The sequence below is a fragment of the Palaemon carinicauda genome, chromosome 3 (assembly GCF_036898095.1).
Source record: "Palaemon carinicauda isolate YSFRI2023 chromosome 3, ASM3689809v2, whole genome shotgun sequence".
In the NCBI taxonomy this organism is placed as follows: domain Eukaryota; kingdom Metazoa; phylum Arthropoda; class Malacostraca; order Decapoda; family Palaemonidae; genus Palaemon; species Palaemon carinicauda.
The window spans coordinates 8,251,810-8,384,309 of NC_090727.1; the positions used below are offsets into that span (position 1 = coordinate 8,251,810).

General features: G+C 44.5%; 1 long non-coding RNA gene and 1 pseudogene across 1 annotated transcript; both read left to right on the forward strand.

The window, feature by feature from the left end:
* Window positions 1–3,987: 3,987 nt before the first annotated feature.
* Window positions 3,988–106,906, forward strand: LOC137636739 (uncharacterized). The gene is made up of 3 exons (XR_011043200.1): window positions 3,988–4,180; window positions 77,617–77,692; window positions 105,588–106,906. It is a non-coding gene; the product is annotated as an uncharacterized lncRNA (long non-coding RNA).
* On the forward strand, window positions 84,813–84,931 carry LOC137638921 (5S ribosomal RNA; annotated as a pseudogene).
* Window positions 106,907–132,500: the final 25,594 nt, after the last annotated feature.

Genomic DNA, 132,500 nt, shown 5'->3' on the forward strand with positions numbered 1-132,500 from the left:
GACCTCTGGGCAAATAAATCATGGTGAAAAAAAAAAATTCAAATTCCCAACATGAGATGGTGCATCACATATTAGGATACTGTATCAGACAAGAAAGGAACCTCATAGTAAAGTTTTAAAGGTCAAAGGTCATTAACGACAAAAAAAAAAATAATAAAAATATGAAAGAGAAATGGGATGAAAATAAATTTCTGACGAGCGATGGATCTTGAGGTTTACAATGGCTCAAACCAATGTATGAAAAGTGTTGAAATGAAGAAAAAATAACCTTAAAAATGCGAACAATACAGATTTGCAGGCTGAAAGCGCAAACAGATATGATATAATGCACGGCAAAAGGTTAATCAAATATAGATGAAGAATGGACCATAAATTACTCATACTCGAGTACTGAATTCCTGACTGGAACAAAAGAGAAATTGTAATCTAAATTATTATGTTAATTATAAAACTATGAGTAAACGCATTGAGGAAAACGCTGGCTTCCAAAAGAGAGAGAGAGAGAGAGAGAGAGAGAGAGAGAGAGAGAGAGAGAGAGAGAGAGAGAGAGAGAGAGAGAGAGAGAGAGAGAGAAAATCTCAAGTATTATTCTACAATTTTAGTCTCATCCTCCTCCAGTGGCCACTAGGTTATTCTAAATCTTTGAATCTGGATATAAACTTTGAAAATATTTTTTTTATTACATTTTGTTTATTCATACAACATTTTCTTTACAAAAAACATCAATTGATTTATCCATTAACACACTAATTTACCACTGACTTTTCTGCATTAGTTTCCCACTTGTATATTCCATACAAATTGCCATATGAACCATAACTCGAATTCTAATCTACTTTTCACTCTCCTTTATTCCCAACTTACAAAATTCCAATTCGTCAAACTACTGAGTAGTTGTAGTTGTAGTTATTGTTGTTGTTATTATTATTATTATTATTATTATTATTATTATTATTATTAATATTATTATTATTATTATTATTATTATTATTATTATTATTATTAATAGCTAAGTTACAACTCTAGTTAGAAAAGCAGGAAGCTATAAGCCCAAAGTCTCCAACAGGGATAAAATAGCCAATAGAGAAAATGAAATAAATAAACTACAAAAGAATGAATATCTAAAATAAATCATTTCAAGAAAAGTAACAGCATTAAAACAGGACTTTCATATACAGTATAAACTATAAAAAGAGACTTAGAGTAAACAAATAAGACGAGAACGAGTACACTAGCGATTAAAATCAAGTTTCATGTCATCGCATTAATCCGATATTAAATTTAGGTACGAATTGAATGAGAGACGAGATTATAATTTCGTCTTTCGCCAAAATTACTGAACAGTATATTCCTTTATGCTAACGAAAAAGATGGCTGAGTACGTATTATACGCATTTATGATAACGAGAGAAAAATAACGATAGAAAAATGCCCTTTCAAAATTACAAAAACATCATATTTTCACTTGGTTACACAGCTATGCTTCTAAGCGTAGTAACATCTTTCTCCGTATACGTAGCATTCTTGATTATCTGTATAAGAAAATTTCCTACAAATTATACATTACTTTATGAGCATTCTGATATGCATTTCCTTTTGAATTAACATAAAGGCGTAGATAAATATACCGTTATTGTTTTTATTCCAAAAAAAAAAAAAAAACTATAAAAACTAGTGTTTCAAATAAACCAATATAGACCTTGCCACAGTGTCTTAGTAGAGAGAGAGAGAGAGAGAGAGAGAGAGAGAGAGAGATGAACATAATTATTCTATACTTTTTCTACAGTTCCAAACATTCATTCCTATGAAAAATGTGATCACCTTAAGGATCAATAGAATAAGAAAACTCAGCATTCCTGGAAACGAGTCCACCCCCCCCCCCAAAAAAAAAAACCACGAGGGAATATGAGTCCAAGATAGACGTCCCTAATGAATTTCTCTTCAATGGCTAATTTGCCGACGTTCTGGTCCTAATGATTGCGAGATAACCTCAAAAGATGTCATTAAGACTATCGACCGAATTCCTATGCACTCTTTGGACGCTCATGGCCGCCGGTCCTTTCTGGATGCATGACGATAAAAAAAAAAAAAAAAAAAAAAAAAAATTATTTGGTGTTACCCTTGTCAGCCGTCTCTGACCAGATGCGAATTGGTCTGTGGTAATGGCTTCTTTTTGAATGTCTAGTAGAATTTATTATTTTATTTTCACTTGTTTATAATTATATAGATGTAAATGGTAATGGAGTTGAAACAATGATTTTCCTTCAGATAAAAAAAATATTTCCCATACAGAAAGTGTATACTGTTTAGTTGTTATAATATATATATATATATATATATATACACACATATATATATATTATATATATATCTATATATATATATATATATATATATATATATAATATATATATATATATATATATATGTAGGTATATATCAAATTATATATATATTCATTTGAATAGACTTATGTAGATTATTAAGAATTTCTAAAAAACCCTTTTTGTGGGAGTTCAAATATGAATAAGGCCTTCTAATTATGGATGTGTGTATGCTGTATGTATTCGTGTCTGAGGTTTGGCTGGCCATATATATAGTGGACTAATTACAGCTGAAGCTTTATATATATATATATATATATATATAATATATATATATATAATACATATATATATATAATACATATATATATATATATATATATATAATCTTCAGCTGTAACAAGTTCACTGCAGGACAAAGGCCTTAAAAATGCCCTTCCATTCTTATCACAAATCCGCAGTGGCCAGCGTGGTGATGATAACTGACGAAACCTCAGATATGTATATATATATATATATATATATATACTGTATATATATATATATATATATATACATATATACCCGCCACAGACAATTAAAAGTCTTTTTTTTATTAGAACTCTCGCCCCCCTAAAAAAAGTGGTTATATACATTCTTAATAATCTACATCAATTTATTCAAAGGAATAAAGGCCGAATGGGGAGACACGTGCCACATCAAAATAAAACACGAGAAAAACAACAATCACGATAACCTGACAGAACTAAAAATTAACGAGGTGATAAAACACCCCAAAGACGAACAGCTCGCGTTAAAAAGTAATTATTATCTTTTCGTCCATTTCCTTTCAGGGAGGTCGTTTCCGTCTCGCCTGTTTATGCTCACGAGGAAATCACCTTCAGGTGAATTCTCCATAAGTATCAAGGCAGACTGTCCAGTGCGTGAGGAACGCCCAACGATTTAAGGCAGAGAGAGAGAGAGAGAGAGAGAGAGAGAGAGAGATGCAATAAACCAAGAATCACTGTAAGGAAATGACACATTTTTATCTTATATACTTTAATGCATAAACATGCAAAAGGGGACAGTCTGGAGCGCAGTGACCTATAGGATATGCTAAACAATTTATTCATAAAGCACATTTACTTTCCTGACAAGAGAAATCGCAATTAATTTTAGATACAGCGTTCAACGTTTGAAGTATTTACAGCAAAATGAAAAAAAGTTCTTCCCTGTTGGAGCCCAAGGGCGTTATAGCATCCGGCTTTTCCGCCTATGGTTGTAGCTTGGTTAGTAATGATAATGATGATAATCGAGTGTACCATCAAGCAAGAGGACTCTAACCCAAGACAGTGGAGGACCATGGTACAGAGGCTATTATTATTATTATTATTATTATTATTATTAATATTATTATTATTATTATTATTATTATTATTATTATTACTTATTAAACTACAAACCTAGTTTGAAAAGCAAAATACTATAAGCCCAAGGGGTCTAACAGGGAAAAGCCCTGAGAGGAAAGGAAGTAAGTAGCAATGAGATTAAAAGTACGATAACCTTAGAGAAATCAGATGTTATTGTACGACAATTTTACTTGAAGGGCGACAATTTTGAAGTCCTGGTACGATATCAGTAACTATAAGAATAGTGACCACGGACATGTCGACTTTTTCGGCAAGATTCGAAATTTCACAAAAAAATTCTTTCATTGACATCTGTGATCATTGGTTATTGCGTGCTCTCGAAATTTGTGTTTTTTGTCCCACATTTATGACTTGACTAACAATGTGCGTAAGAAAGTGAAGCTTATACTTCTTTTGTGATGCCGGATAAGAACCACTATTTGCCCCTCAAACTAGTATTGGCTAAGGGTATGTAGACAGTCCTACTAGGCAAATGAAGTTAGTGATGACCAAAAGTGTTAGGTTACAAACGGTGTCGTATTTGGGTAAATATATGATACTTTAATTTCTAGCCAAATACAGGAACCGTATATTTTTAGTACTCGTTATCTTGTTCTCTATGCATTTCTGACCTTAATTATTGGGGCAAACCACCCCTTCATGAGTTTTGGACCCCCTTATATTAAGACAATTATGGGGGACCCCAGTGGGAAACCGGGGTTTTTAGTGTGGGAAATGTCGTAAACGAGTGATTTACAGCAATAATAATGGTCAGTAATGCAAAATAAGAACAAGATAACCAGTTGGAAAATATATGGATCATGTAAGTGGCTGAACATAGGCCAAACATGATTATTTATCATATGAGATTTGTAAAAGGGTACAGCACCTAACAAGCCCACCTAACCTAACCTAGGAGTTCCCAGGTCACAACCCCTAGTGGGGAAGGGGCCAAGCCCCCAGACCCCCTTCCCAGTTCACAAACTTTCCCAGGTCACAGCCCCTTAGCCGGGGGCTTGCCCTTTCCCAGGTCACAACCCCTAGCCAGGGCCAAGCCCCCGGATCCCCTTCCCAGGTCACAAACTAAAACGAAATCACAATTCAATAATAAATCCCTTACCTTAAGTTTGAGAGGGTCGAAGGCTGAGGGTCTTCTGTTGACAAAGGACGAAACTGTCACTGCCCCTTTCCAAGATGTAGACGTAGATGGGTGGGGCTACAGTTTGGTGGTTTTAAGCAGGAAATCATGTAAGCGCTCGGACCTCTTGTGCAGGAAAAATAAGTACACTTTAGTTTGCTAACTTTTGGAAAAACGAAACATTAAAATACATATTATAATAATATTTACCTGGCGGATAAAGACATAACGAGATAAATATTGAATAAAATATTCTTTTTGAATTCCGCCACGAAGACCGTAACTCTTGATATCCCGCCACAGCCTATCGATGTTTTGAGTATGTGCACCTGTCTTGGGATCCACAAAATTTTGTGAATGATTCACAGTGAGGTGCACATACCACCTGCAGTGCCGAGATCTTTGTATCCTTTCCATGAATCACTGTGGATTACGCTCCCCGCCATGATATAACATTGTATCAAGGGCACAAGGGTCTCGACATTTCTTGGTTGGTCCACCAAAGACCACAGACATTTTTTTGCTCTCCCTCTCTATGCCACCGAACACCCACACACCAGACAAAGGCCTATCTCTGTTATATTTCGACCTCCCAAACTTGGATTTATCCACTTCGACGACAATGCCAGGCCCACCAATAGCCGGCAAGTTCTTGCAGTAATTTTCCGCGACTACCGAACTATAAGACCTCCAGTCAACCAAAGTTTGTAATGTCCAGCCAAGGTTATAGGTGACATCGCTGTGTGAAAAGGCACTTTCAAGGAAATGATTCACGAACAGCAGTATTTCCCATAATTGAAAGCGAGCCTTTTCCAAGAAATTGCCCTTAAATGCGGTTACGGAAAAAACGCATGCACAATGCTTTCCCTTCTTAGCAACCTTGACTGATCGATTACAAGCCCACTGATTAAGAGATCTAAAGATACACGCTGTTGGCAGGAAGGGCATTGAACGTCTGAAGGGATGACTCCATGGTTCTGTAGGAACTCATATGCCCGTTTATTTTCTCAGCAAAAGAGGGAATGTATCTCCCACTCCCTCAGAGAACAACCTTGACATATGGAAGCCATGATGAAACTGAAGATAAAAGGGGGTGGGGATATGTGTTGTAAAAGAACATCCTGGAACTTATGAAAAACTACTTGTAAGTTGTTAATTGGTTTAAAACTATCATCTGACATACGTCATTGTAAATGCACAGAAAGCTCCGCAATCCATGGAAAAAAACCCCATGCGCAGTAAGTCCCCTTCAGTCTCTCAGGTGTAAACAATGGACATTTTAATCGACCGATACGAAAGTTATTATGCCCCAGCCCCCATTAAACATATAGAGAAAAACAACAAGCTAGCCAGCACTCGTCCATTTCTTATAGCAAATTTAATTTTTGCTAGCAATTAAACATCATATATTAACGCGTATTTGTTTATTGTTAATGTGCAACTGATGATAGTTTGGAAATAGACGTTTGGGTTTGTTGTCAGTATAGACACTAAATTATGGAAGTGGTTAGAAGGGTATTACTGTACTTGCTGCCAGACAATAAGTAAAACTTTGCCAAAGTAATCACATTTTGTCCTGTTTTCCCACACTCAAAGTCATAGGTTCCCAACTATGTCTGTCGGGAAGGGGCGGTGGGGTCATGACATTAGAATGTCTTATTTGCTGTGGAAATAAAGGTTAAATTCATTGAAAGCACACCATCTAAGCTCTAAAACTAAATTTTCAAATCAAATATCAGTTTGATTGCAACTGTAATTTTACCGTCATTTTATCGTCATTTTATCGTGCATTCCAAGGCATTCATTATTTCTCACTGTATGTTGCTCCTTTATTGCCAAATTCAAACTATTAAAGCACTTAGAAAACAAGAAAGTTTTCAATATTAAACTTACCCGATAACCATGTAGCTGTCAACTCCGTTGCCCGACAGAATTCTACGGGAGGGATACGCCAGCTATCACTATACTAGAAGGGGGTGTACTCACAAGCGCCACCTGTGGCCAGGTACTACAGTACTTGTTGTTGACGCCACCTCACTTTTTCCTCTGTCGTGCTTCCGGCAAGACGTTCTTGGATACGCTTATGATTTTGGAGTATTGTTCACGGTTTGGTGAAGTATTTCTCTAAAATTTGCAGCTATTCGCTATACTAGAAACTTCTATATTAGCTTAGTTAGCTTTTGGAATTAATTTAATTATGGTGACGAAGAGAGTATGAACTCTCTTTCACCTTTAAATGGCCGACCCTTCCCTTAGACGGAAGTGTTGGTGTCTAAGAGAGTATAGACTCTCTTTCTTAATTTTGCTTAACAAAAGTTATAGATTTATTTTATATCTCTCCGCCTTTTATAGGCCTCTTCGATTAACTTCCTTTTATTATAAACTTATTAAAATTAATTTTTATATTTGTTTATATTCGACCTTTCCTAATAGTAGGCGGTCTTTTCTTGGTACCGAAGTTAATTAACATTGAGCCCGTCATTTCGGTTTTACCTGTTAACATATTTTGCTATTTTAATGTTTTTGAAAGAATTTCTTTGATAGTCTCGTACTGTTTTCAAAGTTGAACTAACGTTTTGTTTTGTCTCTGCAGTTGTTGACGTTCAGAACGTTCAACTTGCGCTCTATCGTCACGATAGAGAGAGAATTTTCACGGTGTCACGTTGCAGTAAGAGTAACCGTGTCTAGCGTTTTGTTCATTCTTTCTTAACTTAATGGTTTTAATTCTAATAAATTGGGAAATATTTCAGTTTTTTCCTTTAACATAATATGTTTTAACGATATATATGATTGGGCTCTTCTCTCAGGTTCTAAGTCAAGAGAGAGAGAGAGAGAGAGAGAGAGAGAGAGAGAGAGAGAGAGAGAGAGATAGAGACGGAGGGAGAAAGAGGAGGATAAACGTTTCGTTCAAGCGAGTAACGTTGTTATCGTTTTTGCTCTTCTCCCTAGTCTCTTTAGGGGAAGAAGGTAAACGTTTCTAGAGTTTTTTCTTGTTCTCAAGCTTTATGCGGTGAGAGATTTTAAACGTAGTTTATTTGATCTAGTGTTTAGTCTCTTTCCAGCCACTGAATTATTTATCTTTCATTAGATTTTTCTGTTACATTGTAATTCTGTTTTCGCAATTACTAACTTTTGAGAAAAGATAGAATTGCGTGTTTCAGGTACAAACCACTTAAAGTTTCGAGTTCAGTGAAATAAGTGCAAACAGAAAATCAAAAGTGATAAGTGATTAGCGCAAAGTGTGTCAGTGTTGTGCGTGAGGGTACTTCTGTGCGTGCCAGTCGTCCTCCCAGTCCGGGACCTCTTGCAAGCTCCCAAGCCCAGGGGAGAAGCAATGTCGAAGGGCAAAAGGGTTCGGCAGGCCTTGATCGGCGCACAGAAGTATCCTCGGTGGTTGCGGGCGTGTCTTTCAGAGACCGTCACTCCCACCCGCAGACGATTGAGCCCTTATTTTGCTCGTCTGCAGAAGAAATTTCGGGGAGAAAACGCTGGTCTCAGGTCTCAAGACCTCTTAAACGTAAAGTCCAGACCTATGCCAGACGTACGAAGTTAGAGTTCAACAACCCGGATGCAGTCATTGGGTTAGCTCTGACTCTCCTCAGTCATCAGGTGACTGCACACCTCCTAAAAGGAGTAAGGTGCTGCCGCAACAGATCTCTTCTGTTAAGGCTTCGCCTCAGCAGACCTTAGTGTCTGCCGACCCCAAGTTGACTCTACTGCAGTCCATGCAGTCACAACTTGCGGTCCTGATGCGTGAGTGTCAGGCTGAGAAGGTTACACCTCCTCCTGCGATCGCTCCGCCTGACCGCAGTCCTGTCTGCCAGGCGTACGATGTTGAGGCTCCTCAGGATACCTTACCACGTTCTGAGTTTACTGTTTCCAGTGGTGTGCAGCTCCCTCCGCCTTCCTTAAGGCAACCTCAGCAATGGGAACAGGAAGCTTATACCTTACTTCCTCCGCTTCCATTTGCAGTTCCACCAGTGAGGCAACACTCTCTTGAGGTACAACATCCTCTCCCATCCATGAGTCAGTCTCCTCAGCTCTCGCTGCAGCGAGCTCAACCCTCCTCAAGGCAAGCACCTCAACACCTTAGCCTTGCGCCTCAGGAACCTCAACTTGCGAGACAATTACTGCGTTCTGCGCAACCACTTCCTGAACGCTCGCAGCTCACACCTCAGGAACCTCAACTCGTTCCTCAGGAACCTGCTACTGCGCATCCATCAACCTTACAGCAAGCGCAACTGTTGAGGCAGCAACCTCATGCTATGAGTCAGCCACCCTCAACGCATGCATCTGCTACTTTCTCCTCAACTTGAGAAATAACAAATGACAATAATAACACCTCTTTACTTTCATAACTTGCAGTATGCCTACACAAACATTATGATAATGGAGGTTATTTGTCTTACTTATATAAAAATATATATGTATTCCTTGCAATATATTTTTAACAATATCGCAGAATATGGCAAAAATATCTTCAAAACAAAAATGAATCATGAGTTATGAATGTAAGGTAAATATTATGTTGATATTAAAACCCCATGCAAGCATGCATGAAGCACTCTAGCACTGGTCATGGAATTTCTGAGAAATGTTTAACGCCATGCAACACGCTCTGCTTACCTTACAGCATGCTCTACATACAGCATGCTCTGCATACAGCATGCTCTGCATACAGCATGCTCTGCATACAACATGCTCTGCATACAGCATGCTCTGCATTCAGCATGCTCTGCATACAACATGCTCTACATACAGCATGCTCTGCATACAACATGCTCTGCATACAGCATGCTCTGCATTCAGCATGCTCTGCATACAACATGCTCTGCATTCAGCATGCTCTGCATACAACATGCTCTGCATACAGCATGCTCTGCATACAACATGCTCTACATACAGCATGCTCTGCATACAGCATGCTCTGCATACAACATGCTCTGCATACCTTACCGCATGCTTCTCAGTCATACATCTTTGGTTGTTGCCAACTCACTAGACTGTCAAGCAGTTTCATAATGTTGCCTTCTAGTCTGCTGCTTTTGCACCATTGAAACCCTCACTGAGAGAACTTAACTTTTCTCGGATATGGTCCCTGTAGATGAGAAAGTGCTTTTCTCCCTCCTTCTGATATTCCCTTGAGGACTCTGTCATTTGGAGAGGAGCCTTTAGCTGCGTAGCCTCCTTTGGACTTTTATTTAAGCATAACATGCTTCCAGGGAAGGTAATGGTTCCACTTCAGTCACTAACCCCGTCTGTTACCACACCTGCTCCCATAGACCTTGAGCTGTGTTGCAAGACATGCAGTCCAAGCTTAGTCCTTGTTAAAGGATTTTTTTGTTTACGGAGTCAGTGTGTCACTGGGAAGACGTTCACCAGCAGAAGTGACTTGTTGTGACGCAGTGCGGCAACCTCAGCAACCCGATAAGGAGTTGTCTGTACGACCCAGACAGTCTAGACAGCTTCGGGTTGTCACTGTACTTCCTCGCTTCCCCATGGTTGACAGTTCACAGACTGCAGCAGTACCATGATCTTGTGTCCGGCTCCGTCAGACGACTGGCTTTTAAGAGCTCCCACAAGTCGTCGCTGTCTGGAGATTCTCAGATGGACTATGGATCTGACCAAGGAACTGGGCCTCCTGGTCAATTTTGAGGAGTCTCAGCTCATCCCATCCCAGACCATTGTCTCCCTGGGTATGGATCTTCAGAGTCGAGCTTTTCGGGCTTTTCCGTCGGCCCCAAGGATCTTCCAAGCCCTAGAATGCATCCAGAGCATGCTGAGAAGGAACCGATGCTCAGTCAGGTAGTGGATGAGTCTAACAGGGACACTTTCATCGCTGGCCCTGTTCATCGTGTTAGGGAGAATCCACCTCCCCCCCTTCAGTATCATCTAGCTGCTCACTGGATAAAGGACATGACGCTAGAGACGGTCTCAGTTCCTGTTTCCGAAGAGAGGAGGTCTTCTCTCGCGTGGTGTAAGAACAGCTTTCTTCTCAAGGAAGTCTACCTTTGGCTGTTCAGAAACCCGACCGCCGTCTCCTCTCGGACACATCAGACACGGGCTGGGGTGCGACTTTGGACGGACAGGAATGATCGAGAACATGGAATCAGGAGCAAAGGACACTTCACATCAATTGCAGGAGTTGTTGGCGGTTCTTCTGGCCTTGATAAACTTCAAGTCCCTCCAGCTTAACAAAGTGGTGGAGGTGGACTCTGACAACACCACAGCCCTGGCTTACACCTTCAAGCAGGGAGGGACTCTTTCGTGAAGTTGTTCTAGATCGCAAGGGACCTCCTCATCTGGTCTAAAGATCGAAAGCTCACGCTGGTAACGAGGTTCATTCAGGGCGGTATGAATGTCATGGCAGATCACCTCAGCCGGAAGGGTCAGGTCATCCCCACAGAGTGGACCCTTCACAAGAATGTTTGCAGCAGACTTTGGGCCCTGTGGGGTCAGCCAACCATAGATCTGTTCGCTACCTCGATAACCTAGAGACTCCTATTGTATTGTTATCCGATTCCAGACGCAGCAGCAGTTCACGTGGATGCTTTTCTGCTGGATTGGTTCCATCTCGACCTGTATGCATTCCCGCCGTTCAAGATTGTCAACAGGGTACTTCAGAAGTTCTCCTCTCGCAAAGGGACACGGCTGACGTTGGTTGGCTCCGCTCTGGCCCGCGAGAGAATCGTTCTTAGAGGTACTGCAATGGCTGGTCGACATTCCCAGGACTCTTCCTCTAGGAGTGAACCTTCTACGTCTACCTCACGTAAAGAAGGTACACCCGAACCTCCACGCTCTTCGTCTGACTGCCTTCAGACTTTCGAAAGACTCTCAAGAACTAGGGGCTTTTCGAAGGAGGCAGCCAGAGCGATTGCCAAAGCAAGGAGAACATCCACTCTCAGAATCTATCAGTCTCAAGGGGAAGTCTTCCGTAGCTGGTACAAGACCAATGCAGTTTCCTCAACCAGTACCACTGTAACCCAGATTGCTGACTTCCTGTTATATCTAAGGAAAGTAAGATCCCTTTCAGCTCCTACGATCAAGGGTTACAGAAGTATGTTGGCAGCGGTTTTCCGCCACAGAGGCTTGGATCTTTCCACCAACAAAGATCTACAGGACCTCCCTAGGTCTTTTGAGACCTCAAAGGAACGTCGGTTGTCCACTCCAGGCTGGAATCTAGACGTTGTCCTAAGGTTCCTTATGTCATCAAGATTTGAACCTCTCCAATCAGCCTCTTTTTAGGACCTCACATTAAAAACTCTTTTCCTCGTGTGCTTGACAACAGCTAAAAGAGTAAGTGAGATCCACGCCTTCAGCAGGATCATTGTTTTCACATCTGAAACGGCTACATGTTCCTTGCAGCTCGGTTTTTGCTAAACAAGCTTCCTTCACGTCCTTGGCCTAAGTCGTTCGAGATCCCAAGCCTGTCCAACTTGGTGGGGAATGAACTGGAGAGAGTACTTTGCCCAGTTAGAGCTCTTAGGTACTATCTAAAAAGGTCTTAACCTTTACAAGGACAATCAGAAGCCTTATAGTGTGCTATCAAGAAACCTTCTTTTCCAAGTTCTAAGAACTCAGTTTCTTACTATTCAGGCTTCTGATTAGAGAAACACATTCTCATCTGAAGGAAGAAGACCTTGCTTTGCTGAAGGTAAGGACACATGAAGTGGGAGCTGTGGCTACTTCAGTGGCCTTCAAACAGAGCCATTCTCTGCAGAGTGTTATGGATGCAACCTATTGGAGAAGCAAGTCAGTGTTCGCATCATTCTATCTCAAAGATGTCCAGTCTCTTTACGAGTACTGCTACACCCTGGGACCATTCGTAGCAACGAATGCAGTAGTAGGCGAGGGCTCAGCCACTACATTCCCATAATCCCATAACCTTTTAACCTTTCTCTTGAATACTTTTTATGGGTTGTACGGTCGGCTAAGAAGCCTTCCACATCCTTGTTGATTTGGCGGGTGGTCAATTCTTTCTTGAGAAGCGCCGAGGTTAAAGGTTGTGATGAGGTCCTTTAGTATGGGTTGCAGCCCTGTATACTTTAGCACCTTTGAGTTGATTCAGCCTTCCAAGAGGAACGCTGCGCTCAGTAAGGAAGACGATCTTATTAAAGGCAGAGTAACGGTTCAAGTCGACTTCCTTACCAGGTACTTATTATTTCATTGTTATTGTGGATAACTGATTATATGAAATACGGGATACTTAGCTATCCTTTAGTCTTGTACACTGGTTTTTCACCCACCCCCCTGGGTGTGAATCAGCTACATGATTATCGGGTAAGTTTAATATTGAAAAATGTTATTTTCATTAGTAAAATAAATTTTTGAATATACTTACCCGATAATCATGATTTAATTGACCCACCCTTCCTCCCCATAGAGAACCAGTGGACCGAGGAAAAAGTGAGGTGGCGTCAACAACAAGTACTTGAGTACCTGGCCACAGGTGGCGCTTGTGAGTACACCCCCTTCTAGTATAGTGATAGCTGGCGTATCCCTCCCGTAGAATTCTGTCAGGCAACGGAGTTGACAGCTACATGATTATCGGGTAAGTATATTCAAAAATTTATTTTACTAATGAAAATAACATTTTTCAGTTTCCTAAAACAAGATAGTCTTCAGGTTCCTCTTGAAAGCCCTAATATCTTCAGTCTTTTGGATGACTAGTGGTAGCTTAGGCGCATTTGTAGTTTGTTTGAACAGAATGTAACACTACATTTTACAAGGTAAACAAGCATAAGAACACCACCCAACCTAACTTAGGAGCCATATCCTTATCTACTCTGGAGGCTTCACCTCTGCAACCCCTCCTTACACTACTGTATTCATAGCTTACCCTGTCCCAATAAACTACATTCACCCTTTAGGTTATTGTATAATCTCAGGGTTGCGTATTTAAATGTTCTAGAGCTTACAGTAGACATATACATCTAGGTTCCAATAATTTGAAACCATCTAACTATTCTCGTGTCAACATGTTTTGTTGGTAGCACAATATTTTCAAATTCTTTTAGATATTTAGGACGTCGAGTTCTGATAACTTAATGGCTTATTGTTCATATTTCAGACTCAATTCTTGCGTTAATAGGTAGCCAGTGTGATTTTATTATAGTTTTGGTCAGAACAACATGTTCTAGTAAAAATTGCTGTTTATACTATAGGAAAAGTCCTGTTATCTTTGAAAATTATTTATTTTAGGGGCTAATAAATTGTTAAAGATATACTCTACTAAACCTACTGATTATGGGGGTGCTACCCAGTTTGGAACCAGGGGTTTAGATTGTGGAAAACAAACCTATTCTTCTCTATAAATAATGGTAAAACAAATATTTTCTTCTCTATACAGTACATTATTTTCTGGGATGCATAATGCTGTAAATCTAAGGAAAATTGCCAAAATTATAGCCTATGCATCCTATAATATGTTTATATTTTTCATTTGTTTGTTGACATTCTGTGAAGCAGTCATATTCACTCCTGTTCGTTCATGTGTACATGTCTTGGTGCACACTAACCATTTTAAGCTTTCTGCGCATTTACTCTTGCTCATACATGTTTACCTACCTTTGTTGCGTAATGCCCAGTTTTAATCCTTTTTGCGCGTTAGCCCTACTCCCCACTTTCTTTCGATCAATAGTATTACTTGTGTTTGCAGTGGCGTCTTGTGGCTAAAATCAGTGGGGGTGCTGCTCAAAAAAAATTTCAACCATTGATTGTTCTGACACAGATACAAACCTTCCGCTATTTATAGGGTATTACTTTCAGCAACGCTGAAAACTAGCCAAGACAATTTTAGTGAGGGATAACTACCCCTATCCGCTAGTTAGCGGAAGGGGGTCGGGTAGACCGGCTACCCTGCTCACTCACACCTGTCGGTTGAGTAACCACTTTTGATTTTGGCTCGGTAGAGTGCAGGCGTGCCATCTCTCTCTCCCGTTAAAACAAAACTGCCTTGACTTTATTTACTTTTCCTTTTTCTTTTGTGTATCTGTGTGTGTTTGTTATTGTCCCGCTATGCGGACATGTCCAGGTTGTGAGGGCCGCCGCTGCAGTACCTTCGTATCGTCTGTAGAGACGGACCCTCACCCTTTGTGCCCGGCTTGCCGGGGACATAAATGCGCAGGACAACACCTGTTCCGAGTGTCGGGAGTGGCCTTCCTTCCAGTGGGAGAAGAAGAAGTCTAAGCGCGAATCTTCGCCTTCGGGGTCTTCCTTAAAATTTAAGAAATCGCGGGCTTCTGCTTCCTCTACCCCCAAATCTCTGCCCGAAGCTACTTTTCAACCAGACCCTTGCGGGGCATGGCCGAGCAGTAGCGCAGGGTTTGTGACTCCAGGTCAACCCTGTGGGATAGGCGAAGGTGTCGGCTCCCCTAGTGAGTCGGCTCCTTCCCCTCCCCCAGGGAGCGCCTGTTCCTTTCCAGACCTTGTGTCTTTGTGGCCATCTCTGGATGTTGTTGGCCCCCATCGAAGGAAGTTCTCCTCGAACTCCTACGAAGGGGAGCAAAGAGAAGGCGGTCATCTCCTTCCACTGCGGAGGTTGATCCTCCTCTTGTGGGTGCAGGCGCTGTTGCCCATCGGTCAGATCAAGAGTCGGGTTCCGACGCCGAGGACTTAGCTAACCCACCAGGGGCGGTGGCAGGGCTCTCTCCAAGGCAAGCTTTCCCTTCAGGGGAACATATCTCTCGTTCGCGAGAGAAGATTGCCTCTGTACATTGGCGATCTCCTTACGCTTATGGTTCTCCTCCAGAGGCGGAACGAGAACCTTGTCATAAGCGATGTTCTCCTTCGAGGGAACTCTCCTCCCCTGCGGAGGATTTATCTGTAGACCTTGATCAGTCTCGCCCTTGAGTGGAGTCTGCTGAACATTCCTCTCGGGAGGTTTGTAGAGTGGAGGGGTTCATAACTCCTCTCCACCCTGGACGTTCTCCTCCCCATGCTGTGAGGAGACGTCTTTATGAACCTGCTGGTTCTCACGTTGACCCTTCGGGGTCTCGTGATGATCACCCTTTGAGCTGGCGTGATCGTGAACCTTCGGGCTCTCTTTATGTTGATCCTGCGGGTTCTCATGACAGCAGGAGTCCTTTGAGAGACTGTCGCGCAGAGCCTTCGGGGTCACGCTGCTTGAAACCTCAGGGTTTCAGTTACGCTGAACCCCCAAGCTCTCGTAACGATGGTAACGTTGAACCTTGGGACTCTCGTTCCATCAGTCATGATGACCCTTCGGGGTCTCGTGACAGAGGAACCTCGGTTTCTTGTTACGTTGAACCTTCGGGGTCTCATAACCGGAGTTACGCTGAGCCCTTGGGCTCTCGTAGCTCTAGTCACGCTATCACTTCAATGTTTCGTGACCGAGAAACTTCGGCTTCTCGTTGCGCTGATCCCTAGGGGTCTCGCAATACAGGCTACGTTAGGCCTTTGGTCTCTCGAGCCATTAGTCACGCCGATCCTTCGGGGTCTCGTGACAGAGAAACTTCGGTTTCTTGTTGCGCTGACCCTTCGGGGTCTCGCAACACAGTTCACGTTGAATCTTCGGGTTCTCGTGATCGCAGTCATTTTTTATATGACAGAGTTTGCGGACTCTCATTGTGTTGATCGTTCTCGCTCGCACAACACAGGCTATCGTGAACCTTTGGGTGAGCGTAGCAGTGAGTACTCTCGCTACAATGAGAGATCTCGTGCGCACGATCAAATTGGCGTGCACGACCGGATTGGCTTGCACAACTGATTTGGCGCACAACCAACTTGGCGCGCACGAACTAATTGGCTTGCACGAACAACCTGGTGTGCCCGAACAACCTTAGGCGCGCCATGCAAGCGAACAAGGTGCGTACAATCAGCGCTATGTTGAGGTGTGTGCACGTGAACAGCTTAGCGTGCGCTGATAATCTAGTGCACGCAGACAGTCTAGCGCGTGAGCACGCGACCTTCTTGGCGCTCACTATCAATATTGTGTGGAATCCTCAGGCAGTGAGGGGGTTCCTAGCCGCACGAACTATGATAGGGCGCGCGATCGTGATTCACAATCCTCTGTTGCTCCCTTCCCGGGATCATCCCAACCAGGAGTAGGTTCTCGAGAAATAACAACCTTGCGGAACCAAACCCTCCCCGAACGAGATATCGTTTCCCTCTTTGGGGCCAGGGGTTAACCTTCCTGCAAAGAGAGACTTCCATCAGTCTCTCAAGTCTCATAGGCTTTCACAGAGACAACAGTCTCCCACAAGACTACGTCCAGATCCTATCCCGAAGGGTAGGCCTGTGCCAATCCTGCCTGATGGGAAGCCTCCCTCAGGCAAGAGGGTTGGGAAACCTGCCAAGGTTCCTAAACCCAGAGATCCATGTCTTCTCAAGGACCTCCCCCTTAGTTTCTCGGGAGCCATCCCCCTGGCTTCACACCTTATTCAATGTAATGCGCCAAGCCATTACAGGAGTCATTCCCCGCTCCCAGTCCTTAGGTAACACGCCTAGGATCCCTTTGTCACCTCCTCTCGTCTCGGGGGTCTCTCCTCACTCCGATCCTAGGAGGAGTTCAGGATTCCGTGCATGCGGGCCCATATGGCAAGGGGTAACGGTCATCCCCTCACAAAAGACCTTGGGAGGAGAATATGCAAGAACCTCGGGGTAGCCCCCTGCAGTTCAAGACGTCACAGGCCAGACCCAATTGGAAAAGGAAAAGGATTTGTCCTTCGTCTCCTAATGAGGATAGGGTGACTTGCTACAGAGACTCCTTCCGTCTCTTACCAGTCGAGATAGTGTCTAAGGAGGCACGACTTGCGACTGGGCAGGACGCACTCCCTATGGCAGCGGATTTACATCCCACCCGTAAGCTGACTGAGACCTCTAGTCCCTCATGGACAGAGGACCACCTGCCTCATAACAGGGAGCCGAAGGATTTATTCACCATCCGTAAATCCTCGGCCAGGCTTCCTTCGGCCCTGCCTCCTTGGCAACTGGAAGCGAACACTTCCTCGGCAGTCTTCCTATTCCCGGTCTATCTCGTTGACGACCACGACCCACTCCGGGCTCTTATGGATGAGAGTTTTGATGTGGAAGGGCAGAGCGATCTCGAGGACGATGCTCTGCCAGCTGCCGCTAGCCCTAAGCTCACGGAGGATGAGGGGAAGGAGTCGGAACATGTCTTCTGGCAGGTCCTAGCCTGCATCCATTCCATTAATGAACTGCCAGATCCATCAGCAGCCCCTCTAGATGGAAAGGAGACGGTCCTTGACCAGCTCTACTGCACTCGGAAACCTCATTGGACCAGTGCAGCTTTGCCCTGGGTTGAAGAGTGCCAAACAGAAGGCAGTGTCCCAGGTAACTGGTTCCACCACCTCTCTTCGCTCCAACTCATCCTCCAAGCTCCTACCTCCTCCGTATGTGTTTCAGAGGAGGTACCACGAGATCCTCGGGAATCTCTTCCAACTCTGCTTCTCGATCACTCCATAGAGGCGCTCTTGAAGGCTACACCCTTCGAGAAACTCACGGGACTTCATCTCCTTTTCGGACTCTGAGATCTTTAATCAGGAGAAGGTGGAGAAGTACGCCATGCAGGCTACTTAGTGGCTTGACTTCTGGTTGGGATCCTTTGGGATCCTTAGGACAACTGATCCGGTCTAAGGACCTGTCTTGGGAGTCCTTCAGAAAGTCTTTGGAGACCTTCCTATTGTCTGGCACTCGGACCAGCGAGTTTCTCTCCCTCCAGGTAGTGAACCTTTGGGCCAACACTATCCTGAAGAGGAGGGACGCTGTCATAGGAAAGTTCCATAGAAATCTCCCTCAGGCCGAAGTAGTGAGACTGAGAAATGCACCTTTCGAGGGCAATTCCTTGTTCCACCTCAAGGATGTCGAACGGGTGGCAGAGAGGTGGAGGAAGTCGTGCCAGGACTCCTTCATCCAAAAGGCCTTAACAGCCATGCCTTATCCCTCTCAGCCACAGCGGAAATCACAGCAAAAACCACAACCGAAAAGGGCTAGAGACCTAAAACAACAGGGTCAAAAGGGTGCAAAGCAGGCCTTTTGCAACAAGAAGTCCTTTCGTGGAGGAAAGGGAAAGAGGGGATACGGCCGAGGCCGGTCCCAACAGGCCAGGTAATCCTCCCATTTGCCCACTTGTGGGGGGGATGCCTGCTAAGCCGCTGGCAGAGGTGGCTTCACCATGGGGCCGAACCCTGGAGGGTCGAGGTGATTCGTTCAGGGTATCGCATCCCGTTCACGCTCTCTTTCCCTCCACTGACTCTAGTGCCGATTCCATTGAACTCCTGTGCGAAGGGATCCGCATGGGAGTTTGCCCTCAGGGGAGAAGTCCAGACCATGTTGGAGATGGGTGCTCTCCAGGAGGTCCTCGACGGGTCCCCAGGCTTTTACAGTCGACTCTTATCTTGTGAAAAAGGTGCCTGGAGTCTGGAGACCAGTCATAGACCTCTCAGCCCTGAACAGTTTTGTTGAACAGGCACCGTTCAGGATGGAGACGGCCGACACTGTCAGACAAGCGATAAGACCACAGGACTTCATGTGCACTCTAGATGTAAAGGACGCATACTTCCAGATCCCAATTCATCTGTCTTCCAGGAAGTATCTAAGATTCATGTTCAATCGGAAGCATTACCAGTTCAGGGTACTGTGTTTCGGTCATTCCACAGCACCCCAGGTCTTCACGAGAGTATTCGCCCTAGTATCATCTTGAGCCCACAGAGTCACCATCCATCTCCTAAGATACTTGGACGACTGGCTGATTCTGGCGGACTCAGAAGCAGCCCTTCTCCACCACCGAGACGAGCTTCTAAGGTTTTGCCAGAGACTTAGGGAGATAGCACAGGTCTTCCTCAGTCGGGAAGAGCTCCTGGCGCAGTATTGGCTTTGCCTTCTTGCCCACCTCTGTTCCCTGACCCGACTGGTCCCCAACAGTCGCCTCAGGATGAGATCCCTCCAGTGGCGACTGAAATCCCAGGTGAACCAGCACACCAATTCCCGGGATCACCCAGCCCGCATAGGACTAGGGGAATAGTCGGACCTCAGGTCGTGGTTGGCGGTTCATTGACATTCTCTGAGGTGAACCAGAGATAATCCGAAGACTCAGAAGAGGATATTAAAAATGCAGAAAAATCGGGCGATGTCTCAGGGCAAAGTTCTGTTTCAGATGACCCTAACAGTGCTGTTGCGTTCAGATTAGATACATCTGACTGCGCTATTTCAGCCTCGAGCTATGACCGATGTTTCAATCTACCATCTGAGTGTTGGAAAGGGTTTGATTTCTGAGGTGACTCAGGAATGGAGGACATTTCCCTCTCTAGTATTTGTCTGATTAGTGAGACGAGGCCTCCACTCCATGACTCGAGGCTGAACTAAAGGTAGATCAGGAACTGGACCTCTTGACCTAGTCCACGGTGGACTATATCCACTAGAGGTAGGATTTTTTCCGACAACTGTTGGGCGTCATAATTGGGTGGCAAAAAGCCAAGAAAGTCTTGATCAGGACAAATGGACACTGCCGAGTCAGAAACAAGGCAGAAACAGGGCTTCCTAAACTAGCACGTCTTGACAAATTTGGACTGGTACTCTTGGAGCCAGCAGAAAGTGGTTCCAATAATGGAAAGTTGGAAACTTCCCAGAATTTCAAACTCCCTGGAGGATGAACGACACCTTCCTCTCGGAAAGAGGAGGGTAAGAAATGGGGTGTTGGAAATTCGGGCACAAGAGAGAGAACCACCAATTTGGGAGTCAAATTCAGGGTTTCACACATTTCAGTGGGGCTGTTCTCCCACAGTTGGAAGACCACACGATCTCGAATAGATGGAGGCTTCAATGCAGGAGTCTTATCCAAATTTTCTGGGGGATATAATCAAGCATCCAGTTCCCTTTTTGTCTCATAAGTCCTAGCTGGCTTAAGAATGGGTTTAGGCTGAGTAATAGTTCTTGTAGGACGGTAACTTTTCCTTTGTTGTCAGGACTTGTTACAATCCCGAAACGAAAGGTATGATGCGACTATTGCAGCCACCCCATAGGAGTCACCATCACTACAAGAACCGGAACTCTCCGAGACTTCAGAGGAAGTCAGACTATTATCTACAAGTCTAGGACTATTCTGAGTCTCGGTTATAGGATCAGGACCCCTCGAATACCAGAGAAGGTGCCTCCTAAGATAGACTGGAGGTTCAAGCCAGACCTTTAACCGGATATGATGAGCCTTTACCAGTTCACCATCGGGCAGTCTGTGTAGCTCATAGGTGACCTTATTCTCGTGTACCTTAGTAACACAGAATACCCCCTCAAACTTAGGGATGAGCTTGTTTGTCCATACTGATGCATCTTCTTAAGAACCAGAGAACCCTCCTTAAACGGTTTGTACCGAGAATGTCCTTCAGCCCATGGGTCTCTGGTCTCTGCTGACAGCAACGGGATGCTATCAACATCGTGAGCACCCTTTAGTATGTTCTCAGCTGGAGTGCAGCCAATCTCAGTGTGGTGGGAATTGTAACTGAGAACTGCTCGGGATAAGTACTGGTCCCATTTCCGAGATTCCTCAGAAATCACCCTCAGTAGCTGAGAACTGCTCCGGATAAGTACTGGTCCCATTTCCGAGATTCCCCAGAAATCACCCTCAGTAGCTTACCAATGGTACTGTTCACCCGCTCCACTGCACCATTACTAGAGGGTTTATACGGAGTTGTTTTCACATGGACAACATTGTACCACTCCAACAACTCAGTAAATTCCTTTGAAATAAACTCAGGGCCGTTATCAGTCATTATCCAAACTGGAACACGAGGAATAACAGGAGAACTCGGTCTTCAAGCACCTGGCAAATTGTACTTCTCTTCTTATTCCTTATGGGTACTGCCATCACCCACTTGGAATAATGGTCGACTACCATCAGACACCCAATAAAACCAGCTCTGCTTGTTAGGAGACTCACAAGGTCCATAGCAACCAATTCAAAAGGAGAAGAGGTCACTATCTTCAATTTTGGCGGGGCAACCACCTCCCTTGAAACCTTATTTGTTCCGTAACCGAAATACAAACCACGCTATTTACAAAGGGTATTACTTTTAGCGTAGCTGAAATGGCGAGCCATTAGAATTTAACGAGGATGTATTACCCCCGCGCTAGTTAGCGGGGGGGGGGGGGGGTAGGGGAGTGGTAGCTAGCTACCCCTCCTCCCCCTCACACACAGGTGAATACGCACTTTCACTTTTGGCTCGGACTGTGACAGACGTCTCTGTCTTGGTCCTCGCTTGGCAGCCATTGTTTTGTTTTGTCTTTACTTAATCGCTTACTTTTCTTTTACTCTATATATATGTAAACATGTTTTCATGTTTGTATATATATTTGAGTACTGTATAGAAATAAGTAAGTTTCCTTTTCAGCTTTGTGTGTGTAGTGTACGATATCTACGTGGAGGCCTCGGCAGTCGGCAGTTAGGCCACCACGGCGTAATTTTATGAGTGGCGATCGAGTTTGGCTTATGTCTTTCTCTCTCTCTCTCTTGAGGTCGTTCACCCTTTTTACTACGTGTTACTACGGCCTTGTAGCTTCCTTTCCGTGGGGGGGGGGGGGGGGCGCGGTTGCTACGCCGTACGTTTGTCTCAATTAGTTTTGATTCTAATTGTAGTTGTTTTTTGTTTTTCAGCTTGTAGAACGTTTCCTTTCGTGGTTTTCGTTCGTTCTTTAGTGTTCATTCATTTTTAAATTACACAATTACATAGTTACATAATTATAATTGTTATAATTCTGTTTTGGTTACAGCTCTCCTTCCGCAAGTGTAAGTGGTTGTGAGGGCACGTGCCTGTTGTGTAATTCTTGTTCCTTTCCCTCGGGATTCCTCTTCGGAGCCTTCCCGGGGGAATGAATGTTTACTAATATTATTTGTTTTTATTTTTTTACAGTTACCGATCTAGTTCGTTTCTGTAATATGGCAACGGTGTGAGCTGTCTGGTTGAGTCCCGGGGATTCGGCTGTTGCTGCCTCCCCCCTTGTATTTTCGTCAGGGGCGTGTCTCCTTCTACTGGAAGTACTCCCGTGACGACGGACAGCTCTCCAGTTCATTTTAGAACTCTCAGGAGGCTTGCCTCCTTGGGCGGGTAACTTTCCTTCCGAGGGAAGTTTTTTCCTGTCCAGGCTTGAGTTTTTCCCCTTTTGGGGGGTTCTTCTCTTGCCTTTTTTTTTTCGTGCGACTATGCTCTTGGTGCTGAGCGGTCGCACCTGCAGTTTTGCTCAAGGGGCTGGGCAACTGCAGGAGCTCCTCTTCGGAGGATTGCTCCTTTTAGGTCACTGGCTGACCAGTCTCTTCCACGAAGTGTTTCTCTTTCGTTCGCGAGAGAGTACACTCATAGAGACTCCTCTTCGGAGGTTTCTTCTGTTGCTGTTGCTGTTGGCCTCCCTCGCCGCTAGGCCCACCGTCCGCCTCGTCGTAAGGGCCTCTCATCTCCCTATAAGGGTGCTTGAGGCCTCCTTTTGGATCTCCGTTTGCAGCCTACAACTCCTTTTTCTCGATCTTCTGCCTTGGTGCAGATGGACAGCAGTCTGATCTCGTCTTCCGACGGGCAACGGTCTTCCCGACGGACAACGGTCTTCCCGACGGACAACGGTCTTCCCGACGGACAGCGATCTTCCGACGGACATCAGTCTTCCGGCGGACAACGATCCCTTCGGGGCAAAGGGTTGCCCCCACGGGGGTTCTTCCCTTGCGTGTCAGGGTTTCCCTGCGCGCCCTTCTGCTGTGTTCTCACCTGCTCCTGCTCAGTGTTAGCACACAGGCACTCTTCTGCTCATCAGCGCTCTCCTGTTCGTCAGCGCTTTCAAGATGATCATCCCTGCGGTTCCTGTTGGTTCCTGTTACACGCCCTGTGCGCCCACGTTCGCCCTCGCGATCTAGAACTTCGGTTCAGGTCGGGGTCAAGGACTCTTCTTCTTTGCGCAGGCTTCCACGCATAGCCTTCTGCTCGTCAGCGATCATCAGCTCGTCAGCGATCATCAGCTCGCCAGCGATCATCAGCTCGCCAGCGATCATCAGCTCGCCAGCAATCACCTGTCACTCGGCGATCTCCGGATCGCCCACGTGTGTTACAGCCGGCACGCCAACGTTCTCCAACACTTCTGAAGGAACATGGTTCGCCAGCTACTAGCTCACCTGCGCATGCTGATCGCCATCGCGCGACCCTCAACTGCGGATGCTGATCGCCATCGCGCGACCCTCAAACTGCGGATGCTGATCGCCATCGCGCGACCCTCAAACTGCGGATGCTGATCGCCATCGCGCGACCCTCAAACTGCGGATGCTGATCGCCATCGCGCGACCCTCAAACTGCGGATGCTGATCGCCATTGCGCGACCCTCAAACTGCGGATGCTGATCGCCATCGCGCGACCCTCAAACTGCGGATGCTGATCGCCATCGCGCGACCCTCAAACTGCGGATGCTGATCGCCATCGCGCGACCCTCAAACTGCGGATGCTGATCGCCATCGCGCGACCCTCAAACTGCGGATGCTGATCGCCATCGCGCGACCCTCAAACTGCGGATGCTGATCGCCATCGCGCGACCCTCAAACTGCGGATGCTGATCGCCATCGCGCGACCCTCAAACTGCGGATGCTGATCTCCATCGCGCGACCCTCAAACTGCGGATGCTGATCGCCATCGCGCGACCCTCAACTGCGGATGCTGATCGCCATCGCATGCTGATCACCATCGCGCGACCCTCAACTGTGTATGCTGTTCGCCATCGCGCGACCTCCGACCTGCGCATACTGATCGCCATCGCGCGACCCTGGCATGCTGATCACCATTGCGCGACCCGGCGCATACTGATCACCATCGCGCGACCCGGCGCATACTGATCACCATCGAGCGACCCGGCGCATGCATCTTCTTAAGAACCAGAGAACCCTCCTTAAACGGTTTGTACCGAGAATGTCCTTCAGCCCATGGGTCTCTGGTCTCTGCTGACAGCAACGGGATGCTATCAACATCGTGAGCACCCTTTAGTATGTTCTCAGCTGGAGTGCAGCCAATCTCAGTGTGGTGGGAATTGTAACTGAGAACTGCTCGGGATAAGTACTGGTCCCATTTCCGAGATTCCTCAGAAATCACCCTCAGTAGCTGAGAACTGCTCCGGATAAGTACTGGTCCCATTTCCGAGATTCCCCAGAAATCACCCTCAGTAGCTTACCAATGGTACTGTTCACCCGCTCCACTGCACCATTACTAGAGGGTTTATACGGAGTTGTTTTCACATGGACAACATTGTACCACTCCAACAACTCAGTAAATTCCTTTGAAATAAACTCAGGGCCGTTATCAGTCATTATCCAAACTGGAACACGAGGAATAACAGGAGAACTCGGTCTTCAAGCACCTGGCAAATTGTACTTCTCTTCTTATTCCTTATGGGTACTGCCATCACCCACTTGGAATAATGGTCGACTACCATCAGACACCCAATAAAACCAGCTCTGCTTGTTAGGAGACTCACAAGGTCCATAGCAACCAATTCAAAAGGAGAAGAGGTCACTATCTTCAATTTTGGCGGGGCAACCACCTCCCTTGAAACCTTATTTGTTCCGTAACCGAAATACAAACCACGCTATTTACAAAGGGTATTACTTTTAGCGTAGCTGAAATGGCGAGCCATTAGAATTTAACGAGGATGTATTACCCCCGCGCTAGTTAGCGGGGGGGGGGGGGGGGTAGGGGAGTGGTAGCTAGCTACCCCTCCTCCCCCTCACACACAGGTGAATACGCACTTTCACTTTTGGCTCGGACTGTGACAGACGTCTCTGTCTTGGTTCTCGCTTGGCAGCCATTGTTTTGTTTTGTCATTACTTAATCGCTTACTTTTCTTTTACTCTATATATATGTAAACATGTTTTCATGTTTGTATATATATTTGAGTACTGTATAGAAATAAGTAAGTTTCCTTTTCAGCTTTGTGTGTGTAGTGTACGATATCTACGTGGAGGCCTCGGCAGTCGGCAGTTAGGCCACCACGGCGTAATTTTATGAGTGGCGATCGAGTTTGGCTTATGTCTTTCTCTCTCTCTCTCTTGAGGTCGTTCACCCTTTTTACTACGTGTTACTACGGCCTTGTAGCTTCCTTTCCGTGGGGGGGGGGGGGCGCGGTTGCTACGCCGTACGTTTGTCTCAACTAGTTTTGATTCTAATTGTAGTTGTTTTTTGTTTTTCAGCTTGTAGAACGTTTCCTTTCGTGGTTTTCGTTCGTTCTTTAGTGTTCATTCATTTTTAAATTACACAATTACATAGTTACATAATTATAATTGTTATAATTCTGTTTTGGTTACAGCTCTCCTTCCGCGAGTGTAAGTGGTTGTGAGGGCACGTGCCTGTTGTGTAATTCTTGTTCCTTTCCCTCGGGATTCCTCTTCGGAGCCTTCCCGGGGAATGAATGTTTACTAATATTATTTGTTTTTATTTTTTTACAGTTACCGATCTAGTTCGTTTCTGTAATATGGCAACGGTGTGAGCTGTCTGGTTGAGTCCCGGGGATTCGGCTGTTGCTGCCTCCCCCTTGTATTTTCGTCAGGGGCGTGTCTCCTTCTACTGGAAGTACTCCCGTGACGACGGACAGCTCTCCAGTTCATTTTAGAACTCTCAGGAGGCTTGCCTCCTTGGGCGGGTAACTTTCCTTCCGAGGGAAGTTTTTTCCTGTCCAGGCTTGAGTTTTTCCCCTTTTGGGGGGTTCTTCTCTTGCCTTTTTTTTTTTCGTGCGACTATGCTCTTGGTGCTGAGCGGTCGCACCTGCAGTTTTGCTCAAGGGGCTGGGCAACTGCAGGAGCTCCTCTTCGGAGGATTGCTCCTTTTAGGTCACTGGCTGACCAGTCTCTTCCACGAAGTGTTTCTCTTTCGTTCGCGAGAGAGTACACTCATAGAGACTCCTCTTCGGAGGTTTCTTCTGTTGCTGTTGCTGTTGGCCTCCCTCGCCGCTAGGCCCACCGTCCGCCTCGTCGTAAGGGCCTCTCATCTCCCTATAAGGGTGCTTGAGGCCTCCTTTTGGATCTCCGTTTGCAGCCTACAACTCCTTTTTCTCGATCTTCTGCCTTGGTGCAGATGGACAGCAGTCTGATCTCGTCTTCCGACGGGCAACGGTCTTCCCGACGGACAACGGTCTTCCCGACGGACAACGGTCTTCCCGACGGACAGCGATCTTCCGACGGACATCAGTCTTCCGGCGGACAACGATCCCTTCGGGGCAAAGGGTTGCCCCCACGGGGGTTCTTCCCTTGCGTGTCAGGGTTTCCCTGCGCGCCCTTCTGCTGTGTTCTCACCTGCTCCTGCTCAGTGTTAGCACACAGGCACTCTTCTGCTCATCAGCGCTCTCCTGTTCGTCAGCGCTTTCAAGATGATCATCCCTGCGGTTCCTGTTGGTTCCTGTTACGCGCCCTGTGCGCCCACGTTCGCCCTCGCGATCTAGAACTTCGGTTCAGGTCGGGGTCAAGGACTCTTCTTCTTTGCGCAGGCTTCCACGCATAGCCTTCTGCTCGTCAGCGATCATCAGCTCGCCAGCGATCATCAGCTCGCCAGCGATCATCAGCTCGCCAGCAATCACCTGTCACTCGGCGATCTCCGGATCGCCCACGTGTGTTACAGCCGGCACGCCAACGTTCTCCAACACTTCTGAAGGAACATGGTTCGCCAGCTACTAGCTCACCTGCGCATGCTGATCGCCATCGCGCGACCCTCAACTGCGGATGCTGATCGCCATCGCGCGACCCTCAAACTGCGGATGCTGATCGCCATCGCGCGACCCTCAAACTGCGGATGCTGATCGCCATCGCGCGACCCTCAAACTGCGGATGCTGATCGCCATCGCGCGACCCTCAAACTGCGGATGCTGATCGCCATCGCGCGACCCTCAAACTGCGGATGCTGATCGCCATCGCGCGACCCTCAAACTGCGGATGCTGATCGCCATCGCGCGACCCTCAAACTGCGGATGCTGATCTCCATCGCGCGACCCTCAAACTGCGGATGCTGATCGCCATCGCGCGACCCTCAACTGCGGATGCTGATCGCCATCGCATGCTGATCACCATCGCGCGACCCTCAACTGTGTATGCTGTTCGCCATCGCGCGATCGCCCACCTGCAGATGCTGCTCGCCATCGCGCGACCTCCGACCTGCGCATACTGATCGCCATCGCGCGACCCTGGCATGCTGATCACCATTGCGCGACCCGGCGCATACTGATCACCATTGCGCGACCCGGCGCATACTGATCACCATCGCGCGACCCGGCGCATACTGATCACCATCGAGCGACCCGGCGCATGCTGATCACCATCGCGCGACCCGGCGCATGCTGATCACCATCTCACGATCGCCCCCCTGCACAGGCAGCTCGCGATCGCTCACCTTCGCAAACTGCTCGACCATCGCGTCGGCATAACACAACGCGCCATCGCCAACCTGCGCATTTGCGCTCACCAGCTCACCACCGATCGCTTGTTGATCCATATCGCCAGCGGTCTTCCTCGCCCACGCGGCAGCGCGTCTCCTCGCCATCGCGCTAACGCTTGCGTTCGCCGCCTCGGATTCGCTCTCATCCACCTGCCCACCCTCACGACCGCTCGCCTGCACGCCCGCGCGACCGCGCGACCGCTCGCCTGTGCGCCCACGCTCCCACGTGCCTACACGTCTACGCTCATGCTCTCCAATGTTCGCCCACGCGCGAACCAACGGTTTTTCCATCGCGCGGACGGATGGTGTTCCGTCGCGCGAACCTACAGTGTTTCTTCGCACAAATGTTGGCTTATTTCTTGCAGTATCCATTGCTCGTCTATGGGTTTTCGCTCGCCGACCACCAGCTCTCGCCCTTCCTACCACGCTCGCCCTCCTTCTGCGCTCCTTCTCTCACCTTCGTTTGCGTTACCGCGCATAAGCGCTTCCACGTTCGCCCACGCGAAAATCTTTGAATTTCCGTCGCGCGAGCTCCAGGGCGATTGCGACCACGATTCCCAATGGGGTTTTCGCAGCATGCCAGCCTGGCGAGTTCTTCTGGAGCGTATTTCCAGAACACGGCCTCACCCCGTAAACGCAGAGCATGGCACTTGCAAGAATAGGAGAAACTTAAGGGAGATCTGAGCAACACTCCTCTTTCCTGAACCTGGGTTAGCCCTTCCCTGTCATTACCTGGAAGGATTTTTGGCGGGGGGGCTTTCCGTTCGAGATTTCTCCATCGGACGAGGGGTGACTGCTTACCTCTTCCTCTGGGAGCTTACCAGGTTCTTTCCCTCCTCGGTTACGGCCCGAGGTTTGGTTCAAGGAAGCTACAGGAAGATCAAGGGTACTTTCCTCCTCTCGAGCTCAGGCACCTTGGCCTTTCGTCGTTAAGTATCTAACTTGCGGACAAGCTCGATGTTGTACCATCTGGACGCGCTGACTGAGGGCTTCCTTCGGGTGTCTCATCTGTGGAGGTCGACGACCTCAGACACCCTTCCATCCTTGAGAAGAGTTTGTTTGTGCCCAAGGACAGAGACTTAGACAGCTGCTGTGCGGAGGAAATCGACTTCCGGTTTCACTCCTCCAAGGCGCTTTCTTCCAGACTCTGCAGGGCTCCAGCGCCCTTTACTTTCAACCACGTCGGCCTAAGTTATCGGCTACGACAACTGGGACAAGGTGTCCAATTGCAGTTTCCTCCTGTCAGGAACAGATGGCACGGGAGACTCCCCCGGTGGGGCATAGTCCTAAAGGAGTTCACGAACTCTAGGATTGCAGGTTTTTCGCAGGGAGGATGCTTAAGGTTTCCCCAGAGAACTCTCCCTGCCTTCCTCTTGGCCGCTCAGGTGCAGGCTTCCGCCTCCTCTGCTGTTTGGAGGGCTGGTCAACTCCGGTAGGCTCGGGTTCGACCTTCTTCAGCGCCGGGACAAGCTCCCGGATGCTTACCATGAGTGTGGGCTCATGGTATTTTGCTTGGAGCCTTCTCTTCCTCTGCCTCAACATCTGGAGTATCTGGCCATGATATTGAGTCAACGGCCTTACCACGTTGGAAACCCCACTTCTCGTCCGTCCAGCGAGGTTAAGCAACGTCGGTGCTTGGATGGGTGACCACCTGGGGACGCCAGATTCTGTTACCACATCCTCCGAGCCTTCTTCTCGGTTGACTGTGGCAAGACTGAGGAGAGTCGCAGTACCTGTTCTCAGTCAAGCAGAGCTTTCAGCCCTACCCCTGAACGTTTCCTAGTTCTCCTTTCCTCATTGACCCGTCTATAGTCCGAACGGTCGCCTCAGGATAAGTTCCATGTGGGGCGATCCAAGTTCCGGTGGCTTCAGGCAATGTTTAACCGGACTCCCTGGCCCTAGGGGACCAGCGGAACTATTAGACCTGCAATGGGTGTTGACCTATGGAGCCTCTTGATGGTAGAGGATATTCTCGTCCTTTCCCCACATTCTTGATGCGGTTCTCGAACTCGTCAAAGGAAAGGGGGGGTGGGGGGGCATGTTCCGGTCCAGGCCTATGGTCAAGACCTGAAGGATACCTCTCCATCATTCAGGCAGGCTTAGGGGCCTTAGTCTGGCCCCTCTTCAGATCCTACAGCTCCTGCCAAGTCGCCCCGTTGCGCGTCGACTTCATTCTAACCATCAGGGGACGCATTTTCACACCTTCACATCTTGCAGTAGAGATACCGGGATGATTGAGATTCTCTCAATACCGCCATCGGCTCTCTCATTCCAGGCAGGGGAATGTTTCTCTCAGACTATCCGAGCAGAGCCTCGTAGAGAGAGTGTACCTGGGGGTCTTTGACCTTGGGTAACCAGCAAGTGCTGGTCTGGGGGACCTGATCGCGACTGCTTGGAACCTCAAGCTTCCGCTATTCTTCCCCCCAGTCTCAGACCCCGAGACTCTGGCAAGATGCATTCCGGTGATGGTGGGACAACTTCGACGCCTGCGTCTTCCCTCCTTTTTGTCTGTGGACAATGGGTCTCAACAAGACCAGGTTGTCTGTCAACCTTTCAATGGGAGAGCTCCACTGGGATTATGCGCAGAACGGTTTCTGGACCCTCTGCTTCCCCTGACGGAACTCCCGGGAGAGCTTCTCCCACGGCGCAGACTACTCAAGCAACCACACTGCGACATCTCTCCCGAACCGGGGCGTCGCTTCGGCTTCATGCCTGGAGACACTACGCTTCTTCCTCAAGAAGAGACAACCCGCTACAGTCGCGTCTTCTGCGATAGTCATCCACAGGGGTCTCCCAGGCAAAGTGAAGAGTCTAAGGTGGTTGGTGCCGTGGAGATATACCTCTTCCCTTGAGGCCTCTTCTCCAGCAATAACGGTCTTATTGCCTTTCGGCGGGAGGAAACTCCCTTCCGCTCTCGGCAATGAAGCCTGTCGCTCAGCCTTTCCCTGACCTTCAGGTTTAAAGGAATAACTTTTTCCTGCCCGCTGGATCTATCCTCGCTCATGCGAAGCTACGATCGTCCCTGCCCTAGTCGGAGGAAGACCTCCAACTTGGAGCATGGCTCGGACTTTTAGTCCTTTAAGAGATCTTCTCGAGACCCTTTACGACAGGCCTCGGATTGTATTCCGCCTTGGGTCTTCTGCTCACTCTGGCCACGGCCAGTGTGTAAGCAATCTTCTTGGTCTCTTACTACTCCCCCCTTTCTAAGGAAGAGGGGAAGGCAACATTCAGGCTCGCTCCTGAGTTGTTGGCTAGACTCAGAATCTGAGGGTCCCGGCCCTTCGGTCCGATTCATTCAAGATTTCGAGTCTCCATTCTGTATCTGATGTCCCAAGACCTTCTCTTTCTTGCCAGTAAAGGAATCGAGAGGTTAGCGCTGGGAACAGCTGCAGTTTGTCCTCAGTTGCAGCCGATTTGGGAGCACAAGGAGGACATGGGGGGAGAGTCACCAGTATACCTCTTCAGCCCGGACTCAAGGACATTCATCTCGACCTGTCTCCAGACCCTCCCCCGTCACGTCGCCCTACAGCACGATGTTGCATACATCGCAACGTCCCTCGCCTTCGAGTAATACTACTCTGTGACGCAGGTGCTACAAGCTGGAGTCTGGAAGCGTCTAATGACCTTCGCAGCCCGCTTCCTGCAGGGCGTGACCCAGAGGAGTCTCGAAACATTTTCTATCGCTCTGTGGTGGCTACACAATAGCTGGTCTAACCTCAGGCTCCTTTTTGGACAGGTAGCAGAAGGTTGAGGGCATTGTTATCAGGTTTTAGTCTGCATGAACGAAAGAAGTATGTCTGGCCCTTATTTCTTTCTTCATCATCCCCTCTACGGGGAAGCAGCATCCTGGTCTCTGCATAGCTGACCTCGAACCTCTGCAGGTAAACCATGCTTCCTTGTGTTCCGAGTATTGAGTCAATACTGTCGCGTCCCCCATACCCTGACGAGATGGTATTGGGAACGTCCTAACCCAGAGTTCCTTCTGGAACTCCAGGTCAACTGCCTAGGACGGGTCACACTTCTTCCTTCACACACAAGCTTACGTAGGCCACATGGTTCCTTGCGGAGCAAGGAACTTGTGAGGTGCAGGGACTCCTTTTCTCGAGTGCGACTCACTCGGATTCTGAGTCCCCGGGTAAAGCCAAAGCCAGTATGGCTGGGGACTTTCCACCCTTCTTAAGGGATAAGTCACCCTTTGTAAATAGCGTGGTTTGTATTTCGGTTACGGAACAAATGACAAATTCGAAGATAATTTGTATTTTTCCTAACCATACAAACCTTAGCTATTTACACATATTTGCCCGCCAGCCCTGTCCCCCAAGACAAGTCCTACCTCTAAGTGAAAGTGAGTATTCACCTGTGTGTGAGGGGGAGGAGGGGTAGCTAGCTACCACTCCCCTAGCCCCCCGCTAACTAGCGCGGGGGTAATACACCCTTGTTAAATTCTAATGGCTCGCCATTTCAGCTACGCTAAAAGTAATACCCTTTGTAAATAGCTAAGGTTTGTATGGTTAGGAAAAATACAAATTATCTTCGAATTTGTCATAAGTCTGACATTCCCAACACGTCTGGCACATATCCCTGATTACAGTAATCAAAGATTTGTGCCAAACGAGTCGATAGAGCACTGCAGTCATTTCCCTGATCCCCAGTGAGCATTCTGAGGTGTGTCTCGGCAACAAGGTCTACCAGGACATAGAAAGTGACTACCTGGACCACTGAGCCGTCTGGATTCCGCTTCACTAGCAAACCCTGGTGCAATTCCAGGTCAGACCAACATCTCTTACAGGGCAGATAGGAGCGTGGAACTTAAGATGCAGGAACCCTGGAGTAGATCATCTTGATGACAGATTGGGTCTGTCAGTGATCTCCTTGGATCTTGGCCACCTGACTAAAGGACAGAAGAGAGTTCCCGGAGAACACTCCATAATCAGGTTTATGGTTAGTCACCTTTATGACTGGTCTTGGTATGCAGTGGGGAGACTGAGAGTACCTGGAGAGACAATTGAAGAACAGTAGTGTGGTCATACACTAACTGTTCTCAGGGTGAATCCAGTGTCAGGTAGGCTGCATCCATTAGATTCCTACCAAGAACATAACAAAAGTTTATGTCTTTGGCAACTACCACCATATAGCTAAACAGCGGTAGTCTCCACCTGGAAGGACACTTCACCTCTAACTGGACGTAGCCTAGAATAATGGTGCAGGTACCGGTCAACCCTTCTAACTGTTCTCCTGACAGTACCTGTTAGTCTATGCCAAGTTGGCTCAGTACAGACTCATTAACAAGACAAACCTGTGCCACTGTATCAACAAGTGCACAAAATAAGGTTTTATGAATAGTACTTACCTGGCAGTTATATATATATAGCTAAGTCTCTGACTTCCGGCAGATTTTATTCGAAAATCGCGGCAACCACCTTGTGGTGGTTGTGCGGTTAGGTGGTTAACAACCCTTACAGGGTGGTACCTGGAATCATTCCCGTTTTCTGTTCCTCAGATCATCTCTACAGGCCGGATCGACAACATCGTTGATCCGCCATTAAGAGTTTTTCGTAATCACTTTCCCTACATCACTGTTTTGGACTTCGTTTGGTGAAGTACACTGTGTTGGGATTTGGCAATCATGTTTTGGTATTATTTTTGTTTGTTCCGTAGCTGAAATACAAACCGCGCTATTTACATGAGGTAATTACTTCGTCGTAGCTGAATGACGAGCTATAAGAATTTTAACGAGGGTTTACTACCCCTCCGCTAGTTAGCGGGGGTTAGGGAGGGGTAGCTAGCTACCCCTCCCCCTCACACACACCGGAGAATACTCCACTTTACTTTTGGCTCGGATAGCGATCGGAAGTCTCCGCTCATATCCTCACTTGACGGCCATTATTGTTTTGTCTTTTATCTTTTTTATCTTTTATATTTAAACATTATTAATGTTTATATATATTTTTGTGTATAGAAAATGTTAAGTTTCCTTTGCTTAAAGTGTTGTGCGGTGTGTTGTGTACGTCTACGAGAGTGATCGCCGGCTTGCAGGCCACCAGGATCTTTTCTGGATCACGGCCTTTCTCTCCTAGGCCACCATGGTTGCCTTCGTGGAGACCGGCCCTTCTCTTGAGGTCGTTCACCTCTTACTCCGTACTACTCCTACGATAGCTTCTCAGGACCAAGTCGCTATTTCGTTTTATTTGTCTCAATTATTTTTATGAATATAATTGTGTCCCTCTTAATGAGAGAATGCCTTGATGAAGTCATTGAGCTTCAGCACGGCATTTCATTCCCATGCTGAATCTTGGTGACGGGCAAGAGGGCTCTCGAACTTGGGGAAATTGCTCCCCCAGTTCGAATCTAAATTTCTCTCTTTCTTATCTTTTTCTTCCTCTTTATATTGCTTCAAACTTCTCCTAATATTATAAACTTTCTTTCATGATGCTGTCCCAACCCTATGAGTAAAATTTTCCATATGTATATGTGTATATTTTTACATATATATGTATGTTTATTATTTTTTTTTTCTCTTTATGGCATGGATGTTTCTACATCTGTTATTGCCACTTGGGCGGATGTTTCTGCATCCGGTATTGCTGCCTGCTTTGATGAATGTGAAAGGTGTCGCGGTTGGGAGGCGTTTGTGCTCAAAGCTATAAGTGAGTGTATAGGATGATCTCAGCCATCCCGAAGATGGTTTGGACCTTTTTGGCGGAACTATTCCAAGTGTTGGGTCTTCGGAATCCAGGGGGATCCAATGCTTGGGGTAGGACTCTCGGCTTCTGGCCGGAAGCCCGTCATTACAGATATGGGGAGGATGATTCCATAGTTTCTTGGTCTCAGTCCTAACAGGCGGGTTCAGCTTACACCTGTGCCTCTATATCTGTTTTGATGCTATCCTTCGGGTAGGGTATGGAGTGAACCATCTGGGAAGTATACTCTCACTGTGCCGGTAGTGGAGAGTGTAAATTTCCTTCCCAACATGTGATGCCTTAATGTTCTCAAGCAGGTAAATCAAACTTCAAAAAATCACTCTTCTCTCTTCTTTTTTATGATGGATTCTTGTGAAAATGACCCCACCTCCCCTGGATATGCTGACTCGCCCCCGGCACTGTTGACGACCTCTGGCAATTCATTTAAAGAAAACTCCGTTGACGACCTAGGAACTAAAAAGGACTGTTCTTTAAACATTCTGAAAAAGGGTAATTTGGGCAACACAGGAAAACTGAAAGTCCTGCACGTTACCCAAATCCCTTTAGAAGCTAATTATGATGTGCTACATAAAATATTTGAGTGTTACGGATCAATAAAAGAAATTAGAATGAAACTTCAAGATGATAATTGGGAATCTTGGTTATCATTTAATTGTCCTGAGGAAGCATTTAATGCAAGCTGTAACATTGTTGATATTAAAGTAGGTAATATGAGTGTTAAGGGTGCTCTTTGTGATGGGGCACCTAAAGATCTGGATGTCTACAGACCAGCAGACTGGGCTGATAAAGATATAGAGGCAGATATACCATCCCAAAGAAAGCCAAAACCACCAATGTGGCTTCTTGCTCAATCTGTGGGAGGTACGGAAAATTATTTCAAGATATGCAAATTTCTTCAGAGGAAGGTAGGTACGATCGCACCTGGAGATATATTTCGATTCGGGAAGAAAAGTTTCTTGATAAAGGCCAAGTCATACACACAGTCTGTTATACTGTCTAATTTGAAGACAGTAAATGATGATATAAAATTGGACATCAAACCCCATCTAAACTTTAGCTATGGAAGGGGAGTGGTTTTTAATAGGGATCTGTATGAATTTACTGAAGAGGAGATATTGGCCATGTGTCCCCTATCAGTGTGGAAAGTACATAAAGTACCTGGAACATCAATGATTGTTCTTACTTTCCAGGATGCTGATGTACCTTTCCACATAGACATAGAAAACGAAAGGATCAGAGTTTAACCTTTTAAGCAGAAGCCACTGCAATGTTATAATTGCTTTAAATTTGGACATCCTTCCAAAGTTTGCAATAATGAAAAAATTTGTAATACTTGCTCCAAAATTTACCATGGGGATTGTACACTTGAGGCAAGATGCTTAAACTGCAACTCTAATCATAAATCTAATGATAGGAGCTGCCAGTTTTATAAGTTAGAAGAGGCTGCCCTCAATAAATCAATTATTGAACATGTAAGCGTGGGGCATGCCAAGAGATTATTAAATAAATCTAATACTTATGCAAAAACATTAAAAACAGGAGAAAAAGTTTCTCGGGAATCATCTCACCCACCTACTACTGTAGGTAGTTCTCGAAAAAGGAATTCACAATCTATTGATAAAGTGCTGCATAAGACAAGAACATCTCCTCCTAAAGATTTATCATTGAGTATCAACAAAAAGACATTGCCCACCACTATCAAACCTTTGTCCCCCATTACAAAGGATAGTACTAACCTCTCCCAGGCCATATCCTTGCCTGATTTAATGGAGATTCCACCTGACACCAAGTTATCAGGTGTACCTGTAGTGGGGAAGGTACAAAAACCTGGTAACCTGCAACCTATTAATCGTAAAAGAGAGAGACCTCCATCTCTCTCACCCCCTTCCATAAGAAATACTAGAATTATGACATCAAATAAATATGATGTTTTGTCTGTTGATGTTGGCGATCAACCAGAAGACAATTTAAATAAATCAGAAATTCAAGTTGAGGTCCACCATCCCCCTCAACAAATATATAAACAAGATACAAAGAAAAACTCCAACCTAAAACCCAACATAACAAGACCATCTCTGAAGAAACCTACAAGTAATAATGTTAGATTAAAAACTGCTAATGGGAAGACCTCACCCAAGACGTCTTTCAGAAATAATCCATAGTTTTCTCCTCCATTTTGCAATGGAACTGTCAGGGTTTGAGGGCGAAATATGAAGAACTTAAGCTCCTAATTCATGAGCATTCCCCCATAATAGTATGTCTACAGGAAAGTATGCTTGATTCTAACACTCCTAGTCCTCGAGAGTATGTTAGCTATAGAACACCATATAATCAACAAGCAGGGAGCCATGGCGGAAGTCTCATGTACATTCGTCGAGATGTTCCCCAAATACCCATGTCTATACGTACAACCCTGCAGGCAGTTGTTGTACAAATTGATATAGGGAGAAAATATACAATATGCTCTCTGTACTTACCTCCAAATGATGATATTTTATATGATGATTTAGCAGAAGTTATTCAACAACTCCCTCAACCTTTTCTCTTACTGGGAGATATGAATGGTAGACATCCTTTATGGGGTGATGTTTTGGCCAACACAAGGGGCAATATTATCTCATCAATTGTGGAGAATGAGGATGTGGGGCTCCTTAATACAGGAGAGCCCACACACTTCCATGTTCAGACAGGTACTTTGTCATGTATTGACCTTTCAATTGCAAGCTCTAACTGCCTTCTTGATTTTGATTGGAGGACATTAGATGATTGGCATACTAGTGATCATGCACCAATCATTATAAACACCAACAAGGGTCCACCTTTGCAAAGATCGCCACGTTGGAATCTAGACAAGGCAGACTGGGTTAAATTTTCCGAGCTAAGTGAAATCGAAGGGAGAGCAGAACAGTTTGAAAGTATTGATGATGCTATAGACCTGCTGAATGGAACTCTTCATACAGCAGGAGTCAATTCAATTCCCAAAACAACAGGGTTATTCAAACGACGACCAGTCCCGTGGTGGTCTTCAGAACTAACTGCACTCCACAGAGCCACAAGAAGATCTCTAACACGATTGCGTAGACTCCGAACTGATGAGAATTTAATTATGTACAAGAAATGTAGAGCACAGTTCCGTCGTGCCATGAAAGAAGCAAGGCGCCAGTCATGGATGTCTTTTGTTTCCTCCATTAACAGTAGAACACCACCATCTTCTGTGTGGAGGAAAGTAAAAAAGATAGCTGGCAAATTCACCCCCAACCCACCACCAGTGTTGAAGGTGAATGGCCAGTATGTAACTGAAGCAAATGAAGTTAGCAATGCCTTGGCTAATCATTTTTCAAATGTATCCAGCAAGTGTGAAGGAGCCCCTGGTCACCAGTATAGGAGCACTGAAGAAAATAAAATTTTAAATTTTGCAACAAGAAGGGAAGAGTCGTATAATTCTCCTTTCACTGAAAGAGAATTTGATTCCGCACTTGCTCATTGCAACGATACAGCCCCTGGACCCGATGGAATTCCATATGCAATGATTAAACATGTACATTTTAATACAAAGCTATTTATTTTAAGCATTATTAATAGAATATGGCATAATCATAGTTACCCAAGTGTTTGGGAACTAGCCATTATTTTAGCCTTTTTAAAACCCGGTAAAGACAAGTTTTTAGCAGCAAACTATCGTCCTATTGCATTGACATCTTGTTTATGTAAAATTATGGAGAAGATGGTCAATGCAAGGCTGATATGGTACCTTGAAAAGAAAGGTATTTTATCACCGATTCAATGTGGATTCCGAAAAATGCACTCAACGACTGATGTGTTGATACGACTAGAGTCTTCTATTTGTGAAGCCTTTGCTTCCAAACAGCACCATGTTACAGTATTTTTTGACCTTGAAAAGGCATATGATACCACATGGAGATATGGTATTCTTAAAACCTTTCATGAATTGGGATTGAGAGGAGAGCTGCCACTATTTATTCAGGCATTTCTTTCACGTAGAGTTTTTCAAGTGAGAGTGGGGGAAACTCTATCAGAGAGTAAGTGCCAGGAAGAAGGAGTTCCTCAGGGTAGTGTGCTGAGTGTAACCCTTTTTGCACTAGCAATTAATGGGATATCCTCAGCCATTCCCCGGGATGTTCTCTCAACACTATTTGTGGATGATCTCTCAATATCATTTGCTGGCACTAGAATGGCAATGGTTGAGAGAAAAATCCAACTCTCTATTGATAAAATTATCCAGTGGGCTGACATGAATGGATTTAAGTTCTCGACAAGTAAAACTACCATTGTCCATTTTTGTCGTATCCGGGGAGTACATCCAGACCCGGATATATACATTAAAGGTCAACGGATACCATGTGTATCGGAAACCAAATTTTTAGGTTTGATATTTGACTGTAGACTTACATGGGTTTCTCACCTAAAAGCGCTAAAAGCTAAATGTGTTGAAGCTCTGAATATCTTAAAAGTATTGTCCCATACATCATGGGGGGCAGACCGCAATACTATTTTAAAATTATACAAGGCCTTGATTTTTTCCAAAATTAGTTATGGTTGTGAGGTATATTCTTCAGCCACCCCAAGCCGGTTAAAAATATTAGACTCGATACATCATGCAGGTATTAGATTATCTACTGGAGCTTTTAAAACCTCGCCTATCCCAAGTCTCCTTGTTGATGCTGGAGAGTTACCTCTAGACCTTTACCGAATGTCTTCCATTCTTCGGTATTGGTTTAGATTGCAAAGACTCCCTAGCTCTCTAGCCTTTCAGACTGCAAGCCTTGTAAGACACGCATCATACTTTGAGTTGCACCCAAAATCTCCTCAACCTTATGGCTTTCGGGTGAAACGATTTTTAAATAGTCTGGATATAATTAGAAATAAGGTACTTCCATTCAAGTTATCATCAACGCCTCCATGGAAATTACCTGACATATCATTTTGTAAATACTTTATTGGAGTTAAGAAGAATATGACTGACTTAGAATCCAGGTCTCTTTTTATGGAACATGTCGAAGAACATAGGGGATCGACTTTTATATATACTGATGGCTCCAAATCTGATGCTGGCGTTGGATTTGGAGTATATAGTAATGATTTTAATTGTAGAGGTGCACTTCCTCTAACAGCTTCCATATTTACTGCCGAACTGTATGGCATATTAACCGCTATTGAGAAAATAGCTTTGGAAAAGGAGGGTAATTTTACAATTTTTAGTGATGCAAGGAGTGTTCTTCAAGCTTTAGAAGTTTTTAATTCTAGTAACCCTCTAGTTTTAAAGATTTTAGAATGGCTTTTTATTATTGGACGGAAAGGTATAACTGTTCGATTTTGTTGGGTTCCAGCACATGTAGGTGTGTCTGGGAATGAGAAGGCAGATTTACTGGCGAAGAATGCGGCATCCGAGTTGTTACCAAGGAGGTATCCCATTCCATGTAACGATCTCCTACCTTACATCAAGAAATTGGTTTGTGATAAATGGCAACAGCACTGGGACAGTCAAGACGGCAATAAAATGAGAGAAGTAACAAATATCATATCACCTTGGAGGTATAACATGATTCCCCGAAAATGGGAGACGACTCTTTGTCGTCTCCGTATTGGTCACACACGGTTGACACACGAGTTTCTGCTGAAGGGCCAACACCAACCGTATTGCGAGGACTGCTTAGTACCTTTAACAGTGAGGCATTTGTTGACCGAATGCCCTAATTTTACTAACTTAAGAAATAGATATCTGTTTGAGGCTCAAGGTGAGGATGGCAGGTTTATCCTTGCCAAGATTCTTGGACATGATGTGTCTTACTATGCGAGCGGAATTTTTAGATTTATTTCAGAAGCAGGTCTTCTGAAAACTATTTAACTATTTTAATGACTTCTTAATTTTTATGGTTTTAATCGAATTCTCTTTTAATTTTCATATACAGTAAATGGTATCGGCGTCAATGACCTTAGATGTCAGGATGCCAGAAAACTTTCAATCAATCAATATAATTGTGTTATGTTTTTACTTTTTAGCCGGGGCTCACGTCCCTTCGGGGGTCGATGAGCCTTGGAACATTCAAAATCAGTTGCATAATTATGTTATAATTTGTTTTTGTTAAGTTTTCGCCCCCCCCCCCTCCCCGGGCATGCCGGGGGGGAGGGGGCGCATACCTTCTTTCGTTCTTATGTTTTCTTTCCCTTGGGGTTTCTCTTCGGGGGAATTCCTGTTAAATAATTATTCTTTTTTATTTTCCAGTTTACGATGCTGTTTCTTCGTGCCTGTTGTGTGCCTTCGAAGCAGAGCTGTCCTGTTTATGCCTGGGGAGTCGGCTTCGCCGCCGTCTCTCGAGACAATCCTCAGGGGCGTTTCTTTCTCTTAGAAGTTCCCCCGTGACTACTGCCAGCTCTTCAGTGCATCCTAGAACGATAAGGAGGTTCGCCTCCAGGGTAGTTAGTTAACTTCCTTTTTTACTTTTCCCTGGTCCTTAGGCGGTTATGCTCTTGCGGCTGAGCGACCGCTCTTGCGACTTGCTCAAGGGGCTGAGAGGTTGCAAGGCTGGACCATGGTACTAGCGATTATGCTCTCGGGGCTGAGCGGTCGCTTCTGTAGCTACGCTCAAGGGGCTGAGCAGCTGCAAGATCAGTCTGGACCTCTCTCGTTCGCGAGGGAGGCCGCACTAAGGGCTCCTATTCGGAGGATTGCTCCTTTTGTCTCTTCTATGAAGTGTCTCCTCCCGTTCGCGTGAGAAGACACTCACAGAGACTCCTTCGGAGGATTGTTCCTGTTTACGTCTGCTGATCTCACGGCCTTTCGGGGCCCATCACCAGTCTCTTTCACGAAGTGCTCAACACTCTCGTTCGCGAAAGAGGCCACTCATAGAGACTCTCTTCGGATGATTGTTCCTGTTGACAATAGCTTGCTGATCAGTCACTAGCACTTCGGTGTTTAGTGACAGGGAAACTTCGGTTTCCCTTTTTTCCCTGACCCTTCGGGGTCTCGGAGCTTTAGTTACGCAGTTCCCTCGGGCTCTCGTAACTTTAGTCACTTCTACACTTCGGTGATTAGTGACGGAGAAACTGTGGTTTTTCGTTGCGTTGATCCTTCGGGGTCTTGCAACTAATCCCCTCGGGGCCTCGTTACTCAGGCTACGTTAGACCCTTGGTCTTTCGTCCCTCAGTGTACCTGTTGCCTGCTGTATCCGTTCCTGACTGCAGACGCGCCTTGGGCGCCCACGCCCCCGTTATCTAATGGGCTCCTCCCTTCGGGGCAGGAGAGACTTTCTCACACCTTGAGTAAGTCCCTTAAGTGCCATGTATCACCTGCGCGCCAACGTTCCCTTACGCACTAGCGCTCGACTGCTGTTCCTGCTGTTCCTGAGTCTGTCTTCAGAGACACCCTGTTCCAGTATTCAGTTAGGCTGCTACCAACGTTCCCTGCGCATTTGCGCACATCGTTGGGGTTCCTGAGATAGTGCACTGGCGCTCACCAGCGGTTCAGCATACGGTGTCTCTAAGTCTCTTCTACGAAGAATACCTCTCCCGTTCGCGGGAAAGATACCTCACAGAGACCACTCCTCGGAGTATTTAGCAGTCCCTCAGTTGATCGTCGGCACTGAAGTAGACCTCCTGGTCCTCTTCAGGGGATGCCCTTCCTTTTAGGGACACATACCAGTTCCTGATCTACGAGTTAGCCGATCCTTCAACCATTTCGACGATCTTCTGTTGCATAGGGGCCTACGATCTTCACTCGCACAAAAGCGCTGAAGACCGCTCGCGTGTGGGATTATTTCCCATGCGTTATCTCGCGATCGTCGAGGATCGTTAGCCGACGATCTTCTGATATGCGCTAACGCGTAAGCGTTGATGATCGCCCGCGCGCGGGATGGTTTCCTGCGCGCAATCTCGCGATCGTCGAGGATCATTAGCCGACTATCTTCTGTTACGCGCTAACGCGTGAATGATGTAGATCGCCCGCGCAGGGGATGGTTTCCCGCGCGCGATCTTCAAGGCCCTTCTGCTTGTGGTTTTTCCGCGCGCGATCTTCAAGGCCCTTCTGCTTGCGGTTTTTCCGCGCGCGATCGTCGAAGATCGTTAACCCGGCAACAATCGTTAGCCGGCGATCTTCGGATCCAGCGCTAGGCACGCAAGCGCTGACGATCTTCTTAGTGCGCGTAAGCGCCGAGGATAGGTTTGTGTGCGGGATGGTTTCCCGCGCGCGACAACGAGGCCTTTCGCGCGCGGTTCTCCGCACGCGATCATCGACGGCCGTTAGCCGGCTATCTTCGGATCCGGCTCTAAGCGCGTAGTACGCATAGGCTCCGATGATCATTCTGTGCGCGGGAAACCATCCCGCGCACGGCAACGAGGCCATCCGCGCGCGGTTCTCCGCACGCGATTGTCGACGGCCGTTAGCCGCCGATCTTCGGATTCGGCGCTAGGCGCGCGAGCGTCGACGATCTTCACAGTACGCGTAAGCGCCGAAGATTGTTCCGTTCGCGGGATGGGATCCAGCGCGCGACCATTGTGGCTCACGCAATCATCACACGGATCGTCCGCGTTCGTCGTAGATCGTCCGCGTGCAGGCACCGAGGTTTTTCCCGCTAGTGATCGCCAACTATGTTCTCTCACGCGTGAGCGCCGACAATCTTCGCTCACGCGTGAGCGTCGAAGATCGTCCGTGCTCGCGCGAATCGCCGACGATCGTCTTACATAGTTGGAGATCATACGCACGCGGGCACCATGGTTTACCGCTCACTGTCTCCTACGGTCTTCTGTCGCGCTAGCACCGACGATCTTCGTACTCGTGTAAGCGCTGAAGATCGTCAGCGTTATTCTTCCGCGTGTGGGATGGGTTCCCACACGCAATCACGGACGGCACTAGCACCGGCGATCTTTTTTCGCCGAGATCGTTCGTGCGTGGGATGGTTTCCCTCGCTATCACCCACGATCTTTCACGCGCAAGCACCAGCGATCTTCATACTCGCGGAAGCGCAGGGATCGTTCACGCGGACGCCAATACGGACATGCTCACGTGGGTACGCGGGCATGCGGGTGCGGTTATACTGCTACGCATGCTTTATTCACGCGCTACCCAGATCTGTGCTTTTCGCGCGATTGTCAGCGTGATCGGCGCACCGTTCTGTGACCGCGCCCTGTTTACTGTACATCAGGGGTTTTGGCGGTCAGGCCACCTCCGCGTTTCCCTCTCCCGCAGCGCAGAGCAGCGCCCTCTCCGGAGTGGGGGAGGTTTCCGGACAGGTCAAAGGTCTCTTCTCCCTTCATTGCAGATTCTCTACGGGCGAACTCTCATGTGTCATTTCCCCCAGGGGATCGAACGATCCTCTTCCCTCCAGAGGGGCTCCCTGTCAGCGCGAAGTTTGTTCGGCATCCGTGGTGGGATGCTGTCGTCAGAGCGCTCAAGCAGGCGATGAGCCTGTGCCTTCTGACTGGGGTCACTAATCAGTAGCAGCTTCCTCTCCCCCTGAAGGAGGTGAGAGGAATCCATGGCATGGTATCTCCCCCAAGGACTATCCTGTCCCTTCGCGAGTCCTTACGCAGGCGATGAGCCCTCCTCAGACTTCATCTCCCCTCCTCTGTGGATGAGCATTACCCATCCCCAGGAGGGTTGGAAGACCCGGTCCTCTCCCCCTTCACTCCACAGGGAGAATCCCCGCCTCTTCCTGAGGGTCCTATTGTGCGGAGGGGGCGAAGCCTTACATCCTTCATCGCTGGGGTCCTGTTTCCCTACTAGGAGGGATCCTAAGGCCCTGTCTTCCGCAAGGATCCGATAGGATCCAGTTGGACCCTTGGGGCATGTCTACGAGTCTCCCCACGTAGAGCCTCCTGGGATGGGAGACCTCGCTACCAGTCCATCAGGAGGAGGAGCTCCAGGGGTCGGAACTTGCGTCCTGGCAGGTTCTGGCCCTCAGGAGAAACCTCAAGGGGATCCCAGATTCAGAGATCCCTCTTCGGTAAGGGAAGGATACGGTCCTGGACCGAGTCTACTCACCCAAGGACTCCCTTACGCCAGTGCAGCTTGCCCTGGTCTTAGGGAATGGAGATCGCCAGAGACTAGGCTGAGGGCCAGCTCTCCGAGCTTGTCTCCTTCAACAGTCCCGGCTGGTATCAAGCCCCTCCCTCCTCCCTGGGTAGGGATTGGTGAGGTGACGGGCCCTCCGGGCGGAAGTCCAGTCCATGTCGTAGGTACGCTCCCTCCAAGAGGTGGCCAACGGGTTCCGAGGCCTCCTTAATCAGCTCCTTCCCTTTCGACTCTCTTCAGGGTTGTCAAACAGTCTCCGTTCAGCATAGCGACAGCAGACGCGGTCAGCTTTGCGGTGGGACCACAAGACTTCATGTGTACACTGGTCCGGTAGGACTCGTACTTCCGGTTCCGGTTCACCCATCTTCAAGGAAGTACTTTGGAGTTTGCCTGGAAGGCGGATCTACCAGCTCAAGGGCTGTGCTTCGGCCTCTCCACAGCACCTCAACAGTTCTCCGATTCTTCCACTCGGATCTCTTCACGGGCTCTCAGGATCGGCATCCGGCCACTCCGTTTCCTGGGTGACTGGCCGATCCTTGCAGACTCGAAGGCATCCCTTCTTCGTCATCGGGACAAGCTCCTCGGGCTTTACCAAGTTCTAAAGATCATGGTGGTCCTCGAGGATTCCTCCCTGCAGCCCTCTCAGAGTCTGGTATACCGAGCCTGGTCTTAGGCTCCTATCTCCCGAAGCCTTCCCTTCAGACAACAGGGTACCAAGGCAGAGGAAGGTCGCGGGACCTTTCCTCACACGAGAAGACCCTCCAACCCAAGGTTGTTACGTCTCTCCTCCCTGGCCCGTCTGGTTTCCTCAGTCACCTCAGGATGAGTTCTCTCCAGTGGCGACTCGGGGCACGGGGGAGTCGGGGGCCCGTTCTCCCCAGACGCCGAGACTCCTAGGGGACAACCGGTACAAACGGACACATAGGGGTGGGAAGCAGACGAGGGCCTACAATAGGGAGTGGCCCTTCTCTTCCTTCCCCCAAGCTTGATGCTGTCTTCGGACGCATCAAAGGAGGGGGGGGGGGCCCCACGTTCTGATCCACGGGTCCTCAGGCCGATGGTCAGAACCAGGAAGAACCTTCTCTAGACCTACTAGAGATGGAAACCGCGTGTGTAGCTCCACCTAGCTGGTGTTATGAGGATCAACAACACCACAGTAATGGTTTTCTGGCCCAGACAAGGAGGTACTTTTCAGTACAACCATCCCAGCCTGCGGTAGAGATACCGGGCTGGTCCGAGTCCCCCTCGGTCTCCTTAGCAGCTCGCTTGATTCCAGGCATAGGAATGGGCTCGCCGACAGTCTGAGCAGTGTGTCACGGACACCACATTTCGAGTGGTCTTTGGATCCTCAAGTAGCCTACAAGTCCTGTCTCGGTGGGGCTCCCTCTGTGGACCGGTTCGCTACAGCACTGAGCTGCAAGCTCCCGCTGTACTGCTCCCCGGTCACGGATCCCAAGGCCCTCTGGTAGGATGCCTTCCAGCAACAGTGGGACACCATCGATGTGTTGCCTCCGTAGCTTGCTCCAACTTCCCGCTGGAGTCTATCCAGCATCTCCTCAAAGAGAGAGGATTTTCGCACAAGTGGCGAAAAGGAGGCCTGGACACCTGCGCAAGTCTTCCGCAGTAGTCTCCCAGGCGAAAGAGCAAGTTTCTGTGGCCGGTGTTGGGGAGAGGGCATCCATCCACACGATACCGCTTCCAGCAATAGCGGAGCCCCTAGTGGGATTGCGGGATAAATGCGCCTTTCAGTTTCGACTGTGAAAGGCTATCCCTCAGCCTTAAGTCTTGCCTCCAGGCTCTAGGGACAAACCTTTCTTCCCCGCTGGAACTCTTCCTCCGCATGGGAAGCCTTGTCCTCTCCTGCCCTCAGTCAAAGGTGAGACCTCCTCCTTGGGACGTGGTTCGAGTCCTCGAGTCTCTAAAGAGTCCCCCTGACGAACCACTACGTAAGTCCCCAGATCACCACCTTTCTGGGTAGACAGTGTTCCTGCTAGCCTATCTTCAGCCAAGCGAGTCACATGGTCTCTCTTACGACTTCGCCCATTCAGGGGGTTAGGGGGAGGCAACATTCAGGTTCGTCCCTGAGGTTTGTTGCCGAGACTCAGAATCCGGGAGTGCCGGACCCGCTGTTCGACACCTTCCAGGGTTCGAGTCTTCGTCCTGTAGCAGATGACTCAGACCATCTCCTATCTTGCCGGTAGGGAGTCTGAGATGGCATCTTCAAAGAACAGCTGCAGTTCGTCTCTAGGCTCAAGTCTCGTTCGTGGATCCGGGGTAACGATGAGAGGGGTCTCCAGGAGTACCATCTCGGCCTGGATTCACAGGGTGCTACACCCTTCCTTAAATCCTGACCCTTCTCCGTCGCATCGCCCTAGAGCCCATGATGTTAGGGGCTTAGATACGTCCCTACCCTTCATGGAGCATCATTCAGTGACGCAGGTCCTACAAACGGGGATGTTTAAGCATCAGACCTTCTTCTCAGCCCCTTACCTGCAAGACATGACCCACAGGAGGCTCGATACGTTTCTATCGGCTCTGTGGTGGCTTCACAACAGCTGGTCTAAACCTCAGGCTCCTTGATGGACAAGTAGCAGAAGGTTGAGGGCATTGTTACCTGGTGTTAGTCTGCATGAATGAAAAGATCTGTCTGGCCCTTATTCTTTTCTTCATCCTCTCCTCCCACGGAGAAAGCAGCATCCCGGGTTCTCTGCACAGCTGACCTCAAACCACTGCAGGTAGACCATGCTTCCTTGTGTTCCTAGTATTAGGTGTAATACTGTCATGCCCCCATACCCTGACGAGGTGGTATTGGGAGAGTCCTAGCCTGGATTTCCTTCCGAGGGACTCCAGGGCAACTGCCTGGGACAAGTCACTTTTCACCTTCGCACACACCTTACGTACGCCGCGGCAGTTTCACAACCGCCAGCGAGGAGCAGGGATTCCCTATTGTCCGAGTACTTGATCGCTCGAATATGGAATCCCCAGGCAAGCCAAAGCCAGTATGGCCGGGACTTACCACCCTTCCTAAGGGTTAAGTCACCCCCATGTAAATAGCGCGGTTTGTATTTCAGTTACGGAACAAATGACAAATTCGTAGATAATTTGTATTTTTAAATATTTAACTTAGCCGGTGAATATATAATAGCTGCAACTCTGCGGCTCGACAGACAACATACTCAAAAAACTCGCGAGCGATCGCTATGAAGGTTGCGGGTGTGCCCACCAGCGCCAACTGTCGGCCAGATACCACTCTTGTATGTAAACAAAACCTTCAATTCTTCTCTGTCGACGTTGACGACAAGACGTATTCATACTCGCTGTAGAACCTGGAGTTTTCCCATCATATTTGGTGAAGTACTTTATTTTGGTTTGAGCTTTCGCAGTACAGGTGTTTTTCCTCAACATAAACTCTTGAACTCTTTATTGAATTGGATTATTTGTTGATGACTTGGATTGTTTTTGGAATTTTCTTTGACTAATTCAAAATGGCTGACCCTTCTCAAGTACCTAGATTTCGAAAGTGTAATGCTAGGGACTGTAATAGGCGTCTTCCAAAGGCTTCTCTCGACCCTCATACTGTTTGTTCCAATTGTCGGGGTAAAACCTGTCAATTGGGAGATCGGTGTGAGGAATGTGTGGGCCTTTCGGAATTCGATTGGCTCGAATATGATAAATATGCACGCAGACTAGAGAGAGATAGGGTAAGGAGAAGTTCATCTAGGTCCGTAGATTTTTCCTCTCCGCATGCCCCTGAACCTAATCCTTCCCCTGTAGTGGTTGTTCCTAACCCCCCTTCTAGCACTCAGGAACCGTCTATGCAAGACATGTTACGTGCTATTCATGCCTTGGGGGAGAGAGTTGAAGCGTTAGCAAGTGACCGTAATCAACTCATGGCTGACGTGAAGGAACTTAAGTGCCATAGTGCCACGGCGGAAAGTGGGAAAGTGGTTAGTGCGCAAAGTGTTGTGAACAGTGTTGCGACCGAGGGTTCGTCTGTTCGTGCCTGTCGTTCACCTAGTCCGGGACCTCTTGCAAGCTCCCAAGCCCAGGGGAGAAGCAATGTCGTACGACTTATGGGTTCGAGAGGCCTTGATCAGCGAACAGACGTTCCCTCTATGGTATCAGGCGTATCTCGTCAAGATCGCCCCTACCATAAGACGAGAGAGCTCATTTTTACCTCGTCTTCCGAAGGCTTTTCACGCAAGAAACCATGGAGCAAGGTTTCTAGGCCTCTTAAACGCAAGTCGGTCCCTTCAGGACAGGTCCAACGTCCTGGATGTAGTAATTGGGACAGTTCGGACCCGTTGCTGTCTTCGGATGACTGCTCGCCGCCTAAGCAAGGCAAAGTTGTGCCGTCTCAGACGCTAACCCCGTCTGTTACCGCACCCGTTACCGTAGACCCTAAATGTGTTATACTGCAGGACATGCAGTCTAAGCTTGCGTCCCTTATGGAAGACTACAACGCAGAGAAGGTTTCCGTTGAACCTAGCCGTTTATCTCATGGAGATCCTGGCCTTCAGCCACCCAAGCGTTCTGTTGTGCGTCCTGTTGACGTTGGTGTAGCCATCTCACGTCAACCAGTTGGGGTTGTACCACACCCGATGCGGTCTCGTGTGGATTTTCAGCCGCATGTGGACGTTAGGCAACTCGCTGATGCGCCTGGTGACGTTCAGGACGTTCGCCAACCATCAGAGTTGACTTGTTTTGACGCGGTGCGTCAACCTCCGCAACCTAGAGTTGTTTTGACTGCACAACCCAGGCGGTCTAAGCAGTCTCGGGTGGACGCTGTGCGTCCTCACGCACCTGTTGTTGTTGACAGTTCCCAGACTGTTCAGCAGTTTCAGGACGCTGCGTCCTGCTCCGCCACTTATGCACCAGTGCGGGCGGACGCTGCGTGTCAAGCATTGCCAGCCTCTTTGCTTGTTTCTCATCAGTTGTCAGATGAGGAACTTTCGGATGAGGACGTTGCTGACCCTCAGCCTGAGGATCATCCTTCAGATATTGATGAGCCTAGAGCAGTTCCGCCATCTATGGACTTTAAAAAAGTCATGCTCATTTTTAAAGAATTGTTTCCTGAACACTTTGTCTCTGTGGCTCCTCGTTCGCCGCCGTCTGAGTTTGTTTTAGGCGTACCTGCTGCCATGCCAGCCTTTACAAAACTCGTTCTCTCTCGCTCATCCAAGAGAGCTTTACGGCTGTTAGGCGATTGGTTGGAAACCAAGAGGAGTTTAGGGAAGACGGCCTTTGCCTTCCCCCCATCTAAACTCTCGTCTAGATCGAGCGTCTGGTATGCCACGGGAGAAGTTCTCGGCTTGGGAGTTCCTGCCTCTGCCCAGGGCGACTTCTCAAGTCTTGTAGACTCTCCCCGCCGCCTAGCCATGAGACGCTCGAAGATTAGTTGGTCATCTTCAGACCTTGACCATCTACTTTAAGGCATTTTTAGGGTTTTTGAAGTTTTCAACTTCCTTGACTGGTGTTTGGGAGCCTTGAGTAGGAAAATCTCATCAGCCGATAGAGATGTCTCCTTACTCGTTATGTCCTGCATGGATAAGGCCATCCGCGATGGATCCAATGAGCTCTCCTCCTCGTTTACGTCAGGAGTCCTAAAGAAACGAGAGTCTCTGTGCTCTTTTCTGTCAGCAGGAGTGACGCCCTGTCAACGATCTGAGCTACTCTTTGCCCCTTTGTCTAAGTTCTTGTTTCCTGAACTTTTAGTTAAGGAAATAGCGTTGTCTCTAGTGCAGAAGGACACCCATGACCTGGTTGCGTCCTCGGCTCGCAAAGGGACCCCTTCGTCTGCCTTGTCTGCTAGACCTAGGATAGACACTCCAGCATCCAGGTTTATTCCGCCCTTTCGTGGCAGAGCCCCCAGCAGGGGAAGTACTCGTGCCGAAGGAAAGAGAGGAAAGAGGAAAGGAGCCAAGTCCTCGCGTGGCAGAGTCTGACTGCCCGCAGCTTCAGACAGCAGTAGGTGCCAGACTCAAGAACTTCTGGCAAGCCTGGGAGAAGAGAGGCACAGATCAACAGTCTGTGAGGTTGCTCAGAGAGGGGTACAAAATCCCATTTGTACGCAAACCTCCTCTAGCGACTTCCCACATCGATCTCTCTCCCAGGTACCGAGAGGAAGCAAAGAGACAAGCCCTGAAACTAGAAGTGTCTCTTTTGCTAGAGAAGGGAGCGGTGGTCAAAGTCTCGGACCTTCATTCACCGGGGTTTTACAACCGTCTCTTCCTAGTACTGAAGAAGACAGGAGGTTGGAGACCGGTGCTAGACGTCAGTGCTCTGAATGTCTTTGTCACAAAGACAAAGTTCACCATGGAGACCACGAAGTCAGTCTTAGCAGCGGTCAGAAAGGGAGACTGGATGGTCTCTCTCGACCTGAGAGACGCTTACTTCCACATCCCCATTCACTCAGATTCCCAACCTTTTCTGAGATTTGTGTTCGACAATGTGGTGTACCAGTTTCGGGCCCTGTGCTTTAGCCTAAGTCCTGCTCCTCTCGTGTTTACGAGGCTTATGAGGAATGTGGCAAAATTCCTCCATTTATCGGGTATCGGAGCCTCACTTTATTTGGACGACTGGCTTCTCAGAGCCTCGTCCAGTCATCGCTGTCTGAAGGATCTCAATTGGACTTTAGATCTGACCAAGGAATTGGGACTTCTGGTCAACTTGGAAAAGTCCCAGCTGATCCCATCCCAAACTATTCTGTATTTAGGGATGGAGATTCGCAGTCCAGTTTTTTGGGCTTTTCCGTCTGCCCCCAGAATAGATCAAGCCCTGCTCGTAATCCAAAGGATGTTGAAGAGAGAACGTTGCTCAGTCAGGAATTGGATGAGTCTAGTAGGAACTCTATCATCCCTGGAGCAGTTTGTCTCGCTAGGAAGGCTACACCTCCGACCTCTACAATTCCATCTAGCTTTTCACTGGAAAAAGGACAAGACGCTAGAGGCGGTCTCGATCCCGATTTCCAAAACAGTAAAGACTTGCCTGAATTGGTGGAAAGACAATATCAGTCTACGATAGGGACTTCCCCTAGCAGTTCAGAAACCAAACCACGTTCTCTTCTCAGACGCATCGGATTTGGGTTGGGGTGCGACACTGGACGGTCGGGAATGCTCAGGTCTGTGGACCTCAAGTCAGAGGAGCATGCATATCAACGGCAAGGAGCTTTTGGCAGTTCACCTGGCCTTGATGAGCTTCGAGAGTCTCCTTCGAGACAAAGTGGTGGAGGTCAACTCGGACAACACCACAGCCTTGGCGTACATTTCCAAACAAGGAGGTACCCACTCCCTGACACTGTACGAGATCGCAAGGGACCTGCTCATCTGGTCAAGAGATCGAGGCATCTCCCTGGTAACGAGGTTTATCCAGGGCAACTTGAACGTTCTAGCAGATTGTCTCAGTCGGAAAGGTCAGGTAATTCCAACCGAATGGACCCTCCACAAGGATGTGTGCAAGAGGCTTTGGTCGACTTGGGGTCAACCCACCATAGACCTCTTTGCAACCCCGATGACCAAGAGGCTTCCAATCTATTGCTCTCCAGTCCCAGACCCAGCAGCAATACATATAGATGCCTTTCTCCTAGATTGGTCTCACCTAGACCTATACGCATTCCCACCATTCAAGATTGTCAACAAGGTACTGCAGAAATTCGCCTCTCACGAAGGGACAAGGTTGACGTTAGTTGCTCCCCTCTGGCCCGCGAGAGAATGGTTCACCGAGGTACTTCGATGGCTGGTAGACTTTCCAAGAAGTTTTCCTCTAAGAGTAGACCTATTACGTCAGCCACACGTAAAGAAGGTACACCAAAACCTCCACGCTCTTCGTCTGACTGCCTTCAGACTATCGAAAGACTCTCGAGAGCTAGAGGCTTTTCGAAGGAGGCAGCCAGTGCGATTGCAAGAGCGAGGAGAGCTTCTACCATTAGAGTTTACCAATCGAAGTGGGAAATCTTCCGAGACTGGTGCAAGTCAGTATCTGTATCCTCGTCCAGTACCTCTGTAGCCCAAATCGCTGATTTTCTCTTATACCTGAGAAGAGTTCGCTCCCTTTCAGCTCCCACGATCAAGGGCTACAGGAGCATGTTGGCTTCGGTCTTCCGGCATAGAGACTTAGATCTATCCAACAATAAAGATCTACAAGATCTCCTTAAGTCTTTTGAGACCTCTAAGGAACGTCGTTTGGCTACACCTGGATGGAATTTAGATGTGGTCCTAAGATTCCTCATGTCAGACAGGTTTGAGCCTTTACATTCAGCCTCCCTGAAGGATCTCACTCTTAAGACTCTTTTCCTGGTGTGCTTGGCCTCGGCTAAAAGAGTCAGTGAGCTTCATGCCTTCAGCAAGAACATCGGTTTTTCGACAGAAAAAGCCACTTGTTCTCTTCAACTTGGTTTCCTAGCCAAGAATGAACTGCCTTCTCGTCCTTGGCCTAAATCGTTTGATATTCCTAGCTTATCAGAGATCGTAGGCAACGAATTAGAGAGAGTATTATGCCCCGTTAGAGCTCTTAAGTTCTATTTAGCTCGTACTAAGCCTTTACGAGGCCAATCTGAAGCTTTATGGTGTTCGGTTAAGAAACCATCCTTGCCTATGTCAAAGAATGCTTTGTCATATTTTATCAGATTGTTAATACGAGAAGCTCATTCACACTTGAGTGAGGAAGACCGATCTTTGCTTAAGGTTAAGACGCACGAGATTAGAGCTATAGCAACTTCCGTGGCCTTCAAGCAAAATAGATCTCTGCAAAGTATCATGGACGCGACCTTTTGGAGAAGCAAGTCAGTGTTCGCGTCCTTTTACTTGAAAGATGTCCAGACTCTTTACGAGGACTGCTACACACTGGGTCCATTCGTAGCAGCGAGTGCAGTAGTGGGTGAGGGCTCAACCACTACACTTCCCTAATTCCATATCCTTTTAATCTGTCTCTTGAAATGTTTTTAATATTGTTTTTATGGGTTGTTCGGAAGGCTAAGAAGCCTTTCGCATCCTGGTTGATTTGGCGGGTGGTCAAAGTCATTTCTTGAGAGCGCCCAGATTAGGGGTTTGATGAGGTCCTGTTGTATGGGTTGCAGCCCTTGATACTTCAGCTCCTGGGAGTCTGTCAGCATCCTAAGAGAATCGCTGGGCTCCGTGAGGAAGACAGACTTACAAGGCAGAGTAATCGTCTAAGTCAACTTCCTTACCAGGTACCTATTTATTTTGGTTTTGTTATATTGATAACTGTCAAAATGAAAAAACTCTTAGCTTATACGCTGTAAACATAATTAACTCTGGTCTCTACCCACCTCCTTGGGTGTGAATCAGCTATTATATATTCACCGGCTAAGTTAAATATTTAAAAATGATATTTTAATTATAAAATAAATTTTTGAATATACTTACCCGGTGAATATATAAATTAAATGACCCTCCCTTCCTCCCCAATAGAGACGCAGCGGGACGAGAAGAATTGAAGGTTTTGTTTACATACAAGAGTGGTATCTGGCCGACAGTTGGCGCTGGTGGGCACACCCTCAACCTTCATAGCGATCGCTCGTGAGTTTTTTGAGTATGTTGTCTGTCGAGCCGCAGAGTTGCAGCTATTATATATTCACCGGGTAAGTATATTCAAAAATTTATTTTATAATTAAAATATCATTTTTCCTAACTATACAAACCTTAGCTATTTACAGTTATGTGCCCGCCAGCCCTGTCCCCCAAGAGAAGTCCTACCTCTAAGTAAAGTGGAGTATTCTCCGGTGTGTGTGAGGGGGAGGGGTAGCTAGCTATCCCTCCCTACCCCCCCCCCTCCCGCTAACTAGCGGAGGGGTAGTAAACCCTTGTTAAAATTCTTATGGCTCGTCATTCAGCTACGCCGAAGTAATTACCCCATGTAAATAACTAAGGTTTGTATAGTTAGGAAAAATACAAATTATCTACGAATTTGTCATATTTTTTTCTTTGTTTATCATAAGTGAAAAACTTCATATTCGTGTATGTGCTAGTGATGTATGCAAGGTGAGGTTACCGAAAGTGTCGGTTGACCCTCGCACAGTTTGTATGGGTTGCAGGGGGTTTGAATGTGCCCTAAATAATAGGTGCAAGGAATGCGAGGGTTTAAATGAAGATGATTGGTTAGCTATGAAGCGCTGTGTGCGCAAATTAGAAATCGATAGAGTTAGGAGGGCTAAATCAAAGTCAAAGTCTGCTAGTGAAGCTAGTTTAGATTTACTGTATCTATTGACCCTTTAATTGTTACCTCTTTGGAGGTTGTTCCTTTCCCGAAAGTAGTAACTCCTGCCCCTTTTACAGGATCTGCAACTGCGGATGACCCTCGGTATGCCAGGATGGCTGCTGAGTTGGAGGCCATTGAATTACAACTTGCGGCCTTTAAAGGTAAGGGTGAAAGTGATATTAGTGCTTGTGAAAGTGTAGTGGAGGTGGTGGCTGATCGAACCTGTCATACCCCTAGGTCTAGACCTCTACCAAGCTCCCAGGACCAAGGGAGAAGGTACGTCGAAAGCCGAAAGGGGGTGAGAGGTGCTTATCCTCGGTCAGTCGTCGCCTCAGACGGTCCTGTTGCGACCTCCTAGGCTGCTCTGGACCGCCGTAGAAAAGGCGTGTCGGATACGTTTGTCTTCACCTGATCCTTCTCCCAGACGCAAGTGGCAATACGAATCAAGACTGACGAAGAGAAGGTGTGACCGGCATGTGCAGTCTCACTCTCCCTCTCCCAGTTGGAGTAGCCGAGAACCTGAACCTCCGGAAGACGACTTTGATGTTGTTCCTGTTAAGAGGACAAAACAGAGAGTCCTTAGCCCAGTTAAACCTGATAAACTTCCTGCTTCTACTGCCAGCGCTCCCAAACAGCTGCCTCCTTCGGAACAGCAAGAACCAGCAGAAGTTGCTAAAGCTTTCATGGCTGTTATGCAGGAACAGCTTTCATCGCTAGTGCAAGCTTTCAGCCGCCCTCCTTCCCAGTCCAGCAGATGTAAGGATGTCTCTTTGCCAGTTAAGAGATCATCTTCTAGGAGTGAACGAAGTATCTCTCCAAAGAAACCTCTGCGCACTTCGTCGGCTGTACGACAACGCACACCCTCTTCATCGGCTCAACACCATGATGTTACTTCCTCTCGCTCTCGGCTCCAGGATGATACTGCCTCTCGCCCTATTCTGCTTCTCGCTCGAAGCTCCAGGGCGTTTCCGCCTCGCGTTTTAGGAAGCAGGACGAATGCAGCCTGCATTATCAGGACGAATGCAGCCTGCCTTATCAGGACGATACCGCTTCTCGTCATCGGGATAATACCTCTTCTTGCCGACAGGACGATAGCAGCGCTCGGCGCCAGGATGACACCTACGCTCGGTGCCAGTACGCAAACAGCTCTCGGTGCCAGGCTGCTTGCAGCCCACTTCTTCAAGATGTTGACCTTGATCAGGACCTCGATGATATATCGGAAGAGGAAGAGAAACCTTCCGACTCTGGTAGTGATTATAAGGTTCTATCTCGCTCTCTTTTAGAACTATATGGGGAGGAATTCCAACCTTCGGCGCTTCGTTCTCCTCAGTCTCAGTTCACCAGGAAGAAGGCTACGAAGCATTCGGCCTTCATCAAAATGAAACTTTCAATTTCTGCCAGGAAAGCACTCGCTAAGGGGGGTGATTGGATGAAGGAACGGAGGCAAGCAGTCAAGACCACCTTTTTTTTCCCACCATCTCGGCTCGCTTCCAAGGCCGGTATGTGGTATGAGACAGGGGAACCTTTGGGTCTAGGAGTGCCTGCCTCCTCCCAAGGTGACTTTTCTGCTCTTGTGGACTCGGCAAGAAGACATGCACTGAACTCTGCCAAGGTGATGTGGTCCATGTCCGAGCTTGATCATCTCGTCAAGAGAATTTTCAGGGTTTTCGAGGTTTTTAGCTTCCTGGACTGGTCTCTCAGGACTCTGGCCAGGAAGACTGAACGCCTGGAAGGCACGAAGGACCTGATGAGTATCATGTCCTGCATGGACAAAGCTCTAAGGGATGGGGCGAATGAGTTGGCTTCCCTTTTCCCAGCAGGGGTCTTAAAGAAGAGGGCCCTATTGTGTTCCTTCACCTCTAGATCAGTGACTGTTGCCCAGAAGTTGGAGCTGCTTTACGCCCCTCTGTCACACCATCTCTTTCCCGAAGCTCTGGTCAGAGATATCTCCCTTTCTCTGGCACAGAAGGCTACTCAGGACCTTTTATCTTGGTCTGCCAGAAAGCCTTTGCCTGTTGCTCCTGCTCCTCTGAAGAAGGAAGAGAAGTTCCAGCAGCCCTTTCGGAGTAGGGCTTCCTCGAGAGCGGATTTCAGGGGGAGAAGACAAAAGTCAGGGCCAAGGACCAGCAGAGGTGCGTTTAGGCCCCTTTTTAAAGAAGCCGCCTCTCTCAGACACACTCCTGGCCTTAGTGGCTCAGTACGCCAACGCGGGGAAACAAGAGGCTCTTCTGGAGCTAGTCGACCAGATGTTTGTCAAGGGAGCAATAGAGCCAGTCCGGGACCTTACCTCCCCAGGCTTTTACAATCGCCTATTTCTGGTTCCTAAGAACTCGGGTGGATGGAGACCAGTCCTAGATGTCAGCTCTCTGAAGGCCTTCGTGGAGAAAAAAAAGTTATCCATGGAGACGACTCATTCCATGCTGGCAGCAGTTCGTCTAGGTGACTGGATGGTATCTCTCGACCTGCAGGAAGCTTATTTTCACGTCCCCATTCATCCGACTTCAGGGAAATATCTGAGATTTGTGATTCAGGGCAAGTGCTTTCAATTCAGGGCACTTTGCTTCGGTCTCGGCACGGCTCCTCAAGTTTTCACCAGGCTAATGGCGAACGTGGCAGGCTGGTTACATCAGTAGGGGATAAGGGTATCCTTCTATCTGGATGACTGGCTGATCCAATCACAGTCGAAAGAAAAATGTCTGGGGATCCTACAGAAGACGTATACGATACTCAGGACCTGGGACTCATCATCAACAGGGAGAAGTCTCAGACCGAACTGAATCAGACTATTCTCTATTTGGGGATAGTTCTGAATTCAGTTCTTTTTTGGGCTTTTCCCTCCCAGGAAAGGCAGACCAGGTGCCTAGAGAAAGTCAGAGAATTTTTAAAGAAGCAGGAATGCTCAGCGAAGGAGTGGATGAGTCTGCTGGGAACTCTATCCTCCCTAGAACAGTTTGTCTTGTTGGGAAGACTGCACCTAAGACCTCTACAACACTTCTTCGCAAAGGTATGGAACAGAAAGACCCAGGAGGACTCTTTTTCTTTTCCCATTCCGACAGAGATCAAGGATCTTTTGATGTGGTGGCTGGACCCAGCTCTGTTAGGAGAAGGGATCTCCTTGTACAAGAAGAACCCCGACCTAGTGTTATTCTCGGATGCGTCGGAGTCAGGCTGGGGAGCAACACTAGGGAACAAGGAGGTTTCAAGCGTTTGGGAAGGAAGTCAGGTCAGTTGGCATATCAACAGGAAGGAATTGATGGCAATTCTGTTGGGACTAAAGGCCTTCGGAACCTCTGTGTCAGGGAAGACTGTGGAGATCAATACAGACAACACCACAGCTCTCGCGTACATCAGGAAACAAGGGGGAACTCACTCCCTCTCCCTGTTCAGAACAGCGAGAGAGCTTCTCCTTTGGGTGAGCGAGAACAGGACTCAGCTGTTGACGAGGTTTGTTCAAGGGCAAAGAAACATCAGGGCAGACATGCTCAGCAGGAAGGGACAAGTTCTTCCCACAGAGTGGACTCTCAACCTGCATGTCTGTCAGAGCCTCTGGAAGTTGTGGGGCAGACCTGTAATAGACCTTTTCGCCTCCAACTTGAACAAGAGGATCCCCAACTACTGCTCTCTAGTACCGGATGAGGAAGCGGTAGCAGTGGACGCCTTCTTGATGGATTGGACGGGGATGGACATGTATGCGTTTCCCCTCGTTCAAAATCATCAATCTGGTAGTCAGAAAATTCGCTCTCCTCGATTCGGGACGAATGATTCTAGTGGCTCCATTCTGGCCTGCAAGGGAATGGTTCACCGAAGTAGTGGGCATGCTGATGGACTTATCAAGAAGACTCCCAGCAAGTCCAGATCTTCTCAGACAGCCCCACTTCGAGAGATATCATTAGAACCCCCTCGCTCTCAAACTGACTGCCTTCAGATTGTCGAGAAGCTCGTTAGATTTAGAGGTTTTTCGGCACAAGCAGCGAAAGCTATTGCCAGTGCAAGAAGCATCTCGTCACAAAGAGTCTACCAGTCTAAGTGGGAGACCTTTAGAGCTTGTTGCAGGCGACAAGATTTCCTCGACCACTACCTCTCTGAGCCAGATTGCAGACTTTTTATTGTACCTCAGACAGGATGCTAAGCTGGCTGTATCTACCATCAAAGGATACAGGAGTATGCTCTCAACCGTCTTTATGCATAGAGGCCTTGAGTTGTCTCAAGATAAAGATTTTTAGGACCTTATTAGGTCTTTTGAGACTACGAAACAGGTACTATTAAGACTCCCATCTTGGAACCTGGATGTGGTGTTTAAGTTTCTGTGCTCCAAAAAATTTGAACCTATCCCGCAAGCCTCTCTTTGAGATGTAACAAAGAAAACCCTCTTCCTTATGACTCTAGCGACTGCCAAAAGGGTCAGCGAGGTCCAAGCGGTTGAGAAGCGTGTAGGCTTCAATCAAAATGGGGCAGTTTGTGCCTTAAGGTTCGACTTTCTCGCCAAGAATGAGAACCCTTTGAAACCCTGGCCTAGGACGTTTGAGGTCCCTAACCTCACGAACCTAGTGGGTCAGGAGCAGGAAAGACTCCTCTGCCCAGTTAGGGCCCTCAAGGCTTATTCCACCCACACTAAGAATGTGAGGGCTTCATCCAACTCATTATGATGTTCAGTGAAGGATCCTCAAAAACCCCTGTCAAAGAACGCTTTGTCCTTTTTCCTGAGGGAAACTATTAGGGAAGCCCACCTCTTATGTGAGGAAGAACACTTCGCCCTGTTGAAAGTACGGGCTCACGAAGTGAGAGCCATTGCTACCTCACTGGCATATCAGAAAAATATGTCAGTTAGGCAAATCATGGACGCAACGTTCTGGAGGAGCAACTCTGTCTTCGCTTCTCATTACCTCAGAGAGGTGAGAGTAGACTATGACAAGTGTTATACCTTGGGCCCATACGTAGCTGCGGCTTCTGTATTAGGCAAAGGAGTTACTACCCCCACTCAACCTTAGTTTGTATGCATGTATGAAGGTTTGTGTTTTTATGGTTGTCTGAGGACCTCGTCTTGTGGTACTGTTCCCTCAGTCCAGATATATAGTTTATTTCTATTTCTGCAAGGTTAGGTGGTTAGTTTTAGTAAGGTTGCAGGTTTTTATTATATGGGGCGAAGGTAGTTTCTGAAGTCTAGTCAAGTTGTTGGTCTTACCCCTTTGACAGACTCGATTGAGTTGATTGCAGCATAGCAGGTCTACTTCTGGCTGAACACTCCTAAGGGAAAGCGACTCTAGTGGCAGTAACCTTTGAAGTCAGCCTACCTTAGCAGGTAAGGAATCAAGGTGTTTGTTCTCCTACAACTCTTTTGTCGTTTCCCCAACGATGTTTACTGTCTGTTTCCCTCCTCCAAATGTGTGAATCAGCTATATATATATATATATATATATATATATATATATATATATATATATATATATATATATATATATATATATATAACTGCCAGGTAAGTACTATTCATAAAAATGGAGTTTTTATGATAAAAACAAGTTTTATCAATACTTAGCTGGTAGTTATATATACATTTTAAAGCCCACCCACCTCCCCTCAGGAGACAGGTTGGGCAAAGATAATCTGAGGAACAGAAAACGGGAATGATTCTAGGTACCACTCTGTAAGGGTTGTTAACCACCTAACCACACAACCACCACAAGGCGGTTGCCGCGATTTTCGAATAGATTTTGTCGGAAGTCAGAGACTTTAGCTATATTTATATATAACTGCCAGGTAAGTATTCATAAAACTTTGTTTTATCATAAAAAATCCATTTTCCTGTATCATTACTGTACCTACTGCTGAGTGTTGAGACACAAGCGTACAACTGGACTGACAAGTGCCGTTTTCAGTTACATACTGGATTACAGGACAATTAGCGTCAGGCACCCTAGATTTGACCTCCATCTTATGGCCCCGGATCACGTCAGTTGGAGAGATGTACAGTAATTAAGGAGTTCGATCAGAGGGTTAAAATGCACTGCAGACAGACATTGAAGATGCACGCTCTGAGGCTCAGTCCCGGATGGATCACGATAGACTACAGGACAAGTGGGATCATAATGGACCCAGATTTCCAGGTTCAATAGCTTAGATGCTGCCAATTTGGAGCTGGGACTGTACCTGGAAAACCCATTGCCTTGATCCTGTTGTTGCTAGTCTTGTCCAGTTTGAAGCCTAATTGACTGGCATTCTTCAGAAACTGCTGAACTAATGCATCCTTCAGCTGAAAGTTAGGTGTGACTCCTTACCCTTCCATCCAGCAGTTCACGACTATCTCCAAGGATTCTATGAGAGAATCTGGACCACCATGAACCTCCTTATACAAGGCCAGTCTAGAAGGCAACCTGGGAGTGGTGGATTCAGTAGCAAGCAGACAGTCGGTTAATGCAGGCCAGTAGATACCTGTCTCCTGCAGCATTCTTATCACCTGGACAGTAGTTAACAATAAAGTTGAATTTGGACAGGTCTTCCAGTGTCCGTGCTAGACAACTGTCCACCATCTTCATGTCATGAAGACACATCACGGGACGGTGATCTGAATGAATCACGAACTGACTATAGAGGAAGGCCCTGAAGGTTTTCACTCCCCATCGCAGAGCAGCCAACTCACTCTCAATGGTAGAGTAACGGGTTTCGCAGTCAAGGAAGGTCATGGAGTCGTACGCTCCCCTGGATGCTCCAAGGACTCCTGGCACAGACAAGCACCAGCAACCTCACGCGAAGCGTCAACAAACAACTCAGCGGAGTAGTCAGGGTACGTCAACATAATGTCCTCCTTGATCAGTTCCTTCAAGCGCACAAAGGCACAGTCCATTTCTGCAGTCCATTTCAGTTTTCTGATCCCTTGGGATTTACGTCCTCCAGTTTTTGCAGATAACGGTTTGGCTATCTGTGAGTACATGGGGATGAACTTGCGTTGGAAGTTAACCAGTCCCAGGAATCCCTGTAGCTCACACACAGTGGTAGGTTTAGGGAAGTCCTCCACTTTCTGGATGTATTCTGGCATCTTGCGCATACCAGTACATCCAACCAGATGACCAAGATAATTGACCTCAGCTTGAATCCAAAAACGCTTCCCGAGTTTTATCTTGAGTCCATGCTTCTGGAGAGTAGCCAAAACTCTTTCTACCAGTTTCAGGTGTTCCTCGAAAGAAGATCCAAGGATCAAGATGTTATCAATGTAGACAACTATCTTGGCTTTTGGGAACTCTTGTAGAATACTCTGCATTTCTCTGTGGAACACTGCAGGTGCACTCTTCAGTCCACACGATAAGTGTCTGAACTGCCAGTGTCCAAAGGTGGTAGAGACAGCCATGTATTCTTTACTGTCCTCTGCCAACGGTAACTGGTTGACTGGTAGTAGCCATGAACCAGGTCAAGGGTTGTAAAGTATTCAACTCCTTGTAGCCCAAATATGAAGTCTGCCATGTTTGGCATCGGGAACTTAGCAGAGACAGTCACCTTATTCAGTCTACGGTAGTCCACACACAACCACACACAACCGTATACTGTTGTCCTTTTATTTTGACTGGAACAGTGGGTGAAGACCAAGGAGAGATGCTGGGTTCAATAATACCCAGTTCATGCAACTCCTTGCAATGTTCCTCGATGACATCAGTGACGGGTTTTGCAAACCGTCGAACTCTCTGATAAATGGGTATCGTCATATAGGTGGATGCGTATTGGTGTGCTCGAGCACTCTCCCACATTATCGTCACCAGTACTGATGACTGGAAGATGACATCGAAGCATTTGACAGAACTGGTCCTTCTGAAAAAGTTCAGTTCGTTGGAAATAGACAGATTATTTATCTCTTCCAATACGCTTGGTTCAGGTGTCAGATCGCACTCCTGTACTGTCAGGTAGGATAGAGGAGCATCCACCATTGCCATGGTGAACACCTTCCCCAAGAGATCACCCTTCTTGATCTTGGCAGTTCGTTCAGATGGACCCTTGATTAAAACCGAGGCTTTTCCATCTTGCAGTTCAACGATGCCTGGGATTGCTGTAGCTTTTCTTGACAGACCGCAGGTTATGATGTCGCCATCATAATACATCTCTGGCCAACAGTTAGATGGACAAGCAGGGCACCTAAAAGAGGTGTCAAACCCCTTAGGAAATTCTACAGTAACAGGAACTGGCTTAATACCGGCAATCCTGATTGAATCGGCTGTGTGGACCTCAAGTACGTAAAGCACTCGCTGACAACAGGCTCCACGTATAGGGACAAAGAGGCTGTTGGCGAGTACTGCCAACGCTCAGCCGATTTTGGGCTCCATTAACTATCACCCCATTTTCTCAAGAACTGGTAACTAAGCACTACATGCCTAGCCATAATCCCTGAAGGCACTACATGGAACACACTCGGGGGTGAATCGCATTCCATGCAGTATAAGGGTCAACTGTACAGTACCTAAGGTTTTAGGTCTTGTTTGCCCTAAACCCCTCAGACCAATGGTGTCAGGTACCGTCTGCAGCTGGTAATCCTGCACTACACTCGATGACAGGAGGTTGACCTCGGCTCCGGAGTCAATGAGAGCATCCAACGCTCCCAATGGAAACTCAGACGCCTAGCCACAGGGTAGACATAGGTTAAGGCATCTGCGACACTCGTCCACATGGTGCCCTGGTTTCTTGCACCAAGCACAGTACCTCCTCTGATATGGAGGAGAACTATCCGGAGTGTAAGGTGGTGGCAGGCGCACTTCCATAGGTGCAAGTTTGGGGACAGGTTGAGGAGGAGTGCGGGGATACACTTCGTCAGGTGCAGGTGAACAGTTGTGGGCAGCCATGGTAAGCCCCATGTAGCCTGTAGCTGTTCTTTACTGTTTATAGAAGTGTTGTCTCCACACTCCTTGCGAAGGGATGTGTGGCATATCCAACCAAAGCCATTATAGTACTGTACGATGTTTGTTATGAACTCGCAAGTTGCTTGAATTAGCCTTAAACCACATCAGACCTTTTCCACTCGCTAACCTCTAATGCAGGGGCCGTAGAACTGCTTGCATAGTCTAGTCAATATTTCATGAGGTGTAAGGATTCTTACCACCTTATGCATTAGCTTGAGTGAAGGTTTCCCCGCTAAAATTTCCAACCAGATGGGATGGGGACCTCCGCCCTCCTAAGGATGAGTCTCCTATGTAAAGGACAAGGGTTTGTATAAGCAAAGGAACAGATGACATTATGAAGCAGTTTGTATTTTTCCTAACTATACAATCCTGAGCCCTTTACTCATACTTGGCCGCCAACAGTAACCTCCCTATGTTCCGTTTGCAATCAAAGTGGTTTGTCAGTGAGCCAGTGAGTGGCAGTGCCCACTGCCAATTGCTTAACTACCAGTCTGTTGATAAAATCTCATTAGAAAGTTTTTAATGGCTGTGTATTCCATCTTTGCTGTTATCTCAATATAAACTGTACAAACGTATAGTTGGGAAAAATACAAGTTACTTCCAAATTTTTAATTTTTTTCAATATTTTTCAATATTAAACTTACCCGATAATCATGTAGCTGTCAACTCCGTTGCCCGACAGAATTCTATGGAGGGATACGCCAGCTATCACAATACTAGAAGGGGGTGTACTTACCAGCGCCACCTGTGGCCAGGTACTCAAGTACTTCTTGTTGACACCTCCTCAATTATTCCTCTGTCGTGCTTCCGGCAAGACGTTCTGGGATACGCTTATGTTCTTGGAGTATTTTCACGACTTTGGTGAAGTATTTCTCTTTGATTTCGGCTGTCGCTTTACTGGAAACTTCTATATTAGCTTAGTTAGCTTTTGGAATTAATTTGATTAATTATGGTGACGAAGAGAGTATGAACTCTCTTTCACCTTTCAATGGCCGACCCTTCCCTTAGACGGAAGTGTTGGTGTCTAAGAGAGTATAGACTCTCTTTCTTAATTTTGCTTAACAAAAGTTATAGATTTATTTTATATCTCTCCGCCTCTTATAGGCCTCTTCGATTAACTTCCTTTTATTATAAACTTATTAAAATTAATTTTTATATTTGTTTATATTCGACCTTCCTAATAGTAGGCGGTCTTTTCTTGGTACCGAAGTTAATTAACATTGAGCCCGTCATTTCGGTTTTACCTGTTAACATATTATGCTATTTTAATGTCTTTGAAAGAATTTCTTTGATAGTCTCGTACTGTTTTCAAAGTTGAACTAACGTTTTGTTTTGTCTCTGCAGTTGTTGACGTTCAGAATGTTCAACTTGCACTCTATCGTTACGATAGAGAAAGAATTTTCACGGTTTCACGTTGCAGTAAGAGTAACCGTGTCTAGCGTTTTGTTCATTCTTTCTTAACTTAATGGTTTTGATCCTAATAAAGGAACTTTTCATTTTGGGAAATATTTCAGTTTTTTCCTTTAACAATAATATGTTTTAACGATATATATGATTGGGCTCTTCTCTCAGGTTCTAAGTCAAGAGAGAGAGAGAGAGAGAGAGAGATAGAGACGGAGGGGGAAAGAGGAGGATAAACGTTTCATTCAAGCCTGCCAGGCGTACGAGTAACGTTGTTATCGTTTTTGCTCTTCTCCCTAGTCTCTTTAGGGGAAGAAAGTAAACGTTTCTAGAGTGATCTAGTGTTTAGTCTCTTTCCAGCCACTGAATTATTTATCTTTCATTAGATTTTTCTGTTACATTGTAATTCTGTTTTCGCAATTACTAACTTTTGAGAAAGGATAGAATTGCGTGTTTCAGGTACAAACCACTTAAAGTTTCGAGTTCAGTGAAATAAGTGCAAACAGAAAATCAAAGTGATAAGTGATTAGCGCAAAGTGTGTCAGTGTTGTGCGTGAGGGTACTTCTGTGCGCGCCAGTCGTCCTCCCAGTCCGGGACCTCTTGCAAGCTCCCAAGCCCAGGGGAGAAGCAATGTCGAAGGGCATAAGGGTTCAGCAGGCCTTGATCGGCGCACAGAAGTATCCTCGGTGGTTGTGGGCGTGTCTTACCGAGACCGTCACTCCCACCCGCAGACGATTGAGCCCTTATTTTGCTCGTCTGCAGAAGAAATTTAGGGGAGAAAACGCTGGTCTCAGGTCTCAAGACCTCTTAAACGTAAAGTCCAGACCTATGCCAGACGTACGAAGTTAGAGTTCAACAACCCGGATGCAGTCATTGGGTTAGCTCTGACTCTCCTCAGTCATCAGTTGAATGCACTCCGCCTAAGAGGAGTAAGGTTCTGCCGCAACAGATCTCTGCTGTTAAGGCTTTACCTCAGCAGACCTTAGTGTCTGCCGACCCCAAGTTGACTCTACTGCAGTCCATGCAGTCACAACTTTCGGTCTTGATGCGTGAGTGTCGGGCTGAGAGTGTTGCGCCTCCGCCTCCGCCTACACTCCCTCCGCCTGCGCTCGCTCCGCCTGATCGCAGTACCACCTGCCAGGCGTACGATGTTGAGCCACGTTCTGAGTTTGCTGTTCCCAGTGGTGTTCAGCCTCCGCCTTCTTTAAGGCAACCTTTACAATGGGATCAGGAGGATTATACCTCTCTTCCTCCGCCTCCACTTGCTGCTCCACCAGTGATGCAACACTCGGTTGAGGTACAACAACCTCTCCCGTCCTTGAGTCAGTCTCCTCAGCTCTCGCTGCAGCGAGCTCAACCCTCCGCAAGGCAAGCACCACTACACCTTAGCCTTGCGCCTCAGGAGCCTCAGCTTGCGAGACATTTACCTTGTTCTGCGCAGCCTCTACCTCATCGCGCTCCGCTCACACCACAGGAACAGGAACTTGCTACTCCGCTTCCGCCAACCGCTCAGCAAGCGCAACCCTTGGGTTCAGCCACTCATGCCAGGAGTCAGCCTCCTCCACCCATGCGCCTACCTTCTGCTACTTCCTTTGATCAGCCTTTGCAGACTGAGCCTCAGGTGTTCCCTCAACAGAGTCTTGAAGAGGAAACCACAACTATTGTTGTTCCAGCTCGTTCTGACTCTGCTGTTCAGCATTCCTTACCTCCATTTTCAAACCTTATGATAATGGAGGTTATTTGTATTACTTATAAAAATATATTTGTATTCCTTGCAATATATTTTTAACAATATCGCAGAATATGGCAAAAAATATGAATCATGAGTTATGAATGTAAGGTAAATATTATGTTGATATTTAAACCCCATGCAAGCATGCATAAAGCACTCTAGCACTGGTCATGGAATTTCTGAGAAATGTTAAACGCCATGCACACGCTCTGCTTACCTCACAGCATGGTCTACATACAGCATGCTCTGCTTACAGCATGCTCTGCATACTACATGCTCTGCATACAGCATGCTCTGCATTCAGCATGCTCTGCATACAACATGCTCTACATACAGCATGCTCTGCATACAGCATGCTCTGCATACAACATGCTCTGCATACAGCATGCTCTGCATTCAGCATGCTCTGCATACAACATGCTCTGCATACAGCATGCTCTGCATTCAGCATGCTCTGCATACAACATGCTCTACATACAGCATGCTCTGCATACAGCATACTCTGCATACAACATGCTCTGCATACCTTACCGCATGCTTCTCAGTCACACATCTTTGGTTGTTGCCAACTCACTAGACTGTCAAGCAGTTTCATAACGTTGCCTTCTAGTCTGCTGCTTTTGCACCAGTGAACCCTCACTGAGAGAACTTAGCTTTTCTAGGATATGGTCCCTGTAGATGAGAAAGTTCTTTTCTCCCTCCTTCTGATATTCCCTTGAGGACTCTGTCATTTTGAGGGAGCCTTTAGCTGCATAGCCTCTTATGGACTTTTATTTAAGCATAACATGCTTCCAGGGAAGGTAATGGTTCCACTTCAGTCGCTAATCCCGTCTGTTACCACACCTGCTCCCATAGACCTTGAGCTGTGTTGCAAGACATGCAGTCCAAGCTTAGTCCTTGTTAGAGGATTTTTTGTTTACGGAGTCAATGTGTCACGGGGAAGACGTTCAACAACCAACAGAAGTGACTTGTTGTGACGCAGTGCGGCAACCTCAGCAACCCGATAAGGAGTTGTCTGTACGACCCAGACAGTCTAGACAGATTCGGGTTGTCACTGTACTTCCTCGCTTGCCCATGATTGACAGTTCACAGACTGTGCAGCAGTACCATGATCTTGTGTCCGGCTCCGTCAGACGACTGGCTTTTAAGAGCTCCCACAAGTCGTCGCTGTCTGGAGATTTTCAAATGGACTATGGATCTGACCAAGGAACTGGGCCTCCTGGTCAATTTTGAGGAGTCTCAGCTCGTTCCATCCCAGACCATTGTCTCCTTGGGTATGGATCTTCAGAGTCGAGCTTTTCGGACTTTTCCGTCGGCCCCAAGGATCTTCCAAGCCCTAGAATGCATCCAGAGCATGCTGAGAAGGAACCGATGCTCAGTCAGGTAGTGGATGAGTCTAACAGGGACACTTTCATCGCTGGCCCTGTTCATCGTGTTAGGGAGACTCCACCTCCCCCCCCCCTTCAGTATCATCTAGCTGCTCACTGGATAAAGGACATGACGCTAGAGACGGTCTCAGTTCCTGTTTCCGAAGAGAGGAGGTCTTCTCTCGCGTGGTGTAAGAACAGCTTTCTTCTCAAGGAAGTCTACCTTTGGCTGTTCAGAAACACGACCGCCGTCTCCTCTCGGACGCATCAGACACGGGCTGGGGTGCGACTTTGGACGGACAAGAATGCTCGGGAACATGGAATCAGGAGCAAAGGACACTTCACATCAATTGCAAGGAGTTGTTGGCGGTTATTCTGGCCTTGATAAACTTCAAGTCCCTCCAGCTTAACAAAGTGGTGGAGGTGGACTCTGACAACACCACAGCCCTGGCTTACATCTTCAAGCAGGGAGGGACTCTTTCGTGGAAGTTGTTCTAGATCGCTAGGGACCTACTCATCTGGTCTAAAGATCGAAAGCTAACTGGTAACGAGGTTCATTCAGGGCGGTATGAATGTCATGGCAGATCACCTCAGACGGAAGGGTCAGGTCATCCCCACAGAGTGGACCCTTCTCAAGAATGTTTGCAACAGACTTTGGGCCCTGTGGGGTCAGCCAACCATAGATCTGTTCACTACCTCGATAACCTAGAGACTCCTGTTGTATTGTTCTCCGATTCCAGACCCAGCAGTAGTTCACGTGGATGCTTTTCTGCTGGATTGGTTCCATCTCGACCTGTATGCATTCCCGCCGTTCAAGATTGTCAACAGGGTACTTCAGAAGTTCTCCTCTCACAAAGGGACACGGCTGACGTTGGTTGGCTCCGCTCTGGTCCGCGAGAGAATGGTTCTTAGAGGTACTGCAATGGCTGGTCGACATTCCCAGGACTCTTCCTCTAGGAGTGAACCTTCTAAGTCTACCTCACGTAAAGAAGGTACACCCAATCCTCCACGCTCTTCGTCTGACTGCCTTCAGACTTTCGAAAGACTCTCAAGAGCTAGGGGCTTTTCGAAGGAGGCAGCCAGAGCGATTGCCAAAGCAAGGAGAACATCCACTCTCAGAATCTATCAGTCTCAAGGGGAAGTCTTCCGTAGCTGGTACAAGACCAATGCAGTTTCCTCAACCAGTACCACTGTTACCCAGATTGCTGACTTCCTGTTATATCTAAGGAAAGTAAGATCCCTTTCAGCTCCTACGATCAAGGGTTACAGAAGTATGTTGGCAGCGGTTTTCCGCCACAGAGGCTTGGATCTTTCCACCAACAAAGATCTACAGGACCTCCCTAGGTCTTTTGAGACCTCAAAGGAACGTCGGTTGTCCACTCCAGGCTGGAATCTAGACGTGGTCCTAAGGTTCCTTATGTCATCAAGATTTGAACCTCTCCAATCAGCCTCTTTTTAGGACCTCACATCTAAACTCTTTTCCTCGTGTGCTTGACAACAGCTAAAAGAGTAAGTGAGATCCACGCCTTCAGCAGGATCATTGTTTTCACATCTGAAACGGCTACATGTTCCTTGCAGCTCGGTTTTTGCTAAACGAGCTTCCTTCACGTCCTTGGCCTAAGTCGTTCGAGATCCCAAGCCTGTCCAACTTGGTGGGGAATGATCTGAAGAGAGTACTTTGCCCAGTTAGAGCTCTTAGGTACTATCTAAAAAGGTCTTAACCTTTACAAGGACAATCAGAAGCCTTATAGTGTGCTATCAAGAAACCTCCTTTTCCAAGTTCTAAGAACTCAGTTTCTTACTATTCAGGCTTCTGATTAGAGAAACACATTCTCATCTGAAGGAAGAAGACCTTGCTTTGCTGAAGGTAAGGACACATGAAGTGGGAGCTGTGGCTACTTCAGTGGCCTTCAAACAGAACCATTCTCTGCAGAGTGTTATGGATGCAACCTATTGGAGAAGCAAGTCAGTGTTCGCATCATTCTATCTCAAAGATGTCCAGTCTCTTTACGAGTACTGCTACACCCTGGGACCATTCGTAGCAACGAATGCAGTAGTAGGCGAGGGCTCAGCCACTACATTCCCATAATCCCATAACCTTTTAACCTTTCTCTTGAATACTTTTTGTGGGTTGTACGGTCGGCTAAGAAGCCTTCCACATCCTTGTTGATTTGGCGGGTGGTCAATTCTTTCTTGAGAAGCGCCGAGGTTAAAGGTTGTGATGAGGTCCTTTAGTATGGGTTGCAGCCCTGTATACTTTAGCACCTTTGAGTTGATTCAGCCTCCCAAGAGGAACGCTGCGCTCAGTAAGGAAGACGATCTTATTAAAGGCAGAGTAACGGTTCAAGTCGACTTCCTTACCAGGTACTTATTATTTCATTGTTATTGTGGATAACTGATTATATGAAATACGGGATACTTAGCTATCCTTTAGTCTTGTACACTGGTTTTTCACCCACCCCCCTGGGTGTGAATCAGCTACATGATTATTGGGTAAGTTTAATATTGAAAAATGTTATTTTTATTAGTAAAATAAATTTTTGAATATACTTACCCGATAATCATGATTTAATCGACCCTCCCTTCCTCCCCATAGAGAACCAGTGGACCGAGGAATAATTGAGGAGGTGTCAACAAGAAGTACTTGAGTACCTGGCCACAGGTGGCGCTGGTAAGTACACCCCCTTCTAGTATTGTGATAGCTGGCGTATCCCTCCATAGAATTCTGTCGGGCAACGGAGTTGACAGCTACATGATTATCGGGTAAGTATATTCAAAAATTTATTTTACTAATAAAAATAACATTTTATGATAATTTCAGTATACAAAGCATTAAAACATTATTCCTGGAAATGTTAATTGTTACTTTCAGCGAAGCTGAAAAGAAGAGTCATTAGAATTTAGCAAGGATTAACTATCCATTCTGCTAATTAGTGGGGGTAGAGGGCTAGCTAGCTCCTCTCGCTCACACACCTGTGACTGTGCTTCACTTTACTTTTGTCTTGGAGGGAGAGCAGTTGTTGCCCATCTTCATCCTTGCCTATTTTAGACTGCCGTTAATCTTTGTCTCCTTAATTTATGTATGAAAACATTCTTAATGGTTTTATATATATGTTGTGAGCTTTCTTTACAGTGAATGTTGCTGTTTGTGACAATGTAGTACGCCAGGTTCTCAAGTATGGTGAACCTTTCTTTCTGACCTTTTTCCCCTGGACATTGTTCATCCCCTTGATGGATAGCCTTCCTTGTATCTCGGCCGCCGCCGCAGGGGCATCGTCATCGTTTGGATACTCATTCGTTCGGCTGTTGTCATCGGCTTCTCCTCTACGTGTTCGTAGAAGGAATCTGCTTGGGGAAGGGAGTGCAGCCCTCTCAGAGCTTGACTGCAGTCGTGCTCTATCTCAAGGTCAACGTCGCTCACTTTTCGTGGATAGCCAGCAGTATACTATACGGGGTGAACATCTTTCCCGTGCGTTGGTTAGGTTGTGCTTCCGAATGGTTTCCTTCATTAATTAAGTGAAATTATAACACTTTGTAATATAACTTTTCAGCTTCGTCTCCGTTGGGAACCCTCTTCCCGTCGGAGGGTTGAGTGGTTCTCCCAAGTAGTTAATTTTCTCAGCTGAATTAATTGTTTTGTTATAGGTTTTTATGCTACTGTTCTCTTTCTCCTGTCGATGTCGGCTGGGAAAGGAAGTGCGCAGTCCTTAATTTATGTCTGTTCTCTCAGTGGACATCTCTTCCTTCTGCGGACTAGGTACTCTTCCTGAGGGAGTTTTTTTTTACATGATTTGTTTTATTTTTCCTCAGTTAGCAATGCCGTACTTCTTCATTCTGCTAAGACATGCGACGTAGAAGAGCAGTGCCATTTGTTCCTGGGGAATCTGCTGTCACTGTACCATCACTTTCCTGTTCTCATGTGCCTGTGGCAGCTCCTGATCAGCACACTGTCTTTGAAGAACTAGCTACGACTATGTTTCTCGGGTAGCTCTCGTTGCAGACCTTCAATTAGAACAAGGCTTGTTGATGGGAAGCAAAGAGCGCTGCCCTGAGGTCTACCTCCAGGGTTTGGACTTCTTTCCCTTCCAAGGGAGAGGATCCTTCTCAGGTGTTGAGTTGTCCTCCCTTCCGATGGAGATCTTCCTTCCATCCTCTCTGTCTAGCAACCTTCCCACCTGCGAGGAGAATTGCTGACTACTCTCCCCCCTTTCTGAGCCCCCTCTCCCATCGGGGGTGGAGCAAAGTTTAAGGCATGTCTCTCCTGAGAGTGTTCCACTCTCGTTCACGATAAGGGCCAGTCATAGAGACTCCTCCTTTGGAGGCATGCAGCTGATCCTCTTGCCCCTGGGGACATCGTCATCGTGGTCATAGTCCCCTCCCTACTCGTCCGACTGGTTCCCGACCTTCGCCTACTATGGTTTTGGGTGCTTATCAACAAACTCTGGTTCGCTATTCGCTGTCAAGAAATCGTTTGCGATCCTCTCCAGGGGATGTTCACCCTTCGAAAGGTCACACCCTTTCTCCAGATCATCATTCAGCTGATCTGCTTGCCAGGCTCCTGCTCATCTACCTTGTCGATTGCCGATCGCTCATCCCCAACACGGCAATAGCAATCGTCAGTTCGCTGATTGCTGATCTCCTGTCGATCCCAGATTGTCATTTCGTCGATTGCTAGCTCACCGGTCACTGCATGCTAGCTCGCCGTTTGTCAGCTCACCGATCGCCAGCTTGGCAATTACCAGCTCGCCTTTCGCTGATCGTCGACCTCCAGTCTCGCTCATCGCTGATTACTACTGTAGATCACCGATCGCTGTCTGCTAGCTCTTCTTTCTCCAATCATTGACCTCCAGTCTCGCCGAGTGCTGATCTCCAACTCACTGATAGTCAATCGTCAGCTTACTGATCGCCAGCTCGCCGATCCCCGATGGTCAGCTCACCAAATGCCGATTGCTAGGTCACCAATCGCTGACTGCTAGCTCACCAATCGCTGACTGCTAGCTCACCAATCGCTGATTGCTGGCTCACCAATCGCCAATCGTTGGCTCATCGTTTGCCGATCATTGGCTCATCGTTTGCCGATCGCTGGCTCATCGTTTGCCGATCGCTGGCTCATCAATTGCCGATCGCTGGCTCATCGATCGCTGATCGCTAGCTTGCCGATCGCCAACTTTCCGATTGTCGAATCTCACTCTAATCATCCGTTTGTTGATCGCCAGCACTCCGAGCGCCAATCGCCAACTAGTCGATTGTCGAATCATACTGCTGTTCCTCAGCTTATCCGATCATCTGCCAGCTCGCCAACGGTTAGCCGTTCGCTGCTCGCCAACGGTTAGCCATTCGCTGCTCTCCTATGGTTCACTGCTCATCTTTGGCTCAGTGATTGCCAATTCGCCAATCACCGACAGCTCTCCACTTGTATCCTGTCAGCAGCTCGTCGACAGGTGACTACTTGCGAGCACTTTCAGACTTCTCAGCGGCCACGAAAACCAGCCCCCTGACCATTGTCAACGTTCGCCTGAACGGCGCCGTTCTAAGGAAGAGCATCATCAAAGCCTCTGGTGGCATGGTTAGAAGTGAACTTGCCTCTCATTTGAAGGAGCTAGGGTTCAATCCCAGTATGAGATAGAAATGTATTTCTATTTTGAACACGATATTGTGTTGATTTCCCGTCAAGGCGTCCAAAGTAAGGTCAAGCGTTGCCTGGTATACTTCTCCATCAGTTCAGACTGAGTTCTCTCTCAGGGAAAAGTCCTTATCTGACTTTTCAGCCTTCATTCATTGAGGAAGTCCCAAGGGATCGCAGAGTAGTCACGGAACCCGCGAAGGATTCCAGCCTTTCTTTTATGGGTGGCCAACAGAAGACTATAACACCTGGACCTTCGGTGCTAGAGGCCTTCTTCTCTCTGAGTATAGAGTCCATTGACCTTTAAACGTCCTCATTGAGGACTACAAAATCCGCAGAGGGGGTCAAGCAATTCACATTTGGCCTCTTCAAGAATGACAAAACAGGACTGCAGTAATGGATATAGGAGCTGGCCCTTTTGGGCCGAAGTCCATTCCATGTTGGAGAAAGTCTGACAAGCGGTAAGACCACAGGACTTCATGTGCACGCTGGACCTAAAGGACGCATACTTCCAGATGCCAATTCTTCCATTTTCAAGGAAGCATGTGAGATTGTCTAGACGACAAGAAATACCAGTTCAAGGTGCTGTGCTTTGGTCTCTCCACAAGCACCCCAGGTCAGGTCCTCACGAGAGTGTTCGCCTTAGTCTCATCCTGGGATCATAGAATCGGCATCTGTCTCCTATGTTTCCTGGACGATTGGCTGATTTTAGCAGTCTCGATGGCAACCCTTCGTCAGCACCGAGACAAACTTCTGAGGCTTTGTCAAGATCTGGGGGCCATAGTAAACCTTGAGAAGTCATCCTGGCCTCCCACTCAGACTGGTAAACCTAGGAATGATAATAGACACCAACCTCCACAAAGCTTTCCCATTAGACGACAGGGTAGTGAGGCTGAGGAAGGCCGCAAGACCTTTTCTCAGAGGGGAACTCCCAGCTCAGAGGTAAAGAAGTCTTCTCAGACACCAATCATCTCTGACTGGGTAGTTCTCAACGGCCGCCTCAGGATACAATCCTTCTAATAGTGTCTAAAGCCCAACTGTAATCAGGCCTTTGATTCCCCGGACATTCTGATCGCCACGGAACCAGAGGAATGGGCGTATCTCGAGTGGTGGGTGGCAGATGAACGGACGTATCTTGAGTGGTGGGTGGGAGACGAAAATCTGCTGAAGAGTGTCGATGTTCTCGTCCTTCCTCTGGACTTGATGCTTTTTTCAGACGGATCAAAAGAAGGGTGTGGGCCCACGTGCTGCATCACACGACCTCAGACCTTTGGTCACAGATTAAAAAGTACCTTCACATAAATCTCTTGGAGATAAGAGCTGTCTGCCTGGCCTCAGAAAGTTCCATCAATTCCTGGCGGGTCACTCAGTGGTGGTATTGAGCGTCAACACCATAGTAGTGGCTTAGGCTACATCAACAAGCAAGGAGGTACTTTTTTGCACCACCTACCCTATTTGGCAGTAAAGATACATAGATGGGCAGAAGTCCACTCTGTCTCACCATCAGCTCTCTTCATTTCTGGCAAAAGGGATGTGCTCGCCAACAACCTGGACAGAGCAACTCAGATAGTAGGTACCGAATAGTCTAGATCATCTAGTAGCAAACAAATTCCTGACTTTGAGGGATGCATTCCAGTAACGGTGGGACAACATCGACGTTTACGCCTTTTCCCCGTTCTGTCTGATTAGAAGAGTACTCAACAAGGCCAGAACATCGGTCAACCTCTCATTGACCCTCATAACTCCGCTATGGCATTAGCAGGATGGTTTCCAAACCTTCTGCAGCTCCTGTCGGAACTTCCGAGAGAACTTCTATCACAACACGATCTACTTAGACAGCCACACGCCAACATTTTCCTGAAGAGAGTAGCTTTGCTACATCTTCACACTTGGAGACTATAAAGCATCTCCTCACTCAGAGAGGATTTTTGCAACAAGTTGTAAAGAGGATTTCTGGATATCTGTGAAGATCGTCAAAATTAGTCAACCAGTCAAAGTCGAATGTCTTCTGTGGTTGGTGTCGTAGAATGGGTACCTCTCCACTTGATGCCTCTATTCCAGCAATAGCGAAATTCTTCGAGTATTTGAGGGAGGAAATATGCTATTCAGTAAAAGGCTATTGCTCAGCCTGGAGTCTCTCCTTTAGACTGAAAGGAGTGGACATTTCCTCATCGCTGAAATTTTCCCTCCTCATATGGAGTTACGATCTTATCTGTCCTTATTCTGAAGCGAAACCTCTTTGGAACGTAGCTCTGATTCCTCGGTCCCTAAAGAGGCCTCCTTATGAACCATTACGGCAGGCAACAGAACGCCACATTATGTAGATGATGTTCCTACTCGCCTTGGCTTTGGCTAAACGAGTCAACTAGCTGCATGGTCTCTCGTATGACATCGGCCATTCAAAGGAAGAAGGAGAGATAAGCTTCAGCTCGTCCCTGAGTTTGTTGCCAAGACTCAGAATCCAAGGGTTTCGGATCCGAGATTCGATTTCTTCTGGATAATGAGGCTCCGCTCTGTAACGGACAACCCAGATCATCTGTTAATATGCCCAGTAAGAAGTTTGAGGCTCTACTCCGAGCACCCTTGCTCTTCGTCAGCATGGGTAAATATAAGAGGAGGATCACAAAAAACTCCATTTCTGCATGGATTCGCAGGGTCATTGACCATGCTCTGAATCCAGGTCCGCCTACAACACGTCAACACAGAGTGCACGATGTCAGAGGCATAGCTACGTCAATGGCCTCAAAAGAAACTACTCTGACGCAGGTTCTGCAAGCGGGCGTGTGGAAACGTCAAACGACTTTCACCACTCATTACCTGCAAGACGTGACCCACAGGAGACTCAATGCATTCTCTATCAGTCCTGTGGTGGCTGCACAACAGCTGGTTTAGTACCTCAAGCTCCTTATTGGAAAAGTAGTAGAGGGTTGAGGGTATTGGTTAACTGTTGTTAGTGTGAGTGAATGAAAAGGAATGTCTGGCTCCTTTCCTTTCTCCATACTCACCTCTCTTGGGGAAATCATCCTGGGTTCTCTGCACAAGCTGCCTCAACTGCTGCAGGTAAACCATTTCTCCCTTGTGTAACTTAATATTGTTCCAATACTGATATACCTCAAAGCAAAGTGAAGTACAATCACAGGTGTGTGAGTGAGAGCGATAGCTAGCTATACCCCCACCCCCCCTAACCAGCGGAATGGGTAGTTAACCCTCGGTAAATTCTTATGGCTCGGCCTTTCAGCTTCGCTGAAAGTAATACCCCTATAAATAGCTACAGGTTTTTATCGTTAGGAAAAATACAAATTGCTTCCAAATTTTTCATATTGCCCCAAGCTCTATTAATGTCAACTTAATTTTCATAACATATATGCAATGCTTTCAATGTCATTTACCTATTCTGTCTTTGTTCTAACAGAACTTGGTTTTGGTTGTGATTCTCCTCCACGTTTCCTTGGTAGAATGTATCTTTCCAATCTTCGCCCATGGAAAAGGTAAAGACATAATTTTAATTTTGGCTTTTATGTTAAATTAAATTCAGTTATAGTTTGGTTTAGCCAGTGTATATAATTATTAGTAACACATATTTGCTTAACTCTCTTACTAAGTTACCATTGGCATTGGATTAATTCTGATATTTGATTTTTGTTTTCTAAATTAGCTTCTTTGGTAGGTAAATCCAAAAAACTCCAGGCATAAATTATGGAATGCTATTTGTCCATACTGTATTTGTTCCTATGTAATATAGATCTTTGTCCTTTAATAGGAGTATGGCTTCAGCGAAGCTGAAACAGCCGTTGAGCTTTTTAATAAGATACTGTAAACATAGCTGGTTCCAGGTGTGGGGTATGCCCCAACCACTCAACTGGTAGTGCTACCTTCACTTTGACTTAGGCTGCTGTTCTGTGCAAACATACTTCCTGGTGTCCTAGTTTGGCTTGATATAGTTTGCTATTTCTTTCAAAATTGTTCGGGATGTGCTTGCGGTTGATGTCATCTCCTAGGGAAGACGTGCAATTATGTGCAGTGGACATAACCTTTTACAGGATTCCCGCTTTTCTTGTGTTGGGGATGACCACCTGTGCAGTGGACTGAGTATGCAAAGAAGAAGAAGTTGAAAAGAGAATCTTCAGAGCTCCTTCAACCCTGTGTTGGATTTAAAGTCTGATGCATGTTCTTCTCCCTTCAAGGCTGAGCAAGTAAGAAAAAGGGAGCCACTGCCCTTCCCTCTGGAAGTTTCTTGAGCAAGGCAGGAGTATTGCATTCCTCTAGCAAAGTCAATAACCCTTGCCACCATAATTGCTGACGACTCTTGTAAGGACTTAGATCTGGTGACATTGGTGTCTCGCAGGCAATGAAACTCCTTTAGTGCCTTCCAATCGCTAGATCCTGGAAATCTTCTCTCCCTGTTGCCACTCTCCCCTTTCCTGCTGAGGAGATTATGTTGTGATATCGCAGGATCTGTTCTTACCTGCTGCTGCAGACGAGCCCCCGTCGCTTATAGCAGAGAGCCCGAGTGCAGCCAGAAAACCCTTGATTGTAAAGGAGAACTTTGCTCCCTCCCCATCCCCAGCTTTGTCTGTTCCAGGGCCACCTTCTATTGCTAAGGAGTTGCCTGCCATCAGAAAGAGGTGTTCTCAGAGGCACAGGACAACCAACCTGGAGGAGCCTCTTGTCTTTTTCAGGTTCCTCTGCATGGTTTTGTGGTAGAATTAGTTCTTTACCTAAACACTTTTATTTACTCTTATTTCTGCTCATGAATGGCAGAGGCAAGGGACAGTGACATTGCCCTATCAAGCAGGACAGTGACATTGCCCTATCAAGCCGGACAGTGACATTGCCCTATCAAGCCGGACAATGGCCTAGAGACTGACCATATATACATATGATCAGTGCCCAAGCCCCCTCTCCACTCAAGCTAGGACCAAGGAAGGCCAGGAAATGGGTGCTGATGACTCAATAGATAGTTGTTCCGTAACAGAAATACAAACCACGCTATTTACATGGGGTATTACTTTCGGCGTAGCTGAAATGACAAGGCATTAGATTTTTAACGAGGGTTAACTACCCTCTCGCTAGTTAGCGAGGGGGTAGAGGAGGGGTAGCTAGCTACCCCTTCCCCCTCACACACTGGTGAACTGATTCACTTCACTTTTGGCTCGGGTGATGATCAGACCTGTCTATCTCACCCTCGCATTTTTGACAGCCTTAATTTTTTTGCCTTTTTCTTACAGCATGTGTGTTTGGAAGTTGGCCTCTCTCTATCATGCGGAAGTGCCCTGGACTACCCGACCGCCCTTGTGGGACGTTCATGTCGGCGGTCGAGACGGACCCTCGCACATTGTGTCCGTACTGCAGAGGTCAACGGTGTGATAGGGATAAAACTTGTAGTGAGTGTAGGGAGTGGTCTACCTCCCAGTGGGAGAGGTTTTCCCGGCGACGTAAGAAGAAGTCTAAGCGTGACCTTTCTCCTTCAAGGGCTGCCTTGAAGAAGGAAGGTTCCAAAGACTTCTTCCGTTGCCCGAACCTCCTCCGAAGCTCCCACTTGATCGGTCTCTCGCGAGGGGCGTCGAGTGGTAGCGTAGGCCTTTCTTTTGTTGACCAACCTCGCGGTTAGGGAGAGGGAGTTGCCTCCCATAGCGAGGCAGCTCATCCTCCTCCTTCTCCTCCGGGGGAGGATATTGATATTGATGTTGATGACACTGTTGCTAACAATGATCTTTTGCAGCTTTGGGCTTCCTTGGGGCTTAAGGGCTCGCCCTCCAGGGAAGCCCTGTTTGACCTGATCCAGTTGGGTGCAGCTGTCAAACAGTCGCCGGTAATAGCAGAGGTAGATCCTCTGTTTATTGTCGATGTTGTTGTGGTAGAGGCTTCCGACGGGTCGGGCCAAACCTCTGCTGTTGTTGCGGATGTTGCTGAAGGCTCAGTTCCTCCCTCCGAACATCCTTCAAGGGAGGATCTGGGTTCAACGGTCTCTCCTGCGGGTGATTCTCCCCCTCGGGGAGTTCACTGACAGAGACTCCTCTTCGGAGGACCGACGATGGTGTTGCTGCCCCTCGAGGTCGTTTTGAATTTCCTGCCGAGGCGTCAGGGACTTTAGCCATTATATATCCAGCGGGTAAGTATATTCAAAAATTAATTTTATTATGAAAATATCATTTGTTCCATAACCGAAATACAAACCACGCTATTTACATTGGGTTTACCTTGTAGCGTAGCTGAAATGGCGAGCCATTAGAATTTAACGAGGGTGTATTACCCCTGCTCTAGTTAGCAGGGGGGTAGGGGAGTGGTAGCTAACTACCCCTCCCCCCCTCACACACCGGTGAATGCTTCACTTTCACTTTTGGCTCCGACATGGACAGACGTATCTGTCTTTGTCCTCGCCTGGCAGCCATTGTTTATTTTGTCTTTACTTAATCACTTTTCTTTTACTCAATATATATATAAACATTTTCTCATGTTTGTGTTTATTTGAGTATAGAAATCAGTAAGTTTCCTTTTCAGAGTTTGTGCTTGTGTGTGTAGTGTACGATATCTCCGTGGAGTCCTCGGCAGTTAGGCCACCATGGTGTAATTTCATGGGTCGCGATCGAGTTTGACTTCGGTCTTTCTCTCTCTCTCTCTTGAGGTCGTTCACCCGTTTACTACGTTACTTACTACGGTAGCTTCCTTCCCGTGTGGGGTGGGGGGGGTTGCTACGCCGTACGTTTTATCTCAATTAGTTTATGAATCTAATTGTATTTGTTGATTCTTCAGCTTTGTAGAACGATTCCTTTCTGGGTTTTCGTTCTCTCTTTAGTGTTCATTCTTTTTTAAATTACATAATTACATAGTTACATAATTATAATTGTTATAATTCTGTTTTGGTTACAGCTCTCCTTCCGTGAGTGTAAGTGGTTGTGAGGGCACGTGCCTGTTGTGTAATTCTTGTGTTCCTTTCCCTCGGGATTCCTCTTCGGAGCCTTCCCGGGGGAATGAATGTTTACTAATGATTTTGTTTCATTTTTTTTACAGTTACCGATCTAGTTCGTTTCTGTAATTTGACAACGGAGTGAGCTGTCTTGTTGAGGCCTGGGGTTTCGGCTGTGGCTGCCTCTCCTATAGATCTTCGTCAGGGGCGTGTCTCCTTCTTCTGGAAGTACTCCCGTGACGATTGACAGCTCTCCAGTTCATTTTAGAACACTCAGGAGGCTCGCCTCCTTGGGTGGGTAACTTTCCTTCCGAGGGAAGTTTTTCCTGTCCAGGCTTGAGATTTTTCCCCCTTTGGGGGTTCTTCTCTTGCCTTTTTTTCGTGCGACTATGCTCTTGGTGCTGAGTGGTCGCACCTGCAGTTACGCTCAAGGGGCTGGGCAACTGCAGGAGCCCCTCTTCGGAGGATTGCTCCTTGTAGCTCACTGGCTGACCCGTCTCTTTTACGAAGTGTTTCTCTTTCGTTCGCGAGAGAGTACACTCATAGAGACTCCTCTTCGGAGGACTCTTCTGCTGTTGTTGCTGTTGGCCTCCTTCGCCGTAAGGCTCACCGTCCGCTACGTCGTAAGGGCCTCCTTTCTCCCTATAAGGGTGCTAATAGGCGCCTTTTTGAATCTCCGTATGCAGCCTACAACTCCTTCTTCTTGATCTTCGTCCCTGGTGCAGATGGACAGCAGTCTGACCTCGTCTTCCGACGGGCAATTGTCTTCCCGACGGACAACGGTCTTCCGACGGACATCAGTCTCCCGACAGACAACGATCCCTTCGGGGCAAAGGATTGCCTCCCATGGGGGTTCTTCCTTTGCGTGTCAGGGTTCCCCTGCGCGCCCTTCTGCTGTGTTCTCTCCTGCTCAGCGTTAGCGCACAGGCGCTCTCCTGTTCTCCTGTTCCTGTTGGTTCCTGTTACGCGCCCTGTGCGCCCACGTTCGCCCTCGCGATCTAGAACTTCGGTTCAGGTCTTGGACAAGGACTCTTCTTCTACGTACAGGCTTCCAAGCGTTGCCTTCTGCTCGCCAGCGACCATAGATGCGTCAATGTTCGCCTGCTCGTCAGCGATCTCCTACGCGTCAACGATCGCCATCGATCTGCCACGCGTGTCAGTTTCCCTGGACACCATCAATAGCGATCTAGAGCTAGCCTGCTGTGGACCACGATCTCCGGTAGCTGAGTCTTGTCGTAGCTCTTCCTCCTGCTCGCCAGCGCTCACCTTTACTTCTGTCCTTCTGTGCGCCAGCTTTCTTTAATCGCTAGCGCACATCTGCACGCCCTTTTCTGCCACGCATCAATGGGCGCCAACGGTTTTTTCTGACCGTCTAGGATCGCCTGATTAACAGCTTGCTTCAGCGCTCATCTTCCTGATGCACCTGCGCGCTAACCATCACTAGTCTCTCTCGCGTTGGCAATCGCCTATGCGCCCGCGCGATTCTTCACCTGCGCGCTAGCGTTTTGTTAACGCACCACCGCTCGCCAACGCGCCATCGCTTGCCAACGCGCCTTCACTCGCCTACGGGGTATCGCTCGCCAGAACGCGCCATCGCCCGCCTACGCGTCATCGGTCTCCCGACCGCCTGCGCTCACCCGCACGCCCGCGCTCACCCGCATGCCCACGTGCCTGCGCGTCCACACGCCCACGTGCCTGCGCGTCCACACGCCCACGTGCCTGCGCTCCTACGCTCATGCGCGACCGCGCACATGCTCTCCAATGTTCGCCCGCGCGCGAACCAACGATATTCCATCACGCGGACGGACGGTGTTCTGTCGCGCGGACGGACGGTGTTCTGTCGCGCGGACCGACGGTGTTCCGTCGCGCGGACCAACGGTGTTCCGTCGCGCGGACCGACGGTGTTCCGTCGCGCGGACCGACGGTGTTTCATCGCGCGAACGTCGGCTTGATTCCTGTAGTATCCATTGCTCCCCTACGGGTCATCGCTCGCCGACCACCAGCTCTCGCCCTTCCTACCACGCTCGCCCTCCTTCTGTGCTCCTTCGCGCACTTTAGTTTGCGTTCCTGCGTGCCCGCGCATGGGCGCTTCCACGTTTGGCCACGCGCAAACCATTGATTTACTATCGCGCTAGCGCCAGGGCGATTGCGACCGCGATTTCCGTTTTGCAGCATGGCTAGCCTGGCGAGTCTTCTGGAGCGTATTTCCAGAACACGGCCTCACCCCGTAAACGCAGAGCATGGCACATGCAAGAGCAGGAAGAATCTTCAGGGAGGTCTGAGCAACATTCTTCTTTCCAGAACCTGGGTTAGCCCTTCCCCGTCATTCCCTGGAAGGGTTTTGCCAGGGAGCTTTCCGTTCGAGATTTCTCCATCGGCCAAGGGGTGACTGGTTTACCCCTTCCTCTTCTCCATCTCGTGAAAGGAGGTTACCAGGTCCTTTCCCTCCTCGGTTGCGACCCGAGGTTTTGTTTAAGGAAGCTACAGGAAGAGCATGGATACTTTCCTCCTCTCGGGCTCAAGCACCTTGGCGTTTCGTCGCCAAGTTTCGAACTTGCGGGCAAGCTCGATGTTGGACATCTGGACGCAATGACCGAGGGCTTCCTTTCGGGTGTCTCATCCGTGGATGTCGACAACCTCAGACACCCTTCCATCCTTGGGAAGAGCTTGTTTGTGTCCAAGGACAGAGACATAGACAGCGATTGTGCGGAGGAAGTCGACTTCCGTTTTCACTCCTCCAAGGCGCTTTCTTCCAGACCCTGCAAGGCTCCAGCGCCTCTTTCTTTCAGCCTCGTCGGCCTAAGTTTTTGGACCGGCTACGACAACTGAGACAAGGTGTCCAATAGCAGTCCCCTCCTGTCAGGAACAGGTAGCACGGGAGGCTCTCCCGGGGGGGCATAATCCTAGAGGGAGCGGCAGAGTTCACGAACTCTAGGATTGGTAACCCCCCCTTGCAGGTTTCACGCTGGGAGGATGCCTAAGGTTACTCATCCGGATAATAGCTTCCCGATGCCCATTCCTGCACGATCTCCGTGATCAGCCAAGGATATCGCGCCTGCCGTCTCTGTCAGCGAATTCAGTGTCTCTGAACCTCTATGCCATAGGGTCGGCAAGAGTTTGCCCGTTTGGGCAGAATGATCCATGCCTTAGGAGAGGGTCCTCCATAGGATCGTCGACGGCTTCACCCCCCGGCTTCTTCAGTCAATCCTTTCTCGTAAGAAAGTATCTGAGACGGGAATTCCGTAGTCGACCTCTCAGCTGTGATCAAGTTTGTCGAACAAACTTCGTCCAGCGTGAACAGCAGAATCGATCAGACTGGTAACGAGGCGACAGGACTCCTTAGGCCCTGGATCAGAAGGACGGGTACTTTCAGTTTCCATTCCATCCATCTTCCAGGAAGCTCGTGGAATTCAGCCTAGACTACAGGTATTCCTGCTTAAGATGCAGTGTGGCGATCCCGCCGTGGCATCGCATGTTTTTCCCCAGAGACCTCTCCCTGCTTTTCTCATGGCCGCTCAGGAGCAGGCTGCCGCCTCCTTCGCCTTTTGGAGGTCTGGTCAACTCCGGTAGGCTCGGATTCGACCTTCTTCAACGCCGGGACAAGCTTCCGGATCCTTACCATGAGTGGGGGTTCATGGTAATTTGTTAGGAGCCTTCTCTTCTTCTGCCTCAACATCTGGAGTATCTAGCCATGATATTGAGTCAACGGCCTTACCACGTTGGAAACCCCGCTTCTCGTCCATTCAGCGAGGTTAAGCAACGTCGGGTCTGGTTGGTACTTGGATGGGTGATCGCCTGGGGACGCCAGATTCTGTTGCCGCCTCCTCCGAGCCTTCCCTTCAGTTGACTGTGGCAAGGCTGAGGAGAGTCGCAGTACCTGTTTTCAGTCGGGCAGAGCTTTCAGCCCTACCTTGGAACGTTTCCTAGATCTCTTTCCTCATTGACCCGTCTAAAGTTCCGAATGGTCGCCTCAGGATAAGTTCCCTTTGGGGCGGCCCAAGTTCCGGTGGTTTCAAAGCAACGATTAACCGGACTTTCTGGCTCCTATGGGACCAGCGGGACGATTAGACCTGCAATGGGGATTGACCTAAGGAACCTCTTGATGGGAGTGGATATTCTCGTCCTTTCCCCACATTTTTTATGCTGTTCTCGGACTCGTCAAAGAAAAGCGGGGTGGGGGGGGTGGGGGGGGGAGGGGGGAGGGTTGGCATATCCCAGTCCAGGCCTATGGTCAGGACCTGAAGGATACCTCTCCATCATTCAGGCAGGCTTAGGGGCCGTAGTCTGGCCCTCCACAGATCCTACAGCTCCTGCCGAGTCGCTCCGTGCGCGACGACTTCATGGTACTGGCGTGTTCTAACCAGCAAGGGACGCATTTTCATACCTTCGCATCTTGCAGTAGAGATACTGAGATGATTTGAAATCCTCTCAATCCCACCATCGGCTCGCTCATTCCGGGCAGAGAAATGTTCTCTCCGACTATCTGAGCAGAGCCTCATAGAGAGAGTGTACCTGGGGGTCTTTGGCCTTGAGTAACCAGCAAGTCCTGGCCTGGGGGACCTGATCGCGATAGCTTGGAACCTCAAGCTTCTGCTGTTCTTCCCCCCAGTCTCAGACCCCAAGACTCTTTGGCAAGATGCATTCCGGTGATGGTGGGACAACATCGACGCCTGCGTCTTCCCTCCTTTGTTGTCTGTTGAGAATGGGTCTCAACAAGACCAGGTTGTCTGTCAACCTTTCAATGGCCCTGAGAGCTCCACTGGGACTATACGCAGAACGGTTTCCGGACCCTCTGCTTCCCCTGACGGAACTCCCGGGAGAGCTTCTCCCACGGCACAGCCTACTCAAACAACCACACTGCAAAATCTTTCACGAGCCGGGGCGTCGCTTCGGCTTCATGCCTGGAGACACTACGCCTCCTCCTCAAGAAGAGACAACCCGCTACAGTCGCGGGGCGGAGGTCGCGTCATCTGCGATAGTCATCCGCAGGGGTCTTCCAGGCGAAGTGGAGAGTCTTCTGTGGTTGGTGTCGTGGGAGATATACCTCTTCCCTTGAGGCCTCTTCTCCAGCAATAACGAACTTATTGCTTTTCGGCGGGAGGAAACTCCTTTCCGCTCTCGGCAATGAAGCCTGTCGCTCAGCCTTTCCCTGACCTTCAGGCTGAAAGGAATAACTTTTTCCTTCCCGCTGGACCTTTCCTCGCTCATGCGAAGCTGCGAACGTCCCTGCCCTAGTCGGAGTGAGTCCTCCAACATGGAGCATGGCTCGGACTTTTTAGTCCCTTAAGAGATCTTCTCAAGACCCTTTACGTCACGCCTCTGATCGTATTCCGTCTTGGGTCTTCTGCTCACTCTGGCCGCGGCCAGTGTGTAAGCAATCTTCTTGGTTTCGTACGACTCCGCCCTTTCTAAGGAATGGGGGAAGGCAACATTCAGGTTCGCTCCTGAGTTGTTGGCTAGACTCAGAATCTTGGGGACCCGGCCCTTCGGTCAAATTCCTTCAAGATTTCAAGTCACCATTCTGTATCTGATGACCCAAAACCTCCTTCTTGCCAGTAAAGGTCTCGAGGGGTTATCTTTGGGAACAGCTGCAGTTTGTCCTCACGTGCAGCCGGGTTGGGAGCACAAGAAGGACACGGGGGAGAGTCACCAGTATACCTCTTCAGCTCGGACTCAAAGACATTCATCTCGACCTGAATCCAGACCCTCCCCCGTCACGTCGCCCTACAGCACGATGTTGGATACATCGCAACGTCCCTCGCCTTCGAGTAATACTACTCTGTGACGCAGGTGCTACAAGCTGGAGTCTGGAAGCGTCTAATGACCTTCGCAGCCCGTTTCCTGCAGGATGTGACCCACAGGAGTATCGATACGTTTCCATCGCTCTGTGGTGGCTACACAACAGCTGGTCTAACCTCAGGCTCCTTTTTGGACAGGTAGCAGAAGGTTGAGGGCATTGTTATCAGGTTTTAGTCTGCATGAACGAAAGAAGTATGTCTGGCCCTTACTTCTTTCTTCATCATCCCCTCTACGGGGAAGCAGCATCCTGGTCTCTGCATAGCTGACCTCAAACCTCTGCAGGTAAACCATGCTTCCTTGTGTTCCGAGTATTGAGTCAATACTGTCGCGTCCCCCATAACCTGACGAGGTGGTATTGGGAACGTCCTAACCCAGAGTTCCTTCTGGAACTCCAGGTCAACTGCCTAGGACGGGTCACACTTCTTCCTTCACACACAAGCTTATGTAGGCCACACGGTTCCTTGCGGAGCAAGGAACTTGTGAGGTGCAGGGACTCCTTTTCTCGAGTGCGACTCACTCGGATTCTGAGTCCCCGGGGTAAAGCCAAAGCCAGTATGGCTGGGGACTTTCTATCCTTCCTAAGGGGTAACTCACCCAATGTAAATAGCGTGGTTTGTATTTCGGTTACGGAACAAATGACAAATTCGAAGATAATATGTATTTTTCCTAACCATACAAACCTTAGCTATTTACATATATTTGCCTGCCAGCCCTGTCCCCCAAGACAAGTCCTACCTCTTAAGTGAAAGTGAGGCATTCACCGGTGTGTGAGGGGGAGGAGGGGTAGCTAGCTACCACTCCCCTACCCCCCTGCTAACTAGCACGGGGGTAATACACCCTTGTTAAATTCTAATGGCTCGCCATTTCAGCTACGCTAAAAGGTAAACCCAATGTAAATAGCTAAGGTTTGTATGGTTAGGAAAAATACAAATTATCTTCGAATTTGTCATTTTCTTACAGTTTTTTCACTGCTGCTCTCCTCCCGTTGATGTCAGCTGGGGAAGGGAGTGCGCTGTCCTTAATTTGTGTATGTTCTCTTGGTGGGTGTACTGTACACCTTTCCCGTCTGCAGACTGTGTTTCTCCCGAGGGAGTTTTTTGTTACATATTTTGTTTTATTTTTCCTCAGTTAGCAATGCTGTTCTTCTTTGTTTGGCCAAGATAGCCGACATAGAAGAGCAGTGCAGTTTGTTCCTGGGGAATATGCTGTCACTGCGCCATCACTTTCCTGTTCTCATATGCCTATGGCAGCTCCCGATCAACACGCTATCCTCGAGGAACTAGCTCCAGGTATGTTTCCTCAGGTAGTGCTTGGTGCAGACCTTTAACTTGTACAATGCTTGTTGGTGGGAAGCAAAAAGGGCTGCCCGGAGGTCTGCCTTCAGGGTTTGGACTACTTTCCCTTCTGAGGGAGAGTTTTCTTCCCCAGGTGGTGGGCTGTTTCTCCCTTCCGAGGGAGGACTTCCCTTCATCGTCTCTGTTGTCTCTCTTGCGGGTGATCACCTCTCTCGTTCGCGAGAGAGACCACCCAAAGAGAAACCTCTTCGGGTGATCACCTCTCTCGTTCGCGAGAGAGACCACCCAAAGAGAAACCTCTTCGGATTCCTTCCAGAGATCTTCCTGCTGAGCAGTCTTCCCTGTAGTGGATCCTGTGGCTGCGTCTTCTGCTTCATCTTCTGCCACGCTGCTGAGGTCTGGGCTCCTTCTCATGACGAACATTTTTGGGGGGCAGGAGCAAAGTCTGAGGCATGTTTCTCCTGCGAGTGTTCCTCTTTTTAGTGAAGGGGTACTTATAGAGACTCCTCTTCGAAGGCCAGCCGATGGGCAGCATGCTGATCCAGCGGTTTCTGTTCGACGTCATGTTGGTGGCAGAAGACCCTGCCATGTTCATCATCCCCTTCGCTTTCAGGGATCTCCTGCTCCTTTGGCGAAGAGACGTCTCTTCACATCTTCGCTTCCGCAGACTTCCTTTTCAGATGAACCTGCCCAGCCTGCCTCTTCTGGTTTCCGACCCTAGCTTTCTTCTTCGACCTCTGTTTTTCCTCAACGAACTTCAGTTTGTTTGTCTCTTGCAAGGGATTGTTGAGGATCTCCTCTAGAGAATGTGTCTCTTCACAAGGATTTCTCCGCAGGAGGTTCCAGTAGGAGTTCAACGGCAGCATTCTCTGTCTCCCCAGGCACTTGCTCGATGTTCACTTGCTTGTCAGGTCCACCATTGACCTACAGCTCGTGAATCGCCTACTCATCTGAGAGCTCGTAAATCGCATGTCCATCCTGAACCGTCTGCCTTGCCAATGGCTCGTGAACTGCCCACTCGTTCAACAACTTGTAAATCGCCGACTACTCGTGAACCGCTTGTAGCTCATGAATAGCCTTCTCAGTTGGCTTCTCAGAAATCGTTTGTTCATCACTGTCGAGACCTGCCGCTATATTGATCTCCTACCTGACAGCGTTCTCCCAAGTGTGAAGTGCCTGCTCAGCGTTCGTACATGTTTCGTAAACTGTCACCTTCTCATCAATCGCCATTGTAACGAGCCAATTTTTGGCTGTTGACCGGAACGTTTCTTCCTCAGTAACAAGCGCATTGATTACAGTCAAAGCATTAACGTTCAACGGTGAGTGAATCACCTTTGCGGGAATCGTCGGCCCTTCCTCCACCTTCTCCCTCTTAATGAGAGAATGCCTTGATGAAGTCATTGAGCTTCAGCACGACATTTCATTCCCGTGCTGAAACTTGGTGACGGGCAAGAGGGGTCTCGAACTTGGGGAAATTGCTCCCCCAGTTCGAATCTAAATTTCTCTCTTTCATCTTTTTCTAACTCTTTATATGGCTTCAACCTTCTCCTAATATTATAAACTTTCCTTCATGTTGCTGTCCCAACCCTATGAGTAAAATTTCCCATATGTATGTGTATATATTTACATATATATGTGTGTTTATTATTTTTTTTTCTCTTTTTATGGCATGGATGTTTCTACATCTATTATTGCCACTTGGGCGGATGTTTCTACATCCGGTATTGCTGCCTGCTTTGATGAATGGGAAAGGTGTCACGGTTGGGAGGTGTTTGTGCTCAAAGCTATATGTGAGAGTATTGGATGATCTCAGCCATCCCGAAGATGGTTTGGACCTTTTTGGCGGAACTATTCTCAAGTGTTGGGTCTTCGGAATCCAGGGGGATCCAACGCTTGGGGTAGGACTCTCGGCTTTTGGCCGGAAGCCCGTCATTACAGATATGGGGAGGATGATTCCATAGTTTCTTGGTCTCAGTCCTAACAGGCGGGTTCAGCTTACACCTGTGCCTCTATATCTGTTTTGATGCTATCCTTCGGGTAGGGTATGGAGTGGACCATCTGGGAAGTATACTCTCACTGTGCCGGTAGTGGAGAGTGTAAATCTCCTTCCCAACATGTGATGCCTTAATGTTCTCAAGCAGGTAAATCAAACTTCAAAAAATCACTCTTCTCTCTTCTTTTTTATGATGGAATCTTGTGAAAATGACCCCACCTCCCCTGGATATGCTGACTCGCCCCCGGCACTGTTGACGACCTCTGGCAATTCATTTAAAGAAAACTCCGTTGACGACGTAGGAACTAAAAAGGACTATTCTTTAAACACTCGGAAAAAGGGTAATTTGGGCAACACAGGAAAACTGAAAGTCCTGCACGTTACCCAAATCCCTTTAGAAGCTAATTATGATGTGCTACATAAAATATTTGAGTGTTACGGATCAATAAATGAAATTAGAATGAAACTTCAAGATGATAATTGGGAATCTTGGTTATCATTTAATTGTCACGAGGAAGCATTTAATGCAAGCTGTAACATTGTTGATATTAAAGTAGGTAATATGAATGTTAAGGGTGCTCTGTGTGATGGGGCACCTAAAGATCTGGATGTCTACAGACCAGCAGACTGGGCTGATAAAGATATAGAGGCAGATATACCATCCCAAAGAAAGCCAAAACCACCAATGTGGCTTCTTGCTCAATCTGTAGGAGGTACGGAAAATTATTTCAAGATATGCAAATTTCTTCAGAGGAAGGTAGGTACGATCGCACCTGGAGATATATCTCGATTTGGGAAGAAAAGTTTCTTGATAAAGGCCAAGTCATACACACAGTCTGTTATACTGTCTAATTTGAAGACAGTAAATGATGATATAAAATTGGACATCAAACCCCATCTAAACTTTAGCTATGGAAGGGGAGTGGTTTTTAATAGGGATCTGTATGAATTTACTGAAGAGGAGATATTTGCCATGTGTCCCCTATCAGTGTGGAAAGTACATAAAGTACCTGGAACATCAATGATTGTTCTTACTTTCCAGGATGCTGATGTACCTTTCCACATAGACATAGAAAACGAAAGGATCAGAGTTCAACCTTTTAAGCAGAAGCCACTGCAATGTTATAATTGCTTTAAATTTGGACATCCTTCCAAAGTTTGCAATAATGAAAAAATTTGTAATACTTGCTCCAAAATTTATCATGGGGATTGTACACTTGAGGCAAGGTGCTTAAACTGCAACTCTAATCATAAATCTAATGATAGGAGCTGCCAGTTTTATAAGTTAGAAGAGGCTGCCCTCAATAAATCAATTATTGAACATGTAAGCGTGGGGCATGCCAAGAGATTATTAAATAAATCTAATACTTATGCAAAAACATTAAAAACAGGAGAAAAAGTTCCTCGGGAATCATCTCACCCACCTACTACTGTAGGTAGTTCTCGAAAAAGGAATTCACAATCTATTGATAAAGTGCTGCATAAGACAAGAACATCTCCTCCTAAAGATTTATCATTGAGTATCAACAAAAAGACATTGCCCACCACTATCAAACCTTTGTCCCCCATTACAAAGGATAGTACTAACCTCTCCCAGGCCATATCCTTGCCTGATTTAATGGAGATTCCACCTGACACCAAGTTATCAGGTGTACCTGTAGTGGGGAAGGTACAAAAACCTGGTAACTTGCAACCTATTAATCGTAAAAGAGAGAGACCTCCATCTCTCTCACCCCCTTCCATAAGAAATACTAGAATTATGACATCAAATAAATATGATGTTTTGTCTGTTGATGTTGGCGATCAACCAGAAGACAATTTAAATAAATCAGAAATTCAAGTTGAGGTCCACCATCCCCCTCAACAAATATATAAAAAAGATACAAAGAAAAACTCCAACGTAAAACCCAACATAACAAGACCATCTCTGAAGAAACCTACAAGTAATAATGTTAGATTAAAAACTGCTAATGGGAAGACCTCACCCAAGACGTCTTCCAGAAATAATCCATAGTTTTCTCCTCCATTTTGCAATGGAACTGTCAGGGTTTGAGGGCGAAATATGAAGAACTTAAGCTCCTAATTCATGAGCATTCCCCCATAATAGTATGTCTACAGGAAAGTATGCTTGATTCTAACACTCCTAGTCCTCGAGAGTATGTTAGCTATAGAACACCATATAATCAACAAGCAGGGAGCCATGGCGGAAGTCTCATGTACATTCGTCGAGATGTTCCCCAAATACCCATGTCTATACGTACAACCCTGCAGGCAGTTGTTGTACAAATTGATATAGGGAGAAAATATACAATATGCTCTCTGTACTTACCTCCAAATGATGATATTTTATATGATGATTTAGTAGAAGTTATTCAACAACTCCCTCAACCTTTTCTCTTACTGGGAGATATGAATGGTAGACATCCTTTATGGGGTGATGTTTTGGCCAACACAAGGGGCAATATTATCTCATCAATTGTGGAGAATGAGGATGTGGGGCTCCTTAATACAGGAGAGCCCACGCACTTCCATGTTCAGACAGGTACTTTGTCATGCATTGACCTTTCAATTGCAAGCTCTAACTGCCTTCTTGATTTTGATTGGAGGACATTAGATGATTGGCATACTAGTGATCATGCACCAATCATTATAAACACCAACAAGGGTCCACCTTTGCAAAGATCGCCACGTTGGAATCTAGACAAGGCAGACTGGGTTAAATTTTCTGAGCTAAGTGAAATTGAAGGGAGAGCAGAACAGTTTGAAAGTATTGATGATGCCATAGACCTACTGAATGGAACTCTTCATACAGCAGGAGTCAATTCAATTCCCAAAACAACAGGATTATTCAAACGACGACCAGTCCCGTGGTGGTCTTCAGAACTAACTGCACTCCACAGAGCCACAAGAAGATCTCTAACACGATTGCGTAGACTCCGAACTGATGAGAATTTAATTATGTACAAGAAATGTAGAGCACAGTTCCGTCGTGCCATGAAAGAAGCAAGGCGCCAGTCATGGATGTCTTTTGTTTCCTCCATTAACAGTAGAACACCACCATCTTCTGTGTGGAGGAAAGTAAAAAAGATAGCTGGCAAATTCACCCCCAACCCACCACCAGTGTTGAAGGTGAATGGTCAGTATGTAACTGAAGCAAATGAAGTTAGCAATGCCCTGGCTAATCATTTTTCAAATGTATCCAGCAAGTGTGAAGGAGCCCCTGGTCACCAGTATAGGAGCACTGAAGAAAAGAAAATTTTAAATTTTGCAACAAGAAGGGAAGAGTCGTATAATTCTCCTTTCACTGAAAGAGAATTTGATTCCGCACTTGCTCATTGCAACGATACAGCCCCTGGACCCGATGGAATTCCATATGCAATGATTAAACATGTACATTTTAATACAAAGCTATTTATTTTAAGTATTATTAATAGAATATGGCATGATCATAGCTACCCAAGTGTTTGGGAACTAGCCATTATTTTAGCCTTTTTAAAACCCGGTAAAGACAAGTTTTTAGCAGCAAACTATCGTCCTATTGCATTGACATCTTGTTTATGTAAAATCATGGAGAAGATGGTCAATGCAATGCTGATATGGTACCTTGAAAAGAAAGGTATTTTATCACCGATTCAATGTGGATTCCGAAAAATGCACTCAACGACTGATGTGTTGATACGACTTGAGTCATCTATTTGTGAAGCCTTTGCTTCCAAACAGCACCATGTTACAGTATTTTTTGACCTTGAAAAGGCATATGATACCACATGGAGATATGGTATTCTTAAAACCATACATGAATTGGGGTTGAGAGGAGAGCTGCCACTATTTATTCAGGCATTTCTTTCACATAGAGTTTTTCAAGTGAGAGTGGGGGAAACTCTATCAGAGAGTAAGTGCCAGGAAGAAGGAGTTCCTCAGGGTAGTGTGCTGAGTGTAACCCTTTTTGCACTAGCAATTAATGGGATATCCTCAGCCATTCCCCGGGATGTTCTCTCAACACTATTTGTGGATGATCTCTCAATATCATTTGCTGGCACTAGAATGGCAATGGTTGAGAGAAAAATCCAACTCTCTATTGATAAAATTATCCAGTGGGCTGACATGAATGGATTTAAGTTCTCGACAAGTAAAACTACCATTGTCCATTTTTGTCGTATCCGGGGAGTACATCCAGACCCGGATATATACATTAAAGGTCAACGGATACCATGTGTATCGGAAACCAAATTTTTAGGTTTGATATTTGACTGTAGACTTACATGGGTTTCTCACCTAAAAGCATTAAAAGCTAAATGTGTTGAAGCTCTGAATATCTTAAAAGTATTGTCCCATACATCATGGGGGGCAGACCGCAATACTATTTTAAAATTATACAAGGCCTTGATTTTTTCCAAAATTAGTTATGGTTGTGAGGTATATTCTTCAGCCACCCCAAGCCGGTTAAAAATATTAGACTCTATACATCATGCAGGTATTAGATTATCTACTGGAGCTTTTAAAACCTCGCCTATCCCAAGTCTCCTTGTTGATGCTGGAGAGTTACCTCTAGACCTTTACCGAATGTCTTCCATTCTTCGGTATTGGTTTAGAATGCAAAGACTCCCTAGCTCTCTAGCCTTTCAGACTGCAAGCCTTGTAAGACACGCATCATACTTTGAGTTGCACCCAAAATTTCCTCAACCTTATGGCTTTCGGGTGAAACGATTTTTAAATAGTCTGGATATAATTAGAAATAAGGTACTTCCATTCAAGTTATCATCAACGCCTCCATGGAAATGACCTGACATATCTTTTTGTAAATACTTTATTGGAGTTAAGAAGAATATGACTGACTTAGAATCCAGGTCTCTTTTTATGGAACATGTCGAAGAACATAGGGGATCGACTTTTATATATACTGATGGCTCCAAATCTGATGCTGGCGTTGGATTTGGAGTACATAGTAATGATTTTAATTGTAGAGGTGCACTTCCTCTAACAGCTTCAATATTTACTGCCGAACTGTATGGCATATTAACCGCTATTGAGAAAATAGCTTTGAAAAAGGAGGGTAATTTTACAATTTTTAGTGATGCAAGGAGTGTTCTTCAAGCTTTAGAAGTTTTTAATTCTAGTAACCCTCTAGTTTTAAAGATTTTAGAATGGCTTTTTATTATTGGACGGAAAGGTATAACTGTTCGATTTTGTTGGGTTCCAGCACATGTAGGTGTGTCTGGGAATGAGAAGGCAGATTTACTGGCGAAGAATGCGGCATCCGAGTTGCTACCAAGGAGGTATCCCATTCCATGTAACGATCTCCTACCTTACATCAAGAAATTGGTTTGTGATAAATGGCAACAGCACTGGGACAGTCAAGACGGCAATAAAATGAGGGAAGTAACAAATATCATATCACCTTGGAGGTATAACATGATTCCCCGAAAATGGGAGACGACTCTTTGTCGTCTCCGTATTGGTCACACACGGTTGACACACGAGTTTCTGCTGAAGGGCCAACACCAACCGTACTGCGAGGACTGCTTAGTACCTTTAACAGTGAGGCATTTGTTGATCGAATGCCCTAATTTTACTAACTTAAGAAATAGATATCTGTTTGAGGCTCGAGGTGAGGATGGCAGGTTTATCCTTGCCAAGATTCTTGGACATGATGTGTCTTACTATGCGAGCGGAATTTTTAGATTTATTTCAGAAGCAGGTCTTCTGAAAACTCTATAACTATTTTGATGACTTCTTAATTTTTATGGTTTTAATCGAATTCTCTTTTAATTTTCATATACAGTAAATGGTATCGGCGTCAATAACCTTAGATGTCAGGATGCCAGAAAACTTTCAATCAATCAATCAATCAATCCTCCACCTTCTCATCCAGAGATTCGTGAATCGTCAGCCCACCGCCCGTCCTCTCGTTCAGTGGTAATGATTGACCCTGCGATTTCGTGGCAGCACTCGTCGATGCTTAAATGCTCTCCTGCTCGACAATCTTCATCGGTTCACCTGTGTTAGGAGGCTTTGCGTCAGCGATTGCCAACGCGTTCTCACCAGGATATTCCTTGACGTTCACCAACGCATCACTCACTCAGCATACGACCCCAAAGGGGAGTATCCATCCTCATCCAAGCAATGATCGGCAGCTGAAACCAGCAAAGGCAGTGGTTGTTGCTTCACAGAAAGGCTAGGTGGTCATTGACCGTTTGCCATTGCCCCAATCCCCTCCCTGCAAATGCATAACAACGCGACCACCGGGGAAGGAGGAAGAGGGCCATTTCAGGGGTTTAAGATCTCAAAACTTTCAGCACTTGGGAAGGAATCGGCATCATTGCCCAAGTCCTTATCATCAAGAATGAAGACTCCTTGGAAGAACCCTTCGGCCTGTATCCCTTCAGGGGAACTGTCTGATAGCACATCCATGAGTAAGCAGCCGTGGTTCAGTACCTTTGTTAGGGCTGTGACTTAGGCCTTCGTACCTATGTTCCCTTGCAACCTGCGAAAGCCACTGGGTTTCTCTGGTGATTTCCTCCGTTTTGACCGACCTAGGACAATGTACCATGACCGCTTCTTCCTTGAAGAGGAAGAGAGGAGAACCTGACGAATTGCCTTCGTCCAGGGTCAAACTGACTCTAGTCAGAGTTCCAAGGTTAGAGGTCTACCTTGTAGAATCATCGTCACCTCTACCCACCGATGCCTCACCCACTGACTTAAGAGGTTCTCATAGGGAAGAGTCGGTTTCGGACGGAAAAAGCCCCCGTGGAGAGGACTCCCTTTCGCCCTTGGATCCTGTAGAGGTTTCTAGTTCTCTGCCTGTCAAGAAGATTGTCACATCCTGTCCAGCATCCAAACCATAGAGTTCTGACACACCAGGTGGTGAACCTGTGGGCCAATACCATCTTGAAGCGAAGGGATGCGGTGGCTGAGAGATTCCACCAATAGGTCCCTAATTCCGAGATTGCTAGGCGCCAGAGTTCCTCCCTGGAAGGTTCCTTCCTCTTCGAGCCAGAGGACGTCGAGCAGGCTGCGTAGAGGTGGAGGAAGTCCAACTAGGACTCCCTCCTTCTCAGGGCCTTGACATCACAGCCTTACAGACCTCCAGCCCCCTCCAAAGACTAGCCAACCAAAACCTTCTACAAGTAAGATGTTAGCGAAAGAAAAGGTGGTGTCTTAAAAGTCCTTTCCTGCCAAGGACCGGAAAGGTACCAAGTCCGACCATGGAGGAAAATAGCAGAGAGGTGGCGGCAGAAGCCGCAAGTGCTGGGGTAGGTGATCCCCCTGCTCGTCCACTGAACAAGAATCCAGTGCTTGTGAACTCCTTTGTGGTGGGATCAGCAAAGGGTCAGGCCCTTTGGGCTGAAGTCCAGACCATGGTAGAGAGACCCTCTCCAGGAGGTCCTCGACGGGTCCCCAGGCTTCTTCAGTCAACTCTTTCATGTGCAAAAAGCGTCTGGAGACTGGAGACCAGTCATCGACCTCTCGGGTCTCAACAAGTTTGTCGAACAGACTTTGCTGAGGATGGAGACGGCAGACACGGTCAGACAAGTGGTAAGGCCACAGGACTTCATGTGTACACTGGATCTAAAGGATGCATACTCCTAGATCCCAGTCTTCAAGATCTGTCTTCTAGGAAGCACCTAAGATTCAACATAGACAACAAAATATGCAAGTCCAAGGTGCTGTACTTCGGCCTTTCCACAGCACCTCAGGGCTTCACAAGAGTATTCACCCTAGTGTCATCCTGAGTACATAGGCTCGGTATCCTTCTCCTTCGTTACCTGGACGACTAGCTAATCTTAGCAGACTCAGTGGTAACCCTTCATCATCACAGAGACAGGATCTCGGGATCTTGGTAAACCTCTAGAAGTTATCCCTGCTTCCCACTCAAAGACTGGTATACCTGGGCATGAAATTAAACTCCAAACTACACAAAGTCTTCCCATTAGACGACAGGATAGCGAGGCTGAGGAAGGTCGCAAGACACTTTCTCAGACAAGAAGAACTCTCAGCCCAGAAGTGGCTATGTCTCCTCGGACACCTATCATTCTTGGCACATCTAGTTCCCAACAGCCGCCTCAGGATTCGATCTCTCCAGTGGCACCTTAAGTTCAATTCAAATCAGGCCTTTGATTCCCCGGATACTCTGATCCCCATAGAACAAGAGGAAAAGACGGACCTCTTATGGTGGCTGGCAAACGAGAATATACTGAAAGGTGTCGATCTTCTCGTTCTTCCAACCGATTTGATGCTGTTTTCGGACGATCAAAAGTTTACTGCAATCTGAGGATTGATGTGTTAAATCTCGAGAAATATCCCGGTTTCCTTATCAGAGATGGGTACCCTTAGATATGTTCTTCATCATCAGCCTGCAGAAGTTTTTCAGCAGATCGACCGTGTCCAAGATGGAAGTTGACGGTAGTTTCTTCCTTCGACGAGACACTTTGTCAGCTCTAGTGAGTCAAGCCCGCTCGGACTCCTTTGAATCCAACCTCTTCAGGGGCAATCAGATACCAGGTAATTCAACATGAGGAACCTCCCTTTTCTCTGGTCTCTACGAGACCCTGGCAGAAGACGGACCTGAGAAGATGGTTGACAAACAAGAATCTTCACCGAAGTCGACCTCTTCGGCCCTTCCCCTAATTTGTTGCTTCCTTCAGATGCATCAAAGAAGGGGGAGGGCCCACATGCTGTACCACTCGGCCACTTGGCTCTGGTCAAAATCTGAACGGTATTGTTATTTAAATCTCTTGGGGATGAGGACATTCTTCCTAATGGAAAAGGGGTAAACCCCCTTCGGGGGGAACTCGGATTCGAGCTTCGGCTACATTTCTCAGGCAATACCCGATGTTTACCTTCAACTTGAGCTAGATCTCGTTGATGGGGGAACAGAGAGTGCGATCAAGAGGTTCACCTCCTAGTGGTGGAATTCTCCCTTCTGAGGGAGAGTCCGTTCAGCAATCTTCCAGCTTGCGGGAAGAATTGCCAACAGTGGCAGCATATGGTGGTCGCCTATTTCTGCCCACGAGAAAGAAGTCCTTTACCTGGTTGGTCTCCCCTTTGGAGGATTCCTCTTGTGGGAATTGGATTCATTCTATCCCCGCCATTGCTCTTTGGAGCAGGCCTTGTTGTTGGCAGTCTTATCTCACCCTTTAGACTCCTCTTTCCCAGAAGACTTGTCATGCCCAGCCGACACATCTACAGCTCCCGACGGAGATCCTGAGAGTTACCGCAGGAGTTGGATGCATTCATTCTCGATCTTGCTCCTCGGAGCAGGCCTTGTTGGCGGCAGTCTTGTCTCGCCCATCAGACTCATCTCACCCATCAGACTTGTCTCTCCCATCAGACACGTCTTGCCCATCAGACACGTCTTGCCCATCAGACACGTCTTGCCCATCAGACACGTCTCGGCCATCAGACTCGTCTCGCCCATCAGACTCGTCTCGCTCAGCAGACTCGTCATGCCTAGCTGACTCCTCTGCAACTCTCGATGGAGATCCTGAGAGAAGTCCCTCTGCGTCATGATCTACTCTAACAGCCACATGTGACCATCTTTCACAAAGCCGTATCTTCGCTGCAACTTCAGCCTGGAGACTACCCAGCTCCTCCTCTCTAAGAGTCTTTTCCGCAACAAGTTGCGAAGAGGATATCTGGATACCTACGTAAATCTTTGGCTTCGGTCTACCAGACCAAGTAAATTGTAGTTGGTATCGTGGAAGGTGTATCTTCCCCTCGATGCCACTATTCCAGCAATAGTGGAGCTCCTCGTTTACCTTCGGGAGGAAAGCTTCTCTTGGTTTCGGCAATGGAAGGCCACCGCTTGTCCTTGAATCTCACCTTCAGACTAAATGGAATCAAGCTTTCCTCTACGTCGTCATCGTCTCTCTTCTTACGGATTTTCAAGCCTACCTGCCCTTTGTCGGAAGGGAGATCTCCTCCACTTGGCATGGATTGCATCCTTCAATCCCCAAAGAGTGACCCCTACGACCCAGAACACCAAGCAGCCGATCTTCACCTGACCTCAATGACGGCGTCTCCTGCTCTGGTTGGCTTTGGCCAAGAGTGTCAGTGAACCCCATGGTTTGCCATCAACATCTCTCATTCACAGCGATGGGCCAGGTAATACTTGACTTGGTTCCTGGCAGCTTGGATCCCAGAATCCTATCCCCTTTGGATTGGGAGTCCTTCGTAGAATGACCAATGATCCAGATCAATGGCTACTGTGCCAGGGAGAAACTGGAAGCGCTACCTCAAGGAGACTACAGGACCTCACCATAGAGTGTTAGCACTTTGCCAGTCGGGGAAGGTCAAGAGAAGGATCACATAGAACATTTTCTCGGCTTGGATTTGCAAGATCATGGACCGAGCATTGAATCCTGATCCTTCTCCACATAGAGGACACTGAAAGCTCATAATATTAGGGTGTACGCTCTAGCGCTTTATGAAAATTATTCTGTGACGTAGGCCTTATCAGTGGGCGTGTGGAGGCACCAAATGACCTTCACCGCTCACTTCTTGCAAGACGTAACCCACAGGATCGTGGAGGCGTTTTCCATTGACCCTTTGGTGGCTACACAATAAAGGGTATAAATGCCTCAGGCTCCTTGATGGACAAGTAGCATATGGGGGAGGGTAGAGTTTAACTATGGTTACGTCTGGGATGAGTGACAAAGAATGACTGTAACTTTCTTACTTTCATCTTCCACCCTGGGGGATAACAGCACCTATAGTACTCTGCAAAGCTGGCCTCCTCTGTCTGCAGGTAGAACCATTTCGTGTGTGTAATCTGGTATAGGTGGGATTGGGTAACGTTTATGGTTGATTCTAAGATTCCCATGTTTCTGAGAATTCTTACCTAGACTAGTCACACTGATACTATCACCCACTCACACAGATTGCTCAGGCTGCTGACCGTGCTTTGCACGAAATGTTTAGAGAGGTGTCAGGTTTTCTCCCTGTTATATTTGAAGCACGTACAGGAAAACCTGGGTCAAAGACCAGCCAGTTGGTTTGGACTTATACCCTTCTAAGGGTTGGGTCAATCCCTATGAATAGCGAGGGTTTATATTAGGTTCGGAACAAATGACAAATTTGAAAGTAATTTGTATTTTTCCTAAAGATACAAACCTGTAGCTATTTATACAAATTGGCCCGCCATCACCTGTCCCCCAATAAGTGCTGCTTGCAATTAAAGCGACGATACAGCACGTGTGTGTTTGTGTGTGTGTGTGAGCAGAGTAGCCAGCTAAACCCCTCCCCCCCGTTAACTAGCGGGTGGGTGATTATACCTCGCTAAAAGTCTTATGGCTAGTCTTTCAGCTTTGCCGAAAGTATAATCCCTATAAATAGCTACAGGTTTGTATCATTAGGAAAAATACAAATTACTTTCAAATTTGTAATTTTTACCTTATTCACATGTTTTTCATTAACCTTAAAGAGTGGTGGATGCATCTATTGATCTGAGTGAAATGACTTGTGGTAGTTCCAGTATTTATAGAATAGGTGGATGTCAAAGTTACTATGATGTAGTTGTACCGGGTTGAAGCAGAAACTTGTTTCAGGTACCAAGGTTAGATTAGGGTATTCAGATGGTTTGTCATGGACAAGGAATAGATGGTCGGTTCATTATAAGAATGAGGTGTCAGGAATGATCAATAGAAATTCAAAAAAGCTTAATAGATTTAAGAGAGATTGAAAAGAAAGTTCCTTAAAATCCAGGAAGCAAGACAGTACTTTTTGAAGATGAAGAGGAATGGTACAGTATTAGCAGGTGGCCATCACACTGCTGATAGGTCTGCTGTACAGTTGCATGAAACAGGAGTCTAATCCATGATACAATAATTAAAGTAGGAATGTGGGAATTATTTTAGTTTTTCCAAAACCAACTGAAAACACCCAACTGTGCAGAGATTAGATGCTCTGTTGACAAGCTTTCTGTTTTGAGTTATGAAGCAACCGATGTTGTGGAAGTATTACTGCACGGACTTTTCAGTGGAGCAATTAACATAAAATTTTCAGGAGAATCTTTCAATTCCAGAAACAACAACAAAATTGGCACATACTCCTTGGTAATTGATCTTATGAAAAAACCTATTAGCCATCTAAAAAATCAAGATGCCACTATTAAATACTGTATACAGAAATATTTAGGTAATTTTGCTGTGAAATCGCAAAGACTTGTCCTATTTGAATGATCTTGGTGTCAATTCATACATGTTCACTGTATAATCCAAATTTGGAACCATTAATTTTTGCATTGGGTTCCTTGTATCAACAAAGCAGGATGTCAACTCATAACCAGGTCACTCTGTATGGTAATAATGCTGTGAATCTCAGCATGGCATTCAATATCAGGTAATGTAGTGTACCTAGATAATTAGTTTAGCATACCTATTGTTCTGGATCCATCCAGACTTCATGATGGTTGTAGCACTGAAGAAACTCTGAGTAGGAACAAGGCGCAGTGTTACCCAAGTTATCAACTTATTTTCAACTATATAAATGTAGAGAACAGGAAAAAAGAAGAGCTGTATGTGCTTAACCAGTAGAATGCCAGACCAAGCTGTGTAGAACCATTCTTGAAGGCAAAACATGTTTCATATTTGACTAAGGAGCCCCATATTCTGAATTTGGACCAGTTATGACAATGAACCTCAAACAGACTTCACAAATATGCCAAAACTTTAAATGACTAAAACTTCTCACCAGTTTGTCAGTGGAGATGCTATTGCACAGGAGCTCAAATACCATTTTTCATGCTTAACAGACCTGTACAATAGAGAGGGAACATACTTCAGAGCCACCAAGTGACGAAAATAGGAGTGTGTACCGAAATAGGATGCCCACCCACTGTCGTTCTCAGAGCTAGTCACATATTAGTGGAGACCTCCAGATCTGGTGAGGGTCATGCAGATATAGTTAACCTGTATGGCCAATGCCTGAGACTGGGACAGCTGTGTGTTAGTGAACCTGCTGTCAACCCCATAAGACTTATGGAAAACTGCTGTCAGATATACCTAATTTGGAAGCTCAAAAGCAGGGAAGGGATGTTCTTCTGGCTTTCCAGAATAATGTTGGCATTGTCTTATCAGAAGCATTAGACTCTATTGGTGAAGCAGGTAATGTCTTGCGAAGACATATGCAGGACCACAATGCTACGTTTGATGGGAACTTCCATGAGGGGTGCACTGAGCAGGCCATTTACCCACTTTTATTAAGTTTTTGGCTATGCTTGAACACGTAGGAGACGTCAAATCTCAACTGAGGTTTGGCATATCAAAGACAGATCTAGCAATTGTTCAGCTGCTTCAGTTACTGATGAGGAATGTACATAGAAGGAGCAGCAACTCGCAGAAACTTCAAAGACAGAGAGACCCCATTCCCTTTTTACGTGGGGCTGCCAGTCTACACAAAGACCAGAAAGAAAATGTTGGTGAAAATGCTTAATGAGCATAGCATTGTCATTCATACAACAGGGTGCTTGAGATATCGGCACAGTTGGTAGATGCAACAGTCAGCAAGTACATGGAATAGGGTTGTTCACCACATCAGCCATGGACAAGAAGACCACAATCCCACTGTGATGACAGTGACCACTTCTCTCCAAGGTACCAGTGTGTCTGTTTTCCAGCACCCAACCAAAGACAGTAAAGGTTAAGAGTGTGGAGAGCAATATGAAAAGATGGTTCCAGAACTTCCAGACTCCTTCACCAATGTCCAGCCTCCCCAGAGTGGTGTGACACACTTGGACACCAGTTTGTTGATGCCGCAACTGGCAGTAGAGTATGAGTGGCGGGAGGGAGCCACTCTGACGGATGGGCCCTTGCATGTGACTTGGTCAGCGTACAATGCTTCACTGAAGAGAGGAAAGCCATTTGATGTACACTTTGGCCTCTGCTTTGAGATCTTGCCAACTTAGTTGCTACATCCAAGCATATGATAGACAAGATCAAGGAGATGTGGCATTTTTTAACCCCAGTCAGGTACCAGTCATTGCTGCTGACCAGCCAGTATATGCAGTAGCCAAGCAGGTCCTGTGACCTTTACTTGAAATGTATGGTGAGGATAATGTTAGGAGGATTCCATATTGAGATGACGGCACTGAAATAGGAACTCTACTCCAGGGCAATATATGGACAGAAGCCCTTAATAAGGAGGCAGGGGTAGCATCTCCTATGCCTCCTGCTTGTATGTACATTCAGTAATAAATCACGCTGACGGTGCCTGTGATATGGGCACAGTTTCCCCAAATTATTCCGTAACTAATATGGTACAAGAAAGCTATTGAGTAGGTACATAGTTCAAAGTTCAGATTCTGCATAGTGAAAGATGTATGATCTGACACCAAGGCAATTCAAATAGGACAGTTCTTTGCATTTTTATTTCAAAATTATTGTTTTTTTATTATATTTAATGGTGTCCATCTTGAAAAATGGCTGCTATCTTGAATTTTTAGGTGGCTAACAGGTTTGATCAAAATGGCAATCCCCAAGGAGTATTTGTGCCAATTTTGGTACTTGTATCCAGAAATGAGAGATTGTTGCACCCTCTCTCTCTCTCTCTCTCTCTCTCTCTCTCTCTCTCTCTCTCTCTCTCTCTCTCAATATCTTATGGCGTGGTGGCTAAAACAGGTCAGCTGATAAACTGATAATGATTTCCACACTGAAAATGGGGTTAGGGCGGAGATCGTTACATTTCTCGTTTATAATTTAATGAAGGCAACGAAAATAGTATTCATAATAATTTTTTGTTTCTATGGTAATGATGATAGTAATGATAATAATGATTATGATAATAGTTAATGATGAATTATAATTGATTAGATATTTTCTTTTATTTAATTTTTTTTATGATGGCTGTATAGTCTTACGATCTCCCTATCATCCCGTTCTTTATTTTTCCACGACCCTAAAATATAATATTAGTTTTCTTTCTGTCGTCTTATTCTCAGAAAACTTGAAGAAAATTATTTTAAATCACCTCTTGAATTAATGAGGGGGTAGTTAAAGAGTACCTATTAGCAATTTCTTAGATGTAGAGTAACTATAAATTGTGTTAAAAACAATAGCACGCTCTTGAGTTCATCTAACCTAAGAAAGTGGACTAAACTGTATGAGAATTCTTATTTCCAATTATAAACTGACTTGAATCTTTATGATACACTGCAGGCTCTATATATTAATACATAGAGTATGCGTGTATGGTCTTGAAAAGCTAAGTGGAGTTAGATTCTTAAATAATTTTGTAGCAGTTAGAGTGTTTTGCTCTTCAAGTCAAGAATATCAATTTACTGAAATTTAAGGACTATTTTATGTTCACAATTGATTTACTAGTAATTTGATTCTTGTAATTGTGGATTTGATGTATTTTTTCATTGAAACTAAACGAATATTTCTTTATTTCAGGTAAGTGAAAAGGTGCAACGAGTTACATTTCTGCTGTTAAGAATCATGAAAGGTAAAGGGATTATCTGTACTTATTTTATCTCGTTATCTTGAGTTTGTTTTTGTAGCCGATTTCGATGGGCCAATTTTGTTATAGTTCGGTCTAGTGAACCATGTTGTTTGGCATAATTTCTTAGGTCAGAAAGCTGGCCATGAGCTGTGGTCGGGGTAGGGAGGGAGGGGAGCTGTCACATGTTGTCTGGAATTCAAACTATCAACCGGAGGAAAATAGAATTATGATTTTTACTTATAAATTTTGATAACATAGGAACTGGATTTTTGGTAATCAATGCTTGTTTTTATAACGCAATTGTTCAAACGTGCATCCAGGGAAAACATAATTTGGGTTTCTTATCACGACTTGGAATTTGGTATCCAACTTTCCCTTGGAACCCTTTTTCCTAGCTTGAGGCTAATGCTGAATAATAGAGAGAAATGTAAACAGATTTAAAGATGTTGTGAGGCTCCCATACGCGCTCAGTTTTAACTGAGAGACCAACTAAGGAAACCAGAATTAACCGGTTTCTTTATGCCAGTTTGAGCGTGAATAGAAAAAAAACCATAATACGCATACATCATCATCTACAAATGAAACGACTTTTAGTCCACTGTGGGACAAAGTCCTCACAGATGTCTTTAATCATGTTTGGAGCTTTGCCATTTTTCATCACTACGCTAGCCTTTGCTGATTGGTGATGGTGGGAGACTTTTGTCTGATTGCCCACAGCTAACCAATCTTTCACCACTTAGATGTATTCTGCCTTAAAACCCTATAGATCCTAATGGAAACGGTAGTTGGCTAAGTAAATATAGCTTTAGCTTTGTTGCGTTTACATATCTATTTTCTGTCATTGTTTTATAGTCGTTAATTAAGCACGAATTTTTAATTTGGTCTTTCTTTGTTTTTTTATTAGGTGATGGCGGCTTATATATTTATGCCGGCCAGATTGGTTGTCCATCGATTTATATAATCTATCTTGTTGCTGCCTAATAAGTGCACATTTAATGTAATCTTTATTCTCTCTTTTAACTTTGTTGCTGTTATCATTATTTGGTTACTGTTTGTTCTTTGGTGCTACTTTAGTAGGCTGTGTATATTTGATCATTAAAAAGTGAGATCTACCGCCATATTTCAACAGGCGGTCTACTTGCAAACTTCAATATACAATCACCCATGTGAGGTGTACTACCTTGTGTGCTTGTTAAAACAGGTTGCTTAGTAAAAGGGGATTGAAACAAGATATACCCATCCTTTACTTATGTCCAACGCCGAAATAGACAATAATACAATGTGAGTGCAAAATATGTTGTCATTCATTCTGACGAATGGCCGCTTACTCTAGTTTAAATGCATTGGTTTTATTCACAAGAATAATTATCATAAAAAAAAAAAAAAATGTCTATCCTGGATCGTGGGCTCATACTCAAAGAATAGAAAGATCATGGTTGGATGCAAAAATCAGTATGCTCAGAAAAAAAGTTCCCACAAAAGGCTGCAGTCACACGTTGACCTTTTTTATTGGAATGTTTGGCGAAAAGACACTGTAGATTTATTTCTGCATTTTTTACAATATACAAGACGTAGGCTATACATCGTATATTGACTATGTATTATCTTAAGTAAAGGAAAAATTTAATAATGCTACATTTCAATTTTTACATCAGGAATAATGTAGAAAAAACATATTTTTAAAAGTCGATTTAAACAACTAGATCGCCATATAGAATAGAATATCATAGGTAGGCCGCATAATAAAGTAGCTCCTGTTCTGTTGAATTTTTGTATACACACAAAAAAAAAAAAATGGATAACTGATAGCTTGGATCATTGTAAAGTTTTCCTTGATTCCAGTGTTTTCAAAACTATCGTGTTATATATAATTATGTCGCACAGAAGGTATACAGTTTTTCATGTAGTCCTTGCATTTTTTTTTTCATTACCTGCAAAAAGGAACAACTTACATTTTGCTTACTACTCATCTTCCTGTTTTCATACAAAGAAGAAACGTGACATATTAGCCTTCCTAGTTTTCATGGCTTCCATTATTCTGTCCACGGGCTAAAATCTCCGTTTATTCCACAAGACCCTTTGGAAGAGCTGCGATAATGAAGGGTCTTCAACGGCGACTCACATTAGTCTTCCCAGATGAACGGATTCATCTTTTTAATTTTTTGTTTTACTCTCTTCTCCCTGCCTATCTAATAAGGTTTATCCTCTCATCAGGTACAGGTTGATTGAAGTTGAAATTTATTCTCATTACGTGGGCTAGTTATTTCTTTCTCTCTTTATCTTCCATCATCGTTTAAACTATAAAGCCTCTCTCTCTCTCTCTCTCTCTCTCTCTCTCTCTCTCTCTCTCTCTCTCTCTCTCTCTCTCTCTATCGAATGCCAGAAAACCTCCAATCATCAATCAGTCTCTCTCTCTCTCTCTCTCTCTCTCTCTCTCTCTCTCTCTCTCTCTCTCTCTCTCTCTCTCTCTCTCTCTATCGAATGCCAGAAAACCTCCAATCATCAATCACTCTCTCTCTCTCTCTCTCTCTCTCTCTCTCTCTCTCTCTCTCTCTCTCTCTCTCTCTCTCTCTCTCTCACTACAAGTGTCATGCCTCTACGGTTTTATTTTTCATGAACTTTTGATATATTTTGCGCATTTTTAAACTTTTACTTTTAGTTCTATTCAATAATATATCATTGGAATTGGTGCTTCAATTAAAAAAAAATCTAGTTTCAATTCCATGTCATATGCAACTTTCCCTTTGGTTTTATAGCCCATATATATCTGAATATAAATATTTGGATGTTTTATTTTTTCTTTACTAAAAAACGTTATTTAATAAAAATGTTGCGAACGTGTGTTTATTTATTCATCTTTAATTCTCTTATTCCCACGGTTGAGCTACTTAGACTGTGTTTATTCCGTAGCTAATGTTGGCAGCATTCAAGATAAAGTTACTGATTACGGCTAGTCCCAATTTTGTTTGTTCTTAGATGAAATCAAAGTCTAAATATACATTTTTAGACCTTGGATGAAACTTCCCTTGTCCCTGAATGGCTTTTACTCTTATGAGCAACCCGTAATGAAATCAGAAGTTGTAATAGGAAGAAGTTTCTTGGTAAAATAATATATATTTTTTTCAGCATGAATAGGTTTCTTTATGATAGGATGGTAACAGAGAAACAACAAAACTAGTCTCTCCCCCATTTATATTGCAATGGCTGGGTTCTAGAAGAACCATGTGTGGCGAAAAACTTCAACATTAATCACTTCATACAGCTAAACAGAAGACGCATGCTAATTGTGTCGTACCCCCTACAGATGCAGTCCCATTCTTTAATGTACGTAGTGCCAAAGATTTTTATATATATATATATGTGTGTGTGTGTGTGTGTGTGTGTGTGTGTGTGTGTGTGTGTGCGCGCGCACGCGTGTGTGTGTGTAGAGTAAAAGTATACATTTATTTGGTTAATTTTAGCTACTTGGTAAAGTACTTCAATTTCGTTAATTCTAATTCAATAAAGAAGTTGATTCATTAATTTTTCACATTCTAAAGACATTCATTAATCCAATGACATCCATGAAATACGTTAAAAGATAAATGTGGAATAACGATAATTGTATCTCCTTTAACTTGACAATTACTAGTTACTGACGATGCATCATAGTAACCAGAACTTGGATTATGTTTGAGAAGTTATGTTTGGTAGAGAAGGGAACAGGACTTGCATTGCTGGGGGGATCTCAAGTGCTGTTATCGAGCAAGTCTTGGAAACAACTGTAATGGAAGTTTGCTTCCTGGAATGTATTGTTGTTGTCGAGGAGTTGTGGAGAGTGGCAGAGGGGAATGGAGAGATAGCCGTTAATAACTTGGTCATGTAATGGTTTGAGTAATTGTGTTCGTTTATTCATTTGTTTATTTTATTTTGGTTCAGGAAGCTTTCATTTTGTTAGTGTGAGCAAAATATTTGTAAAGCCACCAAACATTTTTGTATCTGGAAACAGTGAGGAAATGTTAGTATATACTTCAGTAATTTTCGATTTCGGGTGTGTAATAATTTCCAAACCAAATTTGATATTAAAATGACAATAGAATATTGTTAGAATTGTTGAAAGAAGTAATTTTTTTTTCCTTTTTTTTTTTTTTTTGTCAATATAGCGAAATTTCTATCGCTCAAGTAACCTCCTATGTGTAACCGTAAAATATCAAACACTCCACGTCTTTTTGGTCAATATTGTTAACCTCCAGCATTTCGATTGCACTTAATTTAGGTTTTTGACAACCGGAAAAGATTATGTCCCAAAACAAACTACTGTATTGTAAATTAAGAAAGAAGCAAATATGAAGAGAGATTAGACGAAGCCTTTAGAAGCTCAATGGAATTGAAATATTTCAATTTGTTAGGGGGGAGAGAGAGAGAGAGAGAGAGAGAGAGAGAGAGAGAGAGAGAGAGAGAGAGAGAGAGAGAGACCTTTAAAAGCTCTATGATTTTGTATGATGGACATTAGGGGTAATGGTACTTAGTAATGCTAGTACGAAAATGAAATAAGTGTGTAGCGGTAGACTAAGCAACAGAATGAATTTAGGCACTGTTTTTTTTAATGTTTACAATTTAATAAACCTACAAAGAGAGAGGTGGAAATATTAGATTTTAAGAACCCCTCAATTTAAACTCCTCTGTGTACATTGAGAGAGAGAGAGAGAGAGAGAGAGAGAGAGAGAGAGAGAGAGAGAGAGAGAGAGAGAGAGAGAGAGGCGGAATGAACTTGAAATACTTAGGAAAGGCAGGCGGAAGGGAATGGGCCTGGGGTAGGTAATGTCGTTCAAATTTAACCCTTTAATAGCCCTCACAAGAGAAAACTGGTGCCGGCTTTTAATAATCTTAAAAAGGAGAAAAACGATCGACCTCTAACTCTTAGTCGCGTTTTCCAAGAAGATTGTCATATAAAGCAGCAGAGGCAATTAACGAACCGCTTTGTTTTAGAAGAAAAATGTTTAGTTTTCCTTCTTTCTCCGCTGCAATTTTCTCCAAGATAAGCAAGGTAGGTTTATACAGTCTACAGAGGAGGAGGATTTCAGCCTTGATGGCGAGATACCAAGAATTAGAATATTTCTGTGAGTGGTTCTCAAGATCAAAGGACACGGGGGCGGGGGGTGATAGAGACCTTGAGGCTGCCAGTGAAGTAAGACACGAGACATCACGGGAAGAAAGATTTAATTTATACTGCCTTTGCTTTATTGCCTTTAATATAAGTTAGTTAAAGTTCATTTCCTTAGGTGTAAGTAGATCTGCATTTCATTTAATTAAATTTCATTTATGGTATCTCTCCTTTTATATATATATACATACATATATATATATATATATATATATATATATATATATATGTATATATTTGTCTTTATATACGGGTTTATATTCATTATTATAGGATGAGGTTGCTATCATCATTCTTTTAATACCCATGTGACCAAGCTACAATCCCATTTGAAAAAGCCGAAAGCTACAAGCCCAAGGGCCTCAACAGGGAATGTAGCCCATTGTTTAGTATTTCCTGTTTGGAAGTCATGCAGTTTTTCATGTCTGTCAATTAATCGGAGGTTGTAATGTAGAATATGAATTGGGTAACCCAATTTGATCATCCTTACCAAATTGGTTACAACAATGTGTTTAATGTTTTATTGGTTGTGGTATGGTTAAACTTTTATGTATAAAAACGGCAAATTATATTTTGTATGTGTATATTATGTGTTGCATGTTGTAAGTAGTAAACCAAATAAACAAGAATAACTCTCTAATCCTGGTTTCCGTTGTCTCAGGTTGTTTTTCAGGAATTCTGAGGATAGATACATTCCTTAAAGAGTATATGTTTATTAATTGGTTAAGTTGTCCTGGAGCCGTCTACACCATTGTTATCAGCTCATCTACCACTACCCCACCATGGCGATTATAACGAGTAATAATAGAAAAGAGAAAATTTACTTCCAAGGATTTATGTATAGAAAGAAGATAGTAAGATTACATGGAGATGTGTTAAGGAACCTCTTGTTTGTAAAGGTACCATAACCACCAGCATTGATATAACTTATCCTGCACCAGCTAATGACCACAATCACGCTCCTGTTTATGCAGCTATAGCAGCCATGCATCAACAAAATGAAAAGAAAAGCAGCAGAGACAAAACATAAACTTAGCCAGATTTACAGCAATAACCTGGTAGAACTACCAGCTGAAGCAAAGGCATCACTCCCAAGTGAGAACATCATAAAGAGAACGTTGCATAACCTAAGATAAAAAACTATCCACCAGTACCTGAAAGACTTGAGGAACTGCAGCTTACTGGAGAGTGGACAAAAACTGCCTCTCTGGAGCCCAGGTCATTTGTGTTCTAACACTTAGACAATGGACCAGGTACTGCCAACCCTATTTATTGCCTTAGGTTCTGATGAGCCTTTGCAGTTACTTGCTTCTGCTTATACATGGCTGATGGATGGCAACTATACAATGGCCTCACCAGGATTTCTACAGCTTTATGTAATATGCTACCCAATTGGTAGCACTGCAGTTTCTACTGTTTTTGTATGTCTCGAAAATAAAACACTAGATTCATATGTAACACTACTATGAGCCATCATGGATCGCTGCCGTGAGATTGAACTCTACCCAGACCCAACAGTTATAATTGTTGACTTTGAACAGTAAATCCTCCTAGCTATCAATAATGTTTTTTTGGACCGTAATCGCATGGAAGGATTTTTCTACCATTCTAACATCTCACTCTGAGTAGTTGGAGAAAAATAGCCTACAGGATCCTTGACGACCTTACCAACCATTACAAAGAGAGTAAGGAATTTCATCAATTCTGTGGACAGATTGACTATCGGGCATTTTTACGTTTTGCAGATGTTCCTACATTATTGGAATTACTCAAGTCTAGTGCTTGATGAGACACCCCCACTGATTGAGTAATTCAATTAAACGTATGTATCTCGTATGTTCAGAGAAGACGGGCTATTCGGTGTATTCTAGTAAGATTTCCTCCGGAACTTTGGGACGTACATCAGCCTGCACTGAACGACTGTCCCAAGACTGGCAACTTACGTGAAGTATGGAACAAAAAAATTGACTATCTTGTTGATTAGCAGCACCCATCTAAATGGAAACTTAAAAGAACAATGTAGAAAGGAGAGGCTTTTGTGAGTATAATGATAGAAAGGGACTCCGTTGGTGATCCACCCAGAAAGAAAACAAAGTTTATTCTGATCTACAATAAAAATGAAAAGTTTATGGAAAGACTACATTGAAGAAAGGAAAACTTCTTGAGAGAAGTGTTACGTGGACTTGGTCATTACATAAGATCATAGTTTAAAAATTCTGCTTTTAAAGGTTGATATTAAATTCTGTTCACGTTTAACAAGTCTACATTTTGTATTTTCATACATTATAAAAAAATCTAATAAAATAACATGTTTTTTCCAAACCGAATTTTTCCTTTGTGCCATCTTTTCTTGCCTTACTTCCTCTTCCATTTTTACCTCTGCCATTATTCCCTAAATTAGTATACTGTATCGTAGTATGTAAAATTCGTTTTTATATCTTAAGTTATGGGAATAGTTAATGAAAATGTTCAAAAGCCTGAATGACATTACAAGTATTATAATCATGTTACGCTAAATACAAATCAGACCATAAACATTGGATTTAAACTAGAAACTAAATAATTACCTATTCAGGCTATAATAGATATGGCCAAGGGCTTTCTCATGACTGTATAAAGTTGCAAGTCGTAAGACAAATGCAGGTTTGCAATCACGGGGGCAATTCCAAATCCTGTTAGCCATTCTTGACTGTTATGGGTTTCAGAGCAGATGGAAGAAGGTGAATGGGTGTCTGGTGGATGGGCGGGGCAAAATTTTGTCCAAAGGTGTTTACATTGCTTACGTAATGAATGTTTTCGACTCTTGGCTCGTTATCACTGGCCATGGCGTCGGCTAGATCATTTTTACTCTATAAAAATTAAAACCATCGGGTTTAGGTTATTGATAATGCTGACAAAATTTGTGTGGTTGTAAAATATACATATGTCAACTTTCAGCTACATCCGATGCTTTGATAAGGAGCAAAGTCCAAAAAACCGTGTTACAGAGGCCCTGAATCTCATAGTAGAGTAGCTAATGTATTAAGCTCGTTTTATTGTGTTTGTTGATATTGTTGTTGCCCTTGATTAAATTGCCACAAGCCTTTGCTCCTTGAACATCACAGAGGAGATTCATTTATTTTCAGTGTGTATCGTAATTGTTTTTTTTGTGTGTGTGTGTTAGCATCCAAGAAGGGTAATTGCCAAGATTGCTCACTACATTCAACTGCTCTAAAACTCGTTAGTTGACCAATGAGGAATTTAGTTTTTTTTATTTAATTCTATATTGAAGTAATTTTCTCGATGGGAATGAAGCAGATTAGTAGGCTACTCTGTTTATTGCATAATCTTTTTAGGAAATTAAAAACCTAAATGATCTTTAGAAATTACTGACTTGAGTTTGTGAAAAATTAGCCTATCTCGATGTAACTATTCAGTGAAAGTTTTTATTTTACAAATTGATTCACTTATTTGATAGATAAGGTGATATAATACTTGTGTTTATTTATCGGCTTACATTTGTATTAATTTCTAGACAATCAAAGGCGTTCATTATTGGTCATTTTTTACTACGATATTGTGATTTATTCCAACATCTCAACCAAGTCATGAAATATCTTTTTATATATTTCTACGTTTCTTATTCAGGCGGGAAAAAGTGCTAAAAAATATTTTGTAAATGGATAATTTGCGACATTGGCATCCAATCTTTTTTTTTTTTTTTAACAAGGCTAAACTAAAACATTTTTCGAATAAGTAAATGTGCAATATTTCTCCAAGTGCCTTTTTGTAAGAGGTTAATATTATTATATTGTCGTTGTGTACAATATACAGCAAAACTCATATTACCTGAACTCTGTGATTTCCATTCGAAAGTCACTAACTGGCAACTGTTACATTCCTTTAATTTCAAATGAGACTAGGTTCCCTGGACGAAGTATTTTGAAACTTCGCTTTAATAAAAGATACAGTTCATAAGTATGGTTTTAGAGAATTGATGTTATGTTTTTTTTTATCAAAATATCAGCTAGATCATTATGGAAAAAATGGATGTGGACATCCGTGAATATTTTAACTACTATTTGTAGAATGCATATGAAGCTTCAGGTTTTCATTTCCTCTTTCAACTTAAAACGACCATTCCTAGTCTTTTAAGTCCAGTTTTAAACTTTATATCTTTTATTGGTTAAATAAAGATAGATCTGGATGACTTCATGGGCTGAGGTCAACCATTTTTCAGTTCAATATACGAACTCTCGACCTATTTGCTTTTCACCGGTTGTCGGCCAATAGATTATATTGTATAGATTAGAAACTTTGGCTTTTAAGATGAAAAGATGAAGCAAAGCTTGAGAGAACAGAGATGAGAATGCTAATGTGGATTATGAGAAAATGCTGAAATAAGAAGAATAGCTGGTGTACTAAAGATTACAGAGATGATGAGTGTCACAACTGAGATAGGGTGGGCACGTGTTAGGGATGGATGGTGGGGAGGGCTTGGGAGGAACCTGTCAGGGGAAGAGATCAAGAGGGAGAGGCAGAGTAGTAGATGGCGAGAAAAGGTGAAAGATGATATGGAGAGAAGAGGCTTGGTGGAAGAGGATGCCTTTAATACTCGTAGAAAGCATTGAGGAGGGCGCATCAGGCAACCGACGTCTTAATGTATGAATAACGGAGGGAAAGTGAAGAGAATATATTGCGTTTAAATGCATAGAAGACCGATGTGTGAAAATAATAAAATGTAGGTATTATGTTTTCTCCATTCCCTATTTTTATCAACACAAACAGAGAGAGAGAGAGAGAGAGAGAGAGAGAGAGAGAGAGAGAGAGAGAGAGAGAGAGCGGGGGGGGAGAGAAATGTTGAAGTGAATAGATGTGGGCCAGTAACTAATTTCCCAAGGGTTCCCCTCTGGAGAGTAGATTGGAACCTCCGATTTTTTAGAGGAATGTGGTGGGATCTTACGAAAATATGTTTTTATTTTCCAATTTGGTTTCCTTTTCAGTTTCGCCTGTGTGAAAAGGGGTATTTCATCGTGTGGTAAGATCATTACAATATGTATTAGGCTGTATATGTGTGTACCTGGATATCGGTATTAGCGCGCAAGTGTGTTCGTATGAAAATACGTCCACTTCTACATTTTTTCCTGCTAGATAATATTTGTCTGACACCAAAAATAAAAGTACAATTTCTATGGCCGTTCTATTTTTCTGCTGGGGAGGCCCTTTCGTGTTTCAGTGGCATTTTTTTCCTCCTGTGTAGTGTTTTATGACAATGGTTTGATAATGTTTTGTCGAACAGGAAATGCTCGGTGAAATTCATTGGGGCATTTCTTTCTTGATATTGGGTAACACATAAAATGTTAACCACTTTGCCCTCAAGGTAAATGATGAATGCCCCTTGTTAAAAGATGTAATTCTACAGTAAAGATTCTTTAAATGTTAACGATACGTACAATGTTGATGAGCTCTCTTATAGAATATCTAAATGAGAGTCCACATGCCATTTCTCTGCTTTCATTCCAAAAGAAAATTATCTCTCTCTCTCTCTCTCTCTCTCTCTCTCTCTCTCTCTCTCTCTCTCTCTCTCTCTCTCTCAAGTAATGAAGCAGTATGAGTGGGAAAAGCGTATTCATGAATAGTTTCACTATTAATAGAATATTTCAAGAGAACAAATAGTGGCATTGACATCGTCGTAACATGGATGATGATGCGTTCCTAGTGACGGACATAAATCCCAGATGATAACTGAAAAGGTAAGATATAGAGATTGCTAAATCTTGTCTATCGCTTTTAGGTGGGAAGTTAATCTTGTACTGTTTGTAGATAAGTATTTTCATCAGTACACTAACGACAGGTTAATGTTGGCTTAGTTTTCCTATGCGTACAACATTGCTCTGTCTTATTCAGGATGCATAGTCTTTCTAATTCCCCCTCCTCCTCGGTAGGATCAAAGGAACTTCGTTACCTTACCTCGATTCTAGATGTGTCTCTCCACCGCAATGGGGATTTTAGTGCGATTTCTACCAGTAATACCTTTTGCTGTTTCCAAGCACGTAAGGAGAGTGAGATTTACCTCTCGGCCGGACTTGTAATATTTGGAGGGCCATCTCCTCTTATATCCTTTATTACATGGAAACTGACATTCCATTCCTGCTTCTGTGCCCCTTGAATTAATCTCTTAAGAGATAAGTCTGGCGCCTCCTTCATTGTCAAGCAAGCTCTCTCTTCTTGCCCTTCACTTTCCCTGGAAGCCACGGCTCCTGGAGTAGCAAGGCACATTGGGTTATCCGTTTCATAAGCCTTTTTCACGAAAAGAAAATTCAGAGAGACGTGTTTTCTGCCATAATTTGTTCTTTGGTTTATAATAACTTGAAAGTTGAAACTTTACTTTTCAAATATATAAAATATCCTGAACAGCTCTTGTTTTAGATAACATTATGATGTGAAGTTAACTAATTAGGGTAGTTTTCTATCCGAAAAGTTACATATGACAGCAGATCTGATTATATGGAATCAGACTCCTAATTATCTGACTCATAGATAATAAGAATTCAATATTAATGTCTTGAAAAACAGAATAATTGTAATAACTAACTTTTTTTTTCTTTACGGAATCCATTGGAAAACAAAATTGAATTTAATAATGATAAAAAAAGCACCTTCAATATCTTTCCTAAAGTAAAGAAAGAAAAATTAAGGTCCTCAAGCAATGCCTAGCAAAGGTCCACAATTTACAATGTAATAAATAGCTATGATTGTCCAGCATAACTGTCTTTGATCATTCATAAGTATTGTCTATCCATTGTGTTATTTTAGTTTATCGGTTCGACGAAAACTTTCGAATGTTTGTTTCTCTCTCTTTAGTGACCTTGTATAAATTGAAAGGAATTTTGATATTTTAGTTTTTGTATTACTTTTGTAGAAAGAAATGTATGGCTATAAATGTTTTTTTGGCGATGTTCATAAGGTTTATATACTCACTCTGTGTTATCGTTTGGTTATGAAAATTTTCTTTGCGTAATGCCGTTCACGGGAAAAAATAAAATGCTTTCAATGTTAGTCGTTATCGTAAATTATTAATGTAATTAAATTAAAATTATGTTTTCTCCTTCGGTCGTTTTCTTTAGGAAGATATTAAGAATTGTCTTATGAATACATTTTTATTTTCTTTACAAGGAGAGACAAGGGAGTATATATGAAAGTATAATATTTTACTTTTGGAGTTTGGAATCTTAATTCTAGTTTATACTTCTGTAATTCCACGAAAACATGTAATCAAGGAATTGGTGCAAAATTATATAGCCAAAATCAATATGATTTTAGTTTATTGTAGGGAAGATTTTTTTCTTAATTCTTCATGTACCCTTTCTTAGCAGAGAAGGTGATACAGATAAAGATATGATAGAGTAATTTGTAAGAATTTTCATTTCATAATTTGTAAAGAAATTTGGCTCTGATTCAGTTATTTGCTAGTGGTACGTTTACTCACAATGGCTTTCCAGATGAACTAAAGAAACTTTCTCAACCATTGTAATTTCTAGGTTTTTTTAATTTTTTATATAAATTTTTCTATATCATAAACCAATCTATTAAATTAAAAGAAACTTGGCTCTACAAATACTTTGAATTGAATATTTCGAATATTTAATGTTCAGTCATTATTCCAAGGGTGGCTATAGTACATTAGACCGTCAAGCAGGTAGAATTCTATGATAAAGATTTGAAAAACAAAAAGTCTTAGAGTGAGGAAGGTATGGAAAAAGAAAATAGATATTATCAGTATCACTACCATATGTAAAGAGACAGGCAGACTATAACTGTATATGCGAGACATTGCTGCCTTTATAACCTATCGTGAAATGAGTGAATCCCCAATACAAACTTCCATTGGCATTGCAATCATGGCTTTCATTCAGATGTGCTCATGTGTCCAAACAAAAGAGCCTTTAATGTTCAGAACAAACAGGATGTGTTTTAGCATCAGTTTGGACATAACACCGCGGACGCTTTTGCGAAGTTTTGTGATCTTGAATTGGAGTCCAGCATTAAGACAAACGACACAGATTTAGGGACATCTGGTAATGCTACTTGTTTGACTGGATTTCCCTTGTTTTCCATTTTGGCGGGATTCATTCCTTTTCTCTCGGATATATGTATATATATATATATATATATATATATATATATATATATATATATATACACACACACACACACACACACACACACTCACGCATACAATATATAGTGTTTATATATTTATATGGATATATATATATATATATATATATATATATATATATACAGTATATATATACTGTATATATATGTATATATATATATATGTATATATATATATATATATATATATATATATATATATACACATACAATATATGGTGTGTGTATATATGTACATGTATATATATATATATATATATGTGTGTGTGTGTGTGTGTGTGTGTATATGTGTGTGTGTGTTATATGTGTGTGTGCGTGCGTGTGTGATTTATTGACTTGATTATTTCTTACAAGGACAGATTGGTACAGTATATGAACTTATGTTCACTGACATTCTTTCATTAGGGCCATTCCGTATTAAAGTTGAATGATCTGTTGGTATCCAATCTTTTATTATTATTATTATTATTATTATTATTATTATTATTATTATTACTGGCCAAGCTACACCCTAGTTGGAAAAGCAAGATGCTTTAAGCCTAAGGGCTCCAATAGGGAAAAATAGCCCAGTGAGGAAAGGAAATAAGGAAATAAATAAATGATGAGAACAAATTAACAATAAATCATTCTAAAATCAGTAACAACGTCAAAACAGATATTTCATATATAAACTATAAAAAGACTCATGTCAGCCTGTTCAACAAAAACATTTGCCGCAACTTTGAACTTTTGAAGTTCTACTGATTCAACCACCCGATTAGGAAGATCATTCCACAACTTGGTCACAGCTGGAATAAAACTTCTAAAATACTGTGCAGTATTGAGCCCCATGATGGAGAAGGCCTGGCTATTAGAATTAACTGCCTGCCTAGTATTACGAACAGGATAGAATTGTCCAGGAAGATCTGAATGTAAAGGATGGTCAGAGAAATGAAAAATCTTATGCAACATGCATAATGAACTAATTGAACTACGGTGCCAAAGATTAATATCTAGATCAGGAATAAGAAATTTAATAGACCGTAAGTTTCTGTCCAACAAATTAAGAAGAGAATCAGCACCTGAAAACCAGACAGAAGAACAATACTCAAAACAAGGTAGAATGAAAGAATTAAAACACTTCTTCAGAATAGATTGATCACCGAAAATCTTGAAAGACTTTCTCAATAAGCCATTTTTTTGTGCAATGGAAGAAGACACAGACCTAATGTGTTTCTCAAAAGTAAATTTGCTGTCGAGAATCACACCTAAAATTTTAAAAGAGCCATACAAAGTTATTATTATTATTATTATTATTATTATTATTATTATTATTATTATTATTATTATCATATTATTATTATTATTATTATCATATTATTATTATTATTATTAAATGCTAAGTTAAAGAAACATTATTGATACTGAGATCCGGATGTTGAGGAGCCACTGTTCTTGACCTACTTATGATCATACTTTGAGTTATGTTAGGATTCAACTTCATACCCCATAATTTGCACCATGCACTAATTTTAGCTAGATCTCTATTAAGGGATTCAGTAACCCCAGATCTACATTCAGGGGATGGAATTGATGCAAAGAGAGTAGCATCATCTGCATACGCAACAAGCTTATTTTCTAGGTCAAACCACATGTCATATGTATATAGTATGAAATGTAATGGGCCAAGAACACTGCCCTGTGGACCACTAGACATCACATTCCTATACTCACTATGGTGCCCATCAACAACTCTTTGAGATCTATTACTTAAAAAATCAATACTACTCTGTATAGTATTCCTGTTTTAATAAACCCAAACATAATGCTCATTCAGGATTCTGTTGACTGTTCCTAAAACAATATATTTATCAGTTAATCAATCCCTTCCTTTCTCACAACACAATCTCAGATATCGATGGATTAGCTTCAAATTGTAGGATATGTTTTTTTGCCCTTTAATTGTTCAGTATTGTGGTTAGTTTATCAAAGTGTAGGTTTAATGGAAAGGAGATAAATAGTATTTTAACATATTGGGTTTTTATTTATTAGTATGTTAATTTTGTTTTTTATCAACTTTGCTTTGTATTTTATATTACAGGAATTAAGAATATTTCATGTACATGGTTATTGATAGTTATAACTTCGAAATTGTAAGATATCGTGATTTTTCAGTAATACCACATGGCATAAAGTATGATGACTATAGAATCATTAATAGATATTTTAATCCTCCTTAAAAATCCTCAGAAATAAACTTTCTTTACAAAATAAAGGGAATTTGGTCGGACAAAGATAATGGGAATTCGGTGGCATCAGATGTTTCCCCTCCCAGATAGCCACAAACACACGTTGTGTATATGCAAGGGATTTATCCTATTTGAAGTCCCTTTAAGTGTTTGCATATGGCCTGAGTATTTCCTAACCAATATTTTTAGGACCGGTAGACTCCCCCTCAAAAAGTCAACTCTATTTAGTTATCAATTGATGATTTTGAGCAGGAGGAGGACATGGAAGAAACATAGACGACCATGGAAAGAGCGGGATGGGAGGTGAAGGAAGAGGGAAAAACTTTAGAAATGACAGGGATAGAAGGAAGAAAAATAGGAGTGGGAGGAAAGGGCATGATAAATTATGAGGGGGTATAGTAGTTGAAAGAAAATAATTAGGAGAGAAGGAGGAAGAGTTTGGGAAGATGAATAATAATAGGAAGATTGGGAGGTATTATAGAAAGAGAGGAAAGCCAAAAAAAAAAGTAAGGGGAGGAAGAGCCATAGATAGAAAGGTTAGAAGGACAATAATTATTAGGAAAAGGGAGGATAAAGAGCAGGAAAAATAACACAGATATAAGAAAAAAAAAACAGAAAATAAGAAATAGGGAGAATGAGCTGGAATGGAAAGTAACAGCAGTAATCAAATGAAAATGAGATATTGGTGAGGGAATCAGAAGAGGTATAAAGAAGAATAGGAAGGGGAGACAGAGGAGAAAAATGTTCGAATACGTAGCATCCCTTGTATTGATGGAGATGAATCGTCTTCCCCCGAGAATGCGATTCCATCTGTTCAGTGGTTTGGTGCTGATTGGGAAGACTCGATTGTCATGTTGGTTTCCTTATCTCCTTCGCCGTCTCTGTCTCTATCTTTTGCTTTCAGGTCTTAGTGCGAATAATGTTAAGATTTAGATTTTTTCTTGTATCTAGCTTATTAACTTGTTTCATTCGAGTTTCCATAATTTAGGCTAAATGATTAGTGGGTTGCTTTTATCTTTTATTTGCATATCTCTCTGTATGCATTATACACACACACACACACACACACACACACGCACACTATATATATATATATATATATATATGCATATGTATATTCTAGGTCACGAAGATTGAAACGGAAAAAAATTAAATTTTCCTGAATTTGGTTGTCTTGACCTCTTCGCCATCCAACAACTATTACTTTCTGGGCTGATAGAATTATATGAATAAACATGAGAAAATATACAAAGATAGATTATTCAAAGGGTGTAAAGTAACTATGCCTACCTCCCTCGTGAAGGGACGTATCGCTTGTTTTCTTTAAAGAAAAAGTTAACCTTATTTCTATTTAAATGCCATGCATAGGCTACTCCCCAGGAATGAACCTCGAAACTCGGAAACTGGAATCGAAAACACTAAGTTCCTTGGTTACACCAGGTATTGAGGGTAAATTGACAACGACCGTGTATTTTTTATTATATTTTTATCTCCGCCAACGAAGTAAGAAGGAAGTTATGTTTTACCCCCTGCTTGTATGCCTGTGTGTTTATTTGGTTGTGAACAGCTTCCTGGCAACAATATTAACCATTATGTAAAAAGTTGGAAATGATTAAATTTTGGAAGGTCAATGTCAAATGTGGAGGTCAGGGTCAAGCAAAATGTCCAATTCACGTAGTCAGCCATAAGTTTGGTCATCGTTATCACAGAAACTTCAAACTTAGTTCATATTTGAATGTATGAAAATCCACGCCAAACAATACATGCTAAGGTCGAAGGTCAAGATCAAGGTCGAGAAATAAGCTGTCGTGGCGGGTGTCTGCACTCTACTGAGTGCCCCTATAGTATTGATTGTTTTTATTGTGCCTTTTAATGTATAATTACATGCATACAAGTATTTGTATCTGTGAGAATCACTTTAGACGGCTACTGTTACTCACAAACAGGTTGCATTAGCACCTTAACCATTCAGAATTAAAAGAAAGGAAACGTGCCTAGAAGTCATCAGCAACTGGAAGTATCAAACAGCTTCATTCTCATTCAGCAACAGTGCACCGCCCCCCCCCCCCTAATCCCTTCCATCCTCCCAATATATCAGTCTTGTGTAAGAGAAATCTAAAACACATTCTCAGCCTTTCGCTGTGATCAGCAGAGAGGAAATAATCGTCTACATTGGAGGTGAATAACACATGATTTCAGATATACTGAGCTCTCAGGAGCCCCGGAATCAGGTTTCTCGTTAATGCATGTTACAAGGTTGCCTTAGAGAGAGAGAGAGAGAGAGAGAGAGAGAGAGAGAGATATATATATATATATATATATATATATATATATATATATATATGTGTGTGTGTGTAGGGAAAATACGAAACTTACTAAGAGTTATGTCGTAAAGTTCAATTCGGTGAAATAGAAAAAAAATATATGAAAATTAGTATTCATTTATAACCTCTTTCTAAGTGCTCTTAATATTAAAAAGCAATACCTTTTTTAACAAATTTCTCATTTAAAACCCTGTGTTTTCCGTTAATATGATTTTATTCCTCAGCAAACCTCGCAAGAATTTTCGATGAGTTTTGTTCGGCCGGTAAAGGCGTTCTTTGTAGAATGATATGCCTAAAAAAATATGAAAGAATTAAGTTTTAAAGATTTAATGTTTTATTTATGAAGAGTCAGCCTTGCCATGTGTAATCCTCTGCCTACACTACACCCTGTAACACCTTATATACGCCCTTGGAATAAAGAAAAAAATAGACGAGAGAGAATACGTCATTTCTAGACTTGCCCTTTTGTCATAAATCATTCCGGGTCGTGATCCAGAAAGTTCCTATACACTTTGAGGGAGTAAGAGAATATCTTAAGTTTTAGATCATTGCCATTGCTCTTTCCATGATTTTCATTGCTAAAGTCTTAATGGAGAGAGAGAGAGAGAGAGAGAGAGAGAGAGAGAGAGAGAGAGAGAGAGAGAGAGAGAGAGAGAGCCTGTAAGCGGTTGTAGGCTATGGAAGTTACTATCGAGGACCGTCAAATTATACCTCATTTAAGATATTTGATAGGATCAAAGGATATGAGAGAGAGAGAGAGAGAGAGAGAGAGAGAGAGAGAGAGAGAGAGAGAGAGAGAGAGAGAGAGCCTGTAAGCGGTTGACTAATTATATATCATTTAAGATATTGCTATGATCAAAGAATAATTCAGGTGTATGATCTGAATTTCTTGTAGATAAATCCGGTTTTCAGATGAAGTCATGCGTAGAGAGTACATGGGATAAATATATTAGAATTTGTCTGTGGTAAATAAAATGGTAAGCTCTGATAGACATAATTCAGTATTAATGATCGTGCTTTACATTTTATTGTTGATATACATTTCATTACCATGCCTTATATTAGTACTACTTATTTCTACACGGTAATCTACTTATTTCTACACGGTAATTGTAATGAATAGTGGTTTTGACTCGAGCACTGACTCATTAATGTAACAATGACCTTCGAGAACTATCCATTTATAAAAGCTTTTTATGTAGTCCAGAATAACATTCAGCCTTTAAAATACTCTGTATTTTTTATAAATGATCTCCAATGACAGGATGTAGCTGACCGGGTTTTATGAACAAGTATTATTGGAATGGATATGCTCACGTCATTGCTAATGAGGGTAATAGACTCTTTAGCTATGGTAAGTAGCTCTTCTAGGAGAAGGACACTCCAAAATCAAAGCATTGTTCTCTAGTCTTGGATAGTGCTATAGCCTCTGTACCATGGTCTTCCACTGCCTTGGGTTAGAATTCTCTTGCTTGAGGGTACACTCGGGTACACTAATGTCTTATTTCTGTTCCTCTTGTTTTGTTAGTTTTTTTTTTATAGTTTATATAGAATTTTATTTTAATGTTGTTACTGTTTTTAAAATATTTTATTTTTCCTTGTTTCCTTTCCGCACTGGGTTATTTTCCCCGTTGGAGCCCCTGGGCTTATAGCATTCTGCCTATCCAATTAGGGTTGCAGCTTAGCAAGTAATAATAATAACAATAACAATAATAGCACCAATGAGGTTTCATGCTTTGAAAGCGATACATCAGCTGCTTGTTTCTGGTGCTTCTACTGCGGGACTAATTGTAATAATCGTGTTTCTGATCCTTCTAACGGGCGTTGCGTAATGCAGGAACACTTTCCTGCGTTTGTAGTTGGTCCTTTCATGTTCTCTTGTGTGCATGAAATGTTATACTGTATACATTTCACACTAGCTATTTCGGTACAGTCAAAATGCTTTATTCACTTCCATTTTATTTAAGTTAACTTTTGTTAGCTTGAACAGTGAATTATATACCTGGGAAATTATATATATATATATATATATATATATATATATATATATATATATATACATATATATATATATACATGTGTGTATATATATACATATATATGTATAAATATATATACATATATTTATATATACATATATGTATAATATATATATATATATATATATATATATATATATATATATATATATATAGAATTGTAAATATATTTATGTATATATATATATATATATATATATATATATATATATATATGCATATATATATATATATATATAGAATTGTAAATATATATGTATATATATATATATATATATATATGTATATATTTATGTAATATATATATATATATATATACTCACTTATGTGCATCAGTAGGATGGTAGTAGCATTGAAGGAAATGTCTATATCCGTAATGTAACACTGTAAATTTCTGCATATATTTATTCGGTATTTTTGGGCAACCATAAACACAAACGTAAATTATATACTGTATATATATATATATATATATATATATATATATATATATATATACATATATATATATATATATATATATATATATATATATATATATATATATGTGTGTGTGTGTAATAATATATATATATATATATATATATACATATATATATATATGTGTGTGTGTATATACATATATATATATATATATATATATATATACATATACACACACTTATATACATATGTAGGATGGTAGTACCATAATTATCTCAACCTGAATACCACCCCAAGCAACGTAAGATCTTCTGTTTATTAGTTTCTAAATTACGATATAATTTATTGTCATTCTCCACATTATGACATTATCATCACTATTGGAAATCCCCATTTCAAGTATGTCGCATCGGGATGTTTGCGTCCGTTCAACAATTCAACCGACTAAAATAGTTTGCGAATCTATTCTCCGATTAGTATCCATTAAAATTGGGTTCAAATATTGATTGTTTTTATTTATTTTTTTTTTTTTCATAATTTTACGTCCTGGTTGCGGATCGGATTTGGAATGATCAGAGTGACTAATGTGTATTTTGTGGAAGTAGGTATGCTGGATTACAACCTCATCGCAACTTTATTCTTTCTGATTTGGATATTGATGTTTATTTATATTACACTTAGATGTACATGTATTACTGTAGTTATTTAGATCAACAAAGTATTCAAATACATCATATGTTGGCATACATACTTATGTACATTTGGACACAGGAATTCTTGGCACACCTCGTTCTAAGGAAGTGCACCTTGTCACACCCTTACTGCGCGGTGTTTTCATGAGTTTAGCTCCTCCCACCATCTCGACCATCTCCCTACACTGTCTGTCTGGTTACTCACCACGCAGTAAAGGGTGACAGGGTGTACAGTACATCCACAGTGCAAATTGTGCCAATAATTCCTATGTCCAACAAAATAGATACACATGTAACGTATTTTTTTGCCATGTGCCTCTACCAGTGGGAGGGGCCGGTAGAATGTTTTAATCATCTGTTTCCAGCACGTCTTTTTTGATGATGAACTTGTTGATCTTATCCCCCCTCTTTTATTCCTAGGCAATGCTGATACCCAACAGCTACTTTTGTTTCGACGGGTGGGGACAGGTCAAGAGCAAATCATAGTGGTTGTGCCACCAGCCCTTACCCATCTGATGTTGCATGAACTTCGCTTTTCTTGATTTCCTAATATTTCTGATGTTTTGGAGTCCCTTTTTATTATATTTTGATATAGGGGGAATACGCTAATCTGTCCCGTCTGTCCTTTCATGCAATCAGAAAAGAAACTCGCTGACCGAATGCCTTCCATTACTGCTGTTTTACCCCCATTCACCAGTAGGTCATCTGTACGTTTTGCTTAAATTTAACAACGAATTGGCTAAACTGCCTATATAGTATATTCAAGCTAATTTGTTTCCTCGAGTATAAGAATTAATGCATGGACTTTTTGTGAACTTGTTAAGCAAGCAAATGGCCATTAATTCTTTTCGCGTGTGGATGTTTGCGCAATCCTGTCCTATAAACGAATTTTATTGCTACATATATTTGCTCCTTTGTTCTTCCATTGGGACCCAGTCCAGTATTTGAATCTGGAAATAAATCTTCATCCCATGTCTTGCTGTTCGTGAGAGAGTAACGTTCCTGCAATGAATCTTCGATATATGCAACAGTATGCAGGCTGCATACGGAAATTTATTGGGGATTGTTTGACGCTAAGGGATAGGTAACTTTGGACGGAGCAAGCGCTCCCAAGAAAGAGCAATCGGCAGCGATTTTATTCTATGTGAATTTTTTTTTCTCTTTGTATATTTTTAAATTGAAACCCCAGTTTTAAGCAACAATTTCATAGTTTTTACGTTGCTCATCGGTTTAACCATGTTATTTATCTTAATGCATTCTATTTTTGTATTTCTCTTTTATGGTCCATTCTTTACTTCTCCATTTCTTTTCGACACTTAGCTGCTTTCCCTGTTGGGTTGTAGAATCTGTTTTTTTTATAATTATGGTTCATAACAACAGCAACTATAATGATAATGATAGCAATATTGATTATATTCAAGGTGTAGTGTGTTAAGAGGATCTCGCTGCAATGCCCTTTAGCCTGCCCTATAGGTATATAAAGTAGTGATAGTGCGTTAGTTTTTTGCCCTAAGGGTTAATTCACAATTCACCTGTTGAAGTATAAATGTGACTTTCAAAGTAATAAAAGTAATAATGGTTAATTCTTTTCATTGTGAAACCTTTCTTACTGAAGTAGAAATTCTCTTAACCAGCCTCTGTATCGGACGTCAATATATTCCTCTGAATGAAAGTAGCGTAAAGGATTGTACTGTATTATTCTCTCTCTCTCTCTCTCTCTCTCTCTCTCTCTCTCTCTCTCTCTCTCTCTCTCTCTCTCTCTCTCTCTCTCTCTGACGAAAAATGGGCCGCGATGTCAACATCACTCATATAATTCTTTAAAACTCGGGTGGTCGCTTATTCGCCGCAGGAGTCGTATGATGTTTATTTTTATAACCTAAAAATAATTCCCTGCCAACTGACTAGTAGAGCTACAGGATACGAGACCCTATTGTTTCTTGTTTATTTTGGGTGCGTTATGCTAGGATGTTCTAGTAAAATCATGAAGACAATTAATAGGGTACCTTTCCATCCTGTTTTAGTCTTGAAAAACTGGATTTTTTTCGTGACAGTGTACCGAAGTCGATATCATAAAGATATTACTACTGCCTTCTAATTATTCCAAAACAAAGAAAAATTAAAAGATATATCTCGAAATTGTTGAAAGTGTTTAAATCAAAATATGCAATTGCAAATTGCCTTCAGCAAAATCGAAGATTTCGCTAAGGATATGGGTTCACCCATGTCTGTCTCGTCTGTTTGTTAGTTTAAATATTTATTTATTTGTTTGTTTGTTCGTGAGTAACTTTACACAGAAACTACTATACCGATTGTGACCAAACTTAGTTATCATGTTGTGTATAACCCAATAGCAAAACCATTAGAGTTTTAATAAAATACACCGAAGTGCAATTACACAGTGGAGTCAACGACAAAATAAGTTCCTGCCCCACAATACTACTCCATTTATCAAACCTGTGGACCAGCAGATCATTTCTAAATAGTTAAGAAACCGAATACTGAAGCCCTTATTTTAATTATGCTTCGAGGTCACCGCTAATACACAATTAATATTTGAAGAGTTTTGGAAGAACCATGCTCCTAACGTCATTAATAAAGCTGGGAAGGGGGGGGGGGGCGATGTCTTCCAGATCAAGGAAATCTGCTTGGAGGGAGTTGTGGCCAAACTAAGCAGCAAAAAGGGACTTTGAAGTCTTTGAACCTGAATGGAGCCTGTGGTTGAAAACCACTAGTCCATGGATTTAGAATTGATGAAGAAGATACTATGGAGGACCATAGCACAGCACTGACAACAGAGGAATTCTCACCATGTTTACAATGAGGCTTGTGAGGTAGCAAAAGAGAAGATGCCTTCAGAGTAGGAAGATGGACAAACAGTTAAAAAAAAAAAAAAAAAAGAAAAAAAAAAAACCGTCCAAATGAGGTAGTAGCCAGCAGAGCAGGTGATTTTTGTAATGATGGTGCATAAAGTCATTTCAATTTCAGAAACTATAAAAGTGAGGCAAAAACAAACTCTTGATCAGTATTTTGCAAAATGTTCATCTAGAGAATTATAGTTTGTGCAATAAAAAGAGGACCGAAAAACCCAGATGGTCAGTTACCCCAAGATGCTTTTGGAGGACCTCCTCCTCCCAAAGGGCAAGAAGACGTAGATTCACTCTTTTGGCTGATGTTTTGGACAGTAAACAGAGTAATGAAAAACTTGAACTTCCTCATTTCTTTTTCCTTGAGGCTAAACTAACTAGTTTAGCTTTTCGATCTTTTGAAATTAAAGCTTTGTTGATGGACCTTGATGCATATGGAGGTGTAGACCCAAATGGTAGTTTTCCTTTGTTTTTTTATAAAGACTGCAGATTTCTTAGCTCCAAAATTTACTGTTATTTTGCGCAAGTTAGCAAGGAGAGGAGCTTTTTGCACTTGTTGGAGAATTGGTAATGTTACTCCTGTGGTAGCTCAACTCCAACTGATTACTGCTCAATATCCATAACTTCCATATTATCTGAAGTTTTTGAACGTCTTCTGGCAAAACGTCTTAATAGGTTTGCTGAAGGTAATCATCTATTCCCTAGTGTGCAATTTGGTTTGCGTAAAGGCCTTGGAGCATGTGATGCCCTTCTTACAATCTCCAATGCTGTACAGAAATCCCTTGATTGTGGTCAGGAAGTTCGTATGATTGGCCTTGATTTTAGTGCTGCCTTTGACCCTGTTAATCATGAGGCCCTTGTTTTCAAACTCAAACAGTTGGGAGTGGGTGGGTGGTTTTTTTTAGCATTATTATTGAATTTTTAAGTAATAGATCTCAAAGAGTTGTTGATGAGCACCATAGTGAGTATAGGAATGTGATATCTAGTGTTCCACAGGGTAGTGTTCATGGCCCATTACTTTTCATGCTATATACACATGACATGTGGTTTTGCCTAGAAAACAAGCTTGTTGCATATGCATATACAGATGATGCTATTCTGTTTGCATCAATTCCATCCCCTGAATGTAGATCTGGGGTTACTGAATCCCTTAATAGAGATCTGGCTAAAATTAGTGCATGATGCAAATTATTGTGTATGAAGTTGAATCCTAACAAAATCAATGTATGATTGTAAGTAGATCAAGGACAGTGGCTCCTCAACATCCGGATCTCAGCATTGATAATGTTTCTTTAACTTTATATGAGTGTTAAAATTTTAGGTGTGATTCTCGACAACAAATTTACTTTTGAGAAACACATAGGTCTGTGTTTTCCTCCATTGTACAAAAAATTGACTTATTGAGAAAGTCTTTCAACATTTTTGGTGATCAATCTATTCTGAAGAAGTGTTTTAATTCTTTCATTCTACCTTGTTTTGAATATTGTTCTCCTGTCTGGTCTTCAGCTGCTGATTCTCATTTTAATTTGTTGGACAGAAACTTACGGTCTATTAAATTTCTTATTCCTGATCTAGATATTAATCTTTGGCACCGTCGTTCAATTAGTTCATAATGCATGTTGCATAAGATTTTTCATAATTCTAACCATCCTTTATATTCAAATCTTCCTGGAGAATTCCATCCTGTTTGTAATACTAGGCAGGCAGTTAATTCTAATATCTAGGCCTTCTCCATCATGAGGCTCAATACTACACAGTATTCTAGAAGTTTTATTCCAGCTGTGACCAAATTGTGGGATGATCTTCCTAATCGGGTAGTTGAATCAGTAGAACTTCAAAAGTTCCAAGTTACATCAAATATTTTTATGTTGAAGAGGCTGACATAAGTCTTTTTATAGTTTATAAATGACATATCTGTTTTGACGTTGTTACTGTTTTTAGAATGATTTATTGTTAATTTGTTCTCATTTATTTATTTCCTTATATCCTTTTCTCACTGGGCAATTTTTCCCTATTGGGGCCCTTGGGCTTATAGCATCTAGCTTTTCCAACTAGGGTTGTAGCTTGTCTACTACTACTACTACTACTACTACTTATAATAATGATAATAATAATAATAATAATAATAATAATAATATTAATAATAACGAGGAGAGCTATCTGTGGTAGGTTGCAGGCGAGCGATACTAGTCATTTCCGTGAGGCGAGCTTAGCCTTTTGGTCCCCAACAGTTGTCGAGAGAGCTGAAAAAAGCTTGGCTGGTGATGGTGAGTACTGCCCCAGGGGGTATGTTTTGAGGGCTTCATATACTATTTGGATTTCCCCTTTTTTGCAAAGCCAATCGAAGATTTCTGGGAACGTCTCCTTTGGAATCGCCATGAGGACATAGTCTGCTTTACTGCTTAAGAGAGTCACGCCCTTGATGCAAATTGGACTTACACGCTGGAACCAGGTGAGCGCTTCTCCGCTGGTGAAGGATGGCAGTTTCATTTCGATGGCGTGTGGGGAAGAGTCAGGTTTGGTGGTCAGCATCATTAAACAGTAGGGCTCAGCAGTGAGGAGGATGGCAGGAGGGAACGAGGCCTCGGGTTTTCACCAATTGTGCAAGACAGCCGTTAGGATGCAAATGAGAGGCGACGTTAATGGAACTGAACTTTACTTACAAGGACTTGCGAGCAAGAACGTCATAAATATTCAAAGATAATCATAATGAGCTAGCATGGTTACACATGTTAGTATATTAACAGTTTAGGGAATAGAAAGGGATGAGATAAAAAGGAAAATCGTTACAGTGTACGATTGGGGTTATGAAACACGTGCGGTACACAATCCACTCTCCTTACTGCAGGTAAAGTCAATTTCAACCTTCATTTACTCCTCATTTATTCTATTAATTATAGCTATTTTTCTTAAGCTTTTATATACTGTACTGCATCTTAGCATGCAGCTTTCTGTAAAAATTGCACTTTAGTATGTCCTTGGGTGGGGAAT